This window comes from Cyprinus carpio, chromosome A10 (assembly GCF_018340385.1).
Source record: "Cyprinus carpio isolate SPL01 chromosome A10, ASM1834038v1, whole genome shotgun sequence".
NCBI classification, from domain to species: Eukaryota; Metazoa; Chordata; class Actinopteri; order Cypriniformes; family Cyprinidae; genus Cyprinus; species Cyprinus carpio.
In genome coordinates, this window is record NC_056581.1 from 845,732 (window position 1) to 989,910 (window position 144,179).

The 144,179-nt window shown below is 37.5% G+C and overlaps 3 protein-coding genes across 3 annotated transcripts; 1 reads left to right on the forward strand and 2 right to left on the reverse strand.

Moving 5' to 3' along the window:
* Positions 1 to 13,053: 13,053 nt before the first annotated feature.
* Positions 13,054 to 62,970, forward strand: plppr1 (phospholipid phosphatase related 1). Its single transcript, XM_042764667.1, has 8 exons — positions 13,054 to 13,266; positions 30,410 to 30,506; positions 48,987 to 49,175; positions 53,098 to 53,230; positions 58,665 to 58,915; positions 60,420 to 60,596; positions 60,745 to 60,876; positions 62,609 to 62,970. The coding sequence occupies exons 2-8, from the start codon at positions 30,447 to 30,449 to the stop codon at positions 62,639 to 62,641; spliced, it is 975 nt and encodes a 324-aa protein (XP_042620601.1). The 5' UTR covers positions 13,054 to 13,266; positions 30,410 to 30,446; the 3' UTR covers positions 62,642 to 62,970.
* A 7,031-nt stretch (positions 62,971 to 70,001) lies between these two features.
* On the reverse strand, positions 70,002 to 83,923 carry grin3a (glutamate receptor, ionotropic, N-methyl-D-aspartate 3A). Its single transcript, XM_042764668.1, has 9 exons — positions 82,702 to 83,923; positions 78,594 to 79,198; positions 75,085 to 76,134; positions 74,830 to 74,976; positions 73,384 to 73,499; positions 73,124 to 73,275; positions 72,444 to 72,608; positions 72,231 to 72,301; positions 70,002 to 71,063 (listed from the first exon to the last, which is right to left on the reverse strand). Exons 1-9 carry the CDS (start codon positions 83,413 to 83,415, stop codon positions 70,727 to 70,729), a joined length of 3,357 nt encoding a protein of 1,118 aa, XP_042620602.1. The 5' UTR covers positions 83,416 to 83,923; the 3' UTR covers positions 70,002 to 70,726.
* A 53,341-nt stretch (positions 83,924 to 137,264) lies between these two features.
* ifi44d (interferon-induced protein 44d) lies at positions 137,265 to 140,374 on the reverse strand. Its single transcript, XM_019110936.2, has 7 exons — positions 140,262 to 140,374; positions 140,080 to 140,113; positions 139,508 to 139,712; positions 139,109 to 139,255; positions 138,846 to 139,017; positions 137,792 to 137,892; positions 137,265 to 137,650 (listed from the first exon to the last, which is right to left on the reverse strand). Exons 1-7 carry the CDS (start codon positions 140,296 to 140,298, stop codon positions 137,480 to 137,482), a joined length of 867 nt encoding a protein of 288 aa, XP_018966481.1. The 5' UTR covers positions 140,299 to 140,374; the 3' UTR covers positions 137,265 to 137,479.
* Positions 140,375 to 144,179: the final 3,805 nt, after the last annotated feature.

Here is a 144,179-nt window from a genome sequence, read left to right on the forward strand (position 1 = left end):
TAATGAGTTAATAAGAGATTATATAATTTCTCTTCCATTCATAGTAGTGAAACATGGAAGGGCAAATTCAGTACATTGCATCATGGGGTACAATACTCCACCCACAAAACACCTTTTCCACACACATTATCAAAAACCAAATCATCTTTTTATTCCATACATAAAAAAATAATATTCTATATTAATAAAAGTGAGTAGTATAGTAGTGTTGTAGTTTATTCTGTAATAATTTATAGGCTATATTAAGAAAAATGTATTGTATTGCTGTTGGTCCATCAGATTGTAACAGAAAGCACTGAAATATGTACAGCTGCTACATAAAGCCCCGTGAAAGAGAACAGATTCAACACTGTGTCCTTATTTACATGCACACATGGCCTTGTTGTCCAGTCATGTGTGAGAAAGCAGGAGCCCTAAAACACAGACCTACACCGTGACAAAATGTGATTTTGTGTGTGTGTGTGTGTGTGTGTGTGTGTGTGTGTGCCCCACATAATCTGGTCTTCAAACTTAGCCATGTTTTCTGGAGATCACTCCTCGCCATTGCATGCGTTTTGATGTTACCATGGCTACTTTCTCTCCGCTGAAGTTATTTTTAGTATCTGTGAGCTCTCACCGCAGGCAGACACATTCTGTGTGAGAGGAAGGCCGCTGAGCAAAGATGGCAGCGACAAAGCAGAATGAGGAATATTGTGGCTGAGGATTTCTATATTGTCTCAACTAAAGAGGATTATGTGTATGGAAGAGCAGCAGCGTTCTGGAATATAAACACATGGGGTTAAAAGAAAGAAAACAGACTGTAAACAGGGTTGTGAAGTGGGGATCGCAGCTCAAGCCGTGCACTGACAATGTACACCATACCATTACCCACAGATTCTCCGTCCACATGAAAACGCAAGAACATGCTATGATGCACTGTCAAGAGCATGCCAAACCAACAGTTGGCGATAAGCCATATTGGCCAATCAGAAGCCTGAAAAATAGGCGGAGATAACAGCGCAGGCTCCAATGTTTGCACATGGACGAACGGCCAAACCACGTAGAAAAAGCTGCAGTTTTAAAAATAACCACATTCGTGTGGACAGGGCCTAAGAAGCAGATTTTCATGTCTACCTATATCATATCATCTTAATTTAACATTAAATAACATTTAAAACATAGTTAATTTTTCTTTATCACAATATCGCGAATAAAGGAACATAGTGAAAAAAAGAAATTCACATAATTTCAGCATTTTTATTTGAACAAAAAACAAAATGAAAACAATTTTCAGGATCAGTCTAGTGCTGTGTTTGAAATCGCCCCATATACCCTCATTCACTATTCTTTACATTAGCCCACTAATATACTCCACTTAGAGTGAATGAAAATGAAAATGAAAACAATTAAAAATAAATCTGTACCTGTATAATATTATGTTGTACTCACATTTGGACAAGCGGTTAGGAAAATGAATGGATGTATCATTCAGCTGCAGCCACCATCTTCTGGCGAGGTGCGGGAACTCACAATCTTCACAGTGTATTATGGGTTTTCTCTAGCCTTTGAATGTACATAGGTTGTACACTTGTTATTGCGATCCATTATGGGATTGAATGAGTACACTCGATAATGTCCACTATGGTTTCAGACACCACTACAAATGGTTGCCTCTCAAATACTGCCCTGTTTAAGGATATAGGTTGCAATTTCGGACACAGCCTAGGTTTTTTTCCTACTGTAACATCATTACTGCACAATTTCAGGCTCCAAATGGTTCACTACCATGCAGACTCAAGCTCCAAATGAATCACTACTGCACAGACTCAAGCTACAAATGAATAACTCCTGCACTGACTCAAGCTCCAAATGAATAACTCCTGCACAGACTCAAGCTCCAAATGAATCACTACTGCACAGACTCAAGCTCCAAATGAATCACTACTGCACAGACCCAAGCCCCAAATGAATCACTGCTGCACAGACCCAAGCTCCAAATGAATCACTACTGCACAGACCCAAGCTACAAATGAATCACTACTGCACAGACCCAAGCTCCAAATGAATCACTGCTGCACAGACCCAAGCCCCGAAATGAATCACTACTGCACAGACCCAAGCTACAAATGAATCACTACTGCACAGACCCAAGCTCCAAATGAATCACTGCTGCACAGACCCAAGCCCCAAATGAATCACTACTGCACAGACCCAAGCTACAAATGAATCACTACTGCACAGACCCAAGCTCCGAATGAATCACTACTGCACAGACCCAAGCCCCGAATGAATCACTACTGCACAGACCCAAGCCCCGAATGAATCACTACTGCACAGACCCAAGCTACAAATGAATCACTACTGCACAGACCCAAGCTCCGAATGAATCACTGCTGCACAGACCCAAGCCCCGAATGAATCACTGCTGCACAGACCCAAGCTACAAATGAATCACTACTGCACAGACCCAAGCTACAAATGAATCACTGCTGCACTGACTCAAGCTCCAAATGAATCACTGCTGCACAGACCCAAGCTACAAATGAATCACTGCTGCACTGACTCAAGCTCCAAATGAATCACTGCTGCACAGACTCAAGCTCCAAATGAATCACTGCTGCACAGACCCAAGCTACAAATGAATCACTGCTGCACAGACTCAAGCTCCAAATGAATCACTGCTGCACTGACTCAAGCTCCGAATGAATCACTGCTGCACAGACTCAAGCTCCAAATGAATCACTGCTGCACAGACCCAAGCCCCAAATGAATCACTGCTGCACAGACCCAAGCTACAAATGAATCACTGCTGCACAGACTCAAGCTCCAAATGAATCACTGCTGCACAGACCCAAGCCCCGAATGAATCACTACTGCACAGACCCAAGCTACAAATGAATCACTGCTGCACAGACCCAAGCTACAAATGAATCACTGCTGCACAGACCCAAGCTCCAAATGAATCACTGCTGCACAGACCCAAGCTACAAATGAATCACTGCTGCACAGACCCAAGCTACAAATGAATCACTGCTGCACAGACCCAAGCTCCAAATGAATCACTGCTGCACAGACCCAAGCTCCAAATGAATCACTGCTGCACAGACCCAAGCTCCAAATGAATCACTGCTGCACTGACTCAAGCTCCAAATGAATCACTGCTGCACAGACCCAAGCTCCGAATGAATCACTCCTGCACTGACCCAAGCTCCGAATGAATCACTGCTGCACTGACTCAATCTCCAAATGAATCACTGCTGCACAGACTCAAGCTCCAAATGAATCACTGCTGCACAGACTCAAGCTCCAAATGAATCACTGCTGCACAGACCCAAGCTCCAAATGAATCACTGCTGCACTGACTCAAGCTCCAAATGAATCACTGCTGCACAGACTCAAGCTCCAAATGAATCACTGCTGCCACAGACCCAAGCTCCAAATGAATCACTGCTGCACTGACTCCAAGCTCCAAATGAATCACTGCTGCACAGACTCAAGCTCCAAATGAATCACTGCTGCACAGACTCAAGCTCCAAATGAATCACTGCTGCACAGACTCAAGCTCCAAATGAATCACTACTGAATTTGGCTTATTTTTTCCACAGCAGAAAGAAACAGACACATTATCCATCTTGTTTTTTTTTTTATTTTTTTATTTTTTTACTGTGTATGTTTACGATAATAATTAATTAATTGTACTCTTATTCTGTAAGCATCCATTCACTGCAGTTAATCCATTGGTGAGTAAGTGATTTAATGCACATTGCTTCTTTCTTCTAAGTTCTGATGAAGAAATAAGCTCATCTACATCTTGGATGGCCTGAGGATAAGTACATTTTCAGCATTAAAAAAAAAAAATTGTTTTTGGGTGAACAATATTCAACCCACACAGGCGATATAGAAGCCGGACCTTCTTTTCTGTGTTTACAAACATGATGTAAATAAGAATAAATATAAGACATAACACATAAGAACCAATGGCATAAGACTGGAATTAACAAACAAACAATAAATAAATCAGAAATTAATCATGATTAACTATTTTAATTAATTACCAGTTCTATTAGAGATATTTAATGCAATTGAACTAGACATGCAATTTTACAAAACTGTATAGGTCTAATTTAAAAATGTTGACACATTCCCTGTAATAGGAATTGCAAATGATATTCCCTGAGGTCTGCTGTTCATGCAGTATGATAAAGAGAAGTGAGATGTCACAAATGTCACAGTGATGTTCTCTTCAAAACTCTTTGGATCTGTTATGGTCCTATATTTCTCCAGGTTTCTCATGCTTCCGCTGAGCCGGAGACAGGAAACTCAGCAGGGATCATTGAGTAAACCCATCACAGGGGAGGTCAGATATTTCCACGGGTCTTATTTTCTCACGCAAACACAAATGTCAACAAGACAGAGAGTCTGAAGACATTTTTCATTCTGTCACTGAAATATTGCTGTCCATGGCTATCCAGGATAAATTAGTTAATATCTGCCTGTGTGTTTTTTTTTTTTTTGTTTTTTTTTTTTTTTGCAATTTCTGGTCCACTGGCAAAAGTGCAAACAGAATTGTCTCTGCAAATAAGTATTTTTATTTATTTATTTATTTATAAATCACTCTTTCTTTCTTTCTTTCTTTAATTTTCATTAATTCACTCACTCACTCACCCTCATCTCACTTTTTCTGTACTTAAAAAAGGTCCCACCATAACACTATGATTTTGGTCCCACCATAACACTATTAAAAAAAATATATCATATCTAAATATATTGCTAATGAGATTTGAGTACTGGACTGTTTTATATTTAAAAAATAAAATAAGTTTTAAAAATAATTAAGTTTTAAAATAATTAAACTAAAAATTATTTTATGGTTAACATTCTTATTTTGTTCTAATTTTCTCTCTCTCTCTCTCTCTCTCTCTCTCTCTCTCTGTGTGTCTGCAAGTGTGAATGTTTATGCTTAATGGATGACATGATTGCACATAAAAATAAAATATTAAACTCCTAATATTTATATGTATATTAAATTCACTCTTTAGTGTATTTACTGACAAATAGTGAGCAAAACTGCAGTAACAGGGTAAATTTAGAGCTGAGAATGAAGCACGTGATATCTTGGACACAATTCCCTTTGTCAGGGTGGGTTGGTCTCCCTGGAGTCCCATTTACAAAATATTGGCTCAGCCAAACTGTCTACACATTGATTTAGTGCCGTCCTAAGATACCTATGTCCCTGCCTCTTACATCGCCATGGCAACCGATCAGTGCAAGGGCTGCTGATGTTGTACTACTAAATACAAATATCAGTTGGGGTCTATGCATACAGATCACATGCTGCCTTTGTCAAGTAGCTGTTTTAAGGATAAACAACCATTAAGAGCTCACAAATCAACATCAGCTGTTGTAATTGTGTTTGAAACATTTGAATGCCATAAAATTATTCCTTTAGATTCTCCGTTCTTGAGCAGGACTCCTGTTATTCTGAGCTTGTGAGTTCTCTGAGTTCTTCTTCTTTTAACTATTACTTCTTTTCACTGAGGAATCCAGTAGAAATTCTATATGACAGATCATACAAGTCATATACATTATGTTATCAATATTTTGGCCTGCAATGAATTTCAGCTTCCGCTTTCAAGGTTTTTCCACTTTTCTGTGCTGTATTTGAGTGCAGAAACCTCAAATCCTCAACCTTCATCAGTCTTACTGAAATAGCACTGCGTTGTGACTATTTCAATTACAAGTCATTGTCATTTTTCACCAATCCATCTGCCTTCACAGTAAATTAGATTCAATTAATATTAGACTCGATTAGTACACGACTAGTAGGTTAATTCTCACTATACATTTTTTTATTTTAACACTGAGATTTGGTTAAGGATTTATTTAAAAAACTAAAAATTCACTCAGAAATTGCCAGAATCAATTTACAAATGATTACAAAGAAACAAGTAACACACTGATTTTTTTTTTTTTTTTTTTTTTTAAGCAGAAAGGCTGACATACTATTTTCTTGTGAAACATTCTCTAATAATCTTATTAAAAGCTTGGAAAATTGTTTTTACAGTGTTCTCACTTCTTTGGGATACTATTTTATGCTTTCTTTAAAGGTGCTGTATGTAGGATTGACACCGAGTGGTTGAACTAGGTATCGCAGTCCAAATTCAAAATATTGGAGAGGGTTTTTTCCTCCTCAGACTTGACACACGCAGTTTGCCAGACTGACAATGGCAAAAAAAAAAAAAAAAAAAAAGGGACCAAAGCACTAGATGATGAATGAAATGAAATACGCTGTGTTTTCCACCAACTGGCACCCTGGGATGTCGAAATATAATTGGGTAAACTGGAAATGGGTAGAGTCAAAATCTTACATACAGCACCTTTAAGTTTTTGAATTTTCTCCAACATTCATGCACAAATTCATGTATTTTATCCCTTGGTGACAGTCACACAGAACTTTTCTTAAATGTGAATTAATAATCAATAAATAATGAATGTAGAATACAGTATATACACACAAAACAACAGACCACCAATGCATTTGAAAGATAAGCTCAGTATAGGCTAGGTTTTCTATTGCCGATCAATAAAATGATGTTATACTTTAAAAAATGTATTGTGTACATAGTTATTCATAACCACCAATTTCACAGAAAGAGTGTTAAAACATTGATGTTTTAGTGCAAAAAATAAATAAATAAATAAATAATTCTCACGAATCTGGCTTTGATTAGAACATATCACATCCAGTCTATCAAATAGTTTTATTAGTTTCCCCTTTAAACTGAATTAATTGTAAAATTGTAATGAATGTAACCAGTATTACCTTAACAGACATCCTGCACTCTTTGTGCTGTGGTCAGGAATGATGCATCCCTCAGAAAACTCTACTAGCCCCTATCAGAATTTTTAGCAGTGTAGTTAAAAATCGCATACTTGCTCCTCCCTAGTATTTTTTAGTGTCTTATGTCAATATCTGAACACCTTCCTCTTCTGTTTGCCAGGGCAAGTCAGCAGATTTCATATTATAAAATGTACCTCTCCACTTCACTGCAGTCTTAAAATAGGTGTATTTCCTGCATTATTCTTAGAATCAACTTTATATTTAAACATACACTGTGAGACAACTGAACTTTTTTTATTCACTTATCGGTGAAGTTTTTATCATGTGTTACCAGTAGTGCACTTTAAGCCATTAATGACATTTTGCTGAATATTTCCTCACCCTCATGCCATCCAAGATGTAGATGAGTTTGTTTCTTGATTTGGAGAAATGAATCATTGCATCACTTGTTCACCAGTGGATCCTCTGCAGTGAATGGGTGCCGTCAGATTGAGAGTCCAAACAGCTGATAAAAACATCAAAATAATTCACAAGTAATCCACACCAATACAGTGCATCGGTTAATGTCTTGTGAAGCCAAAAGTTAAATGTTTATAAGAAGCAAATTAATTATTAAAGGGTACATGGGATGCCCATTTTGATTCTTTAGTGTCTTCATGAAATGTCTGTAACATACTTTGGTTAAATTTCCTCAATGGTCGTATAAAACAACAACATTTTTACCTTGTCAAAAACAGCTCTGGTCAAAGCGACCCATTTCGGTGCATGTCTCTTTAAATGATAATGAGCTCTGCTTATCCAGCCCCTCTCTTTGGTGGAAGAGGAAAGGCGATTTGCTAATAATAATAAAAAATATAAAGTGTTAGAGGAGTGAATGGATTTTTATCATTGTAGGATGGTTGTGTACTGTACACACACTGCTAAGCAGAGCTGGGTAGATTATTTACAGACAGTAATCCGTTACTGATTCCAAATTATAGGACAAAAATTGTAGTTAGTAAAGTAATCCATTACAGTACATTACTCATTTTAGGAAATATAATCGGACTACTTTTTGATTACTTTTAGAATACTTTTGATCTAACTGCACTGGGGTTTGTGAAGGATTTGCAGGTGTTCGTGAGTTTAATGAAAAGCAAATAAATAAATTATAATCATGTAAAATTAAAATAAATAATTTAAAATAAAATGAAATAAAACAATTACTAAAAAACAAGAAATGCTTACCAGCATGTCATATGGTCATTAAGCAATGTAAATGTGATGCTTAATTATTTACTTATTACCTTATAATCTCAGAGGTACTTCAAGTAAATATATCATGTGAAAGAAGTTCAGATGACAAAAAAGTTTGGGAATCCCTTAATTACATGTAAATAAGAAATGTGAACATGCATATCTTAATGTGCTTGAAAGACAAAAGCTTACCAAAGACATCATAATACATGGTTAAATAACCACAGAGTGATTTATGCACTTTTGAAATGTTGAGAAAACACTTTTTAAAACTGAAATGATTTTTATATAATTTTTCTATAATCAATAATAACGCTTACTCCAGTGAAAAAGTCTCCCTTTGTCATCTCACATCAAAATCTACCAACATTTTTTTTTTTTTAAGAATTAACGGCACTGCTGATTCAGACCAGACATTTTTTTTTTTTTGACTGAAGAAAGCAAAACTGATATTTTTTAAAATGCAAAAGCTGATGCATGATAACTAGAAAAGTAATATGATCTGATGATCACCACACTCCATCAGTCCACCATTCAGTATGCAAACCCACACTCTGTGTTGCCAACTGTCTGCTCTGTGAGGATCTGTAATGGTGTAGGAAGACATTTCATGGAAGTCTTTATGGCTGATGATTGCTCTTAATTGTTGTTTTATAGACAAATAACATAATGCCATTTTCAGGTCCAGATGAACTCACATGCTGCAAACTCAACAGCCTTATAATAATCATAAACTGTCATACTCTCATAAAATGGGCAATGAACATCAGGAAAAACAACCTCCCCACCCAGTCACCAAATCTAGACATTACTCATCGTTAATATGGTGTTTTGAAGTGCAGAGTGCATGATACATGTTTCTCACTTCCCACATTTATGAAAGAAAAATGATTAAAAAAAAAACACTGATCAAAATCCATGTTTATGGGATTTAATGGGAGATGTATGATTCATGAACAAATCATTCTTGTGAGTCAGATCTTTTCAATGAATCAGTGGGTCCATTTAACAGAACTTGTCTGGATGATTTGTTCATAATTAGTTCACCAAAAAAAGTCCTCAACCTCAGGCCATCCAAGATGTAGATGAGTTTGTTTCTTCATCAGATTTGGAGAAATGTATCATTACATCACTGTCTCACCAGTGGATCCTCTGCAGTGAATGGGTGCCATCAGAATGAGTCCAAACAGCTGATAAAAACATCACAATAATCCACACCACTCCAGAACTTGTCTGGATGATTTGTTCATGAATAAGACTGATCCAATTCTCAAAACCTCAAATTCGACCCACAATTACTTTTACTCTCACTACAAACTTGGGGGTATTTATTAATTAAATAAATGCATTAAATACATATATGCATAGCTACATACATAAATTAATGAATGTATGCATGTTCAGGTATAAACAGACTATCCAAAATCATAAAAGCTTTTTGATTTTATTTTCCTCTTATTCTCATGACATACATACATTGATATATTTACAGAATGTACTGTATAACTGGATTTTTGATCAAATTTCTATAACGTGTCATTAGTGCTAAATCAACTAATCTATTTAATTTTTTTATTTTGACAGTATAGTTGAATAATTGAATAATTAATGAAAGAGCAGAATCCCAGTAAATGAGATTCATCTGAAAGGTAAAATTATTCTATGACTGATATACAGGCATATGAATACATATTTAATTGCCCATATTTTAATAGAAGATATGTCATCACAGCAGCACTATCAAAGCAAATTTAATAACCTATTAACCTCAAAACTGTTTTGACTGACCAAATTTCACAAATGTTAATATTCAGATGAAATGACAAAATTAAAAATAATGTTGCCATTCATCAAAAGTCCTGACATAAGATTTTGTGCCTTATGGTCAAGGGAGAGAGGAAAAAAAAGAGGTGTAGGTCATCTTCCCCCTGGGGGGCATTTCACCCCATCTTACCCTGTGTATGATTATATTTGGTTACATTTGATTGCAAAAATTAGTTGTTTCAGATATAGCCTAAAAAATATAAGATGAAAAAATGCAGCAAACATTATCTTCTTTACCAATGTCAATAATGAAAGAGAAATGGGTTGATGAGAAGAGGATTAGGCCTGATAGTTAATGATTAAATACAAAGGAGGGTCTTCCCCTCTCAGATGCATTGAAAGCTGCTGGCCTGAGGGGGAACACACACACACACACACACACAGAGAGAGAGAGAGAGAGAGAGAGAGAGCACAAAGCAACATGCACTCCTTGCATTCCTCCAGTCTCTTTGTCCAAACTGCATTCATTAAACGCCTGACAGCACATCCTCAGCGCAAACAGATGCGTGTGTAGAGCCTGCCATGATGACAAATTATCATCTGATAGCAGCTGCCCAGTGAAACATGTTTTGTGGGCGTGAACAGGACGTGTTCCTGTTAGTTGTTGGTATACGTAAACATGCATTCAGATGGAAAAGCAGCTCAAACGCGCGAGAAGCACTCGTTCATTTTAGCCTCCTCAACGCGCGTGATGCAATTTTTATATATTACATTGCTTTTTCTGTTATCTATTAATCCATACGCAATTTATTATTGAAAGGTTATTTGTCTGTTTTGTACGTACTCTTTTTTTACTGTTTGTTTGTAATCTTTGTATTTTATTATTGCAATAAATAATAATGTGTAGCTACAAACATCTAATTTCCTATCAGACGTCAAATAGACATTTAGGAGATGTCTTTAAGATGTTTATATGGAAGAAGATTAGTCTCAAATATAGGCTAATTCACGCAAAAAACACGATTCACACATGCGTAGACAATTTCACATGCATGAAACCTAATTCACGTACACACAAAAAAAATTCACGTGCGTGAATTATATATTCATAAAATACATTTCACAAATGCAAAACACAATTCGTAGATATACAACTGTGCACAAAACCTTTGAATGTTTAAAATGTACGAGTGTCTGAATGTACAAATCGTCATTAACTACGAATCCACTCGGATTTGTGTGTGTGTGTTTTTTTTTGACTTTCCTGGCAGAGCTCTCTTCCCACGTGGGTCTGTCGTACTCTTTAGCCAATCAGATGCAAGCTTACCATTCAACCAATCATATCATAAGCCACTGAGAGTGCATTCAAGGAGCACGATTCTGGGCACCTTTTGCGCAATATGGATTAATTAGAACGGAAATTAAGCCTTTACATCAGTAATCCCATAGACAGTAAAAGAAATTGAGACAAGTGAAACCCATTTTTAGCGATTTTTACGGAGACAGATTAGTCTCAAATATAATTCACGCAAAAAACACAATTCACACATGCGTAAACATGCATGAAACCTAATCCACGTACACACAAAAAAAAATTCACGTGGGTGAAAAAAAAAATATATTCACAAAAAGCAATTCACATGCGCAAAATAAAATTATATATTCATAAAATACATTTCACAAATGCAAAACACAATTCGTAGATATACAACTGTGCACAAAAACCTTTGAATGTTTAAAATGTACGAGTGTCTGAATGTACAATTCGTCATTTACTACGAATCCACTCGGATTTGTGTGTGTGTGTGTTTTTGAGACTTTCCTGGCAGAGCTCTCTTCCCACATGGGTCTGTCGTACTCTTTAGCCAATCAGATGCGAGCTTACCATTCAACCAATCATATCATAAGCCACTGAGAGTGCATTCAGAAGCTCGCAGGCAATCGGGGAGACGTCAAGAGAGAAGCCCATAGAAGCCCTGGCGTTACATTTTAAAATACTATACAAAATAATTAATCAGAATACTTACTCCTGCTCACTCACGCCAAAGAACTCCCCGCTCAAGCTCGCCGTCTCTGCAAGATTAACGATGGCAGTTTGCACGCACAGCTACTAGAAGATTTACATCTGTCAGACAGGTTGCTGACGCCATCAAGCTTAGTTTGAGTCTGCGCGTCAGAAACGGAAGTTCTAAAAATCGCTAAAAAATGGGCTTCACTTGTCTCAATTGAGTTCCAATTGGGTCGCTGTGTCCATTTCTTTTACTGTCTATGGGATTACTGATGTAAAGGCTTAATTTCCGTTCTAATTAATCCATATTGCGCAAAAGGTGTGCAGAATCGTGCTCCTTGAATGCACTCTCGGTGGCTTATGATATGATTGGTTGAATGGTAAACTCGCATCTGATTGGCTAAAGAGTACGACAGACCCATGTGGGAAGAGAGCTCTGCCAGGAAAGTCTCAAAAACACACACACACAAATCCGAGTGGATTCGTAGTAAATGACGATTTGTACATCCAGACACTCGTACATTTTAAACATTCAAAGGTTTTTGTGCACAGTTGTATATCTACGAATTGTGTTTTGCATTTGTGAAATGTATTTTATGAATATATAATTTTATTTTGCACATGTGAATTGCTTTTTGTGAATATATATTTTTTTTCACGCACGTGAATTTCATTTGTGTGTACGTGGATTAGGTTTCATGCATGTGAAATTGTTTACGCATGTGTGAATCGTGTTTTTTGCGTGAATTATATTTGAGACTAATCTGCTTCCATATGTTTATGATTGAGTGTATGTAAAACAGATATTTGTACAAGTAGTTTTCTCTTGGACAGCTTGAACCTGTTGCGAAATCTGCATTGGGGAAATATCTGGTCCTCAAATCGAGTGGACCCAGATTGAAATTGCTGGATTTCACCCGTGAAAATTCGCTGAAAGGGAAACGTGGCCGCAACTTAACACTTTTCTGAAATGACTCAGAATCGATTTTTGAACCAGTTCACTGAACCCGTTCGAACGAATCGAATTCCCACCGCTTGTGCACGTATTCCCACCTCGAGTTTCCCTGTTCTACTACCGCGAAGTCTCGGCTCCTGAGTATTAATCACATCATGATAACCCTACTGGACTAGCGTCGTGCTGCGTCATACATATTCATGAGCGACTCCTTCACTATAGGAGGACGGGTACATTCGGGTTCCCGGCCCCGCCTCCCACTCTTCCCAGCGTCTCTGTGTGTATGTGTGTGTGTTTGTGTGTGTGTGTGAACTCCTTGAGCATTCACGAGCGCCTCTAATCACTGATCTCCAATCAAACACCAAACCCAGCTACGCAGAAACGCTGCAGAAAACGCAGATAATGGAATACCGGTTTTCCGAATCTATGCCCAAATGAACACTGATGGATTAATTCGGGAATAATATACACATCCATCGCACGGTAAGTTGTTAGAGGAGGTCGGAGGGGTGAAATGATGAAGCATGTGGTAGCTGCTACCTGCCATTGTCTCGTGCGTCCGGTGATATTTTGAGTCCATTTTACATTTGTTGGCAAGGAAACGGGGAGATTTCTTAACACGCCTATTATTTACATCTTTAAAAAAAAAAAAATTGCATATAAAAATGCGCTAATAGTAAATCATGTACAACTTGGCTTGTTCGGACACCTAGTGAAAGCTACATGTTGGAAACAAGTGATCTTCTCATCCTAGTCTTGATGGAGCATCTCCGCGATGATTGACAGCTGTCCCCATGCTATGATGCATCAGTGATGTATAATTCGCTTTTGAAAGGCATAAAACGTACTAATAGCAAAGTTTCGAAGATTTTGTGCGTAAAGCGAAAGAAAACAATTAAACGATGCTTCTTGTTAGGAACAAATACGAAGCAGAATCGTGTTTGATGATTTGACATTTATCTGATTTGTCCGAATGCCATCTGCAGAGCCAGTAATGCTGGGCACACAGATGGGTCCACATAGCCTTTGGGTTCAGTTTCATTTAATCAGATACATATTATAGCCAGAAAAGCAGAATTCAGTGATTTATGTAGTGATTCACTGTCTCCTGCAGAATTGTGATGATCATTTGGGATCTTTCTGCTCCAATGCAGGTCTGTAGTATATTGTGAAGCCATAACATGGTCACATGATGGGGGAACCCTCAAGGTAGTGGGCCACACATTGCAATGCATGTTTAAAGCATGATCTCCGGTTGCTGTGGTTGCTCAAATCAAGGATGTGAAGCTTGAAAATAAATTCACTTATAATGATTACAGGTATTTTGTGTGGATTTTAGTCACACTCGATCTGGAATCACCCAGTTTCGCAGCCTAATATTATACACACTCAGAAAAAAAAGTACAAAAGCTGTCACCTTTATTTAGCCCTAAAGGGTGCATTTTGGTAGCTTAAATGTACATTTTAGTGTCTGAAGTTTACATATTGGTATCCTTTGTAAATGTACTGCCACAGTGTCCTTTAGTTTTTTTTTATATTAGTGGTTAGTAAGTTTGTTGTTCAAACAAATTACTTGTGTCTTTTCATAGTTTAAGAGTGACTTTTTGTGCCATGGAAAATTTTACTAGCATTATTTGTTTAACTAGATTTAGCTATCATATACTAAATATGCTTATGGAGGACATGCTCCTGGATCAACATCAGCATCTTTTGTCATTCCTGTCAGACTAACCCAGCTGTAACTCTATTAGCTGCTCTAAAGTCTCAGAAAAGTGACCGCTTGGTAATAATGTTGTTAAAGCTCCGTCGCCAGCCCTAACCCTAAAATCTGATTCGTTGACAGGACTGTTGTTCCTGGACCAACAAGGATGTCTAGGACAAGGAAAAGCCTACAGATAGACTCATTTAGTAACATCTGTTCATGAGAAGTGAACACATGGCTGATTGATGGACGGTAATCTCACAGAATGCCAGAACTATCAAAGACTGATTCCTGCTGCTGGATTTCATTTCAGTTGTAGTTCAACATGGTTACTGTCATTGAGCAACTACAAAATGTATAGAATATATAAAATGTATGTTTGTATGTAAATAAGAAGGTAACGCTAGAGAGTTTTGCATTTGTCAGATGTCCGGTTTAGGGTTTCCAAAGTCGTGGAAAACCTGGAAATTGAGCAAATGTGAGCTGCCACACATGATTTACTGTAAACTAACCTCAGTGTCCTGTAGGGAAATCTGTGAGACTGGGACAAGTGCAGAGTTTGAGCACACATTAACAGCACATCATGTTTGCCAAGGGTTTATTTGTCGATTTTCATTTGGAAAATGTCCTGGCAGTGTTTGAACAGCATGATATATAGACAAGTACTTGATTGTTTAGTTGTAAAAGCAGCATTTAATCGAAAATGCAATGAAGTGTGCTATGGCAGATATCCATCAGGTGTGAAGTCGGCTGTAATGCTGACCAGAGAGACAGGAAGATGAATAATACTGAGATCCACTGTGACCCCTTTCATTCTTCTGAAAATGAAAGCTTTGGTTAATTCTCTAAGGCAGATATTCGGAAATGCCTCAGTCAAGATTTTAATTACTCAGCAGTTGAAATGCAAAGGAAAATCACGGTTTCCCCATAGAACAACATTTTTTTTCCCCCGTATGCCAGTAATGGATTTCCCCCGACTGTTAATTGCTGGTGAATTGGAAAGAGGAAATAGTGCACAGCTCTTGAAGGGTTTGAAGCAAGAATTATCCATGCAAGACGCTTTAGATTTATGTGTTAGTTCCAGAGAACACGTTTAAACCGAACTCTGCTCGACTGCGCTGACATATTTACAACAGGTTAGATGAATACTTAACCCATCACACAGTTAAAAAAAAAAGAAAAAACTAATTTAGTGTGTCAGTAATATATGTGAAAGTGCTGTTCCATATATGTTAAAACTAGTTTTTATGTTTTCTGCTGAAACTGTCCGTGGTTTTGCCCTTTCAAAGCTTTCTAGGGAGTTGTGGGTGTTATTAGGGTGACCTGCGTGGTTGTTGCTCTGTGGTCACTAGCGTTAGCTAGTTGGTTGTTGCTCAAGTGTTGTGTAGTTGCTTAGCATGATTGTTCTGCTTTCTAGGAGAGATTCCTTTGGTCCAATTTTCATATTTGCATAGTAGGGCTGCACAATTAATCAAATTTCTAAATTTCTGAATCCATTGCAATTATGTATGCCACAATTACGTAATCGTTCAAAGCGGCAATTAATCGCTCAAAGTCCACTTATGTTATTCTGCGTGCTTATGATGCATTTTTTCTTTCTTCATGTTATCTTAAGGTTTTTTCCCCTCATTTTAATTTTAGTTTTAGTATATCATTTTAATACCATTCATATTTTTACCTTTTTATAAAATAAAGAAGAAACCAATCCAATGTATAGTTGTCATTTGAGGCTTAATACTATAGAAAAGCACTAAAAGTTGTTCATTTAGAGTGTTTTCAGCCTTTTTAATTTCCATATAAAAATAAGGCATGCAGTTGCATCAAACAATGGTATAAACATCATTCAGTGTAAATTGTGATAATCGTAATTAATAATCGCGATTACATTTTCAAGGGAATAATTGACAATTATGAGTTTTGTCATAATCGTGCAGCCCTAATGCATAGTAGGGCTCCACAATATTGAAAAAAAACAAACAAACAAACAAACAAACAAAAAAACCAAACAAAAACTGACATTGCAATATTTTGTTTTTTTGCAATACAGTATATATATTTTGATGTAAAAAATTTTCACCAGATGACTTGACTTGACAGATGACTATATTTGGAAAAGGATTCATTCTGGAATAATTGATTTTTGAATCATTTTGATTTTTGATATGATATTCTTAGAATTAAACAAGCTGACTGGTTCATGTTGCTTGCTGCTTTACATTTAAATGGCTGGTTAGCATTCACTTCAGTCCGTCTTCCTCTGAAACCCTCCACCTTCCCTAGCTCCACCTGTATAGATCTGCTACAGGTTATTTTATATGCTATTTGTGCAGCAGCAGTATGTCTTAAATACTCACAGCACCGTATCGACTTATGAATTGGCAGTAGCAACTTCCTGTACTTGCTTGCAGCAGCAGCAGAAGCAATAATCTACAAATACAGCAATAACCAACAGCAGCAGCAATTAAGCAGCAGCAGCGTAGCAAATATATTCCATCAAGACCAAATACATTAACATTGCCATATCCATTACCATGGTAAAATCTTCAGAGAGTTCTCATGATATATATATATATATATATATATATATATATATATATATATATATATATAGGAATTAGGGTATTTACTTTTTACAAGAACCAACTTAAAATACTCTTAGTGACCATAAATGAACACCACATCAGTTTTCTTAGGTCACATTCCCACTGTTTTTAATTTTTTTAGTTTGACTGTACAATACTAATATGGATTTTATTGTGATTATTGCTAAACAGATATATTAAACAAATGAAGATTATGTATAGCAGTAATACTGTTGTACTCTAAAATATAAAATAGACTATTTAATAAAAATGAATACATATTTGTGTTTTATAGTAGAACGTTAAAATTACTAATAGACATGTGTTCATGTCTTCATTTTAAATCGTTAAACCATCTAGTTTTTATTTTGGCAGTTTACCATATGTGTTCATCTGCAGCTTGGTACTTTGGCATCGCAGAGTTCGATTTTTGGTAAATGAAGGTGCTCTGAAAACTGGCAACACATGTACAGTCAGAGTTTTATTAAAGAATTTCCTTGCTCTTCCATGCTTAATAATGTCAGTAAATGGAGATTTTGAAGCCCTTCAAAGGAAATGCAATGCGTTTGTGTAAGAAAAATATCCATATTTATAAACCATTACCTCTAGCTTCCTCTAACTGTCATATGCGCATTCAAAAGAGATTGGCGTTCCAGCAGATGACGTAGGTGACAATATTTTTCTTACACAAACACATCACTTCTCTTCAGAAGGCCTTTATTAACCCCCCGGAGTCATGTGATGTTGTTTCATGATGGATGGATGCACTGTTTTGGGCTTCAAAATCTTCACCCTCATTCACTGCCATTATTAAGCTTGGAAGAGCCAGGATATTTTTATATCCAGGATATTTTTTTTTTTAATACAATTCCAATCGTATTCTTCTGAAAGAAGACAGTCAAATGTGACCCTGGACCACAAAACCAGTCTTAAGTCGCTGGGGTATATATGTAGCAATAGGCAAAAATGAATTTTATGGGTCAAAATTATTGATTTTTCTTTTATGCCAAAACTCATTAGGATATTAAGTAAAGATCATGTTCTTGTAAGATATTTTTTACATTTCCTACTGTAAATATATTAAAATTAAATTTTTGATTAGTAATATGCATTGCTTAGAAATGTATTTGAACAACTTTAAAGCAATTTTTCTTAATATTTAGATTTTTTTGCACCCTCAGATTACAGATTTTCAAATAGTTGTATCTCGGCCAAATATTTTCCTATCCTAACAAACCATACATCAATGGGAAGCTTATTTATTCAGATTTCAGATGATGTAGAAGTCTCAATTTTGAAAAATTGACCCATATGACTGGTTTTGTGGTCCAGGGTCACATATACTGTACACCTAGCATGGCTTGAGGGTTAGTAAATCATGGGGTAATTTTAATTTTTGGGTGAACTATCCCTTTAAGCCATAACACGAAATTACATTTATTTTGATATATGATGCAGCCATAATTCATAACAGTTAGTAATATCTTGTAATGCACTGCTACAAGATCAGGAAAAAACTGCAATTTCCCCCCCCAAACCAGTAAAGCACAAACCCTATTTTGCTGCCAATAGTTATCAGTATTGATTACTTACACAACGCTACAACAAAATCTTATCCCTAACCATAACCTTAGCATAGCGTCAGTAGCACATCCGATGATGTAGGTAGCATTACTGTTTGCCGTGATCGGATCCATCTGTTTTTGACAGGCCATGACAGCATGATTGAGTTGACAAATGAAATCGGCTGTGGGTGGGGTTTGCGGAAAAAATCACATGAAAAACATAAAAGATGGCAGATGAACAAGAGAAATGTTGTTAGTTTGCATTTATTTTTATTTATTTATTTTTTTCCAGAAAAGTACTGTTAAAAAAACTGATTTTCAAAAAAAAAAAAAAAAAAAAAATGTAGGGTGAGGACTGGGTTAATTGTTTGGAGGCAGATCTGAATCTGAGCTTGCAGTTGATTGTATGAAAGGAGCAGGGTTTAAGCGGAATAAATCATTGGGGAAGTCTGGTGTCCAACACCAAAGAGAAGTCTGTAATTTCATCGGAATATTGAGTTATGACGTTTTGATTAAACATAATTATTTAATTACATAATCATGATTAAACTATAAAGTGAAACGTGCACAGACGATTTGTACAATAAGCCCAGTAAAATACATTTAGAATATAATCTGAATTTCCATTTCATGATGACTTTAGGTTTAGAGTATCGAGCCGATTAGCTTAGCAACTATTGTAATCAATAGTGTCTAAAGTATGCTTTGTGTGAGGAGCACTATTGAGTTCCTCTAAAGAGTTTCTGCCTATGAAGATCGTTCCAGTTCAGCAGTAGACAGGAAGGTGGCTTTCTAGGCTTAGCAACAGATTTTTTTTTGTGTACCAGTTGGTCCTTCATCATTTATCTGAGCTGGGCCTCATGAACCCCCAGTCCATTAGTGGCTTCTGACTGGTATCGCATTACACTGATGGCAGTCAGAGAGATGTTGTGCTGGAGATATGTGACAGCCATTCCCTCGGGGCAGTGCTTGGATCTCAGGCTCAGATACACCAGCAGGAGAGATGCTGTCCTGGCTGAGATGGACACAGCCAGAGGGGCTTTTTCTCTCCTCAACCTTAGTGGCAAACATCCCAACCTGAGTATTTCCCAAACATACATGCATATGTCATGCAAACAGGACGTTTTTGTCATGTAGTATTTGAGTATATGTGATATTAGTGTGGCTTCTCTGTTTTGTTTTTCCCATAGGATAATATAAACCAAGATTTTTAACTCCTTTTTGAGAGTTTAGTCAATGGAGACCAGGAATATTTTAAGAATAATTAGTGGTGTTTGCCAAGGCAAGCATTAGGCTACTATTAATATTGCTCATACTTTGGGGTTTTTGGAAAATCCCAGAAGATTAATAATTACTTTAGTGGATGAAATCCTGGACTGTTTGTGCTACATACATGAATGATTGTGTGGATTGTTGAGGAGAGGGGTTTTAATACTAATTCTAATACTAAGAACTTGGTATTATGGATGATAAAGCATAAAATCTCATATGTTAACACTGAAAGAAGGACCCCAAGCCTTGGAGACCAGAATATCATACTTGTGGGTGGATTCTTTTGACTTGGGCCACAGGGCCAGTAAGTACAAACCTAGCAATGCCATAGCAAACACCCACAATACCCTAGAATCATTGCAGCGAGTTTGGCTCAGGCAAGTGCAACTCATATTTCCTTCAAAAAATTCAAAAATCTGTTTTTTTTTTATACTCTTTCCTCTATGCATCCAAACTAAGACTTTGTATAATAAAGTTAAAGACAATTTAAAGGAAAGAAGAGCATTTCCTGCAGTATTATGGCACATTTGATCTAAGTTTAGATTGTTTGTGTCTCTGTGTGTTTTCTTTCTATGCAAGGTGTGATGCTGATTAGTTTTCATCTCTTAAGGTGCTGTCACATTTATCATTTTTTTTAACGAATTTCACATTTCACAAATGCTGTGTCACAAATTTGCAATAGATTTGAGTTGACCAGTAGAAAGCTGCTTGGTTTGAAAGTGACTTCTGTGGTAAGTTGTGCTTCATACATCACTTTACAATAGACCATGGACTTTCTTGCCACAGAATTTTGCAAATGTGACCACATGTTTAAACTTCCTTATCTATAAGTTTGATTCTTTTACAAATAATTTGCATGGTTATAAAATTAGTTAATCAAAAACTAACCTGAAGCATTTAGAAAACTATAACAAATGTGGTTTGACATTTAAGACAAAAGACTAAGACTCAAGACTTGTCATTTTCTGTTAATGAGAAATTTAAATCAACACTGGTCAATGTATTTTTAATGCTAAATGCTAAAGGGTCACACCCTGTAAATGTAATTACCTCCCTAGTGTCAACACACAGTGCCACCTTCTGTTTGGTATTCAAGCCTATACCTTCACAAAAAATAGGAACTCATAAACATTGATAAGCGACCTGTTTTCTTTTTGTATTTTATGTTTGATGTGTTGCAATGTTAAACAGTTATTCCTTTGCTTGACCTTTTGTCTTTGAGATCAGCCCTGCACACTTTCTCAAAGCAATAGACCGCATGGTGAATGATGTCTCTCCAGGATTCACAGTCCGAGGCTATAGAGTGGACTCTTACCATAACCTGTCAGCGGGTCTTGCTGTAGAGTCCTTGAACCGCTTTTTTGGTGCTCCTCTGTCGTGATGGCCAGTGGCATGTACACCATGCAGCACAGTCTTGAGTAGGTGATAGTTGTCCATCCTGGAGATATGGCCTGCCTAGTGAAGCTGTGTCTTGAACACAGCATGGCCTCAATGCTAGTAAGCTCTGCCTGTTCAGAGACTTGTTGGGGAAAGTTACTTCCAAAATAATATTCCCTAAAAACAAATTGCATTACTTAGTAACTTTTTATGGAAAGTAGTGTTACATTACTTTTGCATTACTTTTTCACTTCTGTACTTGGGTTGCTTGTTTTGCTTGTCTATTTTGGCAAATGTAAAAAGCCCTTTCACACCAAAAGTGAAATGAATAAGCCTCAGGCTGAAGGAAATTTAAATTCAAAAAGCTTAAACAAACCTTTCAGCTGTACTGCCATTCTGGATTGCACGAGGAATAGGACAAGTTCAACACTTTCTTCTCCATCACAAAACAAAAAGAAATGGAAACACAAATGTTATTTTCATCTAAAGTCAGTTTTGCTTATTAGTATGGTTGAATTGGTTCATCGAAGGTCGGCAGTAAAGAGATGGGTTGATAAAATGAGATTAAATACATATATTTGTGTAATTGAACATTTAAAGGGGTCATATGATGCTGCTAAAAAGAACATTATTTGGCGTATTTGGTGTAATGAAATGTGTTTATGCAGTTTAAGGTTAAAATAACACATTATTTTCTACATACCGTACATTATTGCTTCTCCTCTATGCCCGCTTTCTGAAACGCGACGATTTTTACAAGGCTCATCGCTCTGAAAAGCGAGGTGTGCTCTGATTGGCCAGCTATCCAGTGCGTTGTGATTGGCTGAATACCTCAAGTGTGTGACGGAAATGTTACGCCCCTTAACATATTGTGATGCCCTGTCTGACCGGAGCGCCAAGACATAAACATTCGCGGCAGGCGAATTCTACGAAGGAGCGTCCGTTGGGCTTGTGGCAACCACATGTGACGACCCTGGGCTGGACTCCGCTTTGTCCACGGTGAAAGCTGATGCGGCGATCCACAGTGCAAAGTTGATGTATTTCCTCAGCGACCAGCACGGATCAGCTCCAGGCATGACAAAGCGGATATCGTCCTCTTTTGGAAGGCCAAACGAAATAATTTCACTTTCACAGTGAAACACACAGTGTCTATATGACATGGCGGCGGCAACAATAATACTGCAATGAGAATAAAAGGTATGCCTTCTTTCTTTGTGTGAACATCTGGGTGGGGTTTTCCCACATAGTGACGTAGAGATGTGGGGGCGTGTTAGAAATAGGCATTTCAGGGGGGCGTGGACGAGTCTTAACTTTTATAAAGAATATCTCTTTGGATTTGAGACTTTAGTCTTTGCAACTTTACAGACCTTCTTCATGCACCAAGAGCTTGTAACACTCCAAAGAGAAAGGAGAAATGAAAATCGCATCATATGAACCCTTTAATTATTGCAGGTTTGCATCATATTCTGAGTTTGCTTTTCACTGTTTTTATTCATTTTGAGGAATACCGAATCTGTTTTTGTGCAAGTGAGGTGAGTAAATGCATGTTCACATTTAGTCTAGAACTCCAATAAGCATCATGCTCACACAGCGCACACACCTACTCCTGATTTCTCTCAACATGAGGACTGGAGAGCTGCCAATTAATACATGGGAAATCAAAGTAAAACTGTACTGTGAAAGTAATACATCACTTTACTAGTTACTTGAAAAAAATTAAAATGAATACACAATTAACATTACACTTAACATACTAGGACCAACACTTTATGGAACGGAGGCAGCACTGGCAGAAGTACTCAAGAAGCTGCAGGTGGTGACAGTAGATGACCCACGACCCTTAGCTGTGGAGGAGGGTGGTCACTACAATGGATCTTTACACACAGATCTTGTTGTTCCAGACTCTTCTGTACAGTCAAATGCTTGCTGGTCTATTTTCAATCTCTTTGTCAACCGTGGCAATGATGCATCCCAAGTAGCTGAACTGTCTTCAGCTCCTTCTCACTAGTGTTGATGTGGGGAGGGTGGTAATATTCCTGAGGTGTGGGCTGAAGGAGAACTTATTTTTCTTTCAAACTAATCCAAAGAGCTCAGAAGCCTCTGCAAAGCGGGATATTATGTGCTGCAGAGCTGGCACTTTATGGGGAACAAGGACAGCGTCATCTTGTCACTTCAGATTAAACAGGCTGCCAGCGGTGCAGTGCAGAATGTCGATGCCATCCTCGTCATCAAGGTCAACCATTTGGAACAGGGGTGTCAGGTTGGGTTCCTGGAGGGCCACTGTTCTGCAGAGTTTAGCTCCAACCCTAATTTAACATACCTGAAGCAGCTAATCAAAATCTTCACAGTTCCTAGAAACATCCAGGCAGGTGTTGTGGAGCTGGTTGGAGGACAGTAGTCCTACAGGACCAGAGTTTGACACATGTGCTTTGGAGCATCTTGCTTAAAAAGATTGTGAAGAAAATCTGAGCAAGGACCTTGCTTCACACTGTTGTCCATTGCTGTGTCTGACTTGTCCGGGTTAGTCGTCATGCAACTGGATGATCATGTAAAGGAACAGTTGTTCTATGAGTTGCTACATACCTTTTCTGCTCACAGCATCAAATGCTTTGGTAAAGTAAAGGTACATGAAACTGCTTGATGAATAGAGCTGTTTTTCTTCTTAGAGATATATCTGAAGTCAACATATGTAAAGGCCTGGACACACCAAGCTGATGATCGATCTGTTAGGCTAGTGCTTTTGGTTTAACGAACGAGTCAGTGCACGAGAATTAAAGCGAAAATTATGAAAATGAGCAAGTAAGTCAAGGCGGCACAGACAGAAGCCTGTTCTAATGTTACATTATCTTACTCGAGCATTCCAATACGGCAATATTTTCCTAACAGGAGTAACGTAAAATGTAGTCTCGTGTAGCCAGACCTTCAGACTAACGGCTGAAGGTCTGGAATCCATGGCAGCTTTCATTGGCCAAGGCCCGCCCATTAGGCCATTTGACCAACATGTCAAATAACCAATCATAGTTCGTTTCATTTCAGCGTCATGTTTCGGGGCATGGAAATGTTGCCACAATAACAGAGTGTAAAACTCTCGGACATATTTTAAAGATTCTATGCTGTGAACTTTAAATATTTCACGTAGCCTACTTTTGAGTGTTTAGTTGATCCTGATAAGCTCTCGTCGTCACAGTTGTAAACACGACTGCTTTCTTCTTTGGTGAAGCGCCACGGTATCTTTATTTCCAGCCGGAACGTTAAAGAATGCCACACACATGTCTCCCGAAAATCCTGTATAATTTGACCAATCCGATGACGACTTTGAAACTCCTGAAGTGTTTCCACTTTTGTGTGCCATATGCATCAGACATTCATCCAATGGTCCGTGGGCTTAATGTCTGAGGCTGACTACTTTAAATGAAGAAACTAATCAACATGACAGATATTTAAAATGGTAAGCAAGCACTGCTTTGTTTACGTTCAGTATATCTATGTATATCTGTGTATATCACGTATATCCTTGTTTCAGTTTCTCCTTTTGAAGGATGAATATAGACCGTTGATAGCTGCTGATATAGACCATTCATCCCTTACACATAGATGCAGAACACACATGCTAGTTTGCAGTCGGCTGTAGCTTTTTCGTCCAGATTCAGCCAACGGCAGGCACCAACACCATTAGCTTTTGGTGCCGCTAGTTCTTTGAAGTCAGTTTGGTGTATCACAAGCTTTAACTTTTTTTTTTGAGCGTAATGTCAAATGTACAACTTGCTTCTGACAGTGTACTTCTGCTCTCTGAAGAGAAACTCTTAGCATCTGCTTCTCCTGATGGTGTGTTTTTGATTTTAAGTACAGATTTTCTTTTGAGGCCATTTAACTGTGTTTTGACAGAACTAGCAGAACAGTTGCTGTCCTGAGTCATAGAAATCCACAGGATACAGTTCTGCTTTGATTTCCCTACCTTAGACGTTTCAGATGGCCTCTTTGACAGGCTTGTTTCTTCTCTCAAAATCCAGGTACATGTCATGTAGCACCATGCTCCAGTCAAAAATGGAAATGCTACTAACTTGCTCAGATGACATGTTCGAATACGTAGGACTTTGTAGGACTTTCTTCTTGCTGTCAGCGGGTCTTGCTGTAGAATGAAGGGTCTGCTCTGAAATGTTCACAGGCAACCATGGGCTTCCCTCGAACTCTGCAAGTAACACAATTGTTCCAACCAGATATGCTGATGGAGAGGCCATACATCCGTAGCACAGCGTTAAGGTGAATTGTAACCGATAACTGGATACTTTTTCACTTTCTCAAGAAACATTTTACGACAATAAGATGAGTTATTATGGTTACACAAACAATATTCATTCTAATTATTTAAGTTTTAATAAGATCTGTTTTGCAGCCTACATTGATATCATATTGGTGTCTCAGAGGTCAAGGTCTGATTGAAGTGTGAAGAAAGTGTATCAATTTGTAAAATACATATGTATTTCCCTAGAGAATGTTTTGGAGAGTCCCTTCATCAAGTGCCACTTTTAATATGGTCTTAAAATAAATGTTATATCTGTCTCCAACAAAGTAATCTGGCTGTAATTGGTCAAAACAAACAAATATGGTGTTATTTTGTCATATACTGTAGATAGTGAACAGGAATTAATTATTAATTTAAAAGTTATACTGAATGTATAGCTGCTTAACAAAAGCTTGTATTTCCTACATAGTAGATGATCATTTTTAAGGGCCCGATATACTTCAAACGAAATCAAAGAACAAACTGATATGACGTCATTTCGAATAAAATCAGGCTGAAATGAAATTTGTTTTGAGTTTGTTTCGGCAGTTCAAAACAGCTGACCAAAGCGAACATTCTGGGGGCATTCATTTTGGCTCCTAAACTCCTTTGAGCTTCCATTTGTCCGTGGCAGTTACGCAATCAGTGGGTGTGTTCTGGAACTTCACTTTCTTTGACGTGCAATTTTTTTTCCCCTGGTTCATTTCTCATTCTACGGAGGTCCAGGAGGAAAACAGCATCTCCTGAATACACTGGAGTGTCGAATAGCTGAGCTGGCACAAATATATCTGCACCTGTTCGATCGTTCGCGGAGATTCAGAGAAAGCATTTAATTCCTAGAAAGAAATTGCAATGAAGCTTGGTGTCGACGACGACCTGAAGCTATGCAAAAAGCGACGTAAAGAAACATCTGAGAGAAGTTTTCCAAAGCCATGAAAATAATGAAAGGAAAGAATAAAGATAGGGTAGCAAGTACCAAATACATCTGTTTCAAATACATGTTACACCATACTGCTGCTGCTGCTGTTGTTCTTTCAATAAGCAAATTTAAAGGCTATATAATAAATGAAATGCCAAACGAACATACAATAATAATCATTTGTTTTTATTAAAAGCAAATCATGACACCACTTAAAATATAAAAAGGTGTTACAGTTTATCCAGTTTAATAAAATAAATGAACACTAATAAAATAAAAAAAACAAACTGACTCATCATTCTAAAGTTTTCAGACTATGAGCCATTCACACTTTCCACAAAGGACTGATTATAGAAATAGAATGGTTCTTTTGTATTGCAAACATGATACTTGACTCTGAACTGCTGCTAATCATTATTCTTTTGTCTATGACATTCTGACCATTGGTGCCCGTCTCACACCCAGATTGCCCACACTTCATCATTTCATCATTGTTGTTTTTAGGGGATACGCGCATTAATCTACACCCGCCTCCAGCAGTGCGGGGGTGTTGGAAAGTTCGGTAACAGTATACCATTTCTCAGCCTTTTTCGAACTTCTTTTTGCCCCCAAACGAAGAATAAAAAAACAAACTTAGTTTGAAGTATATTGGGGCCTTTATTTATTACAGCAAAGTTTATGTTATTGAAGTAGATGTAAATTTAGGCCATGTGGGATATGTGGGTTGTTTAAGAAATGTCGGTTTGTGTTACCAATTTTTTTTTTTTTTTTTTTATCTCTTGTTCCCAGTTTTGCCACTTCAGGGAAAGATTTCAGGTGCTCTGAAAGCTGTTAACAATTTGACAATGTGCGTCAAGGGACAGACTGTGAATAAGTGATGCTAGCAGGAAGGAAGGGATTTAAACTACTCTGGATCAGCCTTACTGTACTCTACATCCCAGACCTGCTAGATGTGAAGCAATGACCAAGTAGCAAGTGTTGCCAAGACCCTCGCATTGACCAAAGTTAGTTTGCTAGTGATAGTAGTGTCGTGAATCATTGTCTGGATTGGCAGGGCCCAAATAATAGGATATTTAGTAAATCATAGATTATTTTTTTATCTTTAGCAACAGCTAAATGAGTAACGAGGACTCCAGTTTTTTAAAGAACCACTTTGGGTGCACTGACGTCTTTCTGCGGTTGAAATAAAATACCTTCTGATGTTCATTCACGTTGTTTATTCCGTGCTTCAAGTAAATATGAAAAGATGATCGGTTGACGTTCTGCTTGAACTGAGGCTCTACAGCAGGGCTATTCAATTGGTGGCCCGCGGGCCTAATCCGGCCCACCAATCATCTTCATCCAGCCTGGGGGAAGAGTCGCACACACCTCTCATTGTTTTTGCTATAATTAGTTTGTCCACAAGGTGGCAACACTGGCCCAGGCTGTTGTTTCACAGCCGAAAAAGAAAAGGAAGACACTCACCAACAAGCGCTCATGTGAAGGGATTATGAGATATCCGCAACTCTAGTTTAAATGAGTATAATGACCATGCTATCGGTCATATCTCCTAGAGAGAAACAGCAGAGAGACAAAGTTGATTGTCAAATGGAGTTTGAAAGGCTGCGCATTCGACATTCCACATACGCCGCTGAGCCGCATCAGCAGAAAAAACACACACAATTATGTTAAAATGTGCGGTTATGGCGAGTTTCCTCGTAAACACGGTCTTAAATGAGTCCTAAATGAGAGAAAAGTGAATGTGTGTCACATCCGTGTCATATTCATCAGGTTTTAAAGAGATAGTGCTGCTTTTAAAGTGAAACCTGAAGTCTGTCATTGATGTAAATCAAAGAACAAAAGAAAAAGGAGAAATCGCTCCACTGCTCTAGTCGCTGATTAACTTGTAGTTTGAATAAAGATTAATTTATATTAATTTTATAGGTTATACTTATACAATTTATAGTTTATTTGAAGACTGTTTTAAGTTCACTTAAATTCAAAGTTGTCATATTTTTCAGAGCCTATTAAGTGTTAAAAATAATGTCTTTCAATTATACTGTAATGTTGAAAGGCTATAATTATTGGCTAAAATTGAGGGGAAATAAATTTAATAGAGATATCAGTAACATTACTGGTATCAGTGATACTGACCTTCAGTAGGCTACTTAGTAAAAAGATGCCATTAAACTATATTTAAAATATACCATCTTTATGTTGTTTCTTCATTAATTTGGAGGTTCAATGTGAGATTATGATAGCATAAATATATTAAGACATTGGGATGACCGCACCCACCCGGCCCCCTACAAATTTTCAATTCAATAATCTGGCCCTCAAATGAAACTAATTGAATAGCCCTGCTCTACAGCAATCTGTCATGGCAAATTAAAGAGCTACAAAACACTGTTTATTGTTTGAATTTCTCAAAAAATGACAAGTTACTCTGTGAATGTGTGTGTGATGTGTATTTGCCTTAATAAGTGTAGATAGATGAAAAACAAATGCTGGTTCCAGTACATTTTTTGCTGAGAAAAAAGTTGTGACCCGCTCTTCCGAATCATAGCCACAACAGCTTGCCCCACAATCGAGCTCCTGTAATTTCAAATGAGACTGTTTTTTTTGGGTTGGTGGGGACTGTTCATTTCTGTGCCACTAGCATCACCAAATGGAATTGCCAAAATAATAAATGATTTCAATCAGGTTTCCCCAAACAATTCCCTAGTGGTAAATAATAATAAAAAAAATATTCTGCCCTGAAGCTACACCATGTGTTGTGGCATCAGGCTGGTTTTGATTGTGCTACAAAGCCGCATCATTTACACTTTTCTGATGAAACATCCCAATATGTTTTACTGAGATATTTCTGCTTATGAACCTGGGGTAAATTCTGCTTAATTGCCGCCCTAGGAGACAGCAAGTGACTCTCCTGTGTAAAAAATTTTTCTCCTTATTTCTGTGTGTACATTTTGTATATATGTATGGATGATAAAGGAAAAAGAGAAAATCAGAAGAAGTGTTTGTGTTTGTCCTTGTGTTGCTTTACTGAGAATGCTGCACAGTTAAAGTCTTACTCTTTCTTGTGTCGTTCTGGCTTTGGTTAGTTTTCTATCATCCACTGTTTCCTTTTGACAGAATTTCCTTCAAGGACCAGAAGTCCTCTTTTTGGTTGCGATTTTCATTTCCTCTGGGCATTTGTTGTGAACTCCTATTTGTTGTGGTTGTGATTATACTGTTTGGGTGTTTCAAAAATCATTTTAAGACATTCAACTGAACTCAACTGTAGCATTTATAGCCATAAAACCCAGACAAGAATCATTTATTTAGTAATATTTTTTCCCCCAACATAAATGACACAATGACATATTCTCTATACAGTATACATTTTTTTTAAAGAAGTCTCTTATTTTCACTATAGCTTATTACAAGTGTTTTCTGTGTGAATATACTGTAAAATGTAATTTATTTCTGCGATAAAATTTGTATTTTCAGCATCATTACTCCAGTCTTCAGTGTCACATGATCCTTCAGAAATCATTCTAATATGCTGATTTGCTGCTCAAGAAACATTTGTGATTATTATCAATGTTGATATATATATATATTAGGATTCTTTGTTGAATAAAAACCTCAAAAGAACCGCATTTATTTGAAAAAAATAAAATAAAACTTTTGCAACTTTGTATCTTTACTTTTACTTTCAGTCAGTTCAATGTGTGCTGAATAAAACAAAATATCCTACTGACCTCAAAACATTTGAACGGCAGTGTTTGAGTTTTGAAGCTGTTGTTTTTTAATGGAAAATGTGACATGAAATCACTATATTTCTTCATTTTCCACATTCATTCTCCCGTTTTCCTGTGTCTGCATTTCACACAATTGTAGTAAATACATAATTGTTATTAAGCGCACTATTAATTTGACTATTTTTACTTCTTTCTCCTTTAGATTGCCAACTGTGGAACTTTGACTGAATCAATGCAAAATGGCTTCAGATAATACACACCGTAGTTACTCAGTCATACCATGCTTCATATTTGTGGAGGTAAGTTTTGTTTTACAGCCAAAACACAACTATATAGCTGCATTTATTCACTTGCTATTATATTCTGTTCACCAGTTATTATGCTGTCCCTTCCTCTCCAAAATAGCTTTAAGATGTCCTTTCTTTCTGAAACTGGCCGGGCATTTCATTAAAATTTCTGTTAAATGCTGTTTAATCACTGGGAACTGTGTGTAGGCACTTCAAAGCACTCGTCTCCCTCAGCAAGTCGAGCTGTGCATATCTCTCAGACAGGACTGTTGGGTTTGTGAGGTGAACCGCTGTGCCATTCGCCTGAACTCGAGAACCCTGGATGCCAGATATCCAGAGCTGTGAGCTGCTGATACTGCAGAGGAGTATTCAGGACATCCAGCTTTGTACTCCAGCAGAAATATGTGCTAGTTTTGGGTCATTAACCATGTGGTGGAGTTGTAGCGTAGTGGCCAAAGATCTAGTTTCTAGCCCTGCAAGTGTTGTGCAATGAGCTATCACCACTTGGATCCTTGATCATGATGCTTAACCCTCAGGTTACTCCAGGAGTGCTGGGCAATTAGCTCTGAAATACCTGGAGAGAGATATCTCCAGTTTCTTGTCTAGCGCAGGATATATTGAATGCTCATCAAAAAGAGGCCTCTTTCTCCATTGACAGTGAACGTCAACAGGGCCATTATGTTAACTCTTATTGAACAGTAGGGCTGCGACGATAAATCAATGCATCGCAAATCGAGAAATGATTCTGCTTCGATTCTGAGGTTTAACGAATGCATCGCGTTTCTCTCTTGAATCGATTCTGAGCTTAGTTTTTAACAGCTCCTCACATATCCCTGCTTCCAGGTACCCACACTCTTCTTGCTTTCTCACACACCACTTGAACCTAAAATAATCAAGTTCGAAAAGGTTGAAACGATTTACAAGGGTGTTCACAGTGGGCTTTGTTTACATTAAAGGGTTAGTTCATCCCAAAATGAAACTTCTGTCATTAATTACTCACCCTCATGTCGTTCTAAATCCGTAGCAGCTGACACAGAATAGCATACGCTGTTCACGTGGATTTACGTGTCAGTGGATACTCTCCAAAATGGCACCAGGGTGATGCAGAGGAGACAAATTGTTGAATAAAGTTGTTATTTTTGTTTTCTTTGCGTCACATGGATTATTTTACCGATCTCCTTGCTACGTTTCTGAACCTTGATCATGGTAATTACATTGCTGTCTATGGGAGGGTCAGAGAGGTCTCATTAATTAAAGAAAACACATTAATTACTGTTCCAAAAATAAACGAAGGTCATAAATTTTTATAACGACAAGAAACCATTTAATTAATGACAGAATTAAAATTTTGGGGTGAACTAACCCTTTAATTTCGCATCATAAAAGCATTCTGAGCCAAGACGCAAGTACATTTCACCACTTACGTTACTCAGCTGAACGCACAAGTGCTTTTCTTCGTGAGCATTTGAGTGTGCGTTTAGAAACTAGCTTAGAGCGCCATCTGCTGTTAAAAACTGAGCTCAGAATCCATTCCAGAGAGAATTGCGATGCATTCCGAAAAACTCATAAAGGATCCACGAATCACGATCTAAGGATTTATTGTCACAGCTTTAATGAACAGTTGAAAATTTCTTGGTAGATGATTTATTGAGTTCCACTAAGCTGGTTTCTTCAAATATTCTTAGGAATATTATTTCTTACTATTTTTTTTAACTTTAAAAAGTTAAGAATAGATTGAATTCCCAAAAACTTTTCTTAAAATGGTTATTTTTCCTAAAAATTTTCTTAAGACTTGAAATAAACTATTCTCCAACTTGTCTTAAAAGGATAGTTCACCCAAAAATGAAAATACCCCATGATTTACTCACCCTCAAGCCATCCTAGGTATATATGACTTTCTTCTTTCAGACGAATACAATTGAAGTTCTATTAAAAAAATCAATGGTGTTCGAGATTTTGAAATCCAAAAAAATGCATCCATACATCATAAAAAGTACTCCACACGACTCCAGGAGGATAATAAAGGCCTTCAGAAGAGAAGTGATGCATTTGTGTAAGAAAAACATCCATATTTAAAACTTTATAAACCATAATCTCGAGTTTCCTCTGACTATCGTACGCACATTCACGAGAGAGTGACATTCCAGCGGATGACATAAGCTCCGTTGAGAATATGCTAGTCTCATGAGAACCAAGTTTTGTTTACAGCAAAGGAAAACCTAAGATGGCTTGAGGTTGAGTTAATCAATCACATTTTTGGGTGAACTATCCCTTTAAATCCCCAAAGGCAAGATGTTTACACAATGCAAATATTTATATTAGATGAGACAAACTCATGAGTACGATAGTAAACAAGCAGACAATGTCACAGCTTGTCATTATATTCTTACAAATTAAAAATCTGAAAAATAAAATGTTCATAGGAAAATATTTGCGAACATCTAAAGAATTGTTCAAAAATTGCACTCAAGGCTGGAATACACAAAACACTTGCTGACTTAGCTGTCTCAAAGTATCAGATATGTTGGATGTTCTTTGACAGGATGGAATCATAGTCTGAAGCTAAACTATTGTAGTCTGTGCACATCATACACAATATTCATTGAAATCTGTTAGCTCTTACTTTTGACAACTAGCATCGACTTGACCAGACTACAAATCAGGGCAAAAGTTGTGTTAGTCCAGAAAGTACAGCAGCAAAAGAAAAGGCATAAATCTGGATAGAATTTCAGTATGATATGTAAAAATATGATACCAATACCGATTTTGTGATAATGCTTAAATAATATTTTTGTCTGTATCTCCCAGCCTTACTTATCTGTTTTTGTTTATTAGTTGCCTACTGAGTGTGCACTTGAATGACATTTAACTTCCTCCTTTAGTGTTGGTGATTCTTTCCGTTTGTGACTGCGTACAATAGAAGGATTACACATTGGCAGCAAAGTACCGGACTGCTTGCGAAATGGCGTAAGAGAGAAGTAAAATGTGTATCTATATTAGCAGCTTCTCAATCTGACTTCAGTTGGTACTTCTCATGCAAACAGAGAAGAAACGCACTTAAAAAACATGATTCTCGCAGAGGTTCCCTTTACAGGACGAATCCTCTATTCCTCAGGGCTTTCTACTAAATGGATGTGTGTTTCTTTTCTTTTGCCTCTGGATCTGCTTGAAGCTTTCAAGACACATCAAAAACGGAAACTAGGCCACACAGAAACGATCATGCAGCTTAATGCTCGCTAGTGAAGACGATTAGAAATACAGTCGTGCGCAGTTTCTTTAGAGAGATTATTCCTGTGAAAAGGCACCCGATCCGAGAAGCGTGTCCAATATGGTGACATATGCCAGCTACGTTTCTCTCCCAGCTCCTGACTGTGCAGGAACTGGAGGCTGGCCATCTTCTGATCATGTTGTTCTTGTTCCTGTTGGTCAGTCATTGGGCTTGTTTTTTACTGACAAATAGCAAGGCAAAAAGGGATGCGTAATTGGCTTCTGCTATAAGATCTTGTGCCTAGTTTTATAATAAAAATAATTTGCTATTGTATGCTTGGTTCAAAATTTCTATTAGAATATTTGAGGCGATCTACACGTCTGGCTTCATCAGTAATGATGACCGTATACCTGGAGCACTCCACAACCATCTGTTGACCTATTTTCACTGTTAGCTCTGATCAAAGTAATATACACGCAGTGAAGATTATAATTATACTATATGCGTGATTACTGTGCTGAGTATACTATATGCAGGATTAATTCAAAGGCATGAATTTATTAAAAAAAGAATAATAATAATGGTGTTTTTACCCATGATGCATTACAACCCTTTGAAGTGAATGCTATGTTTAAGCAATGTTTGTTGAAACTCAGAATGTAAGCTGAGCATTTTGACAATGAAGGTCTCGAGTCTTATTAAAACAGTGGCATGGTGAGGATAAATAACTAAATGAACAAAAAAGGTCAGGTTCAAGAATCAGTTCAAACTGTTTCATTGAACTGATTTGAAACTGATTTGATTCTAATTCAACTCTGATTCATTTGTGTCATCAGTTTAAATTGTTCATATGTGGCATATTAAAATACTTAAATGCGTAGGCAAATATACTAAATAAATCATTGTTATAATGATTTAAATGAAAAAAAAAATCTTATTAATTTAACTAAACCTACTTAGTTATAAAAAAACATGCTTTGTTTTTAAACTTTATTTATTCATTAATTCATTTATTCATTCATTCTTATTGCACATTATTTTATGCTTGATTGGCCAGCGATACGCTAAAATAGAGTTTAAATAGGAAATGCATGTAGAATAATAATGTAGAATACAGTTTACTTTCAGTTTACTGGTAAAATCAGACTTTTGGCATTATTGGGACCAACAAATTGTAATTCTGCATTGTATTATCATATATTATAATCAGTATTATATATAGTAGTTTAAATGGTTTACACCTGGTGTTTTTTTAATTTTTTTTGATCACTAGTGGTCAGTGAGAAATACAGGTGTAAATGGGGTCCAAAATGTTGTCATCGGATCGCATCACTGAAACCATACGGAGGTAGTCAGAAACGCATGTGACCCGGTCGCAACTAGGGCTACAAACATGAAGAAAGGTATCAGATAAACTGTCCCTTTTATATTACAAATCAAGGCCAAATGCAGTTTCATGTTCAAAACTATTTTTGGCTCGCAAATGTTCTCAACTCACCCACCATAGCTGCTGTGGGAAAAGATAATTATGGACCCTGCCTTAGAGACAGAACACATTGAAGCTGCTTCTTGAGATCTGCTTCCTGCAAGCCACCCATTCCCCAATAACATCAGACATAATTAATTATTCATCCTTAAAGTCCAGCCACATAGTGCTGTGCTCTTGCTCTTCAGCCATCCATTGGGATTTGAGCTGTGCTTTTGTGTCTCTCTCTGTCTATAAAAATAAAGATCTAGTTCTTTGAAATTGTTTAAGCTGATGTGTGTTATTTTATTATATTCAGGACACATTTTCATTTAAGTTTTATTGTACTTAAAACCGTTTTATCAAGCGACATCCTTCTGACATGTATTAGTTTATTAATCTAGCTTGTAACTTTCAGATCAGGTGTTCACTTTTGATTGCAGGAAACTAAACATTGTTTGAAAGGCTAACATTGTAGGCCTCAAGGCAGAAAATACACTATAACATTCAAACCACTGACAGATCAAGTAAATAACACTGATTATATCATTACAATTTCACCTGTCAAGGGGTGGGATGTATTTGGCAGCAAGTGACCAGCAATTTCATGTGTTGGAAGCAGAAAAAATTATGAAGCAAAGATTCTGTATACACCTGGTATTATGATGCATTTTTTGTCAATCAAGTCACAAGAGGACAACACAACACTAAAAAGGTCACCCTACGTATAATCCATCGTCTCCTAAGTATATTTTGCGAACTAATTGTACAATATTAGATCAAAAGATCAGAAAAAGCCCATGTACACTGCCCATTGACTCTCCCCTTAAAGAAATCAGGAAAGTGGACAAGAGAGACTTTTGTCAGAGCATTTTGTCAGAAAAGTCGGTTCTGTGATCAGTAGTAAAGATTTACTACTGCAGTGTGTCCGTAGTTCACCGACAAGCTACATAAAATCGCGTTCATAATTGCAGCCGATTTAATCGTGTGAATATGAAATCGTAGAAAATTATAAAAATTATAAAAAGCTGTTTGTGTAGCATGACTATGAACTACGGCTCTGTGTAGTAAATCCTGCTCCATCTAAAAACACATGAAAATACCACGTTTATTAACATGTTTTTACTCCAAACTCACTTCATAGCGCTAGTTGAGTGTTTGAAGTAAATCCTTCTGTGAGGTGATATGGCTTCTTACACAGAATAAGGCATGCAACATATTTAATGGTATTCTAAGCAGTGATAAAGGTTAAGTCGATTAGCATTGCATTATTATATACTTTATTATAATAAAAATTATAATAAGACAAACTCAGATAAATCATATATTGTCGTAGTCGTGTGTTTATTAGACAAGTTGAATTAATGAAAGCAGTTAAATCTTCTGTTTATTCAGCTACTGCTATAAGCATTTCCTGGGTTTCTTCTGCGGGCTGTATTTGGAGTTTCAGCGCGAGAGCGCCCTCTGGCCTTCGTATGGAGATTTACTGTTGACCAAAAATGCATCTTTGGCAAGGGCCGAATAGTGATGTCTAGATGACTTGGTTAAAGGACAAATCTTCCCAGGTATTCATGATATGCCCACATAAAGTAGTGCAAGGAAAGACAACTAGTGAACCAGCATCAGGGTCATGGGCGCTCAAGGCTAGCCCGTCTGGTCTGATCACACAGCTGACCAACTGTAGCTCAAATTGTTGAAAATTTCGCAGTGCATTGCAGTTTGCTGCGTATGGGGCTTTATATCTCAGACCACCCACATTGCCCACAATGATGCTTGTTCACCACCAAACATGCCTACAATGGGCATAAGTAATGGAAGAAGGTTGCCTGGTCTGATAAATCATGGTTTCTTATAGATCAGGTGGATGGGCGGGTACATATGCGTCGTTTACTTGGTTAAGAGACGCATTATGGGAAGAAAGCAGGCCAGTAGAGGTAGGGTTATGCTCTGGACAATATTCTGCTAGGAAATCTTGGCTCCTGGCATTCATGTGGATGTTATTTTGACACGTACCAGCTACCTAAAGATTGTTGCAGACCACGTACCTATACACCCCTTCATGGCAGTGGCCTCTTTCAGCAGGATAATGTACCTGCCACACTTCGGAAATTGTTCAGGAATGATTTGAGGAACATGACAAAGAGTTTAAGGTGTTGCTTTGGCCTCCAAATTCCCCAGATCTCAATCCGATTGGGCATCTATGGGATGTGCTGAATCATCAAATCCGATCCATGGAAGCCTCACCTCACAGCTCGCAGGACTTCAAGTATCTGCTGCTAATATCTTGGTTCCAGAGACCACAGGACACGTTCAGAGGTCTTGTGGAGTCCTTGCCTCGACGCATTAGAGCTGTTTTGAGGGACCTACATGATATTAGACGGGCATGATATTAATGTTATGGCTGATCAGTGTAGACTACCCAGCAAGCTTGGGAAGTCAGTAGAAAACTACAGTCTGGCTTAAATGTTTCCTCCCAGTGAACATACTTGTACCTGCCAACACCATCAAGCAAGCCAACCTCAGCCAGAGATAGATTTACTGCTTGGATGGCTCACCTGAAGACTTTTAGTCTACTTTATCCATACTTTTGTAAACTTGTTTCAACATAAACCAAGTATATTGTGCTCTCAGTTGATACTTGATTGCGTATAAGATTTCAAATGCATTGCATCATAATCTGAAGAGACAAGGATGATAACTTCTAAGTTTCTTTTAAGTTTATTTTCTTTAAACCCTGCAAAAAAAAATCAGTGATGTGCAGATCACAGATGCTCCACAAATAACCTGAGACAGTTTGACAGTATGTTCATGGAAGAATGTAGTGAAACTGCTCAAATCCAGGCATACAACCATGATTGACACATGCTCTAGAAACTCTTGGCTGCACTGAAAGTCAACAAATCTGGATACTGAAAACAGTAAATGCTTTAAGTGATGTCTGTCTAATTATTTGTAGGAGAGTTTAGGACAGGCCCACTGGTGAATCCAGAAGATGCAATTAACCTATTAAAATAAATGAGCTGAATCAAATATGTCTGAGTAAACAGCTCTCTCTTTTCACAAGCACACATTAAGCCCAGAAACGTTCACCCCAAAATGAAAATCAGTGTTAGGGGTGACGCATTACAAGTAACGTATTTTACAAGAAATACAAAGAGTTACTTTTTCAAAAAAAAAAAAAAAGTAATAGCAGTTACTGTTTTCCCATGTATTGACTGACAGCTCTCCTGTCCTCATGTTGAGAGAAATCAGGAGTGAGTGCAGAGGTGTTGTGTGCGCTGTGAACATGATGATTACTATAGATCTAGACTAAAGGTGAACGTGCCCAGACTAAATGTGAACTTGGCCAGAAACTAATTCGGTATTCCTTAAAATGAATAAAAACCTATAATATGATGCAAACCTGCAATGATTAAATGTTAAATTACACAAAAATACAAAAAATTGTATTTAATCCCATTTTTTTAACCAATATCTCTGCTGCTGACCTTCGATGATCCCAGTTCAGCCACACTATGCAAATATGACTTTAATTAAACATAGCATTTGTTTACATTTAATTAATTTATTTTTTTAATCACTGAAGTGTGTTGAATTTTCTCCTGCATGGCAGCGCATCTGAAAGGTTTGTCTGAGCTGTGGTTTCTACTGTGCAGACGTGAATTTACATTTCCTTCAGCCTGAGGCTCATTCATTTCACTTCTGGTGTGAAAACTTGTATGCTGTTATTTTTGTGCATGAAACACAAAAGGAGAGTTTTGGAAGAATCTGTACACATTTCATTTCCATACGATGCAAAATTTCAAGTCACTTAGTCAGTGGGTTGCCTTAACCATGTAGAGCACAATTGTTTATACACTTATTTATTTGCAAATGTTATTTTTTTATTTGTATTTTGTTTGACTGTGTGTTGTTGTCTCTGTGTACTGGAAGCTTACAATATGTCACTAAAACAAATTCCTTGTATGCGCAAGCATACTTGGCAATAAAGCTCTTTCTGATTCTGATTCTTCTGATTCTTTCTAAATATAATTTAGAAATATTTAGTAAGCAAATTACTTTATATGTGCCGTAACTGCACAAAATGCTAATATGCATAATCCATATGAATGCTGCTGTATAGAGGAATATTTTCAGGAAATAAATGAATTTTGTACTTTTTCTCACACAAAATCATTGTGTCTTCAGAAGTCTTGAAATCTAGTGCATGATCTTAAGTACAGTCTCAGTGATGTTTTTATAGTCATTTCTGGAGCTTGAAACTTTTCAAAAGTGCTTAGGGTCAAATCGATTTTTTATTTTTTTATTTTTGAAGGAAGTGCTCATTGAGGCTTCATTTATTTGATCAAAATTACAGTACAAACAGTAATATTGTGAAATATTCTTACGATTTTAAATAACTGTTTTGATGTATTTTAAAATGTCATTTATTCCTGTAATGAAAAAGTTGAATCATCAGTCTTCAGAGTCACATGATCCTTCAGAAATCATTCTGATATGCTGATTTGATGCTCAAAAACATTTAATAATAATTTTGAAAACAGTTGTGCTGCTTAATATTTTTGTGCAAACTGTGATATATTTTAATCGAAATATAAAAAGAATGTAACTAAATATAACCTAAAATATTTAATATGTAATATAATATGAATTTTTTTTTTACATTATTTATGTCTTTTCTGTCACTTTTAATTAATTTAATGTGTCATTGCTGAAAAAAAAGTATTAATTTCTTTCAGAAGTTTGGAACACAATTAATGATTTAATTTACATTTATGTGAATTACTTCTCTAAGTATGTGAACCTTCTCATCTTCTTCATATCTGAAGTCTGGTCACATTAGTTAGTAGGCCATGACTCTTTGAATACTAAATTGTTTGTGAGCTCCTTTTGATGTTTATTTTATCAGGACTAATGATTATGCAAATGTGTTTTTTTCCCTCCTTTCAATTGCTTAAATGTTCAATCAGTAAGAGCTATTTCAATCAACTACACAATTAACCTAAATAATACATCGACGTAAAAATGTAACACATCTTCTGCTTCCATTACAGCAAAAAAACAACGTCCAGAAAACATGTATTCAGGTGTAATTTTGCATTTTGATTTGATACCATCTTTAAATTCAGAAGAAGTGGATGATCAGTTATTATAATGTATGAATAAACTCATGCGGTGTCAAAGCACTCTGTAAACTATTTTTACAGCACACATTCTGAAAATAGAGTGAAGCATCTACTCATGTAATTTGTTTGATTCAGCAGTGAACAGAATGATGAATCATGGTTGTGTAAGTCGTTCATCATGTGTCCCAGTGAACCGCTGGGGTTGTAAGTTGGCCGACTGCTCGTGTTTATGATGCACACAGCCTGTTATGATTGATTCTGCTGGTCTGAAACAGCTGTAGCATTGCTCTTGCGTTTAGTTTTAGATCTGGTCTGCTCTGGCTGGACGTGAGGCTGATGGGATATGCCTTCTTATTTATAAGGGATTATGGGGAAACAGAAGTTTTACATTTGTCTGAAGGAAATGTTAGTGGTGCTTGCAAATCTTTCTGCCACTTTGCGTGGTTTTTAGTGTGTTGTGAGGTGGTTGCTTGGGAGTCTGGGTAGTGGTTAGGTTTTTTTTTTTTTTTTTTTTGCTGGTCCAATCGAAAGCCAAGCCCATTCAGTGATTTTCTGGTCTATTAAAGAGGTAGTTCACCCCCAAATTTAAATTATATCTTTATTCACTCGCCCTTATGTTACACCAAACCTGTATTTCTGTGGAACACAAAAATGTCTCCCATAACATTTTTATTCCTCAGAAGAAATAAATACTGTACATGCAGGTTTAAAACAACATAATGGTAAGATGACTGATAAGATGATTGAATTTTCATTTTTGAGTGAACTAAGCTCTGGTTCCTCATTCAGTGTAATTCAAGGGGATTTTTATTTTAATTTTCCATTTATTTGAATCAGTGGGACTTTATCATCCATATTGCAAATCACAAGTCTGCCTGCTGAGAAGAGTAATAGCATGTCTTCATATCAAGCACCACAATTTGCGGCATCATTTGAGAGTATGAAACACATTTCAGGACAAGTCACATGATCAAGTTGTAATACTTAGGGATTTGAACATAAATCTGTGGTGGAAGAAAAGTTTTTCAGTGAATTGTTTATTTTGAAAATTTGATTTTTAAGGTGAAATATTCCTTTAAGGCAGCTTAGCATCCATTGTTCTTTAGTTTTAAGGGCTCAGCTGATGACACAAAATGAGGTTACGAGTCAGTATTATAGCTTAGTACTATCTGGATAATGCCTATTGTCTGTCTGACATAATAGAATAGTAAGTAGTACAGTGGATTCTGATCAGTGTGTAGTAAGTAGTAAGCTTGAGTTTCATTCTGAGCATCTCTCTCTCTCTCTCTCTCTCTCTCTCTCCCTCTCTACACACACACACACACTCTCTCTCTCTCTCACACACACACACACACACACACACACACACACACACACACTCTGTTAATCTTTGCCGTGTTGTTGGTGTTTGTAGTCACATGCTGCCCCCTGTAGGATATTTTGTATCATGCTGATTATTGCATTGTGTTTTTGGAAATGAGAGAAATCTCCGGGACTGAGCTGTAATTAGTTTATCCAGCATAAAACAAAAAACAAATTCTAAATAAAATATTTGGTCTCATTCATCAGTCCTTTTTACATTCAAGATTAGATGTGCTGAACAGTAAGTTTGCTTGGGATACTAAAGGTATTTTAATATCTGTCATAATAGACATATTACAGATATGTACTAAGAACATTAGTTGACTAAAATTGAATACATTTTAAGATTAATGTTGCGTAAATGTTTATTAATGATGAGTATTTGCCGTTTTGTTTTTGTTTCGTTACCCTTGTGAGAAAAAAAAAAGTGCACTTAATTGCATTAAATTTGTTAAATAAAATTGTTGTTGTAATGTACTGTACATATTCAAAGTACATTTTTTTAAAAACCTGCACTTGCTGGTCATGTAATGTATAAGACCACTTAAGTGTACTTAGAGATAACACACTTTTTCACTTTCAAATCGTTTTAACAATATTTTGTCAAGCTTTAAAGTAGTACACTTATTTGATGTGTTGACTAACATACTAAAGCACATGTGAACTACTTGATTATATGTAACTGTAGTGTGTTGTTTGATATTACATTTAAAGTTAATATATTTTAAATGTAGTAAATTGCAACTTAATCATTACAAATGTGTATTTACAAAAAGATTTGCATACATTACATACAGTTTTTAATTGAAATGACATTAACATAAAGTTTCATTTACGGTAAAAGCTTGCCAGTACATTCAACAGTACACTATATGTAATTATGTAATTACATATAAAGATGCATTTAAATCCTATACTTAAGAGGGTAAATAAGTTCAGTTGATTGCATTTAATATAAATCTGTAATACTTTTGTATTGCAGTTTACATGCGTTTAAGTTTCTAAGATCACTGCAATCAATTCAAGAGTAGGAGCCCTTTTTAAAATGGTAATTCTTTTTCACAAGGGTAGTCTTTGGTACTGAATTGTCAAATTATAATGACTAAATATGTTAATTTTGGCTATATCATACCGACATCATGTAATTTACAAATGCAATGGCATTTCTGCAATTATTCGGAAATGAAAATAAATATATCGGATTCAAATTAGAGCATAGTGGAAACTGTACAGCTCAGTCCATCAGAGTGATGGATATGAATGATTTGCAGGGCAGCCTCTCCTTCAGTCATATGAAAGTCCGTTTAATAAGGTCTAGGAAGAGATCTTGATGTTGTTTGTAGTGCATTGGACATTTCTTTTCTGGATTTTCATCTTGGTGGGTTTTTGCTCAGAGCACTTTGTTGTAAAGCAGTGTTAACTGTACTGTGTTCAGTCCTGAGGGGTTATGAGAAAAACACTTTCATGTTGTTGGAAATGGGCTTTATTACCCACAGGCTTTCTGTGCATTCACAGGACAACAGTTCAACATATTTGGAACAAATAACGTTTCTTGTTCTTTGTATCAAGCTAAATCTGTTAGTTAAAAACAAAAGACAAAATAGCAAAACTAAAACAAAAATGGTTAGTTTTGACTTTTAAAATCTGATCTGGTTTAGAACCCATTGTACAATAGCCAGTAGACATAGATTTGTAAATAAGTTGAATACTTTACACGCATGGCATTCATAGCTATTTTACATTTTGTGAATTTTTGGCTACTTCAAATAATTTTGTTCAATGTAATTTGTACATGTTCATATGATCTGCCTATGCCCAACTGATGGTGAGGTTTAGCGGTGGACCTTCATGCTTACCTTTAATAAACATTTGACATCAAATCGTATTGTCTGAATTCATAAGAAATCACCACCTCATAAAATAGCAATGTTTTTCATGAGATTGGGTTGAAATACTCCTAGTTGCAAGGTTTCTTGTCAACTTTAAACAACTAAAGGCTGGAATACATTACACAACTTTTTAAATCTGAATAGATTTTAAAACACTTGCCACCTTTGTAAACAGTCGCAGAGGAAAAACTGGCCATCATACACTAAACGACTGAGGATCACACTCGACCAGACTTTAAAGTCGTTCCGATCACAACAAGCTCACACAGAAATGTGCGCCTTCTTGCTAGGAGACAAATGAAGTTCAGCATGTTCTAAAATTAGCTGGAAATATCAACAATGTTTGATATCCTCTGACTGGATGGATTCATAGTTTGAAGCTACAAATCAGAGTCTGTGACCATCATGCACTACACGATTTTCTATTAAATCTATCAACTAAAATCTGCAGCAACTAACGTCGACTTCTCCAGACTTAAATTGGGGAAAAAAATCTAACTTAATTCTGTGACTGGATTACATTATTTTACCACTGATTTTAGCCCAGATTTGCATTTAAGCCAAATGGAAATCAAGCACAAGGCAAAAAGCTCAAGATATAGAGATGACACTCTAATCAGTGCTCCACAATGGTGGAAAAGCCTACATTATGAAAACTATAGCTAGCTATCAAAATTTGTTATTCTGTCAAGCCAGATAACGTTGAATCTAAAAAAAAAAAAAAAAAACTTAGTGGCATTTGCCTCAGATTCATGTTCAGCACTGTTGCCAACTACTTTCAGTGGAATATACTGTAGTTAAAGGCATAATTATAAAGTCACTAAATGTCACTAGATGTCACTAGTATCAAGTTCTGTGGTATAAATTAAAGTACTGTACCATAGAATTGCTGTCTAATAGCATCACCTTTTTGTAAGGGTCTTTGTGCCAGTGAAGGGTTAATATTATGTTCCACTTATAGTTTGAGGCTGCTTTTCTGAATCCACCTACTGGAAAGAAAAGTGCTGTGTCAGTGGATCGTGACTGTAATTGGGTTAGACATGCTTCCCCTTCGGCTCCATATGATGCCCTTTATATTATGGTTTAAGTCAAGCATGAGGAATCATGGTACGTGGGCTCATGAAATACTAATGAGGTGCTGACTCAGTATATAGCTGCAGGGTTCAGATTGTGTTGTTTCAGAGGTTGAGATGTGCATAAAGACCCTATTTAACCTGCTTCTGTCCTGATATGACTTCTGATTGTGCTGGTGTGGACTGTAATTTGATTTAGGGGTTGGCACTGTCAGCTAGTGGTTAAAAGTTAAACCAGAGACAACAATTTCTTCTCAGTTTGTAAAAGCATAAAGATGGGTCATGTATTCACAGTGTAGGACAGTGGGACAGCTTTTGAGCAGTTGAAATACACTGAATACACATTGTTTTGAAGTAAAGATTTGTGTACAAATCTAGTTTGTGTTGAGTTAAATCCCATCTTTCAGCTTTTTTATCATTTTCAGACATGTGGATCTTTGTTCCAAAACAGGGACTTTGTTACATTGTTATAATGTTTCATTTTCTTCTTGTTTCAGCTGACTAATTCAAAGCACACCAAACTTGTGTTTATGCAAGTCATAGTAAAACTGAGTAAAACTGTCCTCTCTTAGGTGTGAGTGCAACTGTTTATGTTCCACATAATGTCTTTCATATTTCTATCAATTAGATCATGAATCAAGACTTTGTCAGGAGAATGGTAATTACACGGCAATTTAGGATTTCAACTGTGATAATAATGCGCTCATCCACAGAATCAGACACTGATGCTTTTTACTAATGCATTTCCCATTATGAATCCGTATACAACTTTGTTTGTTTGGTTAGTTGAGTTGCATTGCTTTCTGACCACAAACGAACGGGGTTGTGAACTCCAGAGTTCATTTTCAGGCCAGTCGATATTGGACTGATTGCTTTGGTGCAGAATGGAACGCAATGTGTTCATATATGCCTAAATGAACCGAACTATTGGAGAAAATCAAGGTGTGAATGCACTCATATACATGACCATGTAAACCTGATAGATTTAGTTCTATCATTACAACTGGTAATTGATATGACAATATTAATGTATTTCATCTTGGCAGAATAGATCTGCTACACTGCTGCTGCTGAATTGCAGCTGCTGTTGGTTATTGCTGTATTTGTAGATTATCGCTGCTGCTGCAAGCAAGTACAGGAACTTGCTACTGCCAATACATAAGTCGATATGGTGCTGTGAGTATTTGAGACATACTGCTGCTGTGCAAATAGCATATATAATAACTCGTAGCAGATCTATACAGGTGGAGCTGGGGAAGGCGGAGGGTTTCAGAGGAACTCTGAAAGCATGCTGCAATGCTCAAGCGAATTCTAACCAGCCATTTAAATGTAAAGCAGCAAGCTCATTGGCCGCGTATGCAACATGAACCAATCAACTTGTGACAAGTCGTTTAATGCTAAGAATATCATCAGTTTACGTTAAGGACCCATCAGCCTGCGCCATCTAGCGTTTCATGACAGAAATTGGTATTTTACACTGGCAGTGTCACGGGTTGTGTTGAGAAGCCAGGCAAAGGACACAGCAGGTAAAGTCCTAAAATTCTCAGTTTAGTTACAGACTTTAAACTCAGGCAGATAAACAAGGGAAAACACAACACCGTATAATGGTGACCGAAACACGAGTGCCAGAAAGGGAGCAAAATAAATAAATAGACAGACCAGGATAATTAACAAAACACAGGTGATTAAGGTAAACTAATCAGGCTAAACGAGACCAGGAATATAATCAAATAAGGGCACACAGAAAATAAAACAAAACAGAACACAGGAAAAACACAGAAACAAAGTTGTTCATTGCAACTAAAAGGGTGACATAACTCCCCCCTCGGAAAGTGCGTCCTTGTGCTAAAAAACATCCAGAGAGGTGAGAGGGTGGGCGCCCTGGAGGCTGGTTAGGTGCAGCTACACAGGACAGGAAGCTTCCAGGGCAGGGCTGGCAGTTCAGGGGGCCATGGCGGTGCCGGCTATTCCAGAGGCCATGGCGGTGCCGGCTATTCCAGAGGCCATGGAGGTGCCGGCCTTTCCGAAGGCCATGGAGGATGGGTCTTCGTGGCCTTGTCCAGGTTCTCCAACTCGACCACTATGGCCATGGCATATGGCCCCACCAAAAGGGAGGAGTGAAGCTGGCTGACAAAGGTTTGGGCAGACCTTTCTGGGACTCCGGATATGTCGGCGAGCTGGCTGGGACCACCCAGACTCGGGAGACCCAGGAGAGCTGGACGGAACCAGCGGAGATCCAGAAGACCCAGGAGAGCTGGACGTAACCAGCGGAGATTCAGGAGACCCAGGAGTGCTGGACGGAACCAGCGGATATTCAGGAGACTCAGGATAGCTGGACGGAACCAGTTGCGATTCAGGAGACCCAGGAGAGCTGGTTGGAACCAGCTGAGATTCAGGAGACCCAGGAGAGCTGGACGGAACCAGCAAAGATTCAGTAGACTCAGGAGAGCAGGACGGAACCAGATGAAATTCAGGAGACTTAGGAGGTCTGGGCTCCCGGTTGAGCTCTGTGGGGTGAGTGGGCATTCTGGAGCAGACTCCATCACTTCTGGAGGTTCTGCGTGTGCAAGATGCCACCTCTCGGGGAGGTGGACACAGAGGAAGGGTGGCGGATTTCAGCAATTTCAGTCTGCCACTTTTGCTCCCAGGTCAGCGCAGTTCGAAACCTCCTTCCCCAATTTAAATTGGGGATGTAATTAATAAAGTCTGCTACGGGTCTATAACAATCATAAGGAGAAGGGAATCTAAACAAATTATCATTGTTGAGTCCCTTCCGGAAGCAAGCATTAACCATATGATCGCTCCAGTTCACCAGATGGAAAACACTCAGGAACTCCTCCACATATTGAAAGTGAAAGTGACGTGACATGTGGCCAAGTATGGTGACCCATACTCGGAATTAGTGCTCAGCATTTTTCCCATCCAAAGTGCACACACACAGCAGTGAACACACACACACACACACACCGTGAACACACACGCGGAGCAGTGGGCAGCCATTTTTTGTTGCGGCGCCTGGGGAGCAGTTGGGGATTCAGTGCCTTGCTCAAGGGTACCTCAGTCGTGGTACTGAAGGTGGGAGAGAGCGCTGTACATTCACTCCACCCACCTACAATCCCTGCCGGTACGAGACTCAAACCCGCAACCTTCCGGTACTGAGTCTGACTCTCTAACCATTAGGCCATGACTTCCCCAAAGGCCATCCAAAAGTCGTCCACCCTGTTGAATGTTAAACAGCTTGTCCTCAGCCCAGTTCATTTTGCGTGGTCACGGGTTGTGTTGAGAAGCCAGGCAAAGGACACAGCAGGTAAAGTCCAAAAACTCACAGTTTAATAACGGACTTTAAACTCAGGCAGATAAACAAGGGAAAATACAACATAGTACAACGGTGACCGAACCACGAGTGACAGAAAGGGAGCAACTTAAATACATACTGTAGATCAGGATAATTAACTAAACACAGGTGATTAAGGTAAACTAATCAGGCTAAACGAGACCAGGAACATAACCACATAAGGGCACATAGGAACTAAAACAAAACAGAAAACAGGAAAACACAGAAACAAAGGTGTCCATGGCAACTCACAGGGTGACAGGCAGCCAACAGTGGAATAATTAAATGTTTTTAAAGTTTCTTATTCTCATCAAGGCTGCAATTATTTGATCAAAATGACAGTAAAATAGTAATATTGTAAAATATTAAAATTTCAAATTTGAGTATACAGTATTTAAAAGTGTAATTTATTGCTGTGATCAGAGCTGTTTAGAGTAGTACTGATTTTCAGTATCATTACTCCAGTCTTCAGTGTCACATGATCCTTCAGCAATCATTCTAATATGCTGATTTGCTGCTCAAGAAACATCAACACCTGATTATTATTATCAGTGCTGAAAACAGTTGTGCTGCTGAAAATTTTTATGGAAACATTATTTATTTTTTTTCAGGATTCTCTGATGAATTGAAAGTTCTGAAGAAAAGCATTTAGCCATCAATTTCTTCTTCTTAATAAAAAAAAAATATATATCTATATATTTACCTGACCCCAAAAGATAGTGTAAAGTTACATAACACATCACTTTAAGCTGCACTCTCAGAGATGCTGTCTTGCATGTTTCTTTAAAGGCCCTTTATGTAACTCTGCTGGAAATGAATGCTTGAGGAGTGTTTTAGAGGATTAAAATATACTGTACAGTAAACTTATGAGTGGGCCTAATGCAAACAGAAGAACAGATGCTTACATGAGGTTCGGTGAGTGGAGATGGAGATGAGACAAATTTTGGAGAAATTTTGTGTGTGTTTGTGTGTGTTGGTGAAATGAAGACGTCTACAGTCACTTTTGTTAAGTTTGTTTCTCTGTTATCTGTTCAGTTGGTGATCATGGCCGGGACGGTGCTGCTGGCGTACTACTTTGAATGCACAGACACGTTTGGGATCCATATCCAGGGTTTCTTCTGTAATGACGCTGACCTGATGAAGCCGTACCCCGGGGTGGAGGAGAGCAGCTTCATCCCTCCTCTCTTCCTCTACTGCGTGGTGGCCGCAGCGCCCACAGCCATCGTGAGTAGTGATAGCGCCAGATCGCCCACTGTTCATCCAACAACCGACTGGTTCATCAGTGAGGTTGACTTGATTTTTTACGTTATTATTATTGCTCTCTGGTGATGTAAACAACATTCATTTTAAAGGTTCAGTTTCCTTCTGCTTAATAAATACTATAAACTAAAACAACAACAACAACAAAAAAACTCTTCTTCCAGTGGTCAAAGAGGGTGGGAAATATTATTATTATTATTAATAATAATAATAATAATAATAATAATAATAATAATTATACTCTAAACACATAGTAATATACTCTGTTAAAATTCAAACACATAGTATTAATATAATGTAATATAATATAATTATTGTTATTATTATTTTTTTGATGTTGCACAATTAGTAGAATTAAGATCTAAGAATCTCTGGCAGATGGGTTTGTAAAACAGATCAATTTAAATGAATGATTCAAATAGATCATGGAATATTTCAATACATTTTTTTTTTTGTTTTTTTGTTTTGCAGTTTTTGTTTTCTTGTTATTGTTGGACATGAACAGCAGAGGGCACTGCAATACCAACATACAACAAACACTACATTCATGCCTTTTTCAAGTAAAAGAATTCAGTAGCCCAATTATTTTTAGTTGATTTTATTATTAGTTTTTTTTTATTCTTATATTAATATTATTACTATTTGACCTCTATATTTCAATTATGCGCAGGTGTAAAACATGAATGGGAAATAAAATGTAGTCTCCAGAGTGGAGTTTCATTGTGACTCATTTCCTTTTAATAACCACACGGATCATAAAACCAAAGACAAATTAGAGAGAGTATTTCTGCTGAAAATGATGGTCTCAGTTTTACTGCCTTTGCTTGGGCCTTTATCAAAAGTGCAATGAAGCAGATAGGAGTTACAGAGGTCATTTTTCAAATTAGATACACCATGTGGATGTATAAAATTTTTTTAATTGTTCCATTTTATCAAGAATAATTGCAGGAATAATTCACCCCGGTATGAAAACTGTCATCTCACTCTCATGTCATGCCAAACACACAGTATTTGATGATGTTCGGTGAGGCAGGATGTTCGTGCTGCTCTTTTCCTTACAATGACAGTGAAGGTGACCAAGGATTTTTAAACTCAAAGATGGCATAAAAGTATTACATAAAAGTATGTGCACTGTTTTCTTCTGAAGTCATACAGTAGGTTTGAGTTGGAGACAGACTGAAATTTAAGTTGTTATATTCATCCCTTTAAAACTGCATAATATCCTTTAAATGACTTACATTGTTCTTGTGATAATTAGATGATTAGAGAAAATTAAGCTTTGATTTTTGGACTATTATGAGTTTTTTCATTGTAACATTATTTAAAAAAAAAAGCATTGCAAAAATCGGATATGCAGATATGCCCATGCTTTATAAGGAGACTAAAATTATGTTACTAAATATATGTTATTAAAATTGTTATTATAATTATTATTATGTTTTTTTTTTATTGTATATTATGTTTTTTCTTTTTGTCTTTTTAATTCATAGAAGCCATAATTGAGTTTGACTTGAGAGATATACTGTAAAGACCTGCCGCAGCAGCTGACTCTGGTCTTGAATTTTTTCCTCCCTATGAGATAAACTTTCTCTCCTCTTTGTGGTAGAACATGAAACTAAACAGAAACCCCCCTTTGCGTTTGGTAACTTCAGAAATGGTCAGTGGCTGAGAAATATCTGACTTCAAAGTGCCCTGTGAAAAGGTGTATCTTTTAGGTGCAAATGGGCAAACGGCTTTTGTTATTATCTGTATTTTTATTTTTTTTTATTTTTTTTTTAGCTCAAACATGCATCCTTCCTATGCAAATTATTCCATCAATTGGTCTTTCTTAGTAAATTCTGTCTTTTAGTATGTGTTTAGTTATGTTTCTTGACTGTTTGCCATTTAGAGACCCATGCATGTGCAACATGTGATTGATGCTGGGGAAAACATGCATCCAATAAGTCTGAAATTCAGACATTTATGTTTCAGAAAGTACACTATTGCTTATTGATTTTTCTAATAAAGTGGTTCACAACTTTTTGACTCAGCGGCCCTCATTGTCCAACACAATATTCAAAGCCCTACCCAAATATAGAATATTTGCAGTGTTTCCTTTGTAATTATGACAAGGCTTCCTGTTTTCAACCTTTTTTTCCATTAACAGAAACTGAGAATACTGTGTAATCATTATATATAATCATTTTGTGAATCCAGAAATTTTAAGATCGGTATGTTCATCAGTTACAATGTTATAGAAATGATTTGGATAGGGGTGATTTCAGTTTACATCTTGATTTTGATTTATAGTTTGATTATTTTAATATATTAATATTAATTTTACAATTTACCCAAGCCCATGAGAGTTGGCTGAGGCCCCCTGGTGGGCCCCGGACCCCTGGTTGAGAACCATTGTCTTAAAGAATTATGGATGTGTGTATGAAGCTTGTATAATTCCTTTGAAATGTTAAAAGAAAAGACCAACCAAAAATTAAATTTTATCATGACCTATACATTCCAACATGTTTTTTATGTTATATATATATATATCTATATCTAATACCTATATATTATATATTATATATATAGATATATATAGATTATAATATAAATAGTATTATTATTATATTATAGTATATATATCTATAGTATATATATATATATATATATATATATATATATAGATATATCTATATATATATATATATTTTTTTTTTTTTTTTTTTTTTTTTTTTGTGAAAAATAACAAGGATAAATTTAAGATAAATCTTAGAAAGACATGTTTTTGTGTATGTGTGTGTGTGTGTGTGTGTGTGTGTGTTTGTGAGAGAGAGAGAGAGAAACAGTCCCAAATTTAAATTCTCAATTATCTCACATTTGTGTTTAGATTAAAAATTGGTGCATAAATGAATCATAACCAAAAGGCCATTGGTTCTCAAGTGTTGTAAATAAACACAATGTACCATTTCCATTATGCGGAATGATCTTAAGATCTTAAGAAAAAAAAAAATGCTGTGTAGCAACATAAGGATAATAAAATGATGACAGTTTTCAGTTTGGGATAAAATATTGCTTGGTTTCTGAAAGTATTTATAATATTTGATATTTACGGCTTTGAATACACCTTTGAATATTTATGACTTCTGCCAGGAGTCAAATTTTGTTTGTTATTGTGTATCATTATTGTTATCTTTAGTGCGAAACGCTGTGATTAGTTACAGTTGATTTACTCAAAATAATACAAGGGCATTGTCAACTGATTATTAGAGGTTCACTCAATTTCACATCACAGAAGACTTTTGAAAACCTGATTTTCCTCATAAAATAGAGATATTATTGAAACTATAGAAAGAGTTTGATGCACTCTGACTTTCACAATGCAAAGTGAAATTTACTTAAAACATCAAAGCAAAATTTACTTAGAACATCAAAAACCCTCTGAAATTGCCATGGTTATGACATCATGGCCAAGAGCTCATTAACACATTACTGGCCACATTCACATATCATTGCATATTTGGCAGTTCTGCACCCGTCCTGATGAACGACAGTGTGAGCCAATCCTGTTTTCATATGTGACGAAGTTAGCAAAATGACACAACAGATGTCATTTACACACATATATCTTAAAGGTACAAACCGAATTTACTAAATTGTCTTCAGACCGAAAACTGGAGTGAGTTACGCCAGGTTTGATGCCATTGACACCGAAATCGTACCTGTTTTTGGGTTATGACTCCATAATGTAAGAACTTATGTGAAGAATATAGTTCCTGCCATTTTGAGAGATGAGCAAAAGATCAGAAATTATGATATGAATCTCACTTGTATTTACATAAGCTGCAATAACTGCTTGAATCTAAGTTTTTTTTAAATTTTTTATTTATTTTTTTTGTCTTGTCTGTAGATATTTGTTGTGGAGATTTCCATGTATATCATGAAGTCCACTAGAGAAGCCCTCATAGCCCAGGAGAAAACCATTGTGACGGGCGAGTGCTGCTATCTAAACCCTCTCATCCGCAGAATCATTAGGTTTATTGGTGAGTCTTCGGTTTTCATTAATGCTAAACAATTCAGCTCAGTATCTTTTGGTTCCAGTATGGATTTTTTCAGTGGCTAAAACTGATATTTTGGGATTTTTGTTTTCATTTTTTATTTATTTATTATTATTTTTTTAATCTAATACATTGACATTCATTTTGGACTGTCTGCTGTGTGAACATAGTAGGGCTGGGAAATGTAATGTGTTAATTTCTGCAAGTAATATTGGATAATTAATAAGTAATACTGTGGATAGCGTTACATGATTGTGCTATTTGCAGGTCATTTGCTATCGGCTCAGTGAAGCAAAGGAGTTTTATTACATACACTAAACAAAATGATAAACACAACACTTTTGTTTTTGCCCCCATTTTTCATGAGCTAAACTTAAAGATCTAAGACTTTTTCTATGTACACAAAAGGCCTATTTCCCTCAAATATTGCTCACAAATCTGTCTAAATCTGTGTTAGTGAGCACTTCTCCTTTGCCGAGATAATCCATCCACCTCACAGGTGTGGCATATCAAGATGCTGATTAGACAGCATGATTATTGCACAGGTGTGCCTTAGGCTGGCCACAATAAATGGCCACTCTAAAATGTGCAGTTTTACTGTATTTGGGAGTCCGGGGTGGGGGTGCAGTCAGTATCTGGTGTGACCACCATTTGCCTCACGCAGTGCAACACATGTCCTTTGCATAGAGGTAATCAGGTGGTTGATTGTGGCCTGTGGAATGTTGGTCCACTCCTCTTCAATGGCTGTGCAGAGTTGCTGGATATTGGCAGGAACTGGAACACGCTGTTGTATACGCCGATCCAGAGCATCCCAAACATACTCAATGGGTGACATGTCCGATCTGGGATGTTTTCAGCATCCAGGAATTGTGTACAGATCCTTGCAACATTCATTATCATGCTGCAACATGAGGTAATGGTCGTGGATTAATGGCACAACACTGGGCCTCAGGATCTCGTCACGGTATCTCTGTGCATTCAAAATGCCATCAATAAAATGCACTTGTGTTCGTTGTCCATAACATACGCCTGTCCATACCATAAACCCACCGCCACCATGGGCCACTCGATCCACAATGCTGTTGGGGCAGCTGTGGCCTAATGGTTAGGGAGTTGGACTTGTAACCCGAAGGTCGCAGGTTCGAGTCTCGGTGCTGGCAGGAGTTTTAGGTGGGCGGGAGTGATTGAACAGTGCTCTCTTCCACCCTCAATCTCCATGGCTGAAGTGCCCTAGAAAAACACACAAAACCCACACACACTATATATATCTGCCCACTGCTACGGGTGTGTGTTCACGGTGTGTTCACTTCTCACTGCTGTGTGTGTGCACTTGGATGAGTTAAATGCAGAACACCAATTCCAAGTATGGGTTACCGTACTTGGCAAATGTCACGACTTTCAATGATGACATCAGCAAACCACTCACCCACATGACGCCATACATGCTGTATGCCATCTGCCCTGTACAGTGAAAACCAGGATTCATCTGTGAAGAATGTGAATGTGAGCATTTGCCCACTCAAGTTGGTTACAACGACGAACTGCAGTCGGGTCAAGACCCCGATGAGGACGACGAGCATGCAGATGAGCTTCCCTGAGACAGTTTCTGACAGTTTGTGCAGAAATTCTTTGGATATGTAAACCGGTTGTTGCAGCAGCTGTCCGGGTGGCTGGTCTCAGACGATCTTGGAGGTGAAGATGCTGGATGTGGAGGTCCTGGGCTGGTGTGGTTACACGTGGTCTGCGGTTGTGAGGCCGGTTGGATGTACTGCCAAATTCTCTGAAACACCTTTGGAGATGGCTTAGGGTAGAGAAATGAACATTCAATTCATGGGCAACAGCTCTGGTGGACGTTCCTGCAGTCAGCGTGCAAATTGCATGCTCCCTCAAAACTTGCGACATCTGTAGCATTGTGCTGTGTGATAAAACTGCACAGTTTAAAGTGGCCTTTTATTGTGGCCAGCCTAAGGCACACCTGTGCAATAATCATGCTGTCTAATCAGCATCTTGATATGCCACACCTTTGAGGTGGGGGGATCATCTCGGCAAAGTAGAAGTGCTCACTAACACAGATTTAGACAGATTTGTGAACAATATTTGAGAGAAATAGGCCTTTTGTGTACACAGAAAAAGTCTTAGATCTTTGATCAAAAATGGGGGCAAAAACTAAAGTGTTGCGTTTATAATATTGTTCAGTGTATTTAGCATTAAAATCCATGTGTAAAATAATCTTTGAAGGAGAAAAATTAACAGATATCTCTTGTTTAAACATGAGAGCACACAGAGTGATGACAAACATCTGGAGTTATCTCATAAATAAAGGCAAAGCAAAATGAGACATCGATTATTTAATTGATAAACAACTTAATGAAAAAAAAACCTCTAAAAAAAGAAGGACTCCGCTTTGGCCCGTTGACCTGTGGGCTCCACCATGGCTCCTAGCTCCCTCCTCTCTGCTGTGGCCCGACAGTCCACTAGCTCCACTGGGCTCCCTCGTCCCTCCGGCTCTGCTTTGGGCTGGTGTCGACCATCCTGTGTCTTAGGACTCCACTCCTCCGGCTGTGCCTCGTCCCTTCATCTCTCCTGCTTTGTCAGGCCCCTTCATCCCTTCAGCTCCTCTTCAGTCCTCTGTCACTCTGGCTTGACCGTGGCCTTTCGGATCCCCGCCTCCTCATCAGTCGCCGATGCCATCTGACCTAGAACACTGTCTTAGACTTGATGGCTGCTCTGTCAATTCTTCATCATCAGTTAGGAACCAAGGTGTGCTTTTTGGTAGCAATCTTTCCTTAGAAAGCCAAATTTCTAGCTTTTGTAAAACTGCATTTTTCCATCTCAAAATATATATCTAAATTACAACCTATGCTCTCAATGTCAAATGTTAATCCATGCGTTTATGACCTCAATGTTAGATTATTGTAACGCTTTATTGGGTGGTTGTTCTGCACGCTTAATAAACAAACTCCAGCTAGTCCAAAATGCAGCAGCTAGAGTTCTTACTAGAACCAGGAAGTATGACCATATTAGCCCGGTTCTGTCAGCACTGCACTGGCTCCCCTATCAAACATCGTATAGATTTTAAAATCTTGCTTATTACTTATAAAGCCCTGAATGGTTTAGCACCTCAGTATTTGAACAAGCTCTTGTTACATTTTAGTCCTCCACGTGCACTGTGTTCTCAAAGCTCTGGCAATTTGATAATACCTAGAATATCAAAATCAACTGCGGGCGGCAGATCCTTTTCCTATTTAGTGCCCAAACTCTGGAATAACCTACCTAACATTGTTCAGGAGGCAGACACATTCTGTCAGTTTAAATCTAGATTTAAGACCCATCTCTTTCACCTGGCTTATACATAACACACTAACACATTTCTAATATCAAATCCTTCAAAGGATTTTCAGGCTGCATTGATTAGGTCATCCGGAACCGGGAACACTTCCCATAACACACAATGTACTTGCTACATTGTTAGAAGAATGGCATCTACGCTAAAATTAGTCTATTTCTCTCTTATTCCGAGGTCACCGTAGCCATCAGATCCAGTCTGTATCCAGATCAGATGGTCACTGCAAGTCACCCGGATCCAGTACGTATCCAGCCCAGATGGTGGATCAGCACCTAGAGATGACCTCTACAGCCCTGAAAGTCAACGGAGGCTAGGACAACTAGATGAACCCAATATCCCCTGTAAAGACCTTGTCTCAGATGACCACCGGGACAAGACCACAGGAACCAGTTGAGTCCTCTACACAAGGTGACTTTGCTGGAGCCTGGAATTGAACTGCTGGTTTCGTCTGGTCAGAGGAGAACTGGCCCCCCAACTGAGCCTGGTTTCTCCCAAGGTTTTTTCTCCATTCTGTCACTGATGGAGTTTTGGGTTCCTTGCCGCTGTCGCCTCTGGCTTGCTTAGTTGGGGACACTTCATTTCCAGCGATATCATTGACTTGATTGCACAGATTTATTTATTATTTACTATTTAATCTGAACTGAGGTGGATGATGACATCACCAAATTCAATGATGAACTGCCTTTAACTGAAAAATGAGTGTTTACTATTGTCATTTTGCATTATTGACACACTATTTTCCTAATTAATGCTGTACAGTTGCTTTGGCATGATCTGTACTGTTAAAAGCACTATATAAATAAAGATGACTTGACTTGACTCTGCCTTGGCCCCCCGGATCCTCCCCGTCGCCCTGCACAGTAAGTTGTGTGTGTGTACCTACTTAACCATATTTTGTGACAAATTCGTACCTGAAAGTGAGCTAATTTTAGCAATACCTCCTTTTGGGGGATATCCTCATTTGTAGAAATGGTATAACAATAAAGACTATTATAATTGTTGTTATTTATGTTAGGGCGTGGGTTCACTGACAAACCTGTGGGTAGATTTTGACTCCTTTTCTAATAAAAAAAATCATTTGTGAATGGATGGTTAATCAACTAAACACATTACTACTACTACTACTACTACTACGACTATAAATAAAAAAAAAAAAAAAAAAAACACCACTAATAATACTTGAGTGAGCTCTCAGAAGTAAAAGTGCACCACAGATCCAATAAATTTTTGCTAGGATGGTGTGACTTACCTGGAGATTTTCAAGAAAATGTTTTAAAGTAAAACTGCTGAGCTGTGGCTGTTTTATTGATTAGTAACAGACAGAATGCACAACACTACCTCCACAACACATCCATTTTAAATATTTGCTACATAATTGACAGAAACAATCAACAGAACTTTCCAATAAAACTTTTACTCACAGTGTTTCTTTTAAGCATTCTTATTTACAGGATGTTGGTTTCAGTACACATGTCCATGCTGCCAACACCGACTTGATGTAAAATGAAATGAGAAACATGGGGAGCATTGGTTTGCTGGATGTGATGCATAATGTAGTGCAGTCTCTGGTAATGGTGTCCTCTGAGGCTTGGGATTGCAGGGGTACGGACCATCGGACTGCAGCCTTTTCACAATTGTGGCCAGAGAGTATCTTTAGTCTTTCTCTCTCCAGCGTTGCTCTTTTTTTACAGTAGCTCATCTTTTGTTCATCGACACCATGAATTGTAATCTACTTCACTCCAAATGCACAAGCTCATGGTGAAACAAGTTTGATACCATTTTATTCCACAAAATCATTTGGAAAACGTCAGTCTGAGAAAGATGACATCATAAATACATGCACAAGATATCAAGCTTAGTAGAGTAGTTTTGTTTGTATGCAAATGTCGCTTTTGCTCTAGTGGGCATTTGTCATTGCTTCTGTTTGAAGATAAAAAATTACATCATTCCATCAAGACTGCATTGATATTCATAGGTGTCCTCCTAGCCCTTGTCTGATTTGCTTATATTTTCGAGCCTTGATTGAGAGCAACAAGATAAGTGCTTTTCTGTTGTTGTTGTTTTTCGCCACAGGTGTCTTTGCGTTTGGCCTGTTTGCCACCGACATCTTTGTCAATGCCGGCCAGGTAGCGACTGGCAATTTGGCGCCGTACTTCCTGAGCGTCTGTAAGCCAAATTACACCGGCATGGATTGTCGCTTCAACCACCAGTTCATCACCAAAGGAAACATCTGCACTGGGAACCAGGTGATGGTGGAGAGAGCCAGGAGGTCCTTCCCATCCAAAGACGCTTCGCTCAGTGTCTACTCAGCCGTCTACGTTACTGTAAGGCACTGTAGTGTGGATTTTAAATGGCATAGTTTTATTTGTCTGTTATGTGTTGAATTTCAACTGGCTCATACTTCATGGTTTGTTAACCTGGAAAAAAAATATCTGCTTTACACAAAATTTGTCCCATCCGGGTCCAAAGCAATTAGTCTTAAAATATAATTGGTCCAAAATGTTCAGTTTGGACAGATGCTGAAAAATGAGGGTACTTGGTCAATTGTTTTAATTTAGTGTCATGTGCTATTTTTTATACAGGGAAGATATAGTGAGCTGCACTGCATTTTAAACAAATATCTGAACAATTTATGTTAATGCGAAGTTGTTACCAATACTAGTTTAATTTCACAATTGTTGATGCCAGTTTAGATAATATGCTTTTAAATACACACTAAGGAATTCAATATTATTATACATTTTAACAAACCAACCAAACAATAAATAAAGACATGAATGCTCTAAATATTTCTCAATTATGTAAAGTCAGGGAAAAAAGATAAAAGGAACAAAGTACAATCAATCAATCAATCAATCAATCAGAAAAGACACAATTGAAGTTAAGTGTGCTGTTGTTCACATAAACTTTTGGGGGGAAAATGCAAAAAGAAATACAAATATGCAAAAACATAAAATGAAGTAAACAAAAGTACAAACTTTATATTTCAAAATTCAGAAAATGTACACAATGTATTTACCTGATATTCTAAGGTTTATCAAACTAGTTTTGAATAGATCTTTAATGTGTTTTAATGTTAGTTAGGTAATCCAGAAAAGAAGAAGAAAAAAAAAAAACTTTTATTCAGCAAGGATGCATTAAATTGATGAAACGTGACAATAAAGACATTTATAATGTTACAAAGTGTTTTTTTTATTATTATTATTATATTTTAAATAAATGCTGTTATTTCTAACTTTTTATTCGTCAACAAATCCTGAACATATTCAGGGTTATTAATTATTTAGGATATATTCACACATTTAATTAATCATTTACAGTTTCTTAATTAGTTAGTTAATTACTGTTTTTTTTTTTTTTACTGCATTTGTTTTAATCAAATTAATGTAGTATAAAAGACTGCCATCCAAAGGCAATTAGTGTAACTCTACATTTTGTTGAAATTGATGAAAGAAGTCCGGTTTCTTACACCGGTTTTGAACAGACCTTCAGTGTGTTTTGATGTCAAGTTAGGGATGTTGAATCATTAGGGTTTGTGATGAAGTTTTTTTTCTTTGGTTGAGGTGAGTTTAGAACAGCTCTCTCTCTCTCTCTCTCTCTCTCTCTCTCTCTCTCTATATCTCTCTTTCTCTTTCATGGGAGTAAGAGGTTATTTAGTCTGATTCCGTTCTCCATAATTGGCCATCATTTCCCTGAGGTGGAGCAAGCGGCGTGCATTTATTTAAGCTTGATTTCCTCACAGTCACCTGCTACACAATAAATCCACTGAATAAATCGGTTCCTCAGCTCGTGTGTGTCTGTGTGTGTGTGTGTGCTTGCCTGTTTCAGATGTACATCACGAGCACCATCAGGACGAAAAGCAGTCGTCTGGCCAAGCCTGTACTTTGTCTGGGAATCCTGTGCGCTGCTTTCCTCACTGGCCTGAACCGGGTGTCAGAATACCGCAATCACTGCTCAGACGTTATTGCTGGATTCATTTTAGGAAGCGCCGTAGCTCTTTTTCTGGTGGGTTTCATCGTTTTACACACACACACACACACACACATATATATATTTTGATGCTAAAAAATTGAGCTTTATCATCGAATGAATAAATACAATTTTAAAAAAGTTTAACTTCAAAAGTTTTTTTTTTCTTTTTTTTTCATGGTAGGGAATCTGTGTAGTGAACAACTTCAAAGGGAATCCCTCCATTCCTACCAAACAGAAGCAGGAAGATTACCGCGGTCTTCCCTTGATGACATTCCCCCGTGTGGAAAGCCCTCTTGAGACGCTCAGCGCACAGGTAATGCCGTCTTCTGCATCTCAGGAAATCATCTCTCTCTTGGCCTGCTCACAGTGGTCAGTGTTTGTTTTATTACATATATAGTAGTAAGGATCTTGCTATTTTACACAGTTTACATTCACAGTTTGAATTTGACAACACTCATAATAACTTGCATTAATAAGTAATTTATTTAAGTAGTATCACACAAGCAAGAGTGTCGTTGCACTGAATATCAGCACTGTTAGTATGAGGCCATACTGATATTCAGTACAACAGCAGGAATGTGATGTTACAGTTCTACAGTTCTAACTTACATTTCAGGCATGTGGTTATTTTTATTTTTGCTTGTCTAACACATTGTATATATCAATATTTGCGGAGGAAAGCCAGCAAATGAAGATGAATTATCATTATTAATGACAAATAATTTGCACTATCACTGGTTTTCAGTCCACAGCAATGTATTTTGCATTCGGGTTGTTCTGCCTGAGATAGACTTGGGAGTTGTCCACACATGATGAGTTCTTGTGTTTTGTTGGCACAGGTTTTGTCTCTATCTCCCCCCCCCCCCCCCCCCTTTTTTTTGTTTGTTTTTGTTGTGTTTTGCTTTTTAAAGTGTTGGTCTGAATACATATGTAGACTGATGTTTGTGGCCATTGCATGAAGTTACTATGTTTTTTAAACACAGAATAACTTAAAAATGTAAAAAAAAAAAAGTTTTATTGAGATGCTTTAATTATAATTTATATTATTATTTGAATTAGATGTGATTTTATTTTCACATTTATTTTAATTTTAGCTATATTTTTAATAATTTTTTTATTAGATTTTTATTAGTTTTTTATGTTTTATTAATTTTAATTTAACAAAAGTAATGGAAGATTATTTTAAATAAATTATTATTATTATTGTTATTTTAATGGTTTTAGTTTTAGCCTTAGTTTTAGTGAACTGTAACAAACCTGGTACCAAGATTAAACAAAGATGTGGAAAATGGAGAGGGATCCAAATTAGGATAGTAGGCTACTCAATAATTAATAATACATTTATTTTGTAATTTTGCAAATTTGTAATAATGAGGTTTGTATTTACCTTCAGTCGTATCACCAACATTAGTTTCAATGTTTATTTGGCTGGAATTTGCTTGGCGTTTTGTAAACCCAGCTGCACTTTTAAGCCGTCCCTGCAGTAGTTGCTTTATTTGAGCAAAGTAAAAACAAACAAACAAACACCCAAAATGCTTTGATTTTGCAGTTTCCCATTTATTCTTCCCAAAATGCCTAAAAAGATGGATTTCATCACCTAATACAGCAGGGAAATACAATACTGCTTCTTCAAATTAATTCCGACACTGTTTACAGCAGGGAAAATCTTGTCAGACGTCTCTATTGACAGCCAGCCAGTGAAATACCTCGAGCGCCTGAGCAGCAGATGTGGGTCAGAGGAATTCTCCTTTGCTTCTGACACCAGCTTAACACCCTAGTGTCTGAGGAAACCGTACTATACAAGCCAGTGTGTTTGGGAAACAAGGAAATTGAGTGTATTGTCACGATCTGGCCAAGTACAATAATCGAAAGGGTTGATTCAACAGGAATTGGCATTGTGAAATTACACATCCTGCTCCATGGCTCTCTGGTGTTTCCGTTAAATGCGCCTGATGGGTAATAAGCATTTAGGCAATGAGTAAACTGCTTATTACCCTCTGGAAAGGTGCAGCACGACTCTGAATGCAATTTTGTTTGTCTTGCAGAACCATTCGGCGTCCATGACTGAAGTCACATGACTAAGGGGGCAGCACAGAGTTACGTTCGCTTCACCTCAACACTTCTAGGCACAAAAAGGTTTTTTTTTTTTTTTTGTACTGTGGCATACTGTGAAAAAAAAGAATAAAGACAGTATTATGTTGTAACTAGTTGTACCTAGAAGCAGCTGTTTTGTACATTTTGTATAAGAGAGTGCTGTAGCTTTTCCTCATAATGTCAACACTGCTTAATTCATGTCCAGATGTCTGCCTTCTTTATGTTATACATTACAAAAAGTAAATATATACAGTCTATATATAATGTAATTCAAATATTGATGTTGTTATGTGGTATTACAAAAAATAATTATATTAATAATATTTTTCCTGTACATTTTTGGACAAAGATCATTTTGTATTCTTTTTGTTATCTGTATAAAGCATTTTGATCAACTTTGCCTGCTGATTTTCCAGGAATGTTTTTGGTATACCTATTTTTTGGTGTAAAATTTAAAGAAAACGTGTTGAATTGTTACACGTCGTCATATTGGATTCTCCTCGGGCATCTTTGAATGGCCATGTACTCAGCATGAAATACACAACACTGTTTGAATAACCTGTTATTCTCGACTTGTGTTTTGTTTTTTCTTTAAAGTTTGCATTTCATTTGAAATGCTAAATATATTTTCCTGAGTAGTCTGTCAAATAAATAGTCTGTAGCTGAGTCCAATAACTTGAGTGGGTTTCATTTTTTTTAAGAATGCTTATGTAGTTTATTACGAATCGCATGACAATAATGTTTTTACAGTACCTTTATTACTAGTACGGGGCGGGGCAGCTAAGGGGTATGTGGAGATTCCCCCTAGTCGAGCGCGCTATTGCGATGCAGCTCCGACCGCAAAGCGCCGCCGCCTGGCGGGGTAATCCACGCCACCCGTCCAGAGCTTGTAAGTTCTCTAACAGCCAAGGCTTACAGAGCTGCTGGACAGGTCGCCTCCGCCCTGCACACCATGGCCCTCCTGCAAGTCTACCAGGCTAAGTCATTGAAGCAGCTGCACGAAGGCAGTTCTGACCCAGGGGTAATTGCAGGAACTGCTCACTGCTACGGATGAAAGTCACAGCACAGTCCCTCAGTCAGACGATGTTCACCCTGGTGGTCCAGGAACGCCTTTTTTGGCTGAACCTGGCAGATATGAGGGAGGCCGACAAACACTGTTTCCTGAACTCCCCGATCTCCCAGGCTGGCCTCTTTGGCGATGAGGTGGAAAGCTTTGCCCAGCAGCTATCCGCTGCACAGAAGCAGATGGAGGCGATCACACCTATCCTGCCGTCCACTTGTCACCAAGGGCGCCCTCCTGGGGTGGCAGCAGGAAAGCGGCGCAGCCTGTTTCTGCCCCTGCCAGGCCCGTAAAGCACCAGAGCAAGCTGTGTAACTGAGATGGGCGATCCGGAGACTCTGGATCCTGCTCTTCAGGAGATAGTGACTGCACCACTCCTTTCCCCAGAGGAGGGCCGGGTGGAGAACCTTTTGTTCCCTTTATGTTTTTTTTCCGCAACTGGCTCCCCAACCAGTGATACCCAAACATTCAACAAAAGAGCAGTTTCCTGTTTCTCCGGGTCTCAAGAGGGTGAGGATGGCAGTGTGCGAGTCACAGCCTCAACACTTCCGTCCCATTCTCCTTTCACCAGTGGGCAGCAGGGCCCGGTTCGAGGGACCTTGGCTTCGGTCAAGAGGGTGGGGGGCCTGCAGGCATTTTCGGTCAATGACACGTGCCTGGAATTCGGACCGGCTGACTCTAATGTTGTCCTGAGACCCCAGCCTGGATATGTGCCCAAAGTTCCCACCACGCCTTTCAAGGATCAGATAGTAAATTTGCAAGTGCTGCCCTGGGAGGAGCCAGACCCAGCCGTTGCTCTGCTCTGTCCCGTTTGTGCTTTGTGCATTTACGTGGACCGCACGCAGAGCTTCAGGACCTCAGACCAGCTCTTTGTCTGCTTTGGAGGACAGCAGAAGGGAAAGGCTGTCTCCAAACAAAGACTTGCCCACTGGATAGTGGAGGCTATAGTCTTGGCATACCAGGCCCAATGTTTACCGTGCCAGCTCGAAGTGTGCACACACTCTACGAGAGGAGTGGCATCTTCTTGGGCATTGGCGCAGGGCGCCTCGATAGCAGATATATGTAGAGCTGCCGGCTGGGCTACATCTAACACGGTTGAGAGATTCTACAATCTCTGTGTAGAGCCCGTGTCCAATCGTGTACTTACCTCAGAGGATCAGTAACACCGGACACGCTCTGTGTCGATAACGCTTGCTGCGCCATTCCTCTTTACGGACCAGATACATGCGCTTAAGTGCTTATCAGTTCAGTTTCCCTTTTGGTGAACCCTGTTTAAGTTCCTCCCGCACCCTCTGCGGTCAGGTGTGGCGAAGCGCCAGACTCCAGGTTCATGTATGCCCAAGGTCAGCTCTTGTGCTGGGCTAGGTGCCCATGTGTAGTGATTCCCCCTTCGGGTGATCCCACATGTGTATTCTTCCACCATGTCTTTCCCTAGCAGAAATCTCTCTGCAATCTCTGCTGCATAGTGATCTCACCCCAGGTGGGCTGAGTCTACCGCAGGGACTTCAATATGTAGCACTGCCCTATTGCCAGTTCATATGTGTAACTTCCATATGATACCTCCTATATGCAGAATGTGGCTTCCGTAGCGTTCCCCTACTTGGGTACACTTTCCCAGTGTTATCCAATATCCCACTGTGTGGAACGGCAGTAGCGGATTCCTCTGCCTAAGCCCTATCATGTCTTCCGCCCAAACTGGCATGGGAGGACTTGCCGGCTTGGAAGGGCACTGGAGGGGTTCAACAATAGTGGCATTTTCCACTGGGATCCCAATTTGTCAGTCACTGATGTAACGTTGAACGTGACTGACTGAAAGGGTGTCTCGGTTACATATGTAACCCTCATTCCCTGAAGGAGGGAACGGATACGTTATGTCCCATTGCCACAGTTGCTGTACAACCGCTATACAGCCAAGGCACACATCTCAGCTTCTCAGCGAAAAACGGAATGTACGACTGCACCTGCTTTCCTTACATACCCGCGCTGCGGGGCGGGAAGCATGAGGCAAAGATCGCACGCCAACACTAATGGCTTGTTTTGTTAACACTCGAAGCCTGGGGCTCTTGATTAAAGGTAATAATAATTTGCATTAAAAGTAATGTTCAGTTTCTTCAATATAAATAATATAAATCCTGTTCAGACATCAATATATCGCTGCTCAAGATTACAGACTGGTCTGGATTGGAAACTTGTTTTTTCACATTAAATTGTTTCCACCAAGCTCAGACCAGATTTGATACTGAGGTCCAACTCGCACAGGCTGTTATATATTGTAGCGCTAATGGTGCTTTAGGAAGATGCAGTTGGGGAAGCATATACAAACACAAGAAGTTCAAGTACACAGATTTTGCAGAGGAGGCAAGACAAAGGGGATGGGAAACATTTTCCCAGTCAAAATTGTTTGCAGAGGGTTTGTATCTGTGTCCATTTTTATACTTAAACAAATGGTATTCCAAGGAAATAATCTGCAGCAGGCTATCAGATGACTGTCTGAAATGGCAGAGAAGTAGCAGCTGGCTATGATTGGAAATAAGGGACTATACTTAGGCCTCAAATGAAAAATAAAAAAGTTTATATACGGTTTGCCGTTTAGCCCTCTGGAAATGTTGTAGCCCTATCAACAAATCATCAAGGAAAATGGGTGCCCACCTGATGACCGCAGTAATATTGGTAGCCTCTTATGACTTTGCTTCCCTTTATTCCCCCTACTCCCCAATCAACATCTCATTAAAGCTGATTAATTAGGGAATGTAAAAGATTGTAACATCTAGTCCTATATGCTTAAATGGGATGACACTCTGTTTGGAGTGAAATATTAATTTCATGCTTCTCATTTTTAAAAATAGTATGTGAAACCGTACACTGAAAAAAACAAACAAACAAAACAAAATAAAAAAAATCTCAGGATTTAGGATGTAGGATTTACTTGGAAACACTTAATAATTATTAGTAAAATTCACAAATAATTACAAAGAAATAGCAAGTAACACATTTAAATAAACATGAGATGTACAGTATATGCTGATGTTTTGACTAGTTGAAAACAATTTATTTAAAATGTTGTTACAAAAGTTTGGCGACGCTGACTTTAGACATGACAGTTGCTCTTCATGTCAGACGGTGGACACAACTTGGCAGGGCTATTAAAGGTTAACAGAAAAAAGTAGAGAATGACATTGTTAATAACATGGTTCTCTATTCAAGTAATTATTATTATTTTATTTTATTTTTTTTTCTGTTAAATTGGGTTTTGCAGAGGATTTCACCCAGCACCACAAATAGACGACCAACACCAGGCTCTTTGGGAAAGCGAGTCTGTAGTTTGTTGACATAGGACACAATCAACACACACACCTCACTGTCTTTCAGCTGAACCTCTCCAGTCACAGGCTGTTCTGAGAAAGCAGGCGCGACCGGTCCGTTGCGTCACTCGCAGAATATTTTAAAATATTAATGATAAACAAAATTACATATTCTTCTTCAGTTTCATAAAATAAACAAATAAAGATTCACTTAAAATAAAATTAAATTACTATTATATATTACATAATATTAAAATATGATAACAATTACAATACATTTTAACTTTAACTGCAATCCTTTATCTGTTCAATACTTTAAAAAGCTTCATAACACCTAAATAAAAATTGGTTTTGTATTGTGTGGGTCTCTGGGCAAGACCCTTGTGCTTAAAATAAATGAGTGAGCTGGAAAAATCCATTCACTCCTGAAAAATTTACTGTCGTGAGATACAAAGTTTTCAAAAAGTTTCTTCGAAAACCATGGAGACAAGTAACTCTGGAATCTGCATAGCCTACCTTCCACCATGTTATCTAAAAGAAAGAAAATATTAGTGCTCCTTAGAGAAAATAAAAAGTAGTTATTAAAGATGAAACAGAAGTATTAAAATGAACGAACTGATTTAGACTTTCAGCATTGCAGTCTTATTTTAGCAGCTACTTATTTCACATCTAACACCACTCTGTCATTTTCCTTTAAGCAATAATAGGATTATTATAAAAATGTTCCAGCATTATAGATGGTTTTAAGCTTTTGCTTAAATAACTCTTGAGTTATTAACCTTTAGGGGTACATTTAACGTTTATTTTAAGAGAACATTTAAAGGTGGGTTACTCTTGAGCACTTTTCTAATGATAAGAATTAACTTTTTCTTTGTTGCACTAAGTGATGTTTCTCTCCTTGCTTCATTTTTAATGCAGTAAATTCAGTTATATAATGTTATTTGGAAGGTACTGTATATACCAGCGAACAGAGATAATGCACATATTTATTAATACATATCAAACAACAATATTCAACGACATATTTAACAAACGTCCAAAATATTAAGTAAAATTCTTAGTTCATGCATAAATTTCAAAACAACTGATATGTATTGTGCTGAAGTTTGCTGTGGAACATTTAAAATGTAATATTGTAAAACTTAATTGTTACCATATTTTAACTTTATACTGCACCTATCTTGCTGCTCTCATTCATTTTTTTAAACATTCCAGATTCACCTTTCAAGTCTCACCTTCCTTTCTGCTCTCTCTTTCCTCTCTTCCATATCTGACTTTAATTTCCTGACTGCACACTCATATATGGATGAATATATATATATATATATATATATATATATATATCCATGTTAACTTCAGTAACAAATAATACTATCACAATAATATGTTTACATTTAGTGAGCAACCTTATTAGTTATAAATGAAAATCTGACTGACAAAAGACTGACTACCTTTCATGATGGAGTCCCCCTTTGAGGTGTAACCAAAATCACCAGGGTAATACTGCATCAAACAAAACTGACCATTGTTATGCTTTGAAATTGTACACATTCAACGCAGTATGATAAAGCTTAAACGGCACACTTTACCTGAATTAACGCTATGTTTTCCCATGAGATCAGCTTATATATGTTCAAATGTTCAGTAGTGCCATGATTGCGAATGCTTCTCACAACTTCAGTTTTCATGAACTCTTTCAAAGAAAACGTCCCATACAAAGAAGATTTTACCTGTCCTGTCAAATGCTACATGAACGATCTGAAGCCCTTGGGATATTTATTACTGATTTATGTCAACTTTTCATTCTCTTTGTACAATACTGACTTGAATCATGATAGACATTCTGATTCATTGGTCCGTTAATGACTTCAAGTCATTCAAACCCTGAAGCAGCAAACAACCCAACAATTTCACTCCTAAACTCTCTGCACAGCTGGCATGAGGATACGGTTACTTGTTCACAGAGAAACTCTATGCACATGAGATATGGCCAAAGGAGATCATTCTGTGAAAAACTTTGAGAGTAATTTTCTAGTTATATGGGCAAATAAAATCCTTCATAGCAATCGTTGAATCTACATAGCTTTAAGCATGGAGTAAACAAATAATTGGCCATCAGCACCAAATCTTCATGCCAGCTGTGCAGAGAGTTTGAGAGTGAAAGTGTTGGGTTGTTTGCTGCTTCAGGGTTTGAATGACTTGAAGTCATTAACGGACCAATGAATCAGAATGTCTATCATGATTCAAGTCAGTGTTGTACAAAGAGAATGAAAAGTTGACATAAATCAGTAATAAATATCCCAAGGGCTTCGGATCGTTCATGTAGCAGGGCACTGGAGCAGCAGTGAGCTGATGGGTTAGGATGGTTTAACTATGCCACAGAGGAGACAACTTGGCCTATAGAGGATTCATATTCAGTCTCTGCGATAATTAACATCTGCTGAAAATATCTGCCTGCTTGTGTTCTTATGTTTGTTCTTTGTAGCACCCTAACATTTTACTGAACGCGATCTGTGTGAATGATCATAGAGTGACATGAAAAGGGTTTGTTATTTGATATTCTCTTTTGACTTATTGCCTATTTGGAGAACAAAAAAGGTTTTTCATTTTCAAACGGAATGAAATATTGTACAAATGGAAACATTTTGGTTAAAATGCTTAACGTAGACTCCCTTTCATTAACCCTCTGAAAATGTAAATTAATATTAGTAAACAAATAACTGGTTGGACTGTACATCCCCACAGACATCTAACTAAAATTTAAATTTAAAAGATGAAAACAAGAATTATAACGAATCAATTCATTTATTGCTACTATGTGAATAATATGTATTCATGTAATCCATAAAAAGTAACTGTAGTCTGATTATAAGTATTTTGAAATGTAATATAATCAAATTCCAAGTGCTTAATTTTTGGAATCTGATTACGTAATCCAGATTGCATTATTGAAGATATTCAACACAGTTTTGTTGTTTGTTTATAAATATTACTTAAAAAAAAAATAATAATAAGGAACTGTAAATGTTGTTTGGAGTCAGAATTGTAAACCAGAGCCATTTGTTTCATTATCATCTCACCAGATCTTATCTTTTAGTCAAAACCCTTACAGATCATTATATTGCAAATGGACACTTAAACCTTGAGATTTGAAATCTGAGAAGATTTGAAAGAACTTAATCTCAAAGAAACATATCTCAAAGCCATTTTAATTCATAAAAACATAACAATTCAAGGTTAACAGCATGTGTTCAAGGTTAACACTTTCTCGGTACATCTCTAGAGACGACGGCACGGCTTTCTTCTTAAAAAAAAAAAAAAAAAATTCTCAGCTCTGTGTATCAATATGCAGGAGACGCTATCATACATCACAGTTTGACACCTTAAATAAATATCATTTTGACGCATAAATGCCTTCCCTTTAGGCAGATACACACTTCTTTTTCCACGTCGCCGCATAAAAACAAGGTATCCTCAAAATTAAACTTCTGGGAATACATACTCCTTATATCCGAATTCATTTCTTCTCTTCTGTCCTTTTTTTTTTTTCAAGTTCAGTTCAATGAGGAATAAAATAAAAAGACTAAAAAAGGACTTCAGAGAATGTGCAGAGAAAGTCTTGCTTCCCCTAGGAGCTGCAATTGAAATAATCAACCGGTAGGTCCAAGCTTTTGAACAATCTAACTCCAGCCAAATCTCCCATGAGTCTAGGACTCGGTTGAAGACTTTGACTTCTGATTCTGTTCCAGCTCTTTTTTCTTCTTCATGGCAAGCTGTAGTTGCTTTTTGATAAGCTGGATTTGTGTTTCCAGGTCTGTCAGTTCTTGTACTATGGGGTTCTGGGAAAGGCCAAGCAAGTCGGTTCTTCCGTTCGATGTGGCCTGTAACGGAAGCTGTCTCTTGTCCTGCGGGGACAGTAGCTCTTTGCAGTGAGAACATTCCAGGTCATTTTGTTGTCCCTCTTGATTGGACAGTTTTCGTCTGTTGCAGTTGGAGGTTCCCAAAGAGTTCCACGGCATTTGCTGGTTGTTTCCAACATTGCATTAATCGGGACAAGAATGATATCACAATATCAGTATATAAATAGAATTTAAGGAAGTATGCCATGTAAAGTTATAGCTGTTCCAGTAGTGAAAAAACTTTGTCATTCCACATCACTTTCGTCTGTACAATACAAAAAGAGAAATCTTGACTGGTCTTTACAATGCATATGCGATAAAACTGATCTATTTTTACTTGTGCGTTATAAGTGTTCTGAAGCTATATATATATAAAATCTTCACATCTAACCTAGCTTTCCTTGGCATGTTCATAATGGATGCAGCGATCATGAATGAATTGTTTTGTATATCAAATCTTTTAATGAACTGCCTGATCTGTTTCATAAAACTGGTCTGACAAAAATAATTTCAAAAGGCTTGTAATGCTGTAATATTGTGAAAAACTAATGGTGGTTTATGTCATTTTTGAAGCTTGAAAGCTCCAGTTACATGAAATTAAATGAAAAATGCAATGGTGCAATGGGCAAAATATCTCTTTGTGTGTTGTAGTCAAGAAATAATGTCATTGGTTGCAGTGTTGATAACTAAAATTTAATTACTAATTTACTAAATTACTTAAACTCTTTTTCAGTAATTGAAATAAAGTTGAAATAAAATAAAATATGAATATTTGATGAAATACATGAGAAAAAATGCATTTGCACTAATTTACTAATTTATTTAAAGTTCTAAATTACTAAAACTAAAATAAAAACAATGCTAAATGGAAATGTAAAAAAAAATCAAATAAAAATGACTAAATCACATAACTTAATAACTAAAAACTAAAATTGAATATAAAAGCTAATAAAAATAACAATACATACTATAATAGTAAATAAAGTCAAATTTAAGTCAAATATTTCTTTAAAGATGTCATTAATTACTAATAATCTATCATAAATGTTCAGTATTTTAAAGAAAATATAGTTATAAGTAAAGCATATTAAAGAACTTGATGCAATAGTGTGAGTGTAAACATAATGGAATACCGGTAAAGCTTGTAAGAGAAACTTTATCCTGTTTGATTCATATAATGTCATAAAGATAAATCTTTTTTTTTTATAATGCACTGAATAGTTTCCTGGCAATGACACTTAAGGGCGTCTATTCAGTGTTGCATGAATGCTAGACATTATTTAACAGCTCCTTCGTTATGAAAGCAGTTTACCTTTTCTCCGGTTTTGCAACTGTCTGTAATTTGTCTTCTTTGAAAGTCGGGTTAAGTGCTCGATGTAATCGCTGAAAAAACAATTAAATTAAGTGCTATTAAAGAAAACTAGCATTGAGAATTACAAAGTGAGTAATGAGAAAAGCAGCCCTTTAATGCTGCAACGTAATTATCTGTAATAAAATCCGAGTGGAATTGTGCAGATGAACTTACTTGACTGGTGTGGAGCCAGTACTTAAGCTGTGAGGACTGCTGCATTCTGGGTATCAGCCAGCGATGGACGATGTGTTCACCCAGTGTGGTGAGGAGAGACAGGGCCACTCCAATGCATAGCATGACAAATAACCCTGAGAAGTGCTTTATCCCCATCTGTAACGTCTGAGGATGAAAGTCAAGGTTAGAAAAGAGGAATAGCCATAAATGAAATGTTGTCAGTATTTAGTTACATAAAACCCCATATTGTTCTGATTATTCTGTAAGAAACTAAATTAGATCTTTATAGTTTGAGTTTAACACCATTTAACCATCACAAAATAGTTTGAATGATTTGTGCACTCTATTCCAAGTCTTGTACGAGGAACAAATCATAGTTATTATACACTGAAAATGTCCCTCTTCACCAGAGCTCTCAAATCCCCAACTGAATTTAACATGCAAACTATACATTTTTGAACAAATAAAGAAAACAACACATGATTAGAATGACATGAGGATTAGTAAATGATGATGAAAGCGAGATCTGAAAACAGACGCAAAATAATAGAGTAATAGAGTAGTTTTTTATTTGGATGTAAAAAAAAATAGCCGTATCTAATCTAGATAGATAGATAGATAGATAGATAGATAGATGCCTAATGATAGTGCTTCTGATTTAGAGTTGCTATCAGACTCACCTCTGTGACTGCAAAGCTTCTTTTACCACAGGGTACAACCTTATACCATTTATCATGCAGCATGTCCATAAATCCATCAGATTTGTACTGACTGACCAACTCAGAGATATTTGAGGTCAGAGGAGAGTTCTGTTTGAGCCCAATGCCATAGCCTGTGGACAGATGGGAAATGTAAATTTCATCAGCATGTGCACAGTAGTTCACTCACTCCATAACTTACTGTAGAAACAATAACAAGTGAGAAGCATTCATTTACTGGCCTTCAATCGCGAAAGGCTTTCCCACTGTCAGCATCTTGCAGTCTGCATCAATAGACACTTCATAGTCTAAAAGAGCTTTGTCCATTATAAAAGCATCCAGCTTTTGGGGATCATCCCTGGAATAACATCAAACAGTTCGCTATTATATAATGACACATACATTTGCTACATTCAGACATTATTTTGTCTATGGAGATACAATGTAGTCACAATAAGAACATTTAAAATTGGTATTGGTGTTGAATCAGTAGAACCACTAGAACCAAATAAATACACACTCATAGAAAAGAACACGGAAAGTTAATAAGCCCAATTTACTACTAGCAGTAACATCCTTGTTTATCCTATGCAGTTCAGAGAGTATGTTATCTTGCACAAACACATGCTGGATTGATTTTAAAGGAGAGACCTGGCTGACCTCCTTAGGAAAATATTGCAAATTTCATCTACTTCTCCTGAAATCTATTCACTCTGCCCTGCTTGAAGGAATTCTACACTGTGGCAATATTTTGGAGTATGCGCTCTGATTTGAGGACTGCATCAAATCATGTCCCGAAGGTTTTGGAAACTCAAAAGAGGAGTTTCAGACTTGCAACAGAGGATATGAAAGGAGGAAAACCTCTTCTAAATTTAGTTAAGTGTGGCCTGTCGAACACTCAAGTGACATCTGGGAACTTTTGACACTAGCTTGTTTGCTTGGGTCGTTTCTACAGTTAAGTAAGTCCTCATTTTTGGTCCCTAACTTCTGAAAAAAAAAATAATAATAATAAAATGAAAACACAATAACAAGAAACATAAATGCATTCTCTTTTTTTTCTTATTGAATCAACAAACAAATCTATTTATTATTTTATTCATTCATTCATTCATTCATTCATTCATTCTGATGATGATGATGATCAAGTTGTCTTTGTTTTCCATGTCCTCAATTTTTCCATCCTGTCCACCCATCAATAAGCAACAGCAACAACTTTAGCTCACAAATCTTTTGGTTTAAGTGCTCTGACCTTGTCAAAAATACTTCCCTATATTACAGCACAACCTTACTTTTTTATTTTATTTTAAGTGATCAAGAGGTACAGCATAACAGAAATGACCTGCTTGCTTCCCCAACATGAATATATGTTTTGCATGTATTGTTCAGACTATTCCAGCAATGCATGTGAGTCAGATCATGCAGTGAGAAGGAATAGGTGTTTTGCATGTAAAATGGGTGTTTGGCCGCCACCCAGATCGTGCAGTGAGTAGGAAAGTGTGTTTTCAACACAGTCCAAACATTAGTCAAACAAGTCTATTCATTCCTAGTCTTGTGCAGTGGAACTACATGGATTTGTATGACACTGCAAGAAGGCTAAAGCCATCAAAGATGGACATGGTAGAGGGCATCCAGTAAATTAGTGCTGCTCCAGTGATCGATGCCTCTTTACAATAACGATTATGACTTACTTAAGAAGATCTATCCCATCAGGTGTTGTAGGGACATTATATCGTCTCATGTATTCATGCATCTCTGGGAAGCTTTTTTTCACATAGTCCTCAGCGCTGCTCTCCCGAACAGTTCCAAAGCGGAAACCTTGTGATGGATGGTGGAGTGAAAAACAAGAGGACCAGTTTCATCAACCAGGAAGTGTGTTTTTAACCTCTAAGCCTGCCAGTCATTTTGACATAATATGAAAATTATACACACAAGTTACTCTTACCTTTGGATCATGTATACCTGAGAGTTGCTCGTAGGTTTTATCACCGACCATTACAGCGGCGAGATTAGCCGTGTATGTTGAAAGGCAGAACAAACAGAATATGGCCCAGAGGTTCATGAGGAATCTGCCGGTCCAACACTTTGGTGGCTTAATGGCGGCAGTCCTGCCGAATAGAATTGCGTAGCAAACGTTTAGCGCAGAGGAGAAAGAAAAGACACGGTCCCTGTTCCTTCCCCTCGGAGTCATGCCGAAAGGGCTTTTCCACTCGTACAAGGTCAGGAACACGGCCGTCAAGTGTAAAGACACAAATATTCCCAGCCACATACTCCAGTGCAGGGGCCACATGAAGGCCCCAATAGGTGCGGCCGTATCCATAGTCCTGACAAGGATTCCCAGACTGGTGGAGAAAAACGGGCTTGTGAAGTCAATGACCTGACTGCGTGCTGAGTTGATGCTAAAGGAAGTTACAGCCAGATGTGCCGCCCCGCTCATGAGGTCCCCGACCAGACCTGTCCAGCGACCATTCTTGTAAGCTCCATATTTCCCGTCTCCCACAATGTAGAGGTTGAAGTCAAACCTCATGTCCTCTGCTAGCTTCTCTAAAAGATCAATGCAATATCCATAGCAACATTTTTTAAACTCCATAGGGATGCTGTCGTTGCCACCTTGCAAACCCTGAAAAAGACTTTCCAATAAGGCTGTGTCATTTGTTAGGGGGTCAAGGCACAACTGGCCAGCCGGGCACAAGCCTTCTTCATCAACGTCTCGGGTGAAGACAAACGGATGTTCTACCAAGGTCACGACGCGCAAGTGTAGACGTGAGGAATGCCGCCAGTCCGCTCCTCCCTGAGACTGTCTCTTATTAGGCCAGACACCGTAATCCATAACCAGTTTGCCTTGCTTCCAGCTGCCGAGACGCGTCCACATGGGCTTGCCTACTGGGTCATGCTGGAGATTCCAGATGAAGTGATGGCTTTCAGAGATGATGATCGATTCCTCTTGAATATTTACATAGCCGCTCAGGCCGTCAAAAGACGTGTTGGCCATGTATCTAAGAATTAAGAGAAAATCATATATCAATCCAATCCATAGAAGTTCGTCCAGTCTAATTCTTACAAATGCAATATTAAACCAAAAAGAACCTGATTTACTTTTATGACCAAATTTCTCTAATCTAAAGGTCCGTTTACACCAAGGATGATAACTATAAAATTTTAATAATTGTTCAAATTCTTTGACAACAGAGAAGTGGATAAACCAGTGGATAAACATTGACAGCCAATCAGAATCCACCTGACGTTAAAGAGCTTGCAGCACACTTGTAATAAAAATTATATTTTGTGTTGGTTTGGACATATAGTTATCATTAGTTACTGTTCTTGGTTTGAATGGACCTTTATTGTGTATGATTCATTCCTTCATTATTGTGCATGATTCATTCATTTTTCTGAAACACAAGCATTGGAGTATTTATATAAATATTTGTATGTATTTAAATAGTATCTACCACAACAGCCAACTAAAAATAAAATGGTGCTACTGACTTTCACGCCACATTAGCAGTAGCATGACTGTAGTTGTTGGAGCTTTTCTATTAAAAGGCAACTTTTTCCAGCAACTTGCTGTTTGTTGTCACTTTTTTGTTTTTATAAGATCCTTATTGCTTTTGTCATATAAATACTATTATAATTGCAAAAGATAATCTAGGCTATATCGTATGTGGTACTTATAATATACTGCCCCATAAATGTTTCCAGTTTAGTTAGATGATGTCACTTTTACTACTAGTATTCATCTGGAGATTAATGAACCTCAAATTATTATTAGCTTGGAAATCTAAAAACTCACCTAACACTATTTTTTTTCCTTTTTTTCTGTTTTATTTGAAAATATGTAGCAGTACAGAAGTTAAATGTGCGTGTGAATGCCTTGTCATTTTGTCTTTAAAGTCTGCATGAAATCAAAATTTACACTGTTTACTCTGTAAGCACACATTGCTAGTCTTGATGTGAACAAAGAATTTGTCATATAATTCTGACATTATGGATTTTTTTTCTTTCTGTAGTTAATGTTTATATATGTATCTGGGTATTTTACAACATGTCAAAATTAACCTTTCTGAAAGGTTGGTGGAAACTGAGAAAGCTCAATTCCTGCCTTGTTGTCTACTGCAGCATTCTAAATGAAATTGAATTTATTGACTGATTCTGAACATTTTACCTACTCAGCAAGTATATGTGTCATACAACTAGCATTTCTTGCACAGGAAACTTTAATTAGTGTGAAGAGAAATGTAATAATCTAAATATATATTTTTTTTTTTCCCACTATAAAGAACCTTTAATGCAGTGGAAAGTTTGTGGATTTTAAAGGTTCTTTGTGGAACCACAGATGACAGTATAGAAATGTTCTTAACTCTTTCCCCACCATTGACATTGCATTTTCACTGTTATACGGTAGGTAGGGATGGGCATTTTTCAAAAATATTATATCTGAATATTTGGGCTCATAAAAAAATGGTGTTTAATGAGAAATATGTTATTTATTTTTTTTAATAGACAAGCATTTGTCACCATGTTTGTTAGGCATTAGACACGACAATGTTCTACAACAACATAATGTTATATCTCAAGGTTTCCTTTTAGCTTAAACAGGTAAACAAAATATATACTCAGTTTCACCGATTTATTTGATCAAAATTTATTAAATTTTGTAAGCTCATTTAGTAAGCTCATTTGGATCAAATAATTCCAAAATTCATGAGGCGGACGACGACATTCTGTGATCAAATACAATCAACTTCTTAACACGCTCCATGTTTTATATATTCTAACTGACTTTTAGTTTGTGTGCTTAGGATTCATCATGGATTCCCTGCATTTACGGCCAGCAAAGCAACACTTAGTAAAAATCGAGTGTTTTTTTTTTTTTTTTTTTTTTTATAATTACAGATCTAATATTCAAATATATTTGACTATTTGTGCACACCTCTAGTAGGAGGTGCTATTACACATTTTCTTAGAGAGTACTGAATCTCTGGATCAAAATATGGTGAAGAAGAAGCAGAAACAAGCAATCACATATGTAAGCAGATACATATGTAAAATACAGAGAGCACCAAGCATTAAACAGCATACAAATCAAAACTGCCTAACGTTACCGAATGAAATGTCGAAATGTGGAAGTGGTTTAGGACCGTGCAAGATTTGGGGGTGTTGATGAGAATGATCTTCTCCGTCTATGTTTTGATAATTGTTCTGATTCTGACAGAGTTTTTGGCAAAAACACAATTTTCTCAGCTTTTTAAACCGCCCACAATCAAGTTTTTATAAAATGAATTCCATAAACTAAAAACTAAAAAAAAAAAAAAACAGTCTATTAAAAACAACTTTTATTTTTAAGAGTGGATTTAGAACTGCATTTTTTTGTTGCAGCCTTTACATGAGTTTGTGATGCCACTTAAACAACACAAATATTATATAATATCAAGCAGCGTGTCAAATCAAATACCTGGACAGAAAGGTTCCTGATGTGAGATTTTTAGTCTCAAGTCTAGCCAGACAGTTTGTGATGCCAGGAATCAGCGCCAGTTCTGGAGACACAGTGGCAGCCGATCCCACCGCTCGTGCCACCAGCTCCAAAGCATCCTGAACATAATGATCCAGCGAGGGCTCACCCATGCCACCATGTGCAAGAAGGCCCATGGGTAGCCCCTCTGTCCGTAATTCCTCCACATTCTGAGAGTCTCCTATAATCCAGTGGTAATCCGGAAGAATCAGACCAAACTTCGCAATGGTAGTAAAGATTCTCTTTATATCCCTGATGTCACATCCAAAGGTCACTATGGTAGATGTGGAGTATTTGATGGACTCCAGTTGAACTTGCAGGGACATTTGAAAGTCACTTTTGGAGCTGCTGTTGGTGGATAACTTGAGAACCGTCCCCAGATGAAATTTGGAGTTGTTATGGAGCAAGAAAACAAAGTCTGAAATGTTCATCTGTTGACACATCACCAGACTGACATCATACCAGTTGTTCATGGACAGCAGGGAAAAGATGAGATCTGCTTGGGAGGTTTGAGGGTTTTGCATGGCCATCTGGAAATGGAGAGAGTTCTGTTGAGAAGAAACAAATGTGGTTATCATAACAAAGAGATGGATGCCTCTTTTAATACATGCATGGCCTTTTTAGGCCATGCATGTATTTTTAAGACTGTATGTCGCGTTAAAACAAGTCCAACTTCTAAAGAATTTCCTAAAAAAACAAATCTCAAGAATTTGTTCTAGTCTAGCTGTTTATGAAAGAAAAACACAACAGAAACACGAGCTCGGGCTCAGGTAAATCTAAAGGCCCAAAAGATATTTATCATAATGCATGATTTGATGGACAGTCTCCTTCTGTTTGCAGACTGAGTTTCTAAAGCAGAATCTCGGAAGAGAAAAAAAACAAACATTAAGATTTCCAACATGATGTCTGAGTGTGCAATTCTTTGCTTCTGAAAACAATTACTTTAAGCGCTCTGTGGTTCCATTTGTGATGGATGGAAATAGAAATGCCTCTAGAGGGGCATCATTTCAAACTAGTTTAACACATTTGAAAGTGGATGAATCCTCTGAAAATTGTCAAATCAGTTTAATTAGCATCTTCAAATGCTTTGAACTAGCATTTTAATAATTATATTCTACTACATCAGTTTATGCTGTCCAAAAACAAAATGCATACAATTAACCAAAATTATCAGCTTATTTTTGAAATTTTAGCAAATATAGGTCAATGGACCAAAATACTAATTTAATTGTTTGATTTACCTGTTAATTGATGATGATGATGATGGAGCAGTGTTGCCAAGTCTGCGGTTTTCCTGCAGAATTTGGCTATTTTTATACTGTTGCCACTGGTTGTTTTTTTAGTCCATGGGAAACTCTCTATGGAACCCAATTTTGGAGTGATTTTGATAGCCATTCCCTCCTATACACAATTTTGGAGAATTTTTGATTAGATGTTCTCCCCCAGAATGCAATTGGGCTGGTTTTGTTACAAAGACCTGGCAACCCTGACCAGGAGTCAAAAGTGCTGTTAACTCTATTGAGTCTCAGGCATTCCCATCAAAATATGGATGTGGAGTATAGGGAAACGTTGCCCACTAAGGAGATCCAGAAACATTAATTATGTGAGGTCTGGGATCTCAATGTTTTAATAATATAATAGCTATTAATAACATGACATTGTCCTGCGAAGGAAATCAAGACCTTAACAGACACTGCCAGATGAAATGTTTATCTGAGCCATTTAATTTCCCCTGATCAGAAAATCAATCAGAACTGATTAAGGAAAAGCTTTCCAGGGATTTATTTCAAGATGTCTTAACAAAGTCTGACTTATTGTCTGTAGGGTTGTCGTGAAATCTAATTAGTCTAACCAGTGGGAGGGTAATAAGTACCACTAACAAGTTAAGAAGAGACACTTAGAGGTTTTTTGAGTGTCTACTTCATCCGGAGTATGTTTTATCTTGAGGGAGCCTGTGTCATTAAATGATTTGCAAGCTGGGATACAGCCAGATATTACTGCTGTGTCATAAAAAAGCACTGGAGGGTGATACAATTATGTGCGTTTCCAGCAGCTCTGAAGATGAATGGATAAAGATGGGTGATTTGATACACCACAGTTCTTCAGGCCTGTAGAGAGTAGCTTGATGGACCTGTGGTTTGTCTTCTTATAACCTTGAAATGTCCCAAAAGGGATTGAGAATGATAAATGATGAAACCATACAGTTGTTATAATGATCCTTAATAATATAGACATCTAATTGTCACCTGTGTTACTGTGAAAACTATTACTGTTACCTTCTGCATAACATAATTATATTGTTAAAAATCTGCAGAATTTGACCAGATGGGGATATATATATATATGGATACAGAAATAACGTTTTTAATGTTTACTAAGAGGCCGTGAAAAGACTATATAGAGTAAATATGTATTGTGTTTTTATGATGCCTTGGTGATCAATTATAGTGTCCTGTATACAGTATGTGTCAATGTAGTCAACAATTTATTAAACTATTAACTCCGAAATGAACAGTTCCACTGTACTTGAACTGAAAATAAATAAATAAATAAATAAATAAATAAATAAATAAATGACAATGATTTTCACTTTGAGCTGTTTTGCTGCTGGTGTTTTAATAAACATTTATTTATTTATTTATTATTCATTCATTCATTCATTCATTAAGAAAGAAAGCAGTAAAGAAATCAGTAAATCAGAAATCAGTAAAGCTCAGTAATGAGTACACTGAGAGACTAATTGCTATCTGGACAGATAACAGACACTGATTCTGAGCTCACAGAGGAATCTGATAAATCTTACATGATCCATGTAAACAAGGAACTGACCAGAAGATGGTGCTAACTTCAAAAGATCGGATATCTAACAGCTCATGCCTCAGGGTGTTCAGAAAAATGCATTTTTAACAAACAGTCAGACAAACAGCTAGATGTGTCATCATCTACTGTCAACAGATGTTTTATTTGTGGTTTAGACTTGATCCAGCAGGTTTCATAACAAACGTATTAGTGTATACATACACACACACACACACACACACACACACACACACACACACACACACACACATATATATATATATATATATATATATACATATATATATATATATATATATATATATATAATCTGAATAACCTTTTTCCACTATAAAGAACCAAGGGAAAACAACATTTATTTAAGCAGCAGCAGGATGCACCAAAGCTTTGAATCAATGATTGTCATCATGCATTCATTCTCTGTCTGTAGTGTATTGTTTATAACCCCCCCCCCCCCAAAAAAAAAAACCTTAATAACTACAAGTAAATCTTTCATTCATAATTCCAATCCAGTTCCTCAGTTCCAAATGTGTCAACGTTTCATCTAATTGTACTTGTGTATAGTCCCTCAACATCTACATTTCTAAATAAAAGAAATTGAGCTCTCCAGAAGCTGTACAGTATCTCAGTGCTGTAAACACATGTTCAACAACTTCTTCCTGTCATTAGTTTTGACAAAATTAATTTACTTGTTGGTTGATAAAAATTATACTTCACCATGACTCCCTCTCCCCAAATGCCATCAGATTGCAATTTAGAAAATATAACCCTATAACGTTATATTAACCAAGTCATAGCATAACGAACTTATAAAATACAGAAATATTAAATGTATTTATGTGTCTATTTGTTATGTTTAGGTTGTTATTTACATGATACATTTATATGTTATTACAGCTATGTTATTAAGATATAATTATTTTTTGTCAAAATTATTTTATCTCATGATGGTGATGACATGATTACATTTTGGATTTTGATGTTTAGTTTAAAATCATTCATCATCATGAACCCTTAGTTTAAGATAATTCATTCATACTCACAATCCTGTTCGAAACGTTTCAACATATGTCCTCTAATTGTACTTGTTGTATTGTGCAGTCCCTCAACATTTACAATTCTAAATGAAAGAAACTGAGCTCTCCAGAAACTATACATTATGCAGCTGCAGACCAGAACTGTCTCAGTGCTATAAATGCAAACATCAACATTTTAATGAAAATAAACACACCTGACTCTGGCGTTTAATTTCGCTCTGGACGACGCTGATGATTGGGATCTGTAGCGTTGTGGCAATAAATTCCAACTTCAGCAGTTCATCCCTGTTCTGTGGGAACGCGATGATGGCAGAAACTCCTTGCACGATGACGGTGTGGCAAACACTTTGCAGGAACGATGCGGGATCGCCACAAGCAGGTGTAGATGAGGAGGAAAAAGAGAAAGCAGGTAATTCTCCAAGTCCTGCTTCCACGGCCATGACTATCTCAAGGCTGAGGTTGAAGGGTAAAAGCCCCGCCACTCGATTGAGGCTCTCTGTAGCAAGTAGAACAGAGTCTCGAGGTAGAAACACAGCATCCGGACCCACTTGTTTGAGTGCGCTTTTACTTTTGGAGGCCTTGTGGGGGTTATTCGCTGAGCTTTTAGTCCTAATGCCCCTCCAGCCTGGTTCGTGCCTACTTTGGGTGATCGCGTCCCACTGTTCCCACGTTTCTCTGTCTGCATCCCAGTCCGGATCTCTCCCTCTGAGGGAATCCAGCCTGAACGCTCGAGGCTGAAGGTGCAGAGCTCCGACTCTCACTGTATGTCCGATCCTCTTCAGAATCTGACATGGCTGTGGATGCGCCAGAGATGCTGGGGGAGCAAGGATCATTATCACAGCGCTTGGCGCAAGTAAAGAGAGCCACACCAACCTGCCCAGCGCTCCCCGGATCCAAGAGCCCGGCATTACTCCAAACAAGCCTCGGTTAAGCTCTGGAAACGATGGGATCCGTGTGCAAAACGCTGGATAGATGATGGATCACCGGTGAATCTCCTAGACGCAGCAAAGTTGCGCTCCTCTCCAACAGGCTTCTGAGGGATCGCCAGCAGTGCACATGTCCAACGCGGCTCAAAACACTCGTTGCTCATCTCAAAAGCAATTATGGACAAAATGTTCAAAAGGGTTGTTTTACGCGCTTTCCAAACAGGTGAAAAGGCAGCTACTAAAAATGCAAAGTGACTGTAAAAACCCAAAGGCGCTTTTATGTTCTCCAGATCAACGTAAAGGAAGTCCAAGGACAGGAAACAAATACAAATTCCATTTATCTTTATTATTGCATGCAAACCTGTATTCCATCCTGAATCTGATCATGAAAAATCCTGACGGATCTCCAAAAATAATTTATTCGCAAAGGATTTCAAAACCGAAACGAGCGTTTAAATGGCTTATATTACAGTTTAAACATGTTGCGCAGTGAAACTGTTCCGATAAACTCCCAGAATGGCACTGGAATAGAGCAGATTATTGCACTGGCTGTGCTGTGCGTTTAACCCGTTCACTGCTGCACTCTCACCTTTGCTAAATCCATCAGACACTGATGGATTTAGATTACAGTACATCTTTGCATAAATTGCATATAATTTAAATTATATAAAACAGACTGCTAACCCTATATATATATATATATATATATATATATATATATATATATATATATTCTTTTTCTTAAAGAAAGATAAACAAATAACAAAATAACTCTATACTCAGCTTTGTTTTCATGCTGAGATAGATTTGATCCAATTTGATTTTAACTGCATAGCACTTTTCACAACACAAATCAGATTTAAGTAGAATATCGCAACAGTGAGCAAGCTAAAGGCAACAATGTGGAGAGGAAAGCAGATGTTGTTTACGCTCATACTGACAAAATATGTAGTGTCCAATTTTCCTTTGATACCTTCACAACACTTTATCTGTACTAGCAGCCAAAAGAAGTTACACACCAATTTTGATGAAAATAATTCTGATGTGTCAGAAAGTGTAACCTCTGCCTCTCCCTTGAATCGTCAGCAGTGTTGTCATTCTATCACTGACGCAATCCTGACTTACAGCAGGAGAGGTTGGATAAGAGGAGGGGCGTGACACCAGAACAGTGCTGTCGGTGAGTGATGAACAAGAAAAATCTGATGGCTGTTGTACCACATCACCACTGCCATAAATCTCACACATCATTCTTTTGTTGACACTATGCAGCCAGAGCACCAGTTGTCCCCTGAGGTCCAGGTGTGTCATAGCTTAGACGGGTTAATAGATGACCTTCTAACTTGATCTCATTAGAATTGATAGGTATTCATATGCAAAATGTTCTAGAACATACTTTATAGTAAAACATGTAATTTGACATTATTACAATATTACAACTATTAAAATGCACTTTTTAGAAGTGTAGTTAAACTGACATGAAAGTGTCTCTCTTAATATACACTTAGTGACCTTTTATTTAATTAATATTATATTATCTGCTTATATAATATTAATATATACATAATATTAATAAGTCCAGTTCACTGAAAATATAATTTGAGAAACAATACAAGTTCAGATTCAATACAATTAAGTACACTTCTTTTTCACAAGGGCCCACAAAGTTTCTGGCTCCATTTTCGGCAAGTGTTGGAAGGGGGCAATAAATAGAGGATTCAAAAACATTGAGACTAAATTTGCAAAAACAGTGTACTGTATGTAAATTTCTTTTGAAGTAACTTAATTATCAAATGTAAAAATGTTGCATTCAAATGTAAAAAAAAAAAAAAAAAAAAAAAAAAAAAAGATTCAAAATCACTTTTGCTCAAAAATCTGAGGGCCCCCCATTTGAATGGCCATGAGTAAGTAAATCATGGGCATGTTTTACTAAAATGTTCCTTCATTTTAATTAAATGACAGAACAAATTCTTAATTTATGGCCATGATATATATATATATATATATATATATATATATATATATATATATATATATATATATGGGGCTTCATGAAGCAGTCCACTTTTGCCTTTTGCCAATTGGCCAGTGTGTCTGTTTTTTTTTCCAAGTACAATATTTTTTTTTTTTTTTTTTTTTTTTTTTTTTATGACAAGATTAACAGTTCTGCTGTCTTACCTGCATGAGAATGCTGGGCAATCATGTTAAATTTTGCTTGCTTAATTATAAAAATTAGCTTGTTTACTGTTTATTGCATGCCACCCTCAAAAAACCTAGGTGCATGTTGCCCACGAAAAAAAAAAAAAAAAAAAAAAAAAGATCACCCTTATCACCAGATGTACTGTACGATCACCCTGTGTATCCGGATATATTGTCTTTCTTGCATACAGACCTGGATCATGGTCCTCTGAGGGTCTTGGCCATGTCTTAGAACCACTGCCAACTTCCCTTGTTCCCTTCTCTTTTCTTTTCTTCTCTGCCCATACCCTCCCTTCCAGCAGCCTGTCACTCACATGAGATCACAACAATTAGCAAGCAGGCAATGATTTAATCAATTCTGATGGACAAAACCAAGTCCTTCTCTATTTTTCATAATTCAAGAAGGATAATTTGCCACAATAGGGAAGAAAATACATTCGCAATGTTTGTTTCATGGCTGAAATAAATAAATACTGAAAAGCAGCTTGCATGAGAACTCATTCAAATATGTTGTTTTTTTTTTTTCTCTAATATTTTAAAAGAGAGAGAAAGATTTGTTAATGAATTGTATGGTGATGTATCTTTATTATAAAGTGTTTTTTTTTTTAAAGACCCACACCAAATGCCTAGATCATACATTATTCTTTTACAATTAATATATTTGAAAATTATAATACTGTATATAAAATTCAATTTTTACGATAAAAACCATAGTGCATGCACTGAGGCAGGGGTTTTCAAACCTGTCCTTTTGGACCACCAACATTACATATTTTGTACAGGTATGTCTCCCTTATTTAACACACCTGATTTAACTCATTAGTTGAGACTGAAAGACCTGGGTGTGTCTGATAAGGGAGACATACAAAACATGCAGTCCTGGGGGTCCTGCGCTGCGCTGAGGGACCCAGTTCTTAGTGGTTAGCTTGCACTTTAATACATTGAGGGCTGGTGTTCAGCTTCCTTTGGCAGTCTTCAGTCATGCAGATTTTGGAGACTCTTGGCAGTCAGAAGACCGAGTCCCTGCTCATCTGGTCTATAATCCAGCACTGATATAAAGCTTTTGCAACATGGACACAGATCATCTCCTTTATTTGACCTTTTTGTTAATGAAATTCCATATTTCCAGTCTAAATCAAATGACTTGTGATTCAGATAAATGGCAGTGAGATGTAACTAAAGACAGGATGATTTCTTTAAATCACTAATTATTATTGATTCAAAAACAAGTGTGGAATGAACGACATCCTGGTAATTACCCCAGCGTGAAATCTACCATATAGAGGGCATTAAACTCAGTGCACAGACCTGCATCATGAGAGAGGTGGGCTTTCAGCAGTGACTCTTTGACCCTTCATTGACAAGCCACTGCAATAAATCTCATCTTCACATTCCCCTTCTATCAGACTTAATTATAAGAGGGGACCCAAACAGCAAGCATGATTGGCTGCATCATCAACTTCTAATGCTGTGCTGATGCTTAATGTAGGTCATGAGAAAATGCCATTGTGACCTGTTTCTACTGCATAGTAGGGGTTCTAAACTAGTGGATCACAGACACGGTTGAAAAAAACAATTCCAAATGAAAATAAATAAAATAAATAGGTTTCCAGGTGAAATGAACACTATAGTAAAACATCCACATATTTTCTTTCTTTTTTTTTTCTTTTTTTTCTGATTATGGGGAAAATTATCAATGAATAGAGGATTGGATTTCATGTGATTCCTTGAAAAAGGACCTCAAAACACTTTTAACCAACCCAAGCTCATTGGAAATATGAGCATGTGGTGACGTTTCGGGAACACCAAAATTACGTACTTTACTGCACGTTTTGTGGCAGTTTCAAAGTGACATGTCCAGTGAGTGGCACTAAACTGCACATTCAGTACATGACTGTGGCCATGTTTTTATTACGTTGCTTCAGGAACATATTGCGGTTGTTCAGAATTCAAATGTCAGGTGATTGTTGCTAAAAGGTTAATGCTTTATTGTGTCGGAAAATAACAAACCCTCTACACCAAATCACACCTAAAACTACCCAATAGTTTTAACGAAAGCAAAAGTGATATAAAAATGCATTTGCTTATGCAACTTCCTTCTATGCAAGTTTGAGCTGTTTTATTGAACCGTAGTTTCATGGGATTCATACCATAGCACTTTACTTCACAAGTGCAACGCCATGTCGCATGAGCTACCGAGGAAACCTACTGTGTCAGAAAAACCCATAAATATGAAGCTGGATATGTGATGCCAGCATTCATAAGTATCAAAAATTCTCACAGCATGTTAAAATCGTTTTGAAGTCATAACATAATATTGAGCAAGGAACTGTGTGAAAATTATAGTAGGCATTCTTAATCAAAACTCTGCCCTGTAAGTCATCATTTGTTTATAAGGGAATAGAAGTTGTCCGACTTTTACTTTTAGTGTTCATTTCAACTGGAAACTGCAGCGATTTGTATATATAGGTATGTTTTTTGAGTTTTGCTGAAATGTAGAAGCACGTGTTTCCAATGAGCCTGGGTAGCTTTTACCATACATATGGATTTTCTGACATAGCAAACTTGCTCAGTAGCTCAGCTGGTACAGCACTAGAGTTGCAATAATAAAGCACTCAGGTGCAAGTCCCATGAAACATAAGTCACAACACTCCACAAAAGAGCTCATAGCCTTGTATAAGGAAGCTAAAGCAGCATGGTTGCTTCAGCAAGTGTGTGTGTGTGTGTGTGTGTGTGTGTGTGTGTGTGTGTGTGTGTGTGTGTGTGTGTGTGTGTGTGTTTGTGTTTTTATCTCATGTTTAAGTTTAGTTTATCTCGGTTAGGTTTATTGTTGAGTTCAGTATAGGTGGTACATGAATTTCAATAGAGCCTTAACGTTTTAACACAACTCACCGGACATTTAATTTCTGAACTGCCATGAACAAACATCATAATAAAACGTGGCACCAGTCATGTTCAACTGTTACGAAGAAAATCAAACACGTTTAGTGCCAGACACTGAACATTTTGCTTTGAAACTGCCTGTAAGCAATGCATTGTCATTTTGCAACCATTTTGTATCTACACCCATATTTTTTCATGACAGTAGGTACGTTTACATGGACACTATTTGCTTCCATCGGAATTAATTAATTCTGATTGATGAATCCGAACGTTTTCATGGACGCTAAATAAAGTGGTCAGGTTGATATGTGTGTTTATATGTCAAAATCTCACAATCTTCTGATATGGTTTACTCTTTTGACATATGAACACACAAAGATTCCCGCTGTTGTGGCATACTGTTTTAAAAAGCACACATGATATTTATCTACTTTGGGTCCTAATTGGGCGACGACCAGCACATGAACTGTTGTGCAGTGCTGCTTACTTTAAAAAAACTAATTACACTTTATTGGCCAGGAAGAACAGCTCGTTCCGCGCATCATACATCACAATGACGGGACACTCATTTATTACACTTTATTGGCCAGGAAGAACAGCTCGTTCCGCGCATCATACATCATTACGCTATTTCTACATCACTGCACATGCACAGAACTTTCCAGTTTCGGTTTTCAATCCGATCAAGTGTTTACATGTCCTCTCGTTTGGATTACAAAAGGAATAAACCACCCCTTAAAATCCGATCGAAATTTTAGTCGGATCTGGCCAATTCAATCTGAATTAACCTTCAACATCCAACTTTTTTATTCTGATTGTGCTTCTAGTTCTATTATGATCGGATTAGTAGGGTCCATGTAAACACTACTATTGTTCAGTTTAATTAACCTGCATTTTCCATGGAGAAAAAATTGTAGGGCTTATAGCGCCTCTTGTGGACGAGTACAAGTATTTCAGCAATGTATTTCAGGTTGCGCAGTAATGAAGGCACAGGCACGTATTTACTAATTATTAACTTGTATGGTAAACAATTTTTGTTTTCTGTTGCTTGTGTCCTGAACCAAAAAAAAAAAAACAGATGAGACCAACAGCAGTATAGTATTGATTATATTGGACACTGATGCTTAGTAACACAAAATAAAATATGGATGGCCAAGATGAGGACACAGGAGAATTCCATCAGGAATGTTAATTTCATCTTCTGTCAAATTGGAAATATGTTGAACTACAAATAATGTACTGTGCTGTTCTGGAAATCTTATCTAAGCTAGAAAAAAGGAGAACACGCACCGCTACAGCTCTACAAGAAATAAAAGCCAAGTTGATTTTCAGGTATTGATGTAGCCTATCTGTCTGGGTATAAGTGTAGGATTGGCTAACAGGCCTGGCACATCTAGGTTTTAATACTTCTCGGATGTACACACTAGAAATGAATTTGACTCATATATTATATCTTTTTGATTCTTTTATATTTCCTTTGCAAGGTAATGCATTCAAAATAGTTATTTTTATGATTAGAGAAATTAAAGCAAATGGCTTTAAGTAAACCTAGGTGCAGTTTCTTATTGAAGATGACTTATACCATTCAAATCGTTGGGGTCTGTAAGATTTTTTGGTTACATTTAATTTGAAGGTCCAGTTCTCACCATTAACAAACTATTTACTATGACTTTTGCATCAATAAACTCCTAATATGCTGCTTATTAATAGTCAGTAAGGTAGTTGTTAAGTGTAGGTATTGGTTTGGATTAGGGATGTAGAATATGGTCATGCAGAATATGTGCATGCAGAAAAAAGTACTAATAAACAGCCAATATGTCAATAATAGGCATTTAAATAGGCAAACTAATTAATAGTGTGAATTGATCCCTTAACTAAAGTGTTACAGATTTTTTTTAATGTTTCTGAAAGAAGTAATTAAGGCCATATTTATTTCATCAAAAAAAAAAAAAGAAAAAAGAAAAAAAAAAAGAAAATGTAATTTATGTTAAAATGTAATTTATTCCTGCGATGTAAAGCTGAATTTTCAGCATCATTACTCCAGTCCTCAGTGTCACATGATCCTTCAGAAATCATTTTAATATGCTGATTTGATGCGTGAGATTTTTTTTCTTTGATGAATAGGAAGTTCAAAAGTAATGTATAAAAAACCCTGTTTCCACCACAGAAAAAAAAGGTAATTGTGACTATTTATCTCACAATTTAGACTATTTATCTAAAACCCCCTCAAAATTGTGACATTCATAGTTTCAATTGCCTTTATTTATTTATTTTTTAATCCTGTGTCAGAAACGGGCTTGCATAGTAATGTAACGTAATGACAATATAAAGGTCTTTACGGTCACTTTTGATTAATTTAATGCATTGTTTGCTGAAAAAGTAAATGTTAATTTCTTAAAATAAATACATAAATAAATAATAATACTGACCCAAAACTTCTGAATGGTAGTGTATGTAATATGCAATTACTTACTTAAAAGTAGTGACTCTAATACCACCTTAAATGCCTACAAATAATAATGTTTATCTAGACAGAGCATGTAGCCTCATTCATTTTTACATGCCATTTGATGCCTTGGGTAAAAACAATCTATGTTTCTAAATGTCATTTCATCAGGTTCATTACAGAAGATATGATTTGAAAGAAGTAGTAATTATTTAAATTCATGACATTAACCAGACTCGGTAGATGCTACACAAGGCACTGTGATACAATGATTGTGTTTTAATAGTGTATAGGAAGCCTTCAGTTTCTTGTGTTGATACATTTTCAGCCCCCCGGCGTTAAAAAATAAATAAATAATAAAAAAAGACCTTTTCCTGCTGTGTCTTTTCACTTTCTTCAAGGTCTTTTCTATATCTGTACATCTTTTACCCTTTCCATATTTTTATTTCTTTTTTCTTTTTTTCAGATTGCACTTTTCATGACAAAATTTACAGAAAGACTTATAGCTGATGTGATGGTAAATTTTAAGGTCTTTTTAGAAATGCACACAAAATATGTGAATATTTCTTTTAATAACAGTCACTGTGGATTGAGGGAATCTTATTCAGAATGGCCCAGTAATGATTTGAATAAAAGCAAATTAATATACATTTAATTATTTATTAAGTCCACTTCAAGGCCAGCTGGTTTATATGACTTCCATCCACTTTCACAGAGATCAGATTCGGTTAATACATCTTGAGAGGCTTGTTCTGCTTGAAGGTATATTATTTATTTATCTTATCTTTTTTCAGGGATGTCTTGACATGAAAAAGGTCTGTCCAGACTTTGAACTGGAAATTGAGGGGAGAATGTGAATGTGAACTCACAAAGAGTTTAAATAGCATTTGCAGACAGATTCCTCTCTGGATGATGTCAGTAAAGTCAAAAGCTATTATAGAAAACATGTTGTAGGTTGTTTGAGCAAAAGATTACACAGATAAGCCATAGTGATGTTATAACCTCTGCTGCCCTGAAATTATGCTATATTCTAACAATATTAAAACCTAATTTATATCCAAGTCATTTATCCTCATTTGTGAGTCACTTAAAAGCATCTGCTAATTTAATAAATGTAAATGTAAGTTTTGGTGTACATTTACCAGCTCTGATAGTTAAATATTTTAAAGGGTTTTACTGGCCCTCATGTTGTTCCAAACCTGTATGAATTTCTTTCTTCTGTTGAACAAAAAGCAGATAATTTGAAGAATGTAAGTAACCAAACAGGTGACGGTAGCCATTGACTTCCATAGTATTAACTGATTGGTTACAAACATTCTTTTAAATATCAGCTTTTAATTGTTCAACAGAAGAAAGAAGGAGGGACAGATGGCGTCGGTGTACGTGGCATGCCGTTTGGCATCTCTGCTCCTTTACTTTGTGTTGTCTCCGTTTTTATGTCTGTGTCGAACTGTTACCCCCCTCTGGTCTATGATCGCCAGTTACTTCTGGATATTAAAGACTCTGTTGTGACTGCGTATAGCTCAGAGTTAGTAAGCTCTGTGGCCAGATCGAAATCATGTTTTCCAAACATTCTCTTGGATATTCCAGATTATCTGCGCAGATGGCATCCTGATATTTTCCAGAGAAAGTGTTGCAGGAGACGCGGGAAGCGTGGAGGGGTTGCTGTCAAACTGGAAATGCAGTTGCACACGGGCCACATTTCCAGCCTGTTCTCTGTGAAGCGGAATCTAGGCGGTGACCATTGTTCTGCTGGCTTCGACCCATTCTCCCGGATTCTCCACTATTAATCACTCCCTACTCAGCTCTCCATGTTCGCCATGGTGGAGTCAATCCTCAGAATGTTCGCTCTCTGAACAGAGCTTCTACTCCTGTCATCTCTCCACTGCCTTCCAGGATGGCTCTGATTAATGCTCGGTCGCTAGTCAATAAGATGTTTTTATTAAATTACTTTTTCACTACTCACGCCTTGGATTTTATGTTCATCACAGAAACTTGGATGAAGGTTGGTGATCTGAGTCCTTTCTCTGACTTGGTTCCAGCAGGCTGCACATTTTTTAATTTACCCCGCTCTTCTGGCCACGGGGGTGGTCTAGCGGTCATTTTAAAAAACAGTTTTAGTATCCACTGTCGTCCTGTTTCATCTGCTGTTTACAGTAGCTTTGAAGTACAGTTGTTGCGACTGGAATGGAATGATCCTGTTTTGTTAGCACTGGTGTATTGGCCCCCTCACCTAGTTAAAGATTTTATAAATGAATTTACTGCTTTTATGGGTGATTGTATAACAAAGTATAACAATATTCATCTGCTAGGTGATTTTATTATACATGTGTGCTGTCAGTCTAAACCTCTGGAAATTGAGTTTCTCAATCTCATTGATTCATTCAGTATGGTTCAGTGGGTGAAAGATTCTACACATACTCATGGACATACTTTGGACTTGGTTCTTTCTGTTTTCTGGTTGGTTTTTCTGTTACTGATACTTTGTTTTTAGGTTTTTGATACTTTGCTCTCAGATCATATGACTGTATTATTTTCGATGCCTTTTACTCAGCTAAGTTCAAGCATTACTCCTACTGTACAATAGACTCGATCCTTTTCTTCCCACTTTTGTGATGACTTCACAAACACCTTTGACGAGGTGTGCTTGTCTCTGTCCTTGGAGTCATCTTTACCTGACTTGGATGCTGAATAGCATCTTAGTCTGTTTAATACTGCCTGCTCAGAGGTTTTGAATACCACTGCTCCTCTTAAACCTAAGAAGTCAAAACCTAAAATAGAACCATGGCTCAATGATAACATCCAATCTTTGAGGCAAGCTTGTAGAAGCTTGTAGCTTAACGGAAATGGAAAAAGGACAAATTACATATTTCATATGAAATGCTTAAAGACTGTTTTGCTGTTTTTCAGAAAGCAGCGAAGTCCACAAAGTCTAAGTATTTTTCTAATTTAATTGCAAAGAATCATCATAGTTCTAAAGCCTTATTTTCTGTCATAAATTTTGTTTTAAATCCTCCTGTAAATGTGATATCAAATCCCTCAGTGTCATTATGTGAAGCTTTCTCAAGGTTTTTCTGTGATAAGATTACTACTCTGTGATCTCAGTTGCAACCACTTGCTAATGTTTCACCTGAATTTTGCTGCTCTTCAGCCAATTCCTAATCCTAATTCTGTTAGACTTAACCTCGGCTTTTGATACAGTTGATCATAAAATTCTTTTATCTCAACTAGAATATTTTGTGGACATTTAGGGAACTGTTCTTAGCTGGATCAAATCATATTTAACAAATAGAAGTTTCTCTGTCAGATTAGGTAATTTTTCTTTGTTGCCTGCTAAACTTTCCTGTGGAGTGTCACAGGGTACTATTCTCGCACCCATTCTTTTTTCTTTGTATTTACTTCCTTTGGGCTCTATTTTCAGAAAAGAATGGTGTATCATTTCACTGCTATGCAGATGATACCCAAATTTATCTACCTTTGAAACCAAATAAACATGCTGCTCTAGAATCCTTTTTTGTATGCCTGGATGAAGTGAAAACGTGGTTCTCTCATAATTTTTTATTTCTGAAAGAACCAAAAACAGAGTTCTTGTAAGAATCTTGTAACCCGGTTAATAAACTTTGTACCTTGGTCAGTAAGTATTGTCTGTGGTGCCCCAAACTTGTAAAATAAATAAATGATGCAGCGAGAGAAAACTGCTGCAAATTTATTCAGAATAGAGCAGGCTTCCGTCTTCAGGCTTCATTTTGTGTAATAGTCAACCAGGGCACAAATGTACTCATTTCCATTGTTGGTCCTGGTGACTTCCCCCACTAAATCCATGCCCGGCACTACCAGAGGCTTGTCCACCTTAAAATTAAAATAGCAACATTAATAAATTCATATTCTCTGACCTTATGACTTCCCTGTCTCAAAACCCATGTACATCTGTGGACAACAAGCTTACATACACATACTGGGAGGTACATGGGCTCCTGCTTGATGGACAGTCTGCCAAACTGGCACTGGTAATAAGAAATAAGCACATGAGAAAGGCATTCCATAACATGATCAGTTTGTATGTCTTACAGCAAAGTTGAAAAAAAAAAAAAAATGTAATTACACATTTATCAATGTCCACCCCCATTCCAGGCCAGTAGGATCTAGCTGAGATTGTGAGCTTGCTTTTTTCTCAGTTCCACAATGTACTCTAAAGAGGCTGGCATGAATTGTGCCTTGTTAAAGTGAACAAAGGACCGAGTTATTACTGACGTGGTCTGGATCTTCATTAAAATAAAGTTCATCCACTGTTTCCTGATGTTGGGATCAGAAATGAGGTGATGCAAAGACTGTTTTTCCACAACTTGGCACTGCACAGCATCTTGTCTTCGGAACCATCTTTATCATTTAATTTCTGCCTAGACCAGCGTTTGCCTCTCTTGTTATTTACAATACAAACAAGCATGAATTGGCAGGCGGGGCTGAACAGGCAGTGATGTAGAAGCAGGCATTGATCTTCTTCTGCAGAGGCAGTGTTTAGCCATAGATATGCAGGTAGATGCCCTATTAGCGTGTGTTTCTATGGGCTGCTCTATGTAAGTCGTCCACCATTTTGAAATGGTCAGCACGCACGGTCCTTCACTCTGCTCACTCTGTCAAATATTCTACAATCCTGATAGTAAATTTCTAACCACTCTCTATCTATTCCATCATAAGTACTTCAACGATCATGGACAATCGGAAAAGAGTGATTGAGCAATCGCCAATAAAGAAAAAATTCAAAGATTCCACCATCACTAAAGGGGATCTCGAGGGCACCATTGCTATCGGTATCAAGCTAGCACTTAAAGAGCATCAAAGTACTTTGGATTCAGTTGTGGCCTCAACAGTTAGAGATGCGATAGACTCTGTGCTGACCCCGGTATTGCGAGACCTACATATGGACATACTAGTGAACAACAATTCTGTAAAAGAGCTAAAAGCAGAAGTTGAAAAGCTAGCCATCACAGTGAAACAGACACGTGACCGGGTCGATTCCGATCAAGCAGCTGCACGTGAGGAAAGGAGAACAGTCACGAACCAAAGAAAGCAGCTAGAACAACTTACCGATAAAGTGATGAACATGGAGGATAGGAGATGGGGAAATAATGTATGACTGGTGGGGTTACCAGAGGGGGTGGAAGCCGTTTCTCATCTATCCAGCAATAATTAAACTACAGCACAACAGTGAGCAGATGATGTTCGATTCTTCTCAGAAAGCAGAGGATTTTATCAGCTCACTGCCACAAAAGAAGGCATCTTAACTGCCCAGGTGCGCTGACCATAACCTGCTCCTTAACACCAGCAAGACAGAGGAGCTTATTGTGGACTTCAGGAAGAAGAAATGAAGCACACACGACCCCATCCACATTAACGGGATGGTTGTTGAACGTGTCTCCAGCTTCAAGTTCCTGGGAACCACCATCTCGGAAGACCTGTCCTAGACTACAAACACATCCAGCCTGGTCAAGAAGGCTCACCAGCACCTCTTCTTCCTCAGGACAATGAAGAAGAACCAGCTGTTTTCAGCCATCCTGGTGAACTTTTACCGGTGTGCGATCAAGAGCATCCTGACCAGTTGCATCACAGTCTGGTATTGGAACAGCTCAGTTGCTGACCGCAAAGCACTGCAGAGGGTGGTGAAAACCGGCCAACGCATCACAAGAACACCACTTCCTGCTATTGAGGACATCCAGAGGATACGCTGTCTACGTCGAGCTCGCAGCATTCTTAAGGACTCCTCTCACCCTGACCATAGACTGTTTAACCTCCTGCCCTCCGGGAGGCGCTTCAGGAGCCTCCAGACAAGGACCAGCAGATTCAGGAACAGCTTTTTGCCTACAGCAGTCTCCTAACTGAACTCTGCCATCTGACACCCCCCAACGCCCCCCACCCCACACACACAGACTCCTCACCCCCCCTCATCACTACATCTGATTATTTACAAACAAGCAAAAAACAGTAACTTGTTATTACTTGAACTACTGTCTGTTCATCCAGAATACTGAGTAATCCATTTGCACACTGAAATATTCTCTATGCACTTTACTGTCCATTGCACTAGTGTAAATAATGTTCATATGTTCATAGTTTCTGCTTATAGTGTACATACACTTTACATAATCCATCTGTATAGAATGTTCATAGCACACCTGTATATCATGCTGATAGTATTTAAAAGTCTGTAAATTATGTCCATAATACTGCCTTTTCTGTATATTTATTGTACATTTGTAACATATTGTAGACCTTGTATATTCTGTACTTACTGCTTATTGCACTTCTGGTTAGATGCTAACTGCATTTCATTGCCTTGTACCTTACATGTGCAATGACAATAAAGTTGAATCTAATCTAACCTAATATGGTTTATCTGTGTTCTTCAAGCCATCTCTGGTATTTTTCATATAGATAATGTATATTTATAATGCAATGCTAACTGACATAGCCTTTATCACTGTATAGAATACTATAAAATAATACAATTACTGTCTCATTCTGTGATAAAAAGCCTCAGTTGACAGAAATAAGTTAATTTAAATAGTCCACTGATGCTATAATGCGCAAATTTGGAGTAATAGTACATTGTTATTCTCATAAACCGTTGTACTTTGATACTGTATCGATGGGAGAAACTGACCTTCTAGAAGCTTTAAATCAACTGAACAATTTGTTTCACAAACTGATTCACTTTTATGAATAGCTTGAAACTCTTCACACTGGTGATGCCTGCTGGTCAAAAATGAGCAAAAGCAGCAAAATCTCAGGCCAAAACATGCATGAATACAGCTTTTGCAAATCCATTGCAAATTTTGTATTGAAAGTATAATATATTGGGATTTTTTTTAAAGGATTTTTCTTTTTTCTCACAAAAAGCAATGCTGTATCTCATTTGATTGGATGGACCAGCCGTCAATCTGAGTGGGCCGGGGCCATCCTGGCCCTATAGAGACGCTATACACTACAGACAAGACTCTCTTCAAGTTGACCACTGGTTGCCCCAATTCACCTTGAAATTGAAACATTGCTGCTATAATGATAGTGTTAATTTTTTTTTTTTAATGCCATGTGGTTTTGGAAACATCCCTCTTGAGTCCCACTGTAAACATACTAGTCTTTCTAGTCTTTCAAGAGATGTTTTAATTTTAAAAGCTGTCTCTTTGTTGTATTATGGACAATGAGAATGAATTTTATTCCATGTATTCGGCTAAAATGCAAGTGAAATGCAATTTGCAGGTCATACGAACATTGGGATTATGAGGACAATAATTGTCAGAGCATATCAAATTAGCTCCCTCTCTTTTTCATCAACTTGACAGAGTGTTCCCCCTCTCTAAGATGTCTCCCCAAGGCAGACATGAAGGCTCTGAGGTCCTTTGACAACATTTCTGTCATTTTAGACAGAGTAACAAGAACTGGAGGTCTTTTGGGAACAAGTGAGTTCTCTGCATAACAAAACAGCTGCACTGGAGTCAAAGAAGCATATCCACAAAACAACACGGATGTGTCATCCATACATTACGCCAGACCCACACACAACAACAACTCAGCTGTCTTCTCTCCATTTGTACATGCCAATTTATCAAAATTATGAATAATGTGCTTAATATGTATTTAGATATAGCCAGATGTAATCAAAACAATTAAAAGTTCGAAAAAGGTGTTTAATAAAATAATATATATATATATATACATATATATATATATATATATATATATATATATATATATTCCCAGAGTAGGGTTGTTTCTTAAAAAAAAAAAAAAAAAATTCACCCCAAAATGAACATTTGCTGAGTATTTAATCAACCTCACGCCATCCAAGGTTTCTTCATGGAAACAGATTTGAAGAAATTTAGCATAACATCACTTACTCACCAGTGGATCGTCTGCAGTGAAATAAACACTTCGACATCTTGGAAGACCTGAGGATGAGTACATTTTTAAGCAATTTATAATTTTTTGGGTGAACTATTCCTTTAAGTATTGGCTTCAAAACAGCTATTAAATATTTGGAATTTTATTACCCAGGAACAACCAAAAGGAGCATGTTGCCACACTATATTGGGTAAAATGTTGCTTTTTATTGACGCTGATTTAAGAAAAATACATTGTTTGAAATAACAGCTCAAATTAAAAAGGAGCTACATTTTTTGGGAGACCTAACTATAGAAAATTAATACATATTAATCAAGCATGTAAATGTAAAAAACCATGTAAATGAATGAATGAATGAATGAATGAATGAATGAATGAATGAATAAATAAATAAATAAATAAACATTGTTCTAAGAGATTTAATTGACAACAGGCCATTCAACATTAGATTTTGGCCTGCTACGATTTTGTATCAATCAATCAATCAATCAATCAATCAATCAATCAATCAATCAATCAATCAATCAATCAATCAATCAATCAATCAATCCAAACTTACCCTTTAATTTCATGTTTCATTTCAACAATATCTGCAGTTCTGAAATACACTTTGTTTTATTTCTCTTCTCCTTGCCCTTCAGACACCAGATGTTGTTTAATTCAGACATGTGAACAATGGAAAGATTTCCAAAAGCAGACTCACTGAACAACAAAGGTTTTGTTTTTGAGAAATGAAAGTGACTTTAAATCATAAACTTCATTTTTATCCTTGCAGTTTACAAATATCTTTGCATTTCCCACTTTATGTATTGTAACAAATGACAATCAAACAAACACAGATGACAACAAATACACCAAACAAAACCCAGAGGTAGCAATCATGTACAACATGTAAGTTAGACCCTATTCCATCTAAGCTCTTAAAACGGTGCTTCCAGAAGTCATAGATCCTCTTCTGACTATTATTAATTCATCATTGTCATTAGGTTTTGAAGGTCAAAACCTTCAAACTGGCCATTATTAAGCCTCTCATCATCAAAAAAAATAAATAAATAAATAAATAAAACACAACTTAGACCGATTTCGAATCTCCCTTTTCTGTCCAAGATACTAGAAAAGGTAGTATCCTCACAATTATATTCCTTCTTAGAGAAAAATGGTATCTGTGAGGATTTCCAGTCAGGATTTACACCATATCATAGTACTGAGACTGCTCTAATTAGAGTTACAAATGACCTGCTCTTATCATCTGATCATGGTTGTATCTCTCTATTAGTGCTATTGGATCTTAGTACTGCGTTCAACACTATTGACCACAACATTCTTTTGCATAGACTAGAAAACTTTGTTGGCATTAATGGAAGTGCATTAGCATGGTTTAAATTGTACTTATATGACCGCCATCAATTCATAGCAGTGAATGAAGAGGTATGATATTGATCACAAGTGCAGTATGGAGTACCTCCAGGCTCAGTACTAGGACCGTTACTCTTCACGCTTTACATGTTACCCTTGGGAGATATCATTAGGAAACACGGTGATAGCTGGTTGACGAGTAATTTCATACTGCTAAATTCTAAAAAAAAAAAAAAAAAAAAAAAAAAAAAAAAAAAACGGGGGTGTTAATTATAGGACCTAAAAGCTCTGCATGTAATAACCTAGAACTCTAAGACTTGATGGCTGCTCTGTCAATTCTTCGTCATCAGTTAGGAACCTAGGTGTGCTATTTGATAGCAATCATTCCTTAGAAAGCCACGTTTCTAGCATTTGTAAAACTGCTTTTTTCCATCTCAAAAATATATCTAAATTACGACCTATGCTCTCAATGTCAAATGCAGAAATGTTAATCCATGCGTTTATGACCTCAAGGTTAGATTATTGTAATGCTCTATTGGGTGGTTGTTCTGGACGCTTAATAAACAAACTCCAGTTAGTCCAAAATGCAGCAGCTAGAGTTCTTACTAGAACCAGGAAGTATGATCATATTAGCCCGGTTCTGTCAACACTGCAGTGGCTCCCTATTAAACATCGTATATAATATAAAATCAACCCTATTAACAATAAAGCCCTCAACGTCCAACACCTCATCAAAACAACAACCTCTTGTTACATTATAGTCCTCCACGTCCACTGCGTTCTCAAAACTCTGGCAATTTGATAATACCTAGAATATCAAAATCAGCTGCGGGCGGCAGATCCTTTTCCTATTTAGAGATCCAGTCTGTATCCAGATCAGATGGTCACTGCAGTTGTCACAGGTGAACTCAGTACTTTTTACCTTTTAATAAGCAGAGACATTAGGGCCTTAATGTGTGATGGTGTTTACTGTGTGCATGAACATATTTGCACTCTGAATTGTAGTAGTTATTCACTGTGCGTGTGCATCAAATTTCAACAGATGGGGGTTGGGTTTGGGGGCGGGTCATAGGCAAGTTAAATACACATAATACATAATTATTAAAAAGAATTATTGTGATAATAATGAGACTTATTCATGTTTCTTGTTTATTTATCTTTATTATAACAAATTTTATATTACATAAAAGGAAACACTGTGGTGCATGTGGAACATGTAACAAAAAATTTAATGTATGTGAAGTTAATGGAAACACCTTCATGTAAACGCTAGGAAACACCATCATGTTAAATACATGAAGTACAGTACTTCATGTATTTAACATGAAGGTGTTTTCTTGTGTTTCTTACATCCAGAATTAAAATTATAAGTAGCAGACTTTGCTGCTAAGTACCCCTCTGGAGGGAGTGATAAAGTTTGAAATCGCAGGTGTGCCCCTTTGTGCCTCCACAGCGCGATTGTGCCGTTGGGATTTATTGTGGTGCGTTATGTCATTTTTCCCACCATGTTTCTCCTATACTGAAGTCAGTGCGACATATTTGCAAAAAGCGTGGGAATAGTCGATGCTGCTTCGTGATAAGAAATTAAATTCCTCCGACCAGCTGTTGTTATATTTGCAGCTATATTTAGTTTTTTCACCGTAGCACCACCTGAGCTTTCTAATGCCATTTTTAGTGACGCTTGATTCAAATTCCCCCGTCTACCTGCGCAGATATCAACTGCGCAACAGAGCTGTAGGTTGCTAGGTTGAGGTCACAAATGGGTTCAAAATTGTATGATGTATCTATTGTGTGAGTAGGATACGTTTCATACAAGATCTGGCAACTGGACAACCTTGGAATAATGTATTGATTTGATTATTCATATTACGAGGTAGGGCCATACAAATGACGGGAGTTTCCAGGGAGAAATAACAAAATGGGAGGGGGGCAGGAGATGGGTGTGAAATACTAGAGACTCCCGGGAAAAACGGGAGTGTTGACAGGTATGATGGGGACTTGCCTGCTCTGCAAATGAAGCCCAGGTTCCCAGGCATCTCTGTTTGAAAACCAGTGTACTGCAGCCGTTTTTTTTTCAAAGCTTGCTAATGTCGCCTGAAGGACCCCTCAGCAATACCCATCCTGTGGTTCCAGTGTCTGGTGCTGTCTTGAAGACTGTGTGGCTATCCTTGAACTGCACTCAATGCTTGCTATTGTTGCCAGAAGGGCTGTAACTATATTTTATCATATTAGTGTGTGTGACCTCTGCTATCTGTGATGCTGGTGGTCAGTCTTGGTGCTTTTTTTTTTTCTAGCCTCTGGGTTATCCATTTTGGGGTTCTGGGCCCAGTGCTGCTGTGAAGACTGCATTGGTTACACTGGAATCTTCCTCAGTGCTGGCTGTTTGCTGCCTAGAGTATTGTAAATTTCTCCTGTGGGTCTGATGACTGCTGTGACCCTCTGGACGTGTCCGCTTGACTGTTTGAGGGAGGACAGCTGGAGTGAACTACTGAGAAGCCACCCAATCACTGAAACTTAACCTCTCTCTAAAGGGTTTCAGAGACTTGATTTTAGTGAACTTTCCCCTACGTATCAGTATTTTCTATTTAGTGCTTGCTGGCCCATTAATAAAGTGTATTTTGTGTTCAGCCTTGACTGTCTGTTGGGTTTTTGTGGCTGGGACCTGAGTCAATTAATATTTAACATTGGTCACTAGGTTACAGTCACCCAGATCCAGTATGTATCCAGCCCAGATGGTGGATCAGCACCTAGAGAACTTCTACAGCCCCTAAAGTCAATGGAGACCAGGACAAATAGATGAGCCCCAGATACCCTGTAAAGACCTTGTCTCAGATGACCACCGGGACAAGACCACAGGAACCAGTTGAGTCCTCTGCACAATGTGACTTTGCTGCAGCGTGGAATTGAACTGCTGGTTTCGTCTGGCCAGAGGAGAACTGGCCCCCTGACTGAGCCTGGTTTCTCCCAAGGTTTTTTCTCCATTCTGTCACCGATGGAGTTTTGCTTCCTTGCCGCTGTCGCCTCTGGCTTGCTTAGTTGGACACGTCATTTCCAGTGACATCATTGACTTGATTGCAAATGATTGCACAGATACTATTTGAACTGAGTGATGACTTCACTGAATTCAATGATGAACTGCCTTTAACTGAAAAATGAGTTTACTGTTTTCATTTTGCATTGACTACCACTATTTTTTTTCTAATTAATGCTGTACAGTTGCTTTGACACAATCTATATTGTTAAAAGCACTATATAAATAAAAGTGACTTGACAACATTCTCCTCACAGATCAAAATGGTTTAATGCCCTATGTGAAAAGTACACGGCATACTTACAGAAATAATAGAAGTGTGAATGTAATGTTTTTAGACATTTAATTACATGTGACTTGCAATTAAACAAAAATGCACTATAGTTTAAATGGCTGTACATAGCTGTACTTTTTGAGTCACTTATAGATGTTTGCTAAAGTACATGTTTAAATGTAATTTCATATGTTATTCTATTGTATTTGAAATATGGTGAATATGCTGTACTGCTGAATGTACTGACACGCATTTATGGTAAACTAAAATAAAAATATTTACTTAAAATAAGTGTAAAAGACTTTGATGCCATTTCTATTGAAGTTTCTATGTGCTTAACATTTGTATAACACATTTGTAAGCAGGAAGTTGCAGTACATTTAAAATATTTTAACTTTCAATGTAATATTGAATAACAGTTAAAACCGATAAAATTCAATCTTTGCATGTGCTTTAGTATGCCAGTAGACACATTAAAAAAAGTGTACTTCTTTAAAGCATGACAAAACATTAAGTTCATTTGATTTTATTACAAAGTGCACTTTTAAAGTGTAGTAAAGTGTGGTAAAAACAATCATAAAAAATTCTCTCCTTAAGTACACTTAAAGGGTTAGTTCAGCTAAAATGAAAATTATGTCATTAATTTTCATATCACCCTTTCTGATATGAAAGGGTGATATGATAGGACTACTTTGATGAACGTGACTGCTGTGACTGTTGTGAACGCGCTCACAACAGACCCGGAAGAGAAGAAAATGCTTAATAAAGTCGTAATTTTTGTTATTTTTGGAGCAAAATGTATATTTGATGCTTCAATAAATTCTAACGGACCCTCTGATGTCACATGGACTACTTTGAAGATGTTTTTATTACCTTTCTGGACATGGACAGTATACCGTACATACATTTTCAATGGAGGGACAGAAAGCGCTCGGACTAAATATAAAACATCCCATACTGTGTTCAAAACAATAACACAATTATAACATTTTTTGAAATAAAATACTCTTAATATCCTGATGACTTAATTTCTTGCAATTCCAAGTTTATGCTTTAAGTGACCGTGTAATTTATATCATACTCATGTATATATATATATATATATATATATATATATATATATATATATATATATATATATATATATATATTAGGGCTGTCAAATGATTAATCACGATTAATCACATCCAAAATAAAAGTTTTGTTTACATAATATATGTGTGTATACTGTGTATATTTATTATGTATATATAAATACACACACATGCATGTATATATTTAAGAAGAATATGTTATGTTTATATATTAAATATATTTATATATAATATAAAATATAAGAATATAAATATATAAATGTATATACATGTAAATATTTTCTAAATATATAATTTATGTGTATGTATTTATATATACATAATAAATATACCCTGTACACATACATATATTATGTAAACAAAACTTTTATTTTGGATGTGATTAATCGTGATTAATCATTTGACAGCCCTAATATATATATCTATATATATAGATATATATATTGTCATATCCTTTTATGATTTTAAGTACACTATATGTGCACATTCAATAAAATTAAGCACACTTCTTTTTTCACAGTTTATTCTTTTTCAATGTTTTATTTTATTTATTTTTATCTTATATTGATTGATTGATTGATTGTATTTTCACAACCTGATATTGGTAACCTAGAAAATAACAGCATGGACTTCCTAATCAGCTGTGATCTTCCCTGTGGAACATCTGTCCTGAGCTCCTTGGTATTCTGGTCAAACGCTGATGTCTGAAGACAGGCAGAAGCATGGAAGAGATTATACACAAAGTTAATAGGAAAAACAAATTTGTGGTCTGCAGGTGTCATAGGCTGAGACACAATAAACATCATATATATGCACACACAAACACTGACATCAAACAAGAGTGAGATTATATTTCTGAACATCCAAGAGACACTTCCACACTCTGCCATATTTATTTCTGCCATAAACACAGATAAGAATTAATAAGCCTCAATAAGAGATAATAAGATTTTTTCCTATCAGACACTTTATGTTATTTACTGTAAAAAGGATCTGGCCTATCAACCAAAGACTATATATTCTTACTTGTCCTAATTCCTTCTTTGCAGTACATTTTCATCCGTAATATATTTTCCAATTATTTTACACAATCATTTGCTTTAAAAAAATAAAAAATAAAAAATAAAAAATAAAAATGCAAATGTTTTCTCATTAACCAGTACAGAAGTATTCACTCTAAAGCTAGTTATAACATCAGACTGCTGCCATCTGTTAGTGAGCATCAAATATATTCAGGATGTGTTCAGGTACAAGGAGTAATAGTTTAATTGCCATTCTAGGCCATTCTCGTATGTCTCTTGTGTTAATTTGCAAGATTATGGAAGTTGGTTAGTGAATACAAATTTATTTTTAACATCAGGGATAAAACGACAAATACCTATGGCTCTGTGTCAGTTTATGATATGTCTTGTAATGGAATTATTTCGTTATCCTTTACATGTTATTTAAGGAGTGTAACTATATAAACACTCTAAATCCTACTCGCCAACATATTCATGTGGATTTATTTGATGGTCTTCTTGTTTTCTTTTATTTCACATGCAGTTCTGGAAAATGAAATGACATTAGCAAGCAATTTTCTTTATGTATGGTGATTATGGTATTTTTTATTTCTTTTTTTCTGATACAGTATTTTCTATTTTCTCTTTTATTTATTTATTTATTTATTTATTTGTTTGTTTGTTTAAAATATTGCAATGATTTAAATCACATTAATTAATTTTATCAGCAATAAATGATTTAACTATTTGTAAGCTCTAAGGCTACGTCCACACAAAGCCAGAGTTTTTTTTTTTTTTTTTTTTTCTCGTCTCAAGAAATATCTGTGTCCACACAAAACCACAAAGCTGACACAAAACAATGTAGTATACAAACCAGGTCAGTATGTGGTGCTGTAATTCAGCCACAGAGATAAAAACAGAGAAGAAGACTTGGACTACTGTATGCGCATAAACCTTGCGCACGGTATGTTTGTTCATGTTTTTGTTTCTTTTACGTGACATTGCGCTGTCTGACTAGGGGCGAGACGTGGGCTGATGATGTCATTGTTTCAGAAAATATACAGATTCGCTGTCCACACGAAAATGCAAGTGTGGCGTTTTCAGATTTATCCACTCCGGGACCCGGTTTCAAAAAAAATATCGGTCTCACTCTCCCAAAACGCCGGATCTGTGTGGACGAAATGCCTATACAATACAAAACATCTCAGCCAAACAGATAGAATTAGCTTTTTGTTTCTTTTGGTTGTCCAGAATGTTGTTTGACACCAGACTGTGGAAAAAAAAAAGCAAGCAAAAAAACAAAAAACAGCGCCAATATTAAGCCAGAGGTGCCGAATGTAAGCCAGACTCGGCCCATACTCTGTTGCTATCTAGAGGAGCAACCCACTGAATGATTTCGATGAAATCAACTTTCACAAAATACAGCTGACATAATTTGTTTGCTTAAACCAAAGCTTTCATTTCACTCTTTTAGGGGAAGGCCTATTCCTCCTACCCTGCAAGTACTGACCACCTTGTCAGTGGTGTAATGTAACAAAGTAATAATACTTTGTTACAGTACTTAAGTATTTTTTGGGGGTATCTGTACTTTACTTGAGTTTTTATATTTCAGCAAACTTTTACTTTTAATCCACTACATCTCCTAATTAAAATGTATAATTTTACTCCGATACATTACCCCAAAGCATATTCCTTACTTACTAAAAAATAGTCAGAAATCAGAAGAACACAGACTGCAGGAACACATGTTTGACGAATCAATGGTCTGGCATTTGCAAGGTAGACTCATGCTCATGTGCAAACAAGTGCGCGCACAACTGCGGATGATTAATTTTCCACTCAAGTCGAGTCTGGGGTGTGCGTCAGCATCGTCTGCGATAATATGGTAAGTGTTGGTAAGTGTTGTAATGATGTGCGATCGGACATTATCAAGTAGACTATATCACCAAATTACACACAGAGTGCAGGCACGTTGATTTATTAGTTTATTAGTCTATTAAAACTCAGAATTCCAGGCATTCTAAATTGTAGACGGCAAAAATGCTTCTATGCTTTTTATATTATAATCATTTAATATAGTTAACTTAATCTATATCACACAAAGAGTACCGTTTTTTTTTCTGCAAATATCAGCATTAACACATTTAAAGGGATAGTTCACCCAAAAATGAAAATTATGTCATTAATGACTCACCCTCATGTCGTTCCAAACCCGTGAGACCTCCGTTCATCTTCGGAACACAGTATAAGATATTTTAGATTTAGTCCGAGAGCTTTCTGTCCCTCCATTGAGAATGTATGTACGGTATACTGTCCACGTCCAGAAAGGTAATAAAAACATCTTCAAAGTAGTCCATGTGACATCAGAGGGTCCGTTAGAATTTTTTGAAGCATCGAAAATACATTTTGGTCCAAAATATCAAAAACTACGACTTTATTCAGCATTGACTTCTCTCCCGGGTCTGTTATGAGCGCGCCGTTCACAGCACATCCGGTTCGCGAACGAATCACTCGATGTAACCGGATCTTCTTGAACCATTTCACCAAATCGAACTGAATCGTTTGAAACGGTTCGCGTCAACAATAAGCATTAATCCACAAATGACTTAAGCTGTTAACTTTTTTAACATGGCTGACACTCCCTCTGAGTTCAAATAAACCAATATCCCGGAGTAATTCATTTACTCAAACAGTACACTGACTGAACCGAGCCAGATAACGAACGAAACATTGACTCGTTCTCATAGTATTCACTGAAGCTATAGAGAGCATACATACAGTCGCAAAGTAAGTTTGAATTCAAAGTTAGAAAAATCGGGCTGTGCACATACTATGCTAATGACAATATTTTGGTCATGTGCTCTGTACACATACATCTTTATGAACGCAGCATTCTGATATGTAACTATTTTACATTTTGCTAAATAAGTTAATTCATTTTCAAACAATCTCATTCATACGGTTTTGCATACAATCTGCTTGGTTAGGTTTAGAAACGCACCTTCATGCTTGTTTTTCTAAAAATGTCCTTTTGAATAAACTTGTACAAATTAATATGAAATTACCACCTCATAAATAGTTACATATTCTCATGAGATCAAGTTGATGATCTGCTGATGATTTAATAGTAATGGCCTGTTTGCATAAAACATGTTTGGTAACACTTTAATTTAAGAACCAATTCTCACTGTTAACTAGTTGCTTATTAGCATGCGAGTAACAAATGTATTGGCTGTTTATTAGTAGTTATAAAGCACATATTATTGTCTTATTCTGCATGACCATATTTTAGATCCCTATATCCTACCCCATACCTAAACTTAACAACTACCTTGCTAACTATTAATAAGCAGGGAATTAGAAGTTTACTGGGGGAAAACTCTTTGTTAACACTGAATGTGTGTTCCGTATTCTAAGGTGTTACTACATGTTTTTACATTCATCTGCACTGTTTTTAAATATTTTTCTAAATAAACATGTCAATAAAAATTTGTTTTACTAAACTCAGAAAAATATTTTCATAGAAATTATGGTAAATTATGGTAAATAAATGTAGCTGAATAAGGATTTTGAGGTCCAGTATTTCATCATGGATTCACTCTGTCAGTTTTTAACAGCCAGTTACACTCACACTAGCAACAATACACTTTGCATTTTATCTGTCAGATTGAAGCTAAAACACACTAGCAACCATGCACTTATCATCAGTTGATGGGGAAAAATACAGGAGCATTTCAGAAATAAACAAACGTTGGCTTTATATAGATATACCGATGAAGTATAAAAGTTTAGCTCTGGTTTCCTCACCCACCTGGAAAAGCTTTCCTAACAAACCCAGTTCATTTTGTGATCATGCAAAGATTTTAATGGAAAATCTCAAGGATTAAGTCCTTAAGCACAGAGCAACTGTAGGAATGTGGTTTGCATATTTTTGTCTGTGCTTCTGGGAGATGGGTTTTTGAAAGTGAACAGATGGGATTATACCTGTCGATTCATATGTTAGTTTTAATTATGGGTTAGTAATTAGTATCTGTGGGTTCCTATAATTCTGTAAGCCTAAGTCTTTTGGGGACAGGAGCATTGTAAAGCTGGTCTAAAGCATTTAGTAGAATGGCCAAGTTGCTCAAACAATTAAACACATTCATTTTATGGAGCAGGTTGGACATCCACTATCAAGATATATATATGCTTATGAATTTAAAAAAAAAAAAAAAAAAAAAAAATAATAATAACAACATATTCATTTCTGAGTGAAGTAAATAATTTTCTTTAAAAAAAAAAAAATAAAAAAAATAATAATAATAGTTGTATGTGCTTGATAATCAAAAGTTAATTTCAATTCATGTTTATTTGTACAGTGCTTTTCAGCTTCACAAAAAACGGAGTAATTTGGAGTAGTTTGACTATATCAAGTTGATGTTCACTTGGACAATCAAACTTATATGAAAATTTGGTAGTTTTGTATGTTGGTTCAGGGTTGTTGTCATTTGAGGTCCTCAAGGGTTGACATCATCTCTTCTGTTCTGTCATCTCAGATCTTCATATTAGGGTGGATCCAGACTGAAGACTGTGAAATTCCTAGTTCCCCATGTCAGAAACAGAGAAATAGAGAAAAATAGTGTACTGTAGCTGCTGTTCAAACCAAGCAAATAAATAAATAAATGAAAATATACATACATACATACATACATACATACATAAATAAATAAAAACGAGAGAGAGTGTATTTGAACCCCCAAACATTATCAAGAAGGCTATTCCAGAGTTTAGGAGCCAAATGCAAGAAATCTCTACCTTGTTTAGTGGACTTTGCTATCCTATGTACAACCAAAAGTACTGAGTTTTGAGACCTTAGGGAGCGTGATGGATTGTAGCATGACAGAAGACTGGTTAGGCATGCAAGAGATAAACCATTTGGGGCCTTATAAGTAGTAATGTTTTGAAACAGATACAGAACTTAATAGGTAGTCAGTGTAGAGACTGTAAAATTGGGGTAATCATATTTTCTTGACCTGGCAAGTAGCTGCTGCATTTTGGAACACCTGTAGCTTCTTTATTGAAGATGCAGGACAACTACCTATCAGTGCATTACAGTAGTCCAGTCTTGAGGTCATGAATACATGAACTAGATTTTCTGCATTAGAAACAGGTTACATGTTCTGTAGCTTGGCAATGTTTCTAAGATGGAATAATGCTTTTTTTGGTAACATCTGAAATATGATTTTCAAAAAACAATTTGCTGTCTAATATAATACCCAAATTTTAGACCGTTGAGGAAATAACAGTATATCCGTCTAGATTCAAATTGTAATCTATGAGATTCTGTGTACTGTTTTTTGGTTCAATAAATAATATCTCTGTTTTATCCAAATTTAATAGAAGGAAATTGTTGGTCATTCGATGTTTTACATTTTTTAACACACTCTGTTAGTTTATATAATTTAGAAGTTTCATCTGTTCTTGTTGAAATATATAGTTGAGTATCATCAGCATAACAATGGAAACTAATCCCATATTTTCTAATATTATTAACAAGGGGCAACATGCATATTGGAAATGGCAGAGGGCCTAAGACAGAGCCCTTATGGCACTCCATACTTTACTGGTGTTAATTGAGATGATTCCCCGTTTAAACAAACAAAGTGGTAACGGTCGGACAAGTAGGACCTTAACCATTTTAAAGCCTAACCTTGAATACCCGTATAGTTTTATAATCAATCTATGAGTATGCCATGATCTATAGTGTTGAACACAGCACTATAAGATCAAGTAAATCTAGTAATACGACGACTTATGACTGTTTTTGGTTACACTTTCAGAGTTTGCAAGTTTAATTAGTTTATTCACAGAGTTACATACGGATAATGTAATTGTTTAATTGTCATATATACATTTGACATATTTATTTTTTGTATACTGTATAAACCAATTCATGCAAACGCTTTTTGCTGAGCCATAAACTGCTTTGCCTTCTGAAAAGAGAAGATGAGAGTCACACACACAAGCACGCACGCACGCACGCACACACACACACACACACACAATGCACAGAAGAAGTGCAGACAAATTGACTGAGGGTTTTCTGTTCGGTCCTTGTTTACAGTGCCAGACTTTCTTGGCATTATAGTGTGAGGACATCAGTTGGCATATTTTGGCAGGTAATAGAATCATTTCTTGTAAATGGCTTCTACGGTTTGGCTGTATGCCAGAGACATTCGCAGAAGATAATTAGCTATTAATATTTTTTTTTTCTCATCAGACTGCATGACACAGGTAATGTCTTCAAGACTTAAAATACAATATTTCCAAAAAATACAGCTGCAGAGTTAAGAAAATTGATTTGTGAGGGTTTTGAGAATTAGGTTCAAAAAGCATCTTTTTCCACTGACAGCAATTTAATTATTTAATTAGTCAGTTATGTATGTATTTATGGGTGTATGCATAAATGCTATATTACAAAAGATTTCATTTTATTATACAAGATGATTTAAAACATGTTATGATAGTAGTCGGCTAACTCATCATTTTTTTTTTTTTTTTCTACTAAACCAAAACCATGTTTTCTTGGATCTGATGCTTGGCGCGTGTTAATTTCCCCTCTATTATATCTGCTTCTCTTTGCTCTCACCCACTTCTCCTCTTTCTATGTAAATTATGCTACAGACACTTTAACATCCTGTCTAGACGACATATTTTATATCCTCCAGGCCACATGCGCAACAGTTCTGGTTATCTGATGTTCTTCACGTACATCACAACCTCAATAATGAGTCACACACAAAAATCTGTTAATTTACTGTTTTACAATTTTACTGTTAATTTACAATTTTTTTATTGATCACATGGGAGGTAAGACACAGTAAAAAACTGCATTGCAGAATGATATAAAAGGCACTTAGGTGTACTTAAAGATAGAGTGCACTTGTTTCTTAACAACATTTAAGTACATTTTTATAAAAGTGTATTTTATGATAATGCCAAATATTATTTTACAGTGTATTTTAAGCCATTATGTTTAAATAATATATTGTCATACCTTTATTTTGATGTGATGACTAAAGCACAACATATAATAGTATAATATAATTATTAAATATAAATATACAATATTTCAAATATTGTTATTTGAGATGATATTTAAAATATTTTAAATACACCAAATTGCAACTTCATCATTACAATGTTCAATTACTAGTGCTGTCAAATGATTACATGTCTGTTTGTGTATTTATATATACATAATACATATACACAGTACACACACACACACACACACACACACACACACATATTGACAAAAAATTATACATCACAAAACAATAAGTGCTTGTCAGTACATTCCAACAGTTAACATTTAAAATACTATAAAATGAATTATATATAAATAAATCACATATACATGTATATTCATTTAATTTCAATCAATATGCAATTAAGAGTCCAAAAACATTACTTTCTGTATTTCGTTTTCACAAGGGCAATAATAATAATAATAATAATAAACAAACAAACAAACCACAAGGACAAAACCCATATTTTCCCATTCAAAAAAATAAAATAAAATGTGGCATGCAGTTCGTTATTAACAGAAGCTTTTTCTGTATTTTGTCATATTTCTGAGGCAAAAGTGTTTGGTGTCCAAAATTTCGGTACATTGCTGTTTCAAGAAATTCACCTCCACCTCGATCTTTGCTATTTTTTATTTATTTATTTTTTGCAGACAACACAACACACCATCAGCAGTCAATGCCCCACAAACAACCACCACCCACATGCAGCTCTTTACTCTTCTCTTTATCTCTTTTCACAGAGGCTGAGGTCTCTGAACCTCTCCCCTCTAACCATCCTACCTCTTGCATCCTTGACCCTATTCCCTCTCATCTTCCAAGCAATCTCTCCTACACTCCTTCCCACACATCATCAACACTTTTCTTCTGAATGGCTCTTTCCCCACAACATTCAAGCAGGCTCAGGTAATCCCACTGGTAGTGGAAAATTACAGACTGCTCGCTCTCCTCCCATTCATAGACCCTCAAAAACATTGTTTTCAGCCAAGCCTCTTCTTTTATAACAGAATAACCTGCTAGTCACTGGTTTGCAGTCACTGATCTATATAGATTTATAATAAAGTTCAATATTAGCTGTCCTGCAGTTCTATTGAAGAACCAATAGGAGCACAGCAACTGATGACATTCAGCTCAGCCTGTTTGTTTTCTAAATGATTTGCCCATTTTAAATTAAAATATAACTGTCAAATTTAACTGGATCTTCTGCTGCACACCATACATGATGTATGCCATATTCATTTCACGTGCATGAATAAGTAAACTGAAGTGTGCATCCAGTGGACACTTTACTATCTTATGAGGGCATGTGTGAGGATTTGTGAATCACAATAAAGTGATGCAACTTGTGATGGTAGGTCACATGACAATATGACGAATGTAGTATTTCGAAAAACTGGAATTAAAACTAAACACTGACACCCATTGGCCTGGATGCACAGAAGTTGTTTTTTTAACAGTAACGCTTCCTATTTTCTCAGTCTCATTCTACACCTGTCCATTTAATGAATCCTTGGGTTAACCCCTAATTCTCCCCTTATATGTCTGTTTTTCTCAGTCTCATTCTACACCTGTCCATTTAATGAATCCTTGGGTTCATTCCTAAGGTTTTTTTTGTGTGGTTGTGCTGTTGCTACATTGCAGCTGTGTCATTTCATGGTGAGGCATGTGTGGCCATCGTGAGATTACAGTCAGAGCTTGATGCCTTGCTGTTTAGTTGTGATCGGTGTTTGGGAGCAGCGTGTCATTGTGATTTGTTTCACCATTCCAGCTCTTATTCATACTGTTGGCACAGGTGGATCAGCTATTTGTGATATAATTACTCTCAACTTTGGTTCTGTACGGTTTAGTTGTGTATGTAGAATTCATACTTTACAGTAAAGTCCCATTAGTTAACATTAGTCAGTGCATTAACTAACAAGCAATAAGAAATGATGGCCTCTATGTGGATGCGACCCGCATCATGTTGAATAGTCATAATCTCAAATGTCATAATCTCATTTTTTTTAGCATTGTGAAAGGAAATGTTCACCCATTACCCTAAAAATTATAATTAGCTGAATATTTCCTCAGGCCATCCAAGATGTAGATGAGTTTGTTTCTTGATGGGAACAGATTTGGGGAACTGTATCATTCCATCACTGCTCACCAATGGATCCTCTTTAGTGAATGGGTACCATCAGAATGAGAGTCCAAACAGCTGATAAAAACAACACAATAATCCACAGTGTACATAATAAATAAATCCATCAAGACTGTACAAGCCATTCCGACTAAAACAGTCAGTAGAGAGAGTGAAAACAAATATGTTAGTGGATTTTGACTTGAGAGGACAACAGATGTAATTTTTCACTGGTCGATACTATGGTTTATAGGCTGGTATTTTGAGAAAAAAAAAAAAAGTTAAAATGGTGTAATGATGGATTTGTTTCTTACAGTGGTGGACAGAATGAATTACAACAACTCATGTTACTGTAATTAAGTAGTTTTCCAGGTACTTGTACTTTCGTGAGTAAATTTTTAGGTCTGTAAATTTACTTGTACTTAATTACAACTTCGCTACTTTTAAAATCACAATTTGTTACTGAGTACACATTCATCACCACCCTGGACTCTGTTTATCGTCCTCCTCCCGGTCATTCAGCCACCTCCTGAACATTCTCCAATCTCGTTTTTCCATCCAGCATCCACTCCTTTGTTCTCCGTCGTAGTCCCCCTTCGTTCCATCCCTTTTCCTCCACGGCGCGAGGTTGTGCCTTCCGGGAGTGGGGGCAAACTGTCACAGTTATGGACATTTTGTTGTGTTTTTCATTCCACATGTTCTCTGTGTGACCTAGTTTCTGTCTCCTGTTTATTATGTCATTATGTTCAGGTGTGTCTAGTCATTATCCTCATTTACGTTCCCCATATAAGTTGCATTCTGTTCAGTGTTTCTTTGTCTGGTATTACGTTTACGTCAATGTGTACATGTGTTCCTGCCTTCTCTATGTGGATTACCGGAGTCTGAGGGTGAAATTAGCAAAGTGGATGCCACCGCTATGTTTACAGTACATTACGGTGCCTGGCTCCACTGTCATTTTGCTTTTTTTTTTTATAGAAATAAAAAAACAAACAAACATTTAATTCAGTTGTATAACGGTCACTTCATTTCTGAACTGAGAGTGTCTGCTCTGCTTATCCAGCGTGAGCTGCAGAGTCGCACACAGTCAAAGACTATAGAAATACAAAGACGGTTCACTCCTATACTTATGAATGGGAGCAACTGCAGCGTGCAATATGGCAAAATAGTCCCACCTTCTAAATGAAAGAGCCAATCGGTGATTGGTAAAGTCATTGCATGCACGCGACAGGAAGTAAGTGTGCAAGACTGTCCAAATTCTTAAAAATGCCAAAGCGTAGTCCCCTTAACGCACACTAAATCCACACTTTCTCGACTTACTAAGGCTTAGTGTATCCCATCATGCATCATGCTTGTAAGTTAAATATTAATAATAATTAGATATTACATATAATTTGGTAGTAAAACAAAGTGCTAAACGTTTTATTGGTGCAAAGGTGAGTAGCCTATATTTATTTTGTACATAATTTGCAACTGCTTTTTATCACTTAATTAGAAGCACCAGAGATGAAATTGTGTCATCTGTTATAGGGACTACTGAACAGACATTTAAAAGTTTATTTTAAAATACAAAGTATTGAAAATAAGAATTAAAACTCTGTAAACACTTGCGTTTTTACAACACTATAAGAGTGTCCCATCAGGTAATGAAAAGTTGTACACACACTTGTGGTCTTCATCCTCACTTGAACACTTGGGCCAAACACAGGAAATACGTCATAGAAGTGATCAAGTGCAGAGACCGCAAGTGTGGGTATTTGGACAAGGCTATTATGTGGTTGCACTTACTGTTTGCATTTTATGAGACTAAGAAAAACAAACAAACAAACAAACAAAACTTATTTATTTTGTTTATTTCTATGTTTTTATATCTATGTTCATTATGTGGAAATGAGTTCAGTTAGGAGGTCAGAATTTCTAGAAGCTCATATTTCATATACATGTCTGAAGACACTCATGTGAAATCATACAGGAGTCTGTTGAGTTTGTGACAAAACCTTTTAAAGGTGCTTGGATATCATTGTCTTTTAATGCATATGATAATTCATACTCAGAAAGTAGAATTGAAATTGCATTCACAAGATAAGTTAAAACTTTTTAAAATGCACCTGCAGACTATTTTTCCAGTCATGTGTCACCGAAGATTAAAAAAAAATCATTTTTATTTTGAAATCTTGTGTTGTGTTGTGTCTCGTCTCATGAGCTAAGTGTCTCATCTCATGGCAAGTGAATTCTAACTTAAACACCTCTGATTGGCCCTTGCATTTAAGAAATCAACAAACATGCCTGTGATTGGCTACATTGCTCAACGAAATACAAACATGTTGAAAAAAGAAACCTTTGAGGCTGTCCAGAGCGCAAACACAAATACGCACTGGATCATTTGTCAAATCTGTTTTGCCAATATGCTATTATAACAGCTTAAACTGCGGGTGCTGTTGCACTCGTTTGAGCAGTACAGTAGTTCCAGACCCATGTGACAATATAAACAACAGTTCAATTACGCTTTAATTTAAAGTATTTTTCACTTGTTGTAAGTGTTAAGTAATAAATGGAAATCAAAGTTATGATGGTATTGCTATGTATTTTGGATCTGCGATTTGATTTAGTGGTTTTTGACAATTCATTAAATATCAACAGCTAAGAAGAAACTAGTACTCTTGAGTAGTTTTTAAAAAAAAGAGTACTTTGTACTTTTACTGAAGTACCTTTTAACACCTGCACTTTTACATGTAACTGAGTATTATTTTATTAATGTAACAGTACTTGTACTTGAGCACACACTCTTTCCACCACTGTTTCTTACAAACACCCAGCTTTTTGCTTCACAAGACATTAACTGATAGACTGGAGTGGTGTGAATTACTTGTTTTTATCAGCTGTTTGGATTCTCATTCTGACGGCACCCATTCACTGCAGAGGATCCATTGGTGAGCAAGTGATGAAATTTAACATTTTTCCAAATCTGTTCAGATGAAGAAGCAAACTCACCTACTCACCTTGGACAGCAAATCATTCCTTTAAGTGCAGTTAATTTCTTTATGTGTAAAGAAAATAATAAATACTGAAGACGGCTTTAAATCACTTTGTACACAAGCGCCTGCCTTTCTAAACGAATAAATAAATACTATACTAAAAAAAATACTTTCTGGAGTCACTGAATCATCATCCACAATCAATCAATCAATCAATCAATCAATCAATAAATAAATAAATAAATAAATAAATAAATAAAAATTCCATTATTACTATAAATTTAAAAACACTGGATTTAACACACAAAAGTCATCTCTGTATATCAGCATTGCATGGATGTGAAAAGAATCATTAATTATGTGTCCAGCCATACTGCAGTAAGCAACCTGACAAGAGTATAACAGGTTGAACTCTCCTTCATCTCCCCTGCGAGTATGTTGCCTTAATCAGGGCAACAAACAACATGAAGCAACTTCTCAACTGCTGTATGGAGCCACTTGAGGTGCTGTCTGTGGTTGTATTGTACTCTACTTGTTTAATATTCATTACTTATTTGAGATTCATCATGTTTCTAGCTGTTTTTAAGGAAGAGTGGCAAGTTCTGTTATAAGGCATTTATAATGAGGCACTTCAAAAACAATATATTGCAGAAAATTGCATCAGAGCTCAAGTATGAGATGGAACACAGATTGTGATGATGTTCAATGGCACTTGCTGAACTGGTCCTCTAAACCAGTGCTTCTCAAATGTTTCAAGCCAAGAACCACCTCTAATCCAATCAGATTTAATATTACCATCTACTCACAATGATATTTTCATTCACTTTGATTGCTAGGAACTGTAAGCAATATACACATAATATAATTTGATTCAATTTTAATTTGATTAAACGGTCTATACAGTAAATAAGAAATGTTGTAATGTGCTCATTTTGGTTGTTTTAGAGGCAGGTTTATTTTGTCTTCATATTTCTCTAGGTTGTATATAGCTTTAGTCTGTTCATTCATTTGGCAGCACTCAATGTGCTAATTTCCTCTTTTTTCTTCATTGTATATAAATAGTCTCCACTAAAGAGCTACCTATTTTGCTTCAAGTACATTTGTGACCTGTTTGAGTTTACTTTGTAAAAGTTTCTATTTTTTTATTTTATTTTATTTTTTTTTATAGTTCACACTGTTCTAGTTGCTTATGTTCTTTAAAGGGATACTCCATCCCATAATGAAAATGTTGTTATTAATCAGTTACCCCCATGTCGTTCCAAACTCGTAAAAGCTTCGTTTGTCTTCGGAACACAATTTAAGATATTTTTAATGAAAACAGGGAGGCTTGAGACTGTCCCATAGACTGCCAAATAAATAACAGTGTCAAGGTCTAGAAAAGTATGAAAAGCATCGTCAGAATACTCCATCTGCTATCAGTGATTCAACAATTCTGAGCTGTACGCAGATGCTTTTCATACTTTTCTGGACCTTGACACTGTTATTTATTTGGCAGTCTATGGGACAGTCACAAGCCTCCCTGTTTTCATCCAAAATATCTTAAATTGTGTTCCAAAGATGAACAAAGCTTTTACGGATTTGGAACGACATGGGATAAGTGAATAATGACAAATTTTTTATTTTGGGATGGAGTATGACTTTAATTAACCCTAAGCTAATGGGGATGTAACATATAACAGAGCCACTTTTAAAATTTCTGCCTGTCTGGAATCATTTACTCCAGACTGATCACATTATCAATAAGTCACGCTTAAAATTTAGTGCTGAAACCAGTCATTCTTAATTTAAATCAGGCCACTCTTAAATCTTGTCTTTAAGGAATAGAATTTGAGTACAGAATATTATCCTGCTTTTTTCATTGGCCAGGTGCGTGTATTGCTAATGCTCTTTTTCTTTGCAGAGACTAAATTTATGTTGTGCACACTTTGACCAAAGAAGTTCACATCCCACTAAACCTGAGTAATAATGTGGGATTGGAAATAAAACTTTGGTGAAAATAAAGCAAAATGATAAAATATATTGTACCTTAAATGGTGCATATTAATACCCTAATGGTACATATTAGTACCTTTTGAAAGGGTACTGCCTTGTGACAGATTTATTATTTTTACCCTTTTTTTCCGAAGAGTGTATGACAGTGTTAAGAAACACCTCCCTAAACTATTAAAATATGTTTGATATTATGGTTTGAATACGTACTCAACATTGTTAAAGATTTTTTAAAGGCTTTTCTGTAATACAGTACATTTTGTAGTCATAATATCAGGTAACAAGCATCTACCAAAAGGATCTTTAACGTCTAATATGTAGATTAGATGATGCTTGAGAGAACACCAAAGTTGTTTATGTTTATTTATTATTCATAATATATTCTAACTTATATCATTTTTAATTAGTTCTGCATGTACTCAGACTCTTATTAACTCCACTCAAACAATCAGTTGGGGGCACTGTAATAATACATAATTAAAATTTTAAAAGAAAATAATTCAAATAAAATTAAATATTTTTATTTTTTTTTTTTATTTTTTTTTAATGAGATAAAATTATCTAACTACATTTTTAATGATGTGTATTTGAATGGGCAGTTCCTTTAATGTCTTTATGTCCTTCTGTTATGTCAAGGTCTAGGTCTAGACACAACATACTCTGTCCTTACTCCCTGTGATTGAAACAAAATTGATGAGACTCCATTAACATCAGTTGTGGCTCATTGCAGACTGCCAGTCAGCTTCCCTTATCACAGGGGTAAGCTGTAATACCTACAGAAAACATAGACATTAATTTTTATATTGCACATGAATTTAGTTTTATCAAACTTTTCCTTTTTGAAATTTTCTTATCATCCTGTTTCCTGCAAGGAACTATCCCCTAAGAGTTGGATCTGTCACTTGGCAAGACCTAAACAATAATAATAAGTTATCAGCACTGATACATTCTTCTCTATGGAAATAAAATAATGACAAATTTCTTTGAAACAAAACTGAAAAAAAATTAAAATAAATAAAAAATAAAAAAATAAAAAATTATGCATTGCATTAACAGTGCTTGCATTTTTATGCCTTCCTTTTTTAAGGGCTGAAATTTAACATGCTGATTGTCACTTACCAGCAGGTGACGCAAGTGGGTGTTGATGGAGACCAAAGCAACAGGTAGAGGAAGTCATTCATTCACAAAAACTGATCTGCAAAAATGGAGCAAGTGGTAGAAGTTATGATAATCAGGGCCAGTTTGTATTTATGGAAAAGCTGATTAAGACTCAAAAGCTGTGTTTAAGTTTAATTTAGCATCTTCGCTGTTACTCGTTTCTCCGTGAAGCCATGGGTAAGCATCTTTCTCTACTAAAGGAAATTATAATGTTATTTTACCCAACTCTGATATACAGAACTAACATTACATCTAAGATATTGATTTTGGTTGCTTAGTTTCGTTAACTTTATATCATGGCTTGCATGACGCTGAGTTGTAATACTGTGGTTTCCCTCTTACGTTACACTCCCCGATTCCCCAAAAACGCTTAACACGGCTCAATGAACTAATAGAGTGACATAAACAAGACCTCAGATCTCAATATACGTACACCTTACTGATGATGCAAACTATACAGGCAAGCAGATTAAATCAGAATACGGCAAGTTAAACCTTTCCTATAAAGAAAACACTTAACGTGGTTTATTGCCTCATAATAAATGAACAAATTTGGTGTCTAATTAATCAAATATACTATAAACAGATAAAAGTGAAGTGACGTGACATACAGTCAAGTATGGTGACCCATACTCAGAATTCATGCTCTGCATTTAACCCATCCAAAGTGCACACACACACACACACCGTGAACACCAGCCATTTATGCTGCGGCGCCCGATGCACAGCCCGGGAAGCAGTTGGGGGTTCAGTGCCTTGCTCAAGGGCACCACAGTCATGGTATTGCCGGGCTAAGACTCGAACACACAATCTTAGAGTTAGGAGTCAAACTCTCTAAACATTAGGCCATGACTTCCCCTTAAGCAGATAAGCAGATGAGTCCGGAATATTAACAGAAACCACAAAGTTTCACCTAAGCCTTTTTCTCCCATAGAAAACCAAGTGTGATAATGTAAGTTTTTGGTTTGATTTTCACTGCATAATCACCTAGGCTGCTTTTCACTTCTTCGTCTGAAGCTTGCGTCCGAAGCATGGCAGGGAGCTAGAGGACGCAGTGTCTCATACCCTACTCAGGGAACCATGGTTACATTCGTAACCTGAGACATTCCCTTTCAAGGGAACTTCGAACTGCGTCCTCTAGGGGTCGCTATGGGGAACAGTATACCCACGCCGCCATGCTGAGGGGAGTGCAGGCCAGAATCATGGCGAACACTAAGTACCAATTCTACCATTTCCATTAGAGTTGCCCCTGGGACGTTTAGACAGCTGTCTGTGACAGTCCCCCTTACGGCCAAAGGCCTAAGCTACATACCCAACTTAATTGTTAGGGCCTCGGCCCAGGGTAGAGCTGAAGGCTCGGAATCAGGAAAGATTCCTTTAAAGGGATACGGCTAAGAACCTAGCATTTTATACTAAGTCTTGCCTGTCACACAGGGACTACCGCTTGCTCTCGCAAAAGCTTGCTGAAGGACCTGTCTCAACAAATCTCCAGTAGCAACAGCCTGTTTAGATAGGTATCCGAGGATACATATGTGGAGTGGCGCCCAAGATGAACGGGGCTTTTACCAACTCAAGAAAGGGCACGAAGCAACCGTGCGAAGCCCTCACCATATAGGATTTTAGAAAGAACGCAGAATACTAGCATGCGAACTTACCACAGTGTGGATTTCAGAAAGTGTGCAAAGACTTCACGTGCACACTTACCATAGCATGGATTTTAAAATACTGTTCTAAGAAGGGGCTCTCATGGCACTCTGATAGAGCGGCTCATAGATGGAATGGTGCATCTCAAAACAGTATGTTTGAGAGTCATCAACTCGATCTGTGGAAGTAATGCTGGAGCTCTCTGGGGAAAAACAGCGAACTCAGTCTCATATGAGAGGAGAACTCCGAATTCAGAGTAGCACACTCATAGGCGACCCTTCTTGGAAAAGGGGAGTGCTGCTAAACTACCACGAGAATCGCCCAAATAGCCCCTCATGTTGAGGGAAGCGATGCTTGAAGTGTATAAACAAATACACACTGGCTGAATGGAGCCCAAGGAACCAAGGTCTAATAATCTCAAGAAAGGGAACGAGGCAGAGCGCGTAACCCTTACCGTACAGGATTTCAGAAAGTGCGCAGAGTCTTGCATGCACACTTACCACTTACATGGATTTTTAGAAAGTGCTCAAAGTGTTCACGTGCACACTGACCACCATGTGGTTTTCAGAAAGTACACAGAGCTTAGCGTGTGTACCTAAAGGTTCCTAAGCATTCCAGAGGTGCTGAACCACACGGGAGAGGCAAGCTCAAATTTTACAAACCTCTAGTGAGGAGAGCATCACCTGAGGCAGCATATACAAGAAGACTTCTGTAATTGCCACCTTTACTTCCCGCTGGATGTGACAGCACAACTAAGCGGCCAAGAGGCCCCTCAGGGTGACCTGGCCGGACATCCATGCTATTCCCTGCAGTGCTGTGCCAGGCCTGATGATCAAGGAGGATCCCGCAGAAACCTGTAATCTCAGCCACCTAATACCGGAACATGAAGCCGGATGGCTGGTGCTGACGAGTGTTTAGTAAACACTGTAACTGAGCACGGCAAAGGAAACTCACAGAGTTTATTAGTAGACACATAACCACCAGCAATTTAATACACATAAGTATATACAGAAAGGGTTATTTTTATACTCCCACCCTCCTGCACTGGAGCCCTGCTCAAGGGGCGCCTCCTTTTAATCCGGACTATCACTAAGGTGGTTGCTATGAACATAAAACCAGCCAAAAACATTATAGGTCCAGCATAGGAGACTGTTATGCGAGAGGTTTCCACTTAAACTCGATCAAGTGGAGAGCCTCTGGTTACAGGGGAATTAGGAAGGGAAGGATAAAAGCAGAAGTTAAAAATCCCTAAAGGGAACAAGTAGATACCTCGGTATCGCTCTGATTCAGATGAGAATGCTGCCTCGTCTGGATCACATTCCTTAGGTTCTGCTTACCTCCTTGTGACCCACGATTCCTCTTACCGCTGCCCGCAGGTGGGGGAGGAGCGCGAGTCGCGACACTAGCCTTCTGTGCCCGTCTTTGATCCTCAGATCGAGACAGGCCAGGACCGCTTTGTTGTTCGGGCTCAGACCTGGACCTTCGTGGAACGAAGGATCTGAAAGCAGCGGAGTGCACCTTCGTCTTCCCGAACTTCTCGGTCACCGTCTCAACGGAAATACCGAAAAGTTCAGAAGGCGAAACCTGAGCATTGAGAAGAAAGCCTTTTCTTTCCTCCCAATGTCTGCCAGGTTCATCCACAGAAGTCTCTCCGCTACCACCATGGCCGCCATAGTCCTGCTCATGGCAGAGGCAGCTTGCTTGGTAGCCTGGAGAGAGACCAGTGGTGCGGCGCAGCTTGGCTACCTGATCAGGAAAAAGGCCTTTGCCTCTATCCAGGTCTCTTAGCAGATCAGTCTGATATGCTTGAAGCACCACCATCGTGTGTAATAAAGCCACAGCCTGACCTGCTGCTGCGTTTCCCTTGCCATTTAAGCAAGATGTATTTCTTGAAGGGGTTTAGATGGCAAGGAGGGAGATTAAGAGAGGATGTCTCCCCCGCAGAAAGAAAGCTCTTTCTACAGGGGGCATCCTCTCATAGCCGTTTTCGCACCTCGATGTCGGCAAAACTCTTATGCCGAAACCGATGGATATGAGAAGAAAATGGCCTCTTTCATTTCCTTTCGATCTCTGTATTGAGATCAGGCAGAAATGGAAGGCTCACCTGAGCTGGAGGGCTATGGTCGGAATAACGCTCATTGAGGCGGCCTCACAGCGTCACCTTGTTAGCGTACTTTCATGGGAAGTCCAACCTTGCCGTGGCACGATCCATAACCTCCAACAGCTCTACATATGCAGGGCAAGAGAATTGAGAAGGCTCAGCCTCAGCTTCTTCACCATCCTCAAATATCTCCTGCTTTTCCTGGGTAAAAATCCAGCAGAGCACTAACCTCAGTATCAGAAAGTGTTAAAGATATAACATCATCTTCCTGAGGCTCTCTCTCGTCCGCTGCCGACGAGCGCGAAAGGGAAAGTCCCTCTCTAAATCATTCAGATAGATCCACCTGAAATTCTCACGAGCTCATTCTCCTCCGTGCCTCAGCAGCGGCAGGTCCTGAACCGCGGGAAGCAGATGGCTGCCTTTTTTCCTTTTTTTTTTTCCTCGGAAAGTGAGACAAACGAGAACGGAGCTTTTTCATTGAAAAAATGCTCGCAGATTGCCTCCTCAAAGACATCGCGTGTGTGCTCTTTACCCAAACAAATGACGCAAAGATTGTGTGTGTTATCGGGTGTCAAATAACGCCGACACGGATGCACACATTGTCTAAACGCTTGCTAGTAGTCGCCATGATATACAGAGAAAGAGCGCTCTTACCGGTTCTTTCAGATGCACGCTTCAAACAAAACAGTAAGTGAAGACGAAGAAGAGAATGACGTGTTCTCCCGGTGCCTGTTATTAGTCGCGCCGGTAGTGGCGTCAGAGGCTGTCACCAGCCAACTCGTTGGTGTTTTTTCAATGTATGCTTCAGACACGGGTCACGACGAGGTGTTCCCCATAGCGACCCCTAGAGGACACAGTTCGAAGTTCCCTTGAAAGGGAACAAATATTGAAACTTGCATGCAGGAGCATCCATTACTGTGAGGATGATGAGTCAGTATTGCCGAATTCATCTGTTAAGCCGAAAACACAGAAAACAGTAGTTTATCAATAGATTATTAAAATGTTAATGCAGTTTAATCTGATTGTTTTTACCTGACATATTCATCATTAATAATTTTGCCTGTTTGCTGTGGCAAGCTTTATGTGTGCGCTTGAGCACTTATTAGGCTATGTAGGCAATTAAAGGCTCATTAGCATGATTTAAATGGTTTACTAATAAACATGTGATTATTCAACTTATGCTTAAAATTAACAACTACTAGTCGACCAGAAAAATCTTTAGTTGAGGGCAGCCCTACCAGCTACAATACACATAGGTGGTTTTAAATATATATATTTTTTAGGTATATATAAAGTGGTTGCATATTGTTAAAACTAATCGTGGTAGTGATAACTTTGTAGAACTATCGACTCTATAGAACAGTGGCAAGGGAAAGTGAATGTCCGTCGAATATCGAACTTAAAACTAACTTTACAGGGCTAGAAAAGTGATTATAAAGAAAATGTAGAGCGTTGCGTTCTTCTGACCTCATCTGGTTACCTGTACATAGTTTGCATCATCAGGAAGGTGTATACTGAGATCTTAGGTCTTGTTTATGTCATTCTTTTAGTTCATTGAAGCCTTAAGCATTGTTGGGGAATCCTGGTGTGTGATGTAATAGGGAAACCCCAGTTTTACAACTCATCACACAACTCGTCACACATGCCAGGATATAAAGTTAAGGAAACTAAGCAACCAAAATCAATATCTTAGATGTAATGTTAGTCCTGTATATCAGTGTCGAGTAAAATAGCATTATAATCTCCTTTGGTAGAGAAAGCTGCTTACGTGTGGCTTCACAGTAAAATGAGTAACAACAAAGATGCTGAATTAAACGTAAACACAGCTCTTGAGTCTTAATCAGCTTTTCAGCAAAGACATATTGGCCCTGATAATCATATGTTCTATTTACTGCTTACTCCATTTCTGCAGATCATTTTTTGTCAAGTCAAGTCAAGTCACCTTTATTTATATAGCGCTTTATACAAAACAGATTGTGTCAAAGCAACTGAACAACATTAATTAGGAATGACAAAATGCAAAATGACAGTTAAAGCAGTTCATCATTGAATTCAGTGATGTCATCATTCATCTCAGTTCAGTTTAAATAGTATCTGTGCAATCATTTGCAATCAAGTCAGTTTTATCGCTGTAAATGAAGTGTCTCCAACTAAGCAAGCCAGCGGCGACAGCAGCAAGGAACCAAAACTCCTTCGGTGACAGAATGGAGAAAAAACCTTGGGAGAAACCAGGCTCAGTCGGGGGGCCAGTTCTCCCCGGCCAGACGAAATCAGCAGTACGATTCCAGGCTGCAGCAAAGTCAGATTGTGCAGAGGACTCATCTGCTTCCTGTGGTCTTGTCCCAGTGGCTGTCTGAGACAAGGTCTTTACAGGGGATCTGGGGCTCATATAGTTGTCCTGGTCTCCGCTGTCTTTCAGGGCTGCAGAGGTCCTTTCTAGATGCTGATCCACCATCTGGATGTACTGGATCCAGGTGACTGCAGTGACCATCTGATCTGCATACAGACTGGATCTGGTGGCTACGGTGACCTCGGAATAAGAGAGAAACAGACTAATATTAGCATAGATGCCATTCTTCTAACAATGTAGCAAGTACATTGGGTGTTATGGGAAGTGTTCCCGGTTCTGGTTTACCTAATTAATGCAGCCTTAAAATCCTTTAACAGATTTTGATATAAGAAGCTTATAAATGTGTTATGTGTAAGCCAGGTTAAAGAGGTAGGTCTTTAATCTAGATTTAAACTGCAAGAGTGTGTCTGCCTCCCGAACAATGTTAGGTAGGTTATTCCAGAGTTTAGGCGCTAAATAGGAAAAGGATCTGCTGCCCGCAGTTGGTTTTGATATTCTAGGTATTATCAAATTGCCAGAGTTTTGAGAACACAGTGGTAGTGGAGGATTATAATGTAACAAGAGCTTGTTCAAATACTGAGGTTAGAAAATGTTAGAAACGTGGCTTTCTAAGGAAAGATTGCTATCAAATAGCACACCTAGTTTCCTAACTGTTGACGAAGAATTGACAGAGCAGCCATCAAGTCTTAGACAGTATTCTAGGTTATTACATGCAGAGTTTTTAGGTCCTATAATTAACACCTCTCTTTTTTCAGAATTTAGCAGTAAGAAATTACTCGTCATCCAGTTTTTTTATATCGACTATGCATTCCATTAGTTTTTCAAATTGGTATGTTTCGCCGGGCCACGAAGAAATATAGAGCTGTGTATCATCAGCATGAGAGTGAAAGCTAACATCGTGTTTCCTGATGATATCTCCCAAGGGTAACATGTAAACGTGAAGAGTAACGGCCCTAGTACTCAGCCTTGAGGTACTCCATACTGCACTTTTGATCGATATGATACCTCTTCATTTAAGGTACTTGTATTTATCATATAAGTACTATTTAAACCATGCTAATGCACTTCCATTAATGCCAACAAAGTTTTCTAGTCTATGCAAAAGAATGTTGTGGTCAATAGTGTCGAACGCAGCACTAAGATCCAATAGCACTAATAGAGAGATACAACCATGATCAGATGATAAGAGCAGGTCATTTGTAACTCTAAGGAGAACAGTCTCAGTACTATGATACGGTCTAAATCCTGACTGGAAATCCTCACAGATATCATTTTTCTCTAAGAAGGAATATTATTGTGAGGATTTTTGTGAATGAATTACTTGCTCTACCTGTTGCTTTGGTCTTGCGCCACCTGCTGGTGAGTGACTAACAGCAGATGCAAATCATGCACCGGTACTCTACTACTATTCCTGCAGTTCCTGGATGTGTAATGCTGAATTTTCTGCCGAATTTTAACCACTTAATTAGTGGAAGCAAATTTGTAAAGTGAAATAAAATGGACTGAAAATTACAAATATACACTGTATTTTTAAACAGATTGAATGTTTTGGAAGTGAACTCTGGAAAGTGAATCTAAATTATTGCACTTTTTTAAAAAATGCAAGCACTGTTAATGCAATGCATTATATATATATATATATATATATATATATTTATTTTTTTCAGTTAGTGCAATTCAACATGCTTTTTTGTTTCAAAGACTATTGTCATTATTTTACTTCCATACTTCTCCAGCGTTCTTCATGGAAAAAGAAAGGTGAGGATTTGCATAGATTACAGAGGATTAAATCACAGTGAAGTATCTGTAATGATTCTTTGCAGATCTTGGATAGATCGCAGACATATAATATTCACCATATTATACAGGTCCTTCTCAAAAAATTAGCATATTGTGAAAAAGTTCATTATTTTCCATAATGTAATGATAAAAATTAAACTTTCATATATTTTAGATTCATTGCACACCAACTGAAATATTTCAGGTCTCTTATTGTTTTAATACTGATGATTTTGGCATACAGCTCATGAAAACCCAAAATTCCTATCTCAAAAAATTAGCATATCATGAAAAGGTTCTCTAAACGAGCTATTAACCTAATCATCTGAATCAACTAATTAACTCTAAACACCTGCAAAAGATTCCTGAGGCTTTAAAAAACTCCCAGCCTGGTTCATTACTCAAAACCGCAATCATGGGTAAGAGGTTAACCCAGAAGGCCATCACTGACACCCTCAAGCGAGAGGGTAAGACAAAGAAAGAAATTTCTGAACGAATAGGCTGCTCCCAGAGTGCTGTATCAAGGCACCTCAGTGGGAAGTCTGTGGGAAGGAAAAAGTGTGGCAAAAAACGCTGCACAACGAGAAGAGGTGACCGGACCCTGAGGAAGATTGTGGAGAAGGACCGATTCCAGACCTTGGGGGACCTGCGGAAGCAGTGGACTGAGTCTGGAGTAGAAACATCCAGAGCCACCGTGCACAGGCGTGTGCTTTTGAACCAAAAACAGCGGCAGAAGCGCCTGACCTGGGCTACAGAGAAGCAGCACTGGACTGTTGCTCAGTGGTCCAAAGTACTTTTTTTTGTCGGATGAAAGCAAATTTTGCATGTCATTCGGAAATCAAGGTGCCAGAGTCTGGAGGAAGACTGGGGAGAAGGAAATGCCAAAATGCCTGAAGTCCAGTGTCAAGTACCCACAGTCAGTGATGGTCTGGGGTGCCATGTCAGCTGCTGGTGTTGGTCCACTGTGTTTTATCAAGGGCAGGGTCAATGCAGCTAGCTATCAGGAGATTTTGGAGCACTTCATGCTTCCATCTGCTGAAAAGCTTTATGGAGATGAAGATTTCGTTTTTCAGCACGACCTGGCACCTGCTCACAGTGCCAAAACCACTGGTAAATGGTTTACTGACCATGGTATTACTGTGCTCAATTGGCCTGCCAACTCTCCTGACCTGAACCCCATAGAGAATCTGTGGGATATTGTGAAGAGAAAGTTGAGAGACGCAAGACCCAACACTCTGGATGAGCTTAAGGCCGCTATCGAAGCATCCTGGGCCTCCATAACACCTCAGCAGTGCCACAGGCTGATTGCCTCCATGCCATGCCGCATTGAAGCAGTCATTTCTGCAAAAGGATTCCGACCAAGTATTGAGTGCATAACTGAACATAATTATTTGAAGGTTGACTTTTTTTGTATTAAAAACACTTTTCTTTTATTGGTCGGATGAAATATGCTAATTTTTTGAGATAGGAATTTTGGGTTTTCATGAGCTGTATGCCAAAATCATCAGTATTAAAACAATACCAAGACCTGAAATATTTCAGTTGGTGTGCAATGAATCTAAAATATATGAAAGTTTAATTTTTATCATTACATTATGGAAAATAATGAACTTTTTCACAATATGCTAATTTTTTGAGAAGGACCTGTATTTACGCAGTGCATACAACATGATCTGGATTTTAAAAGTGAGGTGGAAGGCTGCATTTGTCACAAGCACTATGTATACCAAGGATGCCATATGGCTTAGCTATTAGCTACGGCTTAGCTAGTGCTTGTGAATCAAGTAGGTACTGATTGGTGTGTTTTTGAAGCTGCTGCCACTGATCTGGATGAGCTCACAAATTCTGTAACATCAGTTTCTGTGAGGACATATGCATTACTACCCGGACTTATTTAACATACAGCAATGACAAACCATGGTTCACAGCAAAACTCAGACAGCTTCATCAGGCGAAAGAGAATGCCTACAGGAGTGGGGACAGAATCTTGCACAATCAGGCCAAGAACACACTGACAAAGGAGATCAGAGTGGTTAAGAGGAGCTACTCTAAAAAGCTGGAAAACCAGTTTTCAGCAAAGTGAAAGTGACATGACATACAGCCAAGTATGGTGACCCATACTCAGAATTTGTGCCCTGTATTTAACCCATCCAAAGTGCACACACAGCAGTGAACACACACACACACACACACACACACACACACACACACACACACACACACACACACAACCCAAGCAGTTGGCAGCCATTTATGCTGCGGTGCCCAGGGAGCAGCTGGGGGCTCAGTGCCTTGCTCAAGGGCACCTCAGTCATGGTATTGCCGGCCCGGGACTCGAACCCACAACCTTAGGGTTAGGAGTCATACTCTCCAACCACTAGGCCATGACTTCCCCACAACACGACTTCTCTACTGCAAACAACCCTGCTTCAGTGTGGAAAGGCCTGAAAGACATCACAAAATACAAGATGCCATCCCACAACTCTGTACAGAATCAACAAATGGTTGATGACCTGAACGAGTTTTACTGCAGATTTGAAACACTTGGTTTTGCACCCCACACCCACTCTGACCATATCTCTACACAACCATTTACACCTCCATAAACCCCCCTGTCCCCCTCCCCTGCACTTCTGATCAGTAAAGGTGATGTGCAACAGAACTTCAGGAAAGAGAAGGAAAGCACCAGGCCCAGACGTTGTTTCACTAGACTGTCTAAATACCTGTGCTGTCCAGCTGGCACACATCTTTTCACAGATCTTTAACAGATCACTGGGGCTGTGCAAAGTCCCTGCCTGCTTCAAACGCTCCATCATCATCCTCATTCCAAAGAAACTCAAAATCATAGGACTTACGGCGAGAAGTCGTGGCCTAGTGGTTAGAGAGTTTGACTTTTAACCCTAAGGTTGTGGATTTGAGTCTCGGGCCTGCAATACCACGACACAGCATAAATGGCTGCCCACTGCTCCGGGTGTGTGTTCACAGTGTGTGTGTTCACTGCTGTGTGTGTGCACTTTGGATGGGTTAAATGCAGAGCACGAATGCTGAGTATAGGTCACCATACTTGGCCGTATGTCACTTTCACTTTTAATGACTACAAACCTGTTGCCCTAACATCTGTGGTCATGAAGTCATTTGAGAGACTGGTGTTGGCTTATCTAAAGGACATCACTGGACATTAACTGGATCCCTGCAGTTTGCCTACAGAACAAACAGGTCTGTGGATGATGCAGTCAAAATGGTAATGCACTTCATTCTGCAACATCTGGACAAATCAGGGACTAATTTGAGCATACTGTTTCTGGACTTCAGTTTGACTTTCTATGCAATCATCCCAGCACTTCTCCAGACCAAACTAACCCGGCTCTGAGGAAGTTCTACCTACCTCAGGAACTGCTCACACAGTTGTACTCGACCGTAGTCTGTCCTGTGCACTTCAATAATGGTCTGGTTTGGTTCAGCTACAAAATCAAACATCAGAGGACTACAAAGGATGGCTTTGGCTGCTTAAAGGATTACTGGTGCTCCCCTGCCCACTGTTCAAGAACTGTATATATCCAGATTGAAGAAAAGGGCTCAGAAAATCACTTAGGATCCCTCACATCCAAGCCATTTCCTTTTTGAACTTTTGCCATCTGTCCGGCACAGCAGAGCACCGAACACCAGGACAGCCAGGCACATGAAAAGTTTCTTCACCCAGGCAATCTACCTCATGAACACTTAAATGTTCTCCCCACTGTGCAGTAAAATATGTCCAACACTACTTGAAGGGATGAAGGGCCATGGTGAGCACCAAGATGGCACTCAGTGGGGGATTGGCAGGAACCAGTGGAGACAGGGCTGAGGAACAGGCTTGCATAAGGAGAGGAGGCAGGATAGGGTGGCTGGGTGGGAACTTGAGAGTTACATTGAGCTTAGGAGATGCGGGAGAGCTGGACGGAACCAGCGGAGATTCAGGAGACATAGGAGATGCAGGAGAGCTGGACAGAACCAGCTGAGACTCAGGAGACATAGGAGATGCAGGAACATAGGATATTATGTTCCCAACCCAATCAATTTAATCCTCGTAATAAATCTCACGCTCTCTGTCTGTGGTGGGCTCAGGTGATCGCTCTGTGCAGCATGATGATGGCTGGCTGGTTTCTGGTTCAGGACTGGGGCTGGAGATGTCCTCCTCAGCAGGGCAGACAGAGAAATATAGTCCCATGGTGGGGACTATACGAATTGGAAATCTCGCTAGTGAGAAGTGGAGATCTACTTCAAGTACAAATTAAATGAGTCAATGCACACCGGGATACAATAATTGCATCCAGCTCCCACTCCTCACAGTGTGAGTATAATTAGGCAGTAGGTGCAATGCATATTTGGGTCTTCGCTGAGGAGCAAAGCTGGTGACCTGGCCACTCAGCTGTAATACTGCAACTGTGGTGACCGGACGTGACGTCTCCATTCCCTCCTTCAGGGAATGAGGGTTACATATGTAACTGATACATTACCTTTCAGTCGGTCACTTTGACATCACATCAGTTACCTACAAATTTTTTAATCCCTACCAAAGTGCCACTGGTGCTGCCCTTCCCTAGTGCCCTTCGCAAGCCTCCTAAACCCCTGTTAGAATATAGGACAGGGCTCATGGCAGGAAGGCCAGTCATTGCTGTTTCTACACTACCACTCAGCGAGACTTGGATAACATTAAGAAAGCATGCCCTTTTTCCTGGAAAAGGAACGCTGTGGAAGCCACATCCTCCAGAGGGAGGTTCTAAGTGGAATTTACACATATGGAATAACCCGTAGGGGCGTACCGCATATTGAGGTCTCTGGGGTTACCTAGACCCGTTTGGGCAGCTACATCTCTGCAGAGATGGCAGAGCGGGCTCTGCCAAGGGAAAATACAGGCTTAAAGATATACTGTGGAAGAATACACACATGGGATTCCCTCAGGGTCACTACATATGGATACCCAGCCTACCAACGGTTTTCAAGAATACATAGAGTGTAGGCCTGGCGCCAGACACTCTGCCACTTCTGGCTTGCCAAGGGTGATGGAGGAACTCGACAGGGTTTTCCAAACAGGGAACTCTCTGGAGCAAAATACCACAAATTTTGACATAGCAAGCCGACACTTAGACTGGGGCTTTGTGGTGTCTTTTTCTGTTTGAGGTGAGAAGGCTATAGAATCTAGCTAAAGTGTTGAGGGTTGCCCAGCCCACAGCTCTACAAATATCTGTCAGTGAGGCGCTATACGCCAATGCCCAGGAGGGTGCAATACTCCTGGTGGAGTGAGCTTTCAACCTAAGTGGGCACGGCACGCTTTATGCTTTACGCTTGATAAGCCAAAGTGATAGCATCCACTATCCAGTGGGCCATCCTCTGCTTGGAGACAGCTTTCCTCTTCTGCCCACCTCTGTAACAGACAAAGAGCTGCTCTGAGATCCTAAAGCATGGACGGGACAGAGTAAAGCTAGGGCTGCTTCCTCTGGGGGCAGAGTTTGCAGGTTCACCACCAGATCTCTAAAGGGAGTGGTAGGAACCTTGGGCACATAGCCGGGCTGAGGTCTCAGTGTTATGTGTGAGTCAGCCGGGCCAAACTCTAGGCACGATTTGTTGACCAAAAATGCCTGCAGGTCCCCTACCCTCTTGATAGAAGCCAAAGTGACCAGGAGCAAAGTTTTCATTGACAGAAATTATAGCTTAACTAATTGCAAGGGCTCAAATGGGACATGCTGAAGTGCTCTAAGCACCAGACTCAGGTCCCAAGAAGGTATGGAGGGAGGAAGAGGAGGATTTAATCTTCTCACCCCACTAAGGAATCTGACAGCCAAGTCGTGCTTCCCAACTGTCTTACCATCCACGGGGTCATGGTGGGCAGATATTGCAGCATATACTTTAAGGGTGGAGGGAGACAGCCTTTGCTCCAACCCTTGCTGAAGATAGGAAAGAACGGCTCCAATTGAGCACCTTCAGGGGTACTCTCTGTAAGAGGAACACCACTCGACAAGCAGATTCCACTTAAAGGTGTAAATGTGTCTCGTAGACGGTCTGGACGTGGATGCCACATGGTACCCCGTCTTTGAGAAAGTATAACCCTCCTCAGAGGACTCCACCAGGGAGGGGCTGTGTTCAGTTCTGGAAACCAGGTTCAGTTGGCCCAGTAGGTTGCAACAAGCAAGACCTGCTCCTTGTCCTCCCTGACTTTGAACAGCATCTGTGCAAGCAGGCTCAGTGTGGGAATACATATTTGTGCAGGCCCTGGGGCCAGCTGTGGCCAGAGCATCTGTGCCGAGTGTTCCCTCGGTCAGGGAATAAAACAGCTGAAGTGAGAGTGACCGACTGAAAGGGAACACACACACACACACACACATACATACATATATAGCGTATGATCCCCACTCGTCACCCCTGGCAATGTTAATCGTGGAGGACACCTGGCGACCCCAGCTGACGACAATGAGGCAGTCACTTAGAGGGAGATATATACCCCAGCAAGGAAGATGAAGGGAGAGTGGTATGGACTTTCAGTGGGTGCAAGGCTAACCTCTGTCTTTTCTTTATGTTGCCGGGTAACACAGAGTAGTCATCATAAGACTTGCCTGCAGTCATGCCTCTCCGTCCAGATTTTCAGCTGCCCTGGCTCTGTAAGTGAGAGAAACCACAAGTTGAGGAGGGTGTTGGACCTTTTGGCTTACTAGTATGTTCTGTTATGAGCATGCACCTATTCCCAAGGAGATCAATTCCATGACTGGCCACTTGATGAAGGTCTCCTACTCCACAGTCTGTCTTTCATAAGAATGTGGCTGGAGCCCCATAAAAGTTGAAAGGGAAATACTTTGTATAGTTAGTAGCCACTGAGGGTTCTGAAGCCCATTTTCTCTTTAACTGTCAGGATTAAGACCACCTGCCAGTAGCACTTTGTCACGTGTAACATAGACATGAACCAAGCCCTCCTGAGACATTTTAAGATCATTTTGTCGGGCCTCTGGTCTAATCACCTGCTCTTTGGTTTGAGGTTGAGTGTTTTTGTGTGTGTGTTGTGGGTATGGATTGTTTGTCAGCTCACCACGTGCGCATGTCAATGTTATTGGCTCCCCGCCCTCCTTGTTCTCCGCTTGTAAACCTATATTGTTCACCACCTGGTCCCTGTTACCTCTAATTTCTTCCCTTTTATAGTTACCTGTGTTTCTCTGTCTGTTGTCAGACTGTTGTGCTCTGATCTCTTCTGCTTTAATAAAGCTCTGTTTAACCCGCTCCTGAATCCAGCCTGCTCTCCTTGACACATTTACTTTGATAATCGGGTGGCCAAATCTCCTAAAGGTGCAGATTTCATTGAGAATTTAATGTTTTATTGTCATAATTGAGTTTTCCAGCTATTGACTGGTGAGCCACAGTAGATCTATTACTTGTTCCTTGTCATCATGGTTAGTTCCACGATTACTCATTGAAACAGAAGATCTTGGCCAGGAGTCTCTTGTCAGAACTGCTGTCCTGGTGTGTGAGAAAGTGGCAGGGCAATGTCGTGGCAGAGAAGGTCGCAGTGAATCATCTTTTATTTGTCTACCTCAGCACCATCAGGGTCACTGGCTTGTTCAACCCTAAGATGTTGGCAGACATAGTGGAAGCCGCTCAGACTCTGCACACTTGGTGTGCACACAGCTGATTTAATCTGGAGGGCACATAGGAGTGATGGATGCTGAAGGGGACATACAAGTTGGTAAGGCTGCCATTATGACATGGGGTAACAGATGAACTCATGCCCAATGATCTCAATCCCTCAGAGGCATGGGCCTATATTGGTGGGCTGAATCATGTGTGGTGTGTCAACAGATGGCACCAAAATCTTCCATGAGCATCTTGGTAGTAGTGAAATTTGCTATAAGGTACCTAGAGGTAGTTTCCCTCCACCAGATCATACTGGCTGCCATGGAGATGTTATTGTCATTGAGCTATGTGAGGAAACACCTTTATCTCCTGGCTTATGGCCAATCTCTGTAAATTCATGAGAGTAAAAAAATTTTAGACCTTACCTCAATGTACCAACCCCATACAGAGAGTTTGTCTTCAGTGGCAGAGAAGTCCTTACACTTCCAGCAGTTTCACACCATTTGAGCCGCTGTTTGCCCACTTGCCTGGAGGCTTCTAGATGTTGCAAGATGGCCTGGCAGTAGAAGCCATGTTCTTTCCACTCTATAATTAAGCCTAGACAGTACCCCCCCCCCCCCCCCCCCCACACGCACACACAATTTTACACACTCAAATGATTTGGTATGGCAAAAAAAACATATAGCCAAAATGAGTCAGAAGTCTGAAATAAGAGGTTGAAATCAGATCGTACCCAGATGGATTGAGCTCTGATAAAGCATTCCTGTTCATTTTACATTATTACATTACACTTGTTACATTTTTTTTTTTTTTTTTATTGAATATTAATGTAATGTGTAACAAAATGCTTGTTTTTTGTTCAGGTTTGACTATCGTAATATTTATGCAAAAACTGACACTTCAAATCAACATTTCAAACAAATAAATAAATAAATACTTTGACAAAAAAGTGGTCTTTGAGAACATCTAAATATACAAACTGTAATAGTCTGCAATGAAGCTACCAAACTTATTATTAAACTTGTTTGTGCATATGGCAAATTAGTAGCAGGGAATTTTGTTAATTTTGTTATGCAGTATGCATAAAGTTCATATCAGTTGGAAGCAACTTCTCTCAGTCTGTCATTAGCAAGTTTTACAATTTGTTCAAATGCTGTTAAAATGAGAACATCAACATCATTATTTATTTTGATTTCATCTTGGTAGTTCTTCACTGGAAAGATGCAGTTCAATGGCACTCCAATCATCTCACTGCACACTTGTATCTATAGAAGAGGTAAAACCAAAAAAAAAAAAAAAAAAAAAAAAAACAGGGATGATTCTACAAATATCAGGCAAACTCGATATTCAAAAATTGTATTTCAACAAAGTGAAACACATATAGGACAATAAATGGCATGATTTACCTTCCTTTTGATCGTTATGCTGGTGTATACCTTCTTTAGGTCATTTTTCACCAGTGGACATGCTTCATCCACTTTAGTCAAGACGATCACTTGAGGAATCCCTACAATGAAAAAGTTAATGGTCTATGAAATAGTTCTGTTTTTTCTATTTGTCTTAAGAAAAATGTTATTTTAGGGGGGAAAAAGTAATTGTCTTTGAGAACAGGCTGAACATTAAGTTCAAAATATTCATTAATTAAATCATTAACAAATATACCTTATAGAGAATCTTCCTAAACATAGTTTTGTATGTATCTAATCTGATAAATATATAAGATATGAAAGTTTCCTTATTCGGGGAAGCATGAACTGTATAAAAATATAATTAAATATAATTTGTATTTGATATTTAATTTTCATCATCAACCCAGTATAAACATGTCATAATCAAATCTATAATTCAGTGCTCAAATCAAACTGACATCACAAATGATAAATGCTCAATTATAAATCAAATACTCAAACCAATCAAACCTACAAATAAAATGCTCAGTCGGACATTGCAAATTATAAATCAAATGCCAAATGAGAATGAGGTGTGTCAATCAAGTATCATGGGTGGAGCCTGCCTCAACACCGTTTACACTCTGGCTGATGCACGTGAGTAAACAGACAGTACTTTTATTTACCTATTTGCCACCGTACCTTGTATTTTATTCCTCTCCTTTAACCCGTAATGGCTTGCACGTTCAGTTACTGTGTTCTAGAACTGCCACTGGGTAGCAGGGGATATTTGCTGCATTTGGGGTAAAACAAAGGAATTATATATTGTATAAGGTGCCAAAATTATAGAAGGAGACCCTGGTTGCACTGTTTGTTCTTTCACACACATCAGATTGGCAGCTGCCTTCAGTTGTGGCAGGTTTGATTTGATTTGATTTATTATTTGAACTTTTTAAGTATTTGAATTTGTATTTTAATTTTAATGAAAAAAAAAAAAAAAAAAAAAACTTCCATAGCAACACTCCTTAATCTCCTATGAAAACAATAACCATAATTCATCGACCAGTCTCACTTGTATCTCTGATTCTGTGGCGGATTATCCTCAGTTTGTCAATAAGTCGGGCATCTGTAAAATTGATTGTTTTTGAGTCCACAACATAAACCATGCAGAAAGCCTGGTCAGACAGTAAAGGGTCCCTAATGTAATCTTCACTCTTGTGATCGATTGGCTCCTCTGGGTTGAACTAAGATTTAAAATAGAGAAAAAAATCTGTGAAAATATATGTATTTCAAAATTTTTTGAAGATGTATTTGTTTGTGAATTTGGTTAATTACTTTGTAGTTTTCTTTCACATGTCCATATATGGCTTTGATGACATCTTCTGGCTGAGACCCCTCCATTGCTTCAGTTTTTAAACCCATTGTATCAGTCAAGACAAAAGGCAAATCACCATCTGCACCTCTGACTCTGTGTGTTGTAATCTACAAAACAATAACAACAACAACAACAAAAGAAAATCAGAAATACTGTAGTTTCTGGTTGAAAATGCACAAATACAGTAGTTATGGCTCATCTAAAGATTTTTAGGTTATTGTGAAAATTAAAACTTGATGCATTTCCTTAGAAGAAGAAGAAGAAGAGAAGATGATGGTGATAATGATGCTGCTGATGATGATGATGATTCTCTTCATTTAAGTGCTGTAAATGCAATATTATTAGTAAATAATACCTACTCTGTTTGTGAAACTGTGGCTGGAGACACTATTTGCATTAACTACTGCTCCATTTGTGATCCGTCCTTGGAAGGTACTGTTGACAGAATTAATAAAACTGGACTTCCCTGCTCCGATTTGTCCAGCTACCAGGATCCTGATGTGCTTTATATCTGGATGACTCACAGAGAACTCTTCTAGACTTTTTTTCAGCGCTTCCTTCTGTCTGTGCCACAGCACAAGATACAAAATTCTTTACATAATATTTGTACATAATGTTTGTAAATAACACAAATGTAATTGATGTATGTTTCATAAAAGGTGTCTATTATTGATAAAATAATGCATTTGGTTTGTTTTAATACATTTTATATTCATTTTTTTGCTATGAAAGTCATATAGCCACACCCATTTCATAAAATAATTACTAAAAGGTAAGATCCAACTAATATTTTCAAGATTAAGCTCATATAGCTTCTTATTTGCCATTTCATCTGAATTCCTATTTAACTAAATATTGAACATAAGACAACCAACATTATTGTCTACATACGCATAAATAGCTTGGCTATTAACGTATGTAATGAACCTACCCCCATTCAGATTCCCTCCATGGTTTTTCCAATTCTAAAAAAAACAAACAAACATGCAATTTATATACAACATGATTTTAAAATAAGTTTCACAATGCAGCAAACTGATTTATCTCCTATTGTCTAAAACCATATCATGAAATATTGTAATATTACACATACAAAATGCTGTCTTATCTTACCTGGGCTTATTGTTGGTTTAGACGACCGATTTCCCATATTTGTTTAAATTTTTAAGGAGAAAAAGAGACTTGCTGTTTCTCAGTCAGTCTGCAGTCCACTCTGGAAGCTTATGCCTTGGTGACTATATATATGCCATTCAATTTTCATTTTCACTTTCAGCTTTACAAACAATAGTAATAAAACACAGTACAATTAAATTTCTTTTTTTAATTGAATAACAAAGATGAACATTTAAATGCCTTTTTTTTTTTTTTTTTTAAATAAGCGAAAATTAATACAGTTTTCAAATTAAGAGTTACAAATGGAACATGAACATGCTGCCTTTCTAGGAAACAGAAACTGAAAGTGTTTTGGAAGTGCTGTGTCATTCTAAGGAAAGAGAGCCAAGGATGTTAGACACAAAGTCAGAATAAGACTGATGCCAACAAACACCTGTGCATGATATACAGTGCTGGGAAGGTTACTTTGGAACAAGTTACAGATTAGAAGATTAGAAGTTACCCTGCTCCTCGATTGGGAGCAGTTAAATAATCATAATGACACCACACAATAGAGATTTTTTTGTCAAAAAATCGTTTGCGACAAGCCGTGAATCAGGCCACACCCTCCGATCGTTCGGGGATGCAAATCGGGCTTAAAATCAGCCTTAAAATTGTCTAGTGTGTGGCCAGCCTTAAACAGAACATAATCCGGACACTTCTTTTAAACTCTAAAGTAAGTGGGGTAAGGTGCTTTAGCAATCAGAGCGAAATCCTGTCAACAAGTTCTTTCCTACACAAAGCCTGGCATCAACACCTCAGTTCCTGCCTTCTATGAGGAGTTTGGTGTTCCCCTACCAGCTTTATCTGACGGCAACAGGAATTTCTTCTGTTAATCCACAGAAATCCAATCACACTGAAACAAACCTGTACCACTGCAGTGGCTTGGCCATGAGAGGCTTAACAAAACTGAATTCGAATGACACAATGGAACACATTTATTCAAATAAAGGCACAAACCTCAGTCATAATCTCAGTACAGATTAGAATTTCTGTCCTCCCACAAATAACAATAATCTCACAGACATGCATTGAACAATAAAGTTATAACTAAAGGGATATTTCACCCCAAAATTAAAAATGTATCACTTATGTCATTCTAAACCCATAAGACTTTGGTTAATCACAAATGAAAGGTTTTCGTCCCTCCATTGAAAGTCTAGGGAACCAAAATTTAGAGAGGTAATTAAATTAATCTATATAAATTGAGCAGTTTAATCTGAGTCTTGTGACGAGATACAATCACTTTATACTGTATGATAAGAAAAAAAAAGATTTCATATAGAGTTTTATTTTGCATAACAAAAAGCCTTGTTTGTGTACATTGAACAAAGGTGAGAATCAGATTAAAAAAATAAATAAAACATCAGATGGGACTTTGTGCTTTTCACAAGTGTGTGTGTGCAATATGCATCAAGTGATCTGTGGTCAGAGACTATCCGCATCTTTACAGAACTACCAATAGCTTGAACCACTGATCACATGGATCCATGCTGCTCAAATTATGACCCTACCATCTGCATGTCTCTGCAGAATTTGAGATTCATCAGATGAGGTGATATTTTTCCAATCTTCCACTATCCATTTGGGTGAACACTGTAGCCTTAGCTGACAGGAGCGGAACATGATGTGACAACATGGCTACATGCAGAATAGTACTCTTCCTAGTTATGCAGTATAGGGGAAAGTGGGGTAGATGGTATTTGCAGTGTTATATAATTTTATCATCATATAACAAATGGCAATGTTCCTCAAGCATGTCAAATTGTTATTATTATTATTTTAATGTAATATACTGTATATTAAATTGTCTCCTGTGTGATGTTTGTATCACACAGCTGATTTAGACAACATTCTTCACTTTGTGGATAAGATAATAAAACCTCAGCTGAGCAATGGACTGTTAATTTCATCTGCTGGTGTCTCTTTGACATAAATCACTTGTATTGTAGCATCCTTTGCATGTAAGTCCCTTTGAGAGTAAATGCACTTGGAAAACTTGACACAAAGAAGCTGGTAGGTTGAAATAATTTTTTGTCATAATCATGATTATTGTCAAGATTAACATAGTTCTTAAAAGTACACAAGCAGGCATACTTAAACTATTTTTGTGTCAAGTTTAGAAAGCTAACTTTGGGAGGTCAGTCTAACATTAGATAACACATTTCATGCTCTTTGGCTAGCTAATTTTTAATTTAATGTTTGAAACCAACTTTAACTTTTTTTTTTTTTTTTTTTTTTTTTTTTTGGTGAAATGTGTGAAGCATGCTTGTGCGGAGTTGTTTTCAATGTTGAATTGTGAATTTTTGGAGCTATATATATCATTTAATACTTGGTTGAAGTTAAGAAAAAGTTAAAACAACTTTCAGTCAATATAATAAACTAAAATAATAACTGAACATGCGAAATGTCTGAAACTGTGTACTGGGTTGTAGAGGAGAGATCCTTAAAAAATAGCTGGACCATCATATCTCATTTCATAGGCGTGACAAATAAATAGATCATAAGAATTTATTGACTTGGTTAATCAAGTCAATTGACTGAATTAATCAAACATGCATCTATGCTGCAATCGGTTGCAATCATCAGTGAATAAAAATTCTGCCAAATACTTAAAATTTGCTTTCAACATGCCTTTCAAAATTTAAATGACTTACTCTAAAACTGAGATGGAGCTGAAATAATATTACATTTTTAGTTTGTAGACTTTTGTTTTTTGAGAATGACGGAATAAAATGAAAGATTTTGACATTAAAGACATTCATTTACAAAACTGCAAACTGTCTGACTGATAGACAGCTAGTGCAGAAAAGGTGACTGCATACTGTATATGTCATCTTCAATCCGTCCTATAGAGCTACACTGACTTGTCATCATCCTTTTTATGTGAATCAAGTACAGTGTAGATATGATCAAACACTTTAATATGTAGTAGTTGAGACTGGATAAGACTGAACTTGGTCTTGAGTCTGGGTCAAGAAAGAGACATGAAGAGAGTCTGAACTATGTATATATGCTTTTCTTTGGGGTAAATGAAGTCTGGTTTCGTGTCAGTGTCACGTGAACCTCCACAGAGCACACACACTGCACTCTGGTCCAGAGACACGGTAGTGCAGAGAAGGCATGCACGAGTTAGCACAGACCCAAAAACGTATCCACATCATTGTAGTACTTGAGATCTGAACTTGAACAAATGTACCTAAGACTGAAGCTGGTCTTGATTACAACAACACCGGCAAGCTGTACTGAGTCTTCTGGAGAGCCAAATGTAGGTTGTGGAAGGTGGAAAAAGTCATAAGTGAGGAAAACCGGTACGTTTCACAGTTTGCCAAGCAAGGCCCTAGTTTAGTAAAAAGTGACACTGCTGATTGATCAGTGAGAATGAATGGAGTTGTTGCAGTTATGGAGATCAATTCTATAACTGCCCAATTGATGGCTAAAGTCTCCTACTCCACTGTTTGTCTTTCATAAGAATGTGGCTGGAACCCCATAAAATCTGAAAGAAAAGGACCTGGTAGAATTAGTGGCCACTGAAGGTTCTGAAGCCCATTTTCTCTTTAGCTGTCAGGGTCAAGAACACCTGTCAGTAGCCCCTTTTGTCAAGTGTAAGATGGATACAAACCAAGCCCTCCAGAGACATTTTAAGCTCATCCACTCTGAGAATCAGGTACTAAAATCTCCCAAAGGTGGATATTTCAGTGAAATTTTAATGTTCTAGTTTTCCAGCTGTTGACTGGGGGGAGATCACAGTGGATCTATTACTTGCTACAAGTCAACATGGTTAAACAATTACTCTTTGAAACAGGAGTCTCTTGTTAGTACTGCCCAGCTGCCCTGGTTGGCAAGAAAGTGACTGCTTGCAGAGATGGTTACAGTGAA

Excerpts from the sequence above, each read along its gene's own strand:
- plppr1 (XM_042764667.1), top strand. The coding sequence starts at position 30,447 with ATGGCTTCAGATAATACACACCGTAGTTACTCAGTCATACCATGCTTC. Across the intron at positions 53,231-58,664 it reads CAGAATCATTAGGTTTATTG|GTGTCTTTGCGTTTGGCCTG; the intron begins GTGAGTCTTCGG and ends TTTTCGCCACAG. Across the intron at positions 60,877-62,608 it reads TTGAGACGCTCAGCGCACAG|AACCATTCGGCGTCCATGAC; the intron begins GTAATGCCGTCT and ends TTTGTCTTGCAG.
- grin3a (XM_042764668.1), bottom strand. The coding sequence starts at position 83,415 with ATGCCGGGCTCTTGGATCCGGGGAGCGCTGGGCAGGTTGGTGTGGCTC. Across the intron at positions 74,977-75,084 it reads TCAGGTATACATGATCCAAA|ACTCCACCATCCATCACAAG; the intron begins GGTAAGAGTAAC and ends CTCTTGTTTTTC. Across the intron at positions 72,609-73,123 it reads GAAGCTTTGCAGTCACAGAG|ACGTTACAGATGGGGATAAA; the intron begins GTGAGTCTGATA and ends TTTCATCCTCAG.
- ifi44d (XM_019110936.2), bottom strand. The coding sequence starts at position 140,298 with ATGGGAAATCGGTCGTCTAAACCAACAATAAGCCCAG. Across the intron at positions 140,114-140,261 it reads TAAACCAACAATAAGCCCAG|AATTGGAAAAACCATGGAGG; the intron begins GTAAGATAAGAC and ends TGTTTTTTTTAG. Across the intron at positions 139,256-139,507 it reads GCCACAGTTTCACAAACAGA|ATTACAACACACAGAGTCAG; the intron begins GTAGGTATTATT and ends ATTGTTTTGTAG.